Here is a 144,179-nt window from a genome sequence, read left to right as displayed (position 1 = left end):
CAACTTTCCAACTATAATGTAGCAATTCATAACGTAGGTAATAATGAAGTTTCTATGAATTTGTGGTATGAATGTATCGCTAAAAGAGGCTCATTAGAAATAGCTTCGTGTATTTTAAATTATATCGAAAATAATTACGATATTCTTGAACATGGCGAAGAGAGGAAATTGATAATATGGTCTGATAGATGTGTCGGTCAAAATAATAACTGGCGAATATTAAACATGTATTCCTATCTAATATTTCGCAAGTATTTTACAGAAATTAATCAAAAATTTCTTTCAACTGGCCATAGGTTTTTACCATGTGACCGTGATTTCGCTTTAATTGAAAAACAAAAAAAAACAGCAAAAGTACTTGTACCGTCACAATGGAAATATGTTACAGCTAATGCAAGATTAGAAAAACCATTTCGTATTATAGAAATGTCTCAAAATGATTTTAAAGATTTTTCTGCATTAGAGCAAGATATTACAAAAAAAAATCTAAAAATAACACAAGCAATGTGGTTGAAATTGACAGCTGATGCTCCTAAGCATGTAAATATTCGTGAAAGTCACAATACACTGAGACCTTGGACATTACATCAAATACGTCAAAACAACTTTAAAGATAATACTTTATCTATTAAAGATTTACCACCAGCCTACGAATTCCCAGTGGCCTTAACAAAAGAAAAGAAAAAAGATCTTTTAGACATGTGTAAGTATATGCCTCAACAATACAGTGACTTCTATACATCATTACCTGGATAATATATTGTATTAATTTTAAAATATGTAAAAATAATTATGTGGTTTTTTAAAGGGTAATAAAATACCAGGATAATATTATATTGTATTAATTTTAAAATATGTAAAAAAAAATAATGTGATTTTTAGTAATAAAATAATATGTTTTATTAATATTAGTATTTATGATATAATTTTGTTTGAGTGAAATGAATACAGTACCTACACAAAAAAAAAAAAATAATAAAATATTGTAGAGTGTTATAGTCGAATATGGAAGAACGTTCTACGTGCGTTCCAAATAACATTAAAAAAAAATGTATAATACAGTTTTCGTTTTTAGTTGTTCCTGAACATTTACGAATTGCTACATAGCACGTTATTCCCGCCCACCCTTCAAATATCGCAACTAAGTTGCTAACTATCACTACGTTATCAAAATGGATAGCTTATTGACCGACTTTTGAACGTGCATTATAAAAGCGAGCCCGGTCTCGTTTTTCTCGCATAACAAAATTGGCACCAATAATTGAAACGCGTAAACACACTCACACTAAACCGGTCAAAATTCGCGTTCCTTCGTATGACGCACTTTAATCAATTGCAACCAAACTTTTTTAAATTCGGTCATACAGTCCGCAAAAGAAATGTTGATGTATGATAATTATGTTGTGTACAAAACAAAACCTATCTATTGTTTAATCTTTATCAATAATTATTATTATAACAAAATGGTTTTATTTTTTTCTTTCTATATATTTTTAAATTTTTATCATTGGGCCCCCATTATGGGTTGGGGCCCCGGGCCCGTGTGTTTAACACACGCAACACACCCGGTTATTGCGACACTGACTGATGATAGATATGTTATCAATTATCATATTATATGAGTCATCATTTATAATGCACATCATAAGGATTAACAACTACTAACGCTGCAGAACGACTAACGTTCTAAACGCCATTCGAACTAAAATCCCCTAATATCGCGTAAATCGTAAGTCATCAATCACCATTCCTAATAATCCATTGAGAAGACTAAAACTAAAAAGAAATGGTCAGAAAAAAAGTTTTCCCATCACTCACGTCCGTCATCAAGCTATCCATATTTTCTATAGCACCTTGATTATTATTGTTTTCATATTTACTATTACTATACAAATACATTAAATAGATTCTAAATGGACCACTTATTCAATCTCAACAAAATTAATAAATAAATAAAAGTATAAGATATGAATTACCTACATACTATATAATTATATAATATATAGATTTAACTATTAATCAATGAAATTTAAAATAATATCACGTTATTACGCCAGTAACTTACAATATTGTACTCGAACCAGCTGCTGTCAAGGCTCCATATACTCCACGCGATCTGCTATGGTCATCTTGTTGGTCACCCCCAAGTGCGTACCTATATAGTAAATTGTCTATTTCTCCATTTGGATAATCATTCCAAAACAAAAAAATAATAATAATACCCGTGACAGTAAAACGGTCCCCACGCATAATAATATGCGTATTTTATAGATATAACATAAAATATATTATGGATAATTTATACACACGGAAACCGTTAATAATGCGAGCGCTCACGACCCCGTCGGGAAATCATGTTTAGGTCTGCGTTATTTTGCATATTAAAATTGTATGTACCTATCTATACCTAACCTACCTACCAGATATATATACGACCGTAAATGGAGGTAAAAACTACGAGGCAGTAAACGCCATGAAAATCACTCAAATTATTTTTCTTTTGTGATTATATGGTACCGATCACGCCAAACGGGAGTTATATCGACGATGAGCCAACGATATACTACACGTCGTATAATAGGTGTAATGGTGTATATTATGTACGTATATAATATTGGTAGGTTCAATGCAAATAGGAGTTTTATATTTGTATATTATAGTTTTATGGGATTCGTGCTAACGTTTCGATGATGCCAATACATGATATACCTATAGGTACAGTAATAATGTAATATAATTTGTATACGCTGTTATCGAGTTTACCTTAGGGCTAAAAAGCACCACTACTTTGATTTTTTTTTACAACCGTTTTAGAAAATTAGTAAGTATCCGGTTAGCAATTATTTGTAAAACAAAATTAGACATTTATAACCAAAATCTTGGCCATCCACGTAAGCTCGCGCCCCGCATATACATTATATATAAATAGTAATTCTGTGGGGGGGGGGAAGATAATTTATAAAATAACTATATATTTATAAACTTGATGAAAATAAATTATGTGTTTGTAAACCAAAATATTAAGTAGGTATAATGTAAAATAATAAGAAACATTTTTGTTTTACTTTAATCAAAACAGAGTTAACAATGTAGTTGTAAAATACGATCGTGTCTGCATCAAGTACATAAATATTTTAAAAAATACCTAAAAAATAAAAATATGAGGAATTAAACATTTTAAATTTTAGAACTTGTGATCAAAAAATAGTTTGATTTTGTAGTTATAAGTTTGAGCAGTAATAGTGGCGATGAGGAATGAGTTTTAGATGATTATATTGGTTTAATAATTATGTTGACACAAGACACCAATAAACAATAAACATACTATATTCAAATGTAACATGTAAATATACGTACCTATGTTTTGTGTGTTATATAGTTTATAAGTGTGAAAGTATCACCCACGACTTGTATAGGCCAGTATTATACATAATAGCTATTTTATATATTATGTACTATAGCTGTCCCACCCAGTGTTGCCCGTACCAAAGATTTGTATTTTTATAGATATATATTTTGTAAACTAAGTTATGTAATGAACTAATTGGAAAAATTCTTCAAGTAGATTTTTTTCATTCGGATTTTAAAAAAGCTGCACATTTAGCTACAACGCAAACATTTCCTAACTGTCAGTTAATAACATGTACATTTCATTTGGGCCAAAGTTGGTATAGGCAAATAGTAAAACATAAAAACTTATCGAAAGCGTATTTAATTAAAGATTCTGAAGTCGGATTGTGACTCAAATTTTTTTTTGGTCTATCATTTTTGCCACCAGCCGAAGTAGGAGATGCATTTACTGAGTTGTTATCAATTATGCCAGCTGACAATGAATGTGTACAATTTGCCGATTATGTAATCATTTCATTCTCACTTTAATAAACAATTTTACACACCACACCCTCATGCACATCAAGTTATTGCAGTATTATTAGAAATCCAAACTGAAAATATGATTAAAATCAATTCCATTTCAAAAAATATCCCCAACGCTCAACGAAAAGAAACTATAAAAAAAAATAGTTTGTGCAAGAAACATGGAATAAATATGAAAGAGGGAACATTAGCCAATTAGAATACATAAAATGTTTAGGTTTAAAATATCAGGCTAATAAATTACTTTAAACTGTACTATAATTATATTAGATGTAATTTTATTTATAATTGTTGACTTATTATTAATTATTTATGTGTTAAATTATGATTTTTGGCTGTTGATTCCTTATATTTTATATGATTTTTGACCAATTATTTATATTTTATATGATTTTTGACCAATTATTTATATTTATATGATTTTTGACTGTAAATTACTTATATTTTATATGATTTTTGACTCATTATTAGTAATTATTCACATTTTATATGATTTTGTTTAATTAATTGTTGAGTGTATATTATAAGCATTTTCATACCGGTATTTTTAATTGAATTATTCTCGCCCAAACGGTATATAGTTATTCGCCCAAACGGACTATATTTTTGGTCGATTCGCCCAAACGGTCTACGCCCATTATGATCAATGGCAAACAATTAAATAAACAATAAAAATTATTTTTTTGTAAGCTGAAAAAATTATGTGAGAGCTACCCACCCCTTAGCTACCAATTTGCTATAGGGGTTGAAAAATAAACTATAAACACCCTCTAAGTTGCAAAGAGTTTTTGAGCCTTATAGATGGATTTCAATTATTTAGTTGGAAATTCCATAAGAATCACCATAAATATAATAACAATCACCCGAAGAACATTAAAAATTATTATTTAAAAAATAAATATTATTTTAATACATTCATGGCCAATATACGGATTGTGACGTACCTAGGTACTACAAAAAATAAATCAATATGAAAATTTGTCATACAAAAATTACACTTACTAAAATAGTATACTATGGTATCCTATATCAGCGAGTATTCCTATGATAGTTTGTATATATAATCAGTCACTCAGCCCAGCGAAAAGAAACGGTTTCTACATTCACTTATCAGAGCACTGTATTTTGTGTTAAAATTGACGGTCGAGTACTCGTCCCGGGTAAATGTGGCTATACAGTTAGGTTACTTAAGTCTAATGTATAAAACAATATTATAACGCAATCTGGTGTAGGCAGGTATTGTCAGCATTCAAATTTGGGGCAATGCCATGCCATTCGCTGTAAGACAGACTTTTCAGTTATTATTTAATTTTTTAGACAAATGACTGAATGACTGATGACAGTGCCCTAACTACGCCAATTTGGGCCCCCTCCCTTACTCTTGAAAATTGATAAATTAATCTATCGACTATTGTAAAATTAATTTTTCCAAATTTGAAAACATATTTTAGAGTTTTGAGTTTTTACTCATACAAAATAAGGTTAACATAATTACAACGCGTTGGTACCTATGAATTTACAAATAAATAAATGTAATAATTTGTAACCTTTTTTATTCATTTTAAATATAAATAATTATCAAATAACAAAAAAATTGAACATACCATACATTAACTTTCATTTAGAAACTAAAAAATAAATACTGTACTCACTTAAAAAAATTATGGCAATCATTTATTTATTATTTTATAAATTTAATAATTCAAATAAATGAAGGGTGGGCGGGAATAACGTGCTATGTAACATTTTTTTCAATTTTCATGTTTTCGCGGAATAACGTGCTATGAAGCAATCTCGATATATTTTAAGAATCGAAAAATTCGCAGAATGTTTTTATCGTACACAATCATCGTGTATATACTTCGAAACCGGCGATTAGTTGACTATTAAAACGTGCTATGTGTGTTAAGCGTTTACTATTCACAGTAAGTCAACGCGACGCGAGACGTGCGAATATCACGATTGTGTTACCAATTTAACTATGACAAGTCTAAATAATTTATCTACTAGTGATGTTAACCGTTTAAGTGATGGACAAAAACGGAAAATCAATATGACAGATTGGAAAAATGTAAAAAACAAAACTCTTCGAAATAGTGGGAAGGAATATACATCTCAGAGTAAAAAGCTTGTACCAGCTAAAACACCTCCAACCGTGGTTAGTAAAAATGTTATGAATGTAGTAAAATAAACATAATGTTGAAAAATATTTTATACACATTTTTAAAAATTTTAGGATCAAGTTTGTGACCAGAGTTCATGTCCTTGGCAAGGTTGTGCAACAATGACTTTAGCAAGAAAACTTTTATTATTTGACGAATTTTATAAGTTAACGTATGATGAACAATCAGCTTTTTTGTATAAGTGTATAAAAGTAAATGCTTCTGTGAGAAGACGACCAGGAAAAACAGATGCTACATCACGACGATTTTGTTCATTTAAATATTACATAGATGATTTACAGGTATGCAAAAATACTCTTTTAAATACGTTTTGTATTACAAGAAGACGTGTTATGACGCTACAAGATAAAATTAAATTAGGTATTATTACACCTAGGGATAACCGTGGAAAACATTTAAATAGACCTCATATAATATAGTTTGTATATATAATCAGTCACTCAGCCCAGCGAAAAGAAACGGTTTCTACATTCACTTATCAGAGCACTGTATTTTGTGTTAAAATTGACGGTCGAGTACTCGTCCCGGGTAAATGTGGCTATACAGTTAGGTTACTTAAGTCTAATGTATAAAACAATATTATAACGCAATCTGGTGTAGGCAGGTATTGTCAGCATTCAAATTTGGGGCTATGCCATGCCAAAAATAAAAAATATAGCGTAATACAGGTGTATCTTGGTTTTGGTGTACGACAGTTTACAAACTAGTAGAAACTGTAGTAAAAATTGGCTTGGTGTACCTCGCTTTGTGAACTAATTTGACCAAGATTGATAATTTGCCTGTGGCACCTGATATTAATTGAACGTGGATCAAACCACTCTCTAAACTTTCCTAAAATCTCCAAGAACAATTTGAAAATTTCACAAAATTGGTTACCTAAGTATTTTTTGAGTAACTATATTACCTACAAACAATTCTCATATTAGTTTTAAGATTTAATTTCTTTATTTAAAACCATAAACGTGACATTTCGCCTTTTACTTCATCTGCCCAAGTAACCAATGGCAACCATCTATAAACAAAAAATGACAGAGTAAATCTCGAAATCGCTTTTTGAGCACCTCTCCGGGTTGGACCTACCTGGTCCAATTGTAAATCTAAACCATCCAGGGACCCACTCAAACACATACAAACAATTTCATCAATATCGGTCCAGCCATTTAGGAGGAGTTCAAATAGGTACACACGCACAGAAGAATTATATAATATAATATAGTAAACATGACAGAACTGAAAAAACTGAACTGCAGTGGCTATTTTATTATAATTTGCCGATGAATATCGGAGAACACAAGTGCGTAAAAAAATCTTTCTTGGATAAAAAAAAAATATAAAATTACAATTTGTACGAATCATGGTGGCGAGACCAATACGCATAACATAATGTTATAGCTTTTTCGCTCTACAGCAGATTGTAAAATCAATATTGTTCGTACAGCCGCCGAAGAGTATTGGCATCGAAATATATATACATATAAAATAATATGCAGCTCAGTGTGTCTATATGAGAAAAAACACAAACACACACACACCCAATAACGATATTGTGTTATTTGAGATTTTTAATATAATATACATGTCGTAGGAAAAGTAGAAAACAATATATTTTATGAAATATTTAAATGTAGGTATAACAATAAATATAATAAATAATGCCCCATGTATACGCAAATCATCACAATCTATAGGCCGTTGAAATTATGTATTCAATGACTAATTAAATTGTATTTATCTTAATCGAGTTAGAATAGTTGTTAATAATAAATTGTCATTATATAATATATTAAACACATTTTGAAGTAAAAAAAAATTATTGTATATTACAAGACAACTTGCATTTTTTATGCAACACAAATACACAATACCTACCTAGCTGTGAACTGACAATTGTTATACTGCAGGTGTTTGGTGTATCGATAGGGGGAAAATATACAAAATCAAATACCGCGGTATAGGTGATCGGCCGATTACTGACCTAATAAATGTGTGGGATCACCGTATATTTAATAATTTAGGTACCTACATATTATAATTATAGTTTTTTAGATTCTGAGCGGAGCGAGGAAGCTAGTGGTTTTACAATAATGGTGTTTATTTATTTATTTATTTTTTTTTTTATATCCTGTGTACAAAATTTCTACCAGATGGAGTGCTTCAATTTCAACAGTACCTTATCTTTTAGCAAATTGGATCAAGATGGTAATTTGAAGAGGTCATTTTTCGATTTCCTCAATAGTTATTTAATTCCACAGGAAAAACTACTGACAAATTACGAAAAACCGCTTAAAATGGGATTTTAATTTCTAACGATTTGTGTATCACCGTAGCAACGAATAAAAAATTATAATATTATAATATTAATTCTACTTCAAGGCTATAATAAATAATAAAAATTTAAAAAATCCAGACTGATAGCCTCCCCACAAATATCCCTTATTGTTTAATACCCCTATAAGCCCTCTACGAGTTGTTTTTAATAAATAGTTTTGTTAGCCCCCCCCCAGAATTTTAACCCTAGTAGCGCCTATGTAAACCGCCTCAGAATCGTTTTTCTCTTGTACAATGATATTATATCATTGAATTCAAGTTCAATACAATCCATTATACATTGTCCTACTTGTAACCTACTGTACAGCAGAGCGATATCCACTTACCCACTTTTTTATATTTTAACATAATATTATCCATAGTAATTAAATCTTAAATACTTTTTTTAAACTTTTTGTTTTAAATCATGACGATTAAAAATCATCTATATCTTATCAAACATTATAACAATAATATATTGTAGTATATTTTGTATATTGTTAATCTATATCTTCTGCTGTACGTGTGTTTATACTTTTATAGACGCGAGAAAATTGTGTCACCGGAATGCGTTTATTTAAATTGTATCTTCAGACATAACCTTATAACGATAATAATATATGTATGTACGGTTTCAAGTTATTTATAACGAATAGATGTCACGATTGTGAATAATATTAGAATATAATATTGTCACAAAAACCGTTAACCGAAACACGTTAAGCATAAACCTCGTTTAACAGAAAACATATACAGCAGATAAAATGTGACGAAAATGAAATCTATTATTTAGTATAATGTTAAAATTATCGCGTTTCCTGCGTTTAGAGAGAAATATTAGAAACCCTAAACTATTGCATTCAATAGCTTCGTGGGATAATACCTACGTAGCTGCAACGAATTATTATAGGTTAAAAATTAATGTCAATTAATCGATGTTTGTGATACATAAAGATTTGGTATTTGCGCACATAAAGCACTGATATAAGAGTCCAGAGTTACTAGATATTAGTAATAAACTGAAAAAATAGTATTCGAGGATTACATTGTATAATTCACCACTTATATAATAATTGTTGTCAATAATATTATATCGTACAAGAGATATATTTTTTTAAACATTTTATTTGTATAATTTACCACTTCATATATTTTGTATTATTGTTGTAAATAATCTCGTGTAAGACAATAACATTATTATATTTTTATAGGTCGAAAGACGTTATTCAAACTTATTTTATGAATACGAATATAGTATTGGACCACTGACTAAAACAAAAAAAAATCCACTCAGATTACCAAATGTTTTTTTCGATCTTTTTGTGTGCAGCGTGTATAACTGAAAATCTGTAATTTCCTATGCATACCTTTATTATACCATTTATCGTCGCCATTATCCGTCACATTAATACGTGAATATTATATGGAACGTTATTTCTATTCATAACGATATCGTTGTACCGATAAATACATTTAAAAATAATACCTAATAATAAAAATAATGTACACGAGCAAATATTTTTTATGTCTACGACACGTATGAAAATATATTTATGGCATTACAACAACAACAACGACAGTATTTCTGGTTGAGAAATGGTGTTGGTGGTATGGGATAGCAAGTCATATCTCTTCGCCGGCCTCACCGTCGCCCTCGGTGGAGTCCATGCCAACCTCCTCGTAATCCTTCTCTAGCGCCGCCAGGTCCTCCCTGGCCTCGGAAAACTCGCCCTCCTCCATGCCCTCACCAACGTACCAGTGGACGAACGCCCGTTTCGCGTACATGAGGTCAAATTTGTGATCGAGCCGGGCCCATGCCTCGGCAATAGCTGTGGTATTGGATAACATGCAAACGGCCCGCTGGACCTTGGCCAGGTCACCGCCCGGCACCACGGTAGGTGGCTGGTAGTTGATACCCACCTTGAACCCAGTAGGGCACCAGTCGACGAACACGATGGTCCGCTTGGTCTTGATGGTGGCGATTGCGGCGTTCACGTCCTTGGGCACCACGTCGCCGCGGTACAGCATGCAACACGCCATGTACTTGCCGTGCCGTGGGTCACACTTGACCATCTGGTTTGCCGGTTCGAAGCAAGCGTTGGTAATCTCGGCCACGGACAGTTGCTCGTGGTACGCCTTCTCGGCCGATATGACCGGTGCGTACGTGGCCAGCGGGAAGTGTATGCGTGGGTATGGCACCAGGTTCGTCTGGAACTCGGTCAGGTCGACGTTCAGCGCGCCGTCGAATCGCAGCGACGCCGTAATGGATGACACGATCTGCCCGATCAGCCTATTCAGATTCGTGTACGTGGGCCGCTCGATGTCCAAGTTCCGCCGGCATATGTCGTAGATGGCTTCGTTATCCACCATGAACGCACAGTCAGAATGTTCGAGCGTGGTATGCGTAGTCAGTACCGAGTTGTATGGTTCCACGACGGCCGTCGATACCTGTGATATAATATTGTGACATTAAAAAATGCATGCGGTTGATATTCTATCATGAATGCTAATTAAAAATATATTGTTTAATCATCTCGTCGTAAGTAGGTACGCTGGTGGTGGTGGTGGCCGCTGAAATTTGGGGAGGTTTTAAGAACACGCTCTCCATGCCCAGCGACAAGTTGAGTTCGTCTCTAAAATACTATAGTTTTAAGGACCCAGTTTTTTACCCACAGATTCATTGAGTATAATATTGTTTTATGATTGGGAAAAAAAAATAATTCTATTTGTAGATAAACGGTGAGAAAAAATTTTACAAACGATGTTTTTTTAACCAAATCGAAGTAATATTATAATTATACGATAAACACGCTCGTGGTTTATAGGTTGAAAAACTCGGTACTCACTTGAGGCGCTGGGTAAATGGCAAATTCCAGTTTGCTCTTTTTTCCGTAATCGGAACTGAGCCGTTCCATGAGCAATGACGCGAAACCGGAACCGGTGCCGCCGCCAAACGAGTGGAATATCAAAAATCCTTGAAGCCCGGTGCACTGATCGGCCAACTTCCTGATCCGGTCCAGCACTAGGTCGACGATCTCCTTGCCGATTGTGTAATGGCCGCGGGCATAATTGTTGGCCGCGTCTTCCTTGCCGGTGATCAGTTGCTCCGGGTGGAATAGCTGTCTGTACGTTCCAGTTCTCACTTCGTCTGCGCAAACGTATAATAATATCATTCACTCCGCGAAAAATACATAAATCCTTTTTTTAATATTCATTAAATTTATGTACTTCGTAAAAATACACGAACTATGTAACAATAGCTTAGTTTTAATTACATTTTTCGTGATTATTTTTCTCGTCACAAATAGTTATTTCCTAATTTTGGCTACCTAGTGCAGATATTAATATTTTAATGTTAAAAATTAAAAAATATTATGAAAAATGCACATCTACTAATATGATACATTTTACAGTGTACTAATTGTCCTACTTTTTTTCGCTACTCCTACTGACCATCTATAAACTATCAAACGTTAAATTGCTTAAATTGGAAAAAAAACTAAATAAAAACCCGTCACCCGTGCAGAAATGTCCTCTTTTGAAATAATAAGTAGAAATAATTTGAACGAAAAAAAATGTACGCTTACCAACGACGGTCGGTTCGAGATCTATGAACACGGCCCGGGGGACGTGTTTTCCAGCGCCGGTTTCGCTGAAAAACGTGTTGAAACTGTCGTCTCCGCTGCCCACAGACTTGTCGGACGGCATCTGTCCGTCCGGTTGGATACCATGCTCCAGACAGTACAGTTCCCAGCACGCATTGCCGATCTGGACGCCAGCTTGTCCTACATGTACGGATATACATTCACGCTGAAAAAAAATAAACACAAAATTAAGTTTGATGTAAATAGCATTATACCACGATCCACGCGATTCGTTTCGTTCTCAATATTATTCAGGTATAAGTGTCGCGGAAACGAAATGATTCTAAGACGAAATGGCCAACGATTCGATCACCGTTGAACCATTATATTATACGATGTAATTATTGTAATAATTATTATTTATTATAGCCGAGCCCGTTCGCCTTGCGGCGCCGCAGCCGACGGATTTGCGTTACCACCGCCGCGCCGTCGATCATTAAATTTAACGATGGGTACATCTACCAATTAGTATATAATTAAGTACCTATACTGTTATATCATGTTACGATATTATGTCTATATTAATTAATCAAATTAGGATAATATTGTGTTGTTGTACTTACCATGATTGAAATAAATTTTAGAACAAATCCAATTTAACAACGAAACGACTAAATGAGTAATACAGAAACGTTCGCGAGATTAATGAAAACGCGTTATTTGAAACCAAAAAGTAATTAAACGAAAACGGTTGTCAAGGAAATATACAACGATTTTAAAAACATACTATAGATTGATTATTAATAGCCAATAGTGTTATACGGAATTAATTTATATTTTCAATAATTTAAAACAAATGCCGTCGTACCGCGAGATTATGACATTTTTAAATATGACTTGAGTGTAAAATTATTGTCGAATCCTAGTGGTACGAACATAATATTTTATTCCTGTATACATTGTGGGGCTATACGTCATAAAATATGATATATATATGATAATAAGTATTATTATTGTACAAATAAATTGTGTACAATAATATATTAAAAAGCTTTGACAGATATTGCAATGTTGAGAAATTAATTATGTATACCTATACCAATAATTAATTTTATTGACATAAAAATAACATCGTTACAAAATATTTAATAATCTAGAAAATATCTTAAAAGTACGGCCTTTTAAGTTATTTTTAATACAAATTGTTTTTCCGTGAAGCGTAAAAAATAATAATATTTATCAATTAAAATATAGATATTAAAAATAATTTAATTAAATAACGTATTTAAATAATTAACGGAATTTTCGTTAATAATTACCATTTAATAAATTTATCTTAATAATTGAATTGTTTAATATTTAAACGATAACAATTAACTAACCTGCAGGTTGTAATTTGAATTGAGTATTGCGAGAACTTTTATAACTTTTTAAACTAAAACATTTTTCATTATTTTGAAATAAATAATTACTGATATAAATTCAGATTTTAAGTGAATTGAATCTATTGATTTATATTTTTATTCTACGTAATACCAAAAATAATTAAATGTACAAGGACAAAAAATTATTTGGTATATTTAAATAATTAATTGTTTTTAGTTGACTGAACAAATAAAATAAAATTATGACTTAAGGAGAAATTATTTTTAAAAAAGTTCAAGATTAATTTAAGAGAAAATTAAAACTATTGAATTGATTGAACAATATGTAAAAGTGTAAATCCAATTCATTTTTACAGACATATTAAATGTTCTAATGTCATACCTAAATTTATTTTAGATGTAAAATTGTTAAATATTAATTGTAATTAAAATATTATCGAGATAGAAAAAAAATGAAATCGGATTAATTAAAATGCTAACTCTAACATTAAAAAAATCCGATATAATACCGATATTATTTTGAGTACTTAATTTTATTTATTTAAAATATTATGAACGTTATACTTAATTTAAATTATTTTAAGACACAGTGAATGAATAGGTAATTATAAAAAGAGATATTTGTAATTCGAAAATAAAAAAGTATAAAAAATATATAGCGGTAGTTATAATACGGTTTTGCGAATAATGCATAATTACGATAGAATAAGAAAATTACTCACCATTTTGTTTGATTTTTTTGTGAAACGGTTACAAAAAGAAAATTAACGAAGGAAATCAAAACGAAATACGTGCGAACAATTATTACAGAAAAATGTAACGGAAAGTATATGATACGTATGCTGACGTTACGACGTTCGTACAAATAATGAATTTATGTTCCAAACGACGGCGGTCGCTAGGTAGCCGTTGCTGCGAGAAAATTCTATTGAATTCTATAAAGCCACGTCACACTCATCGATGGATACAACGGATTATAATATTGCAGTATTTTCAAGGAATATCGATATCGCCGCCGCTAGCTTATTGCAGTAATATTTAATTAGCACGGCCAATAGTAGGTTTTTAAATTCCCCCGACAGGACGCGCGTGTTTACGGATGTCAGTGGTGTAGTCGGCATTTTGCGTTGGGGGGGGGGGGAGGTGTGATAATTTGTTATATTATATTAACGAAGAGGCTTATAGAATCCTTCATACGTTTTGTATGCTGATGCAATGTGTATATAACATTTTGGAATTTTGCACTTTTGCAGCCACCTTCGTATACAAATTACAGTTTTAAAACACGGTTACGTCTCGCGTAGTCGTGGGGGTGTTTGTTGTTTAAACCCCCTCCCAGTTGTATTTAAATATTAAATTAAAGCACACCCTTTAAAAAATCCTGGATACGCGCTTGTCTTATAGGTCTTATTGTCGTATTACGTACACCTCAAAACGCTAAAAACATTATTAAATATTCATGAAATTTCGGAAAGGCCCTTGTCGATTTACGGCACTTACGGAGGCTATCCACCATCCACGAGATTCAGTGGCGGTCAAACGGAATGGGGGGGGAAGGGTGACCATGAACTTTATTTTCAATGTTTAAGATTTGATAATCATAAATTATATTTTTAATAATCAAATAGTGTATGTTAAAAAATCAGACCCCCTCCGTGACAAAATCATTTGACCAATAGGTACGAAAAATACGATATAGTAGTTATATTCTGTTTACATCAACCTTGGTTATTAATCCGTGTGTTATCTTCACTAATCTAATGTTTTTATCTTAAGTTAACTTATTCAATTGTATTTTTAAACCATTTAATATCTATAGCAATAATTATTATAATATTTAAATCATAACTTTATGATGTTTAGCATCAGTATGCACAATATATTTTTATTACAATGGAACGTCCTTGGCTATAAAGTAGCCAGTAGGTAATAATGTTATTTAACAAAATATGTTAAGCTTGAACTAAATATACAAACATTAAATATTTTGCTATACAGATATTTTAATTAATTTAATTTTAACTCTTAAATACATTATTACTTTAATTACTTTATTTATTGTTTTTATTATTAATTAAAATGACACACTTATTCTATTTTGACATATACTGTCAAGTAATCAAGCGCGATGTCATTATGACAATGAAAAAACGCTATCAGCACAAATATTAGGCAAATGTTTGAATTACCTATATATAGTAAAGGTTGTATGATTGGATTAAAAAAATTTACGGGACTTTTTTTGTTATCCTTACACATAGGTAATCATAATATGACAACAGTACTGAGTTTGCAAATTTGGCGACCCGCGTCGAATATTATTTATTTCCGCATTTAGTTTTAGGTTAATATCTAGGAAATCTTAAAATTTAAAACAGTAGGTACACCTAAGTCATAACTAATAATTAATCATAATCATTATAATACAATCTTTAAATCTTACGTGTACGGTTTAAGTACATTATTTTAGAAAATGTAATTTTATAACCTTATATTACTTTGGAACTTATCTAGAATTATTAAGAATTATAATATAGGTAGGTATGCTAGATAAGAATTCTATTTTCAGTCTAGTTTAATATATATCAGTTAAGTTTTATTATGTATACTTATATAGATACATTAGGTTATAGGTACTTAAGTTATTCAATATAAAATATACCTTAGAAAGGGCGCCCAGGAATTGGGCCACAATTAACCTTTTTTCAAAAAGGTATACGGTGATTGGGCCACTGTTAAACTAATATGTCATATATAAATTTTAAGTGATTACGAAACTTTAATCGAAGCGACCATGTATCTTATCAAAAGATAATAAAATTATATAGAATTATCAGGGGCTGCCATATTCCCGTCAAATTAAATTGATAAAAATAGCTAAGATTATAAAGATTATAGAACGTCGTGATCGTTTAGTTGATTGCAAACTATGCGATCCACGTTTAGTATTATATGCTGGTTCGGTAATATACGAGTACAATGGAATTATTGGAATTTATAACGTCGGAGAGAGGAAAAAAATTATAAATTTTTAATAATTATAAATTTTCTTTTGCTCACGAGAGTCAATGTGACAAAACTCGTTGGCGATGTGCCAAAAAAACATGTACAGCAAAAATATATACAATTTCCACCAATTTACAAAGGGGTACGTACATCAAAACTGTTAATTTTTGTCATATAGTTGTCGCTATTTTTTTATTTAATAGATGAATCAGACTTAGAACATAATCATGACGAAGAGACAAAACAAATTGTGCGTCAAGTTATAAGGACTACCATAAAAAGAAAAGCGATCGAAGATACTTCGGTAAGACCATCCAAAATTGTTATATCCGAAATTGAGAACTGCACATCAGTAAATACTGATTTACTTTTATTAAAAGATATAAATCAATTACGCGATAATGTATATCGAGCTCGCTGACAAATATTACCTATACTGCCAAAAAATATTAATGAAGTACATGACTATTTAGAAACGATTGATTTGATTACCAACACAAAAAAGGAAAACTTTTTATTAATAAATAATAAAACTGACCATATTATTAATTTTTCCACGATTACAAATTTAAATTTTCTATGTTCGTTAGAATCTATTTATGTTGACGGCACTTTTGAATACTGTGCAAAGCATTTTAATCAATTATTCTCTATTCATGGATATAAAGATAACTCATATGTGCCTTTAGTATTTAGTCTACTTCAAGACAAGCAAAAGAAACTTATATAAAATCAATTACCCTTTATTGCTCTGATCATGGCTTACAATTTAAGCCAACACAAGTAACTGTCGATTTTGAACAAGGACTCCAAGAAGGAATTAAGCATACATGGGCTGACATAAAAATTGTAGGTTGTAGATTTCACCTAGTGCAATCATGGAGGTGAAAAATTCAGTCAGTAGGCTTAAGTAAAGAATAAAAAGATAAGACTTCTGAAATAGGTAAATGGCTAGGATATATATTTGGAATTCCATTTTTAAATCCAGAAGAAGTAGGTAACTGCTTTGCAATGGATTTTATAAGTGAGATACCACAGAACGATAAATTAACAACATTTTCAGATTATATTTTTGACACTTATATTAGTGACGATGCTATTATCCCTCCGCATATATGGGCGTTACGTTCTGAATCTGTAACTCGAACTACAAATGCCGTCGAGTCCTTTCATTCACATTTCAAAAACAATTTGTATATGTCACATCCAAATATTCATAATTTTGTAAATGTTTTATTGGGGGTTCAATCCGAAGTTTATATTAAAATTAGAAGCATAGGTTAAAAGCAAGAAAACGAACTTTGATTCGAAAAAAATATATTTTTAATGAAATTCAAAATTATAAAGAAGGGAAAAAGAATAGATTTGAATTTGTAAAATCAGTATCACATTATTTAAAAAAAATAATTGTATTTTTATGTACTTATAAAAAAAAAATATTCTTATTATATTATTATTTGACTAATTATTGTATTGATAAATCTGAATGTGTTATTATTTTAAAAGATTAGTGTATATTATAGAGAAAAATATTATTATTATTAGTTAATAAACATTATATATTTGTATATTTTTATGCTGTACATTTATGGCCCAATCTCCGGGGGTACACTTTAAAAAAATAGATTTAATTTGTGGCCCAATCCCCAGGTAGTAAAATGTAAACAAATATATTATACGAAGCAGGTAGATAAAATGTGGCCCAATTACCGACTGCCCCTTAGAAATACAAGAAGTTAGAAGTACAAAATTATCACCGATTATATTATATCTAGTAAGAATCAACCACGAGTTTTAAAGTTTATAACGGCAGAGGGACATAAACTATATATTACGACATTACGTCCTAGATTATCAACAAGTTAAACAAATGCTTAATTTAAAATGTATGAATGAGTGGTTACTGGTTAGATACTATTCTATGGTTCTCTAAGGCCATTGGCCAACCCAACTTGTTATTGTTTGAGACACATATTGTTTTACATTACCTGAGAGCTACAACTAGGCGTTCTTCTGTAGATATTGGTTCTCTAAAAGTAGTTAGCTGTTTCTCGATTTCTTTGTATATAATACCAAGCAATTGGTCAAAAAATTCGCTATTCATGCGAAAATACAAATAGAACCGTTTAGGGTCTTTTCTGAGTTGGGGCATCAGTGTGTGATATTCACCGTACGTTTTTCGCTCTACATTTATTTGATTGACCCATAATCTTTTATCACCTATAGAAATGAATTATATTTAATTACTATAGTTAGGTAATAAGTACCATAATTATACAAAATATCTTATTAAAATGACTTACGAAGTATCACCATTTTCCAATAAAGCTGTTAAAGCAAAAAATTCTTCATCTGACGAACTGGAGTCTGAATACATCATAAATGTATATTTTAATAATAATACATAACTTTGGCATAAGTGACAAGTATAATTACACAAGTGACAAGTGTTTAAGTTGTATCGCATACGAAGCCCAGAACACCACAGCCACCTGAGGTACTACAGTGTTTCATTACATTGCTAAGAACCGGGCATATCGCTATGCCGATGTTTATTTTTGTAACCTTAATAGACAATCGGCTAATATAAGTAGTGGGAATTAATCATTGATAAATGATTATTTACCTAAAATTGTACTAAACGATTGGTAAGTATGTATTTATAAATATTTTTAAAAAGTTCTGTTTGTTTTAAATACAAAAAAAGAGCACTTTATTAAAATTGTAAGACAAACTAAAAATATTGACAATACAATTATTTTCGAGGATTCTTACATTGACATCTAATATTATTAATTTATTATAATTTTTTGATATAGAGTTTCTTTACAATTAATAATAGGACAATTAGGACATTAGGTACACATATGTTAAGAGGATGTCAGCGCACTATTTGTTTTCTCTCTCTGACCCACGCACAACATAGACAAAACGCATTTGCGCATTTTAGATTAAAATCACTCATTACAAAAAATATAGAAAATAATATTTTAGAGGGAATGACATATCGGTTTTATATTTTATTGTTATTTGGCTTTGTATTCGACTTTCAAAATAAACAAAAAAATGTTGTAAATTGAAATTATGTTTAAATTGTTTTGAAACAATATTTAGAGAAGTCGATATGTCATTCCCTCAAAAATATTATTCTCTATCTTTTTTGTAATGAATGATTTTACTCTAAGATTACTTAAAAACATAGAAAAAACGATTCTGCGAAAATGCATTTTGTCTATGTTGCGTGTGGGCTAGAGAGAGAAAACAAATAGTGCGCTAACATCCTCTTAAGACTTGTATTGTAGGCACATTTACAGAAAAATTATCGTCTGGTGGGAAGGGAAGGGTTTATAACAAAAATAGTCGTATTCATTTTACGTAGCTGTCGAAAAAAAAATATTTTTGAAAATAAATCGAGAGGGCATAAACCTCAAAATTCTTGTATGTGTGTCTGTCTGATATATCGTCGTACAGCACTATCGCAGCAGTGTGTGCTAGTTGTAACGAAAAACGTTCCGGTACGATATTTTACCGTCCGGTAACTCATATCGTTACCGGATCAATGTGCAAGCTCCGACGGTAAAGATCACCGCACAAATAAAATATTGTTTACCGCAGCAGTGTGTGCGGACCTTAGAAGACGGAGACTACAAATGTCTGTATAGCGTGCTCTTCAGTATGATACGAGCGAGTTATGCACAACCCGAGTTGGTAGGTACCGTCAATTACGATTATTTAAATTATATATTTCACATTATATATACGAAGCGTATATCTATATATATATTGATATACCTAAATATATACTTATTTCACATATGCTGAAGCGTCGTTCTCATTTACATATTGTTAAGAACGCTGCACGACAATATTATTATATTATTATATCTATGCATACTTTTATCAGCTACCTACCAGGAAAATGTATATTTATTCATTCGCTTTATACGAAGCGATTATGTAATTATGTACCTAGCTATAATAATTTATGCACCCGTCATATTATATATTATATTGTGTGAATAAGACGTGATGTCATTCAGCGAAATACGAGTTTTGTATAATGTAAAAAAAATTGTTATTATCGAAATGACAGTTTATAAGTGGACTATCGCAGTAGGTAGTATCTACTCTCTGTTGTAAAATAATGTACATTGATTCGAAAAAGAAATTAACATACATCATCTATTTATGGGTAGCTCAAGGAGAAATTTGAATAAACCAATTATTAGACGGAGAAACATAAATTAACGGGGTCATATGAGTTGCACAAATTTAAAATTTTTTTTTAGTTTAATACCATGTTTATAATGGTTTTTAGTATATTTGAAAAATTATGTATTAAGGGGATTCGATACCGTGATTTTCTGTTTTTGTCTATCACACGCGCGACATAGTATTTTAGACGTGTTTTTTGCCAAACATTCCAATTTATCTATTGAAGCGATAAGAAATCTGAAAACAGATTTGAATTTGTCGTCAAGTCTATTTGAAATTGACTTTCCCACATTTTTAAAATGATCACCCAAATTCCAGAAAATGTCATATTAAAAAAGAGTATATAAACATTTTTGTACTTCAATTTTTGGAGAAACTAAAATCAAAAAATCAAAATTGTGGGAAAGTCGATTTCAAGTAGACTTGACGACGAATTAAAATCTGTTTTCAGAATTTTCATCACTTCATTAGATTAATTGATATGTTTGGCAAAGAATCCGTCAAAAATCCTATGTCGCACGTGTGTTAGACAAAAACAGAAAATCACGGTATGGAATCCCCTTAAATATGTTGAAAACAATCTTTTAAAACGTTATGAACAAATATTTTAATTAAATTTACTTGCAAGTACCGCTGTTCACGTTTTAATTATGGTTGGTTATAAGATATTTACTTTTCAAAAATAAACAATAGTTAGGTACGTTAAAATAGTTCTACACTTCTAATTTCTATAGACAAAACATTTACCTACGTGAAACTGGCACTACAAAGTTGGCACAATAATCTAAAACCATTCCAACAAACTCTACTCGGACTTGTTGGACGTTGTTGGAAAATTGTTGGAATATGTTGGAAGCTACATTCAAAGTTATGCAATTTCAAAGTTTGTAGTGCCAACTACATGACCAGCACTGCATATGCAAAAAAAAACTTTAAAACTTTACCAACAACACTCATATAACATTGTTGGACATTGTTGGACACTTGTTGGAATTTGTTGGAACGTATTTCAAAAGTTATTCAAGTTCAAAGTTTATAGTGCCAACTTCACAACCCCAGCACTACGAATAAAAAAAAAACGCTGAAAACAGATCCAAAAATTTACTAATACAGTTTTCAGACATTGTTGGACTTTTGTTTGACATCGACTAAAAAAATATTCTGAATTTAAACGGTGTTAAGTAATTTAGTTTGGTTCATAAAAAAATTATATCTCAATTAAAAATTTTTAACTATCATTATATTGAAATCTAGTGTCCGACAACTTTCGCTCGAGCCGGACGATCTTCTCTCGGCGTCGCGGAAGTAATGCGAAAGCAATTCCCGCGGCGCCGTCGGTTAAACCTGAAAAAAAAAAAAAAAAAAAAGTGTCCAACAAACTTGTTAACACATCGTACAAGAAGAAAAATTACTCCAACAATTACTTTTCTAAGTTTGTAAATAACCATTTTCTTCTAGCACTACATTTTTCGTTTTTTCACATAATATTCATATTAAAAATTTTAATTGTCATTATATTGAGTTCTAGTTTCCAACAACTTTAAAAAGTGGTCTGACAAACTTGTTAACACATCGTACAAGAAGAAAAATTACTCCAACAACTTTCCTAAGTTTTGAAATCACCATTTCCTTCTAGCACTACATTTTTCGTTTTTTCACGTAATATTCATAATAAAAATTTTTAACCATCGTTATATTAAAATCTAGTGTCCAACAACTTTCCTAAGTTTTTAAATCACCATTTCCTTCTAGCACTACAATTTTCATTTTACACCTATTATTCATATTGAAAAATTTTTTTTTTTTGTATTATTAAGTTTTTGTGTCCAACAGTTTTAAAAAGTGGTCCAACAAACTTGTTAACACATCGTACAAGAAGAAAAATTACTCCAACAACTTTTCTAAGTTTTTAAATCACCATTTTCTTCTAGAACTACATTATTCCTTTTACACCCGTGCTGTTAGGATTGTTTCGGTCCCGCAGTGTCGGCTTAGTATGGGCTTATGGTATCGTTATTTAATTCGTTGGAACCGTAACTGATGATCGTGTGGCTTGCAACAATACGTGGGTAACGGCCACTGTGGTTGCTTTCGTATGGATGGCTGATGGTCACCTGCATGGTTCGTGAATAGAGCATATCGCTAAAAGACGGTCTATGATATGTGAGACGAGAGCTATAAATCCGGGATATAAGTGTTAATAAGGATTATCAACTAGTCAACGTCGGAACTGCTAAGCACAAATTTTCTATTAATTTTTATCAAACTTTTAGATAAGAATATTATCCTGTGCCTTAGTTGGTGATTTGTTCGATATTTTAGTGTTCATGCAAGATATGAGTATGTAAAATATCACAAAATTAAAAATGATCATACCTCCCTTTTAAAATTAATATCTTAAATAAAAGCCATGTTTGAGCACATATAATATTTCTAATATCTAAACTAACAGCACGTTATTAGAATTAGTTAAAAACATTTGCTATATCCTTCGTTTGTAAGACGGAGACAACAAATGCATGGGTATAGCACTATAGCGTTCTCAGGATGGCAATTGTTGGATATTCGGTCATTGCGTTATTTATACAGACTGGTGTTTATTTAGCATTATCGTATTGACGTGTTCTAAATTTAGCGTATTAACATGGATTTATGATTGTAGATGGTGATCGTCTCATGTTATTTTTGTTTTATTATTAATTTCTTTCATTTCAATTATTTCTTTCGTTGCTTAAACATGTCTGTTAAACAGCGTATAAATGAAATAATTGAATTATTAATAAAAATTAATTTTTTGAACCCAAATGGTTCAGTTCTTGCATGGTCATCTGATCTTTATAAACTAGCATCGAAAGAACTTAACAGGTAAGTTAATTAAATATGACGTAATTATAATATATAGTTGATTTATTTAGTTTTAAATTATATAAAAGTATTACAAATATATAAAATGATTTTCCAGAAATACGAATTTCAGACCAATTAGTGCAGATTATTTATATACTATTATAAAAAATAATAGGTATAATATATTGACATGTTTGCAAAAATTATTTTGGGCAATGATAAATTACTTGAATTGGAACCAGCTATGCACCCGAAAGTCTGTAAGGTCAATGCAGAAGATGAAAATGCAGTTTTTACAATGGTACCTCAATTACCAAGTAAGTACCTACCTACAACCTTCATACCTATTTATTTAATTTTTATTCACATTAATGCTTATATTTTCTGTACAAATAAATTCTTTATCGTGTACTAATATATTTTCAATTTGGATTGATAATTTCTCAAAATGTTTGTTTTATATTTTTATGAATATTCAATTAATTGTATTGGCTATAATTTATTATAATATATGTGTATACAATATACATGTATGTGTTACATGTGTACATAATAATTTCATTAACAATAATAACTACAATCCATATTTGTTTAGAATTTGTTTTGTTATATTTATATATTTGTTAGAGTTTTACTTACCGCTAGGAATTAAAGAGCACGAGCTTCTAAAAACATGTACACTATATCATTATCGAATCATAATAATTATTTAGAGAACACCTATTTTATTGTTCTGATTTCGTTTTATTCAGATTTCTATACATAATATAACATAAATACGATTACAATATGATGTTACATTGTCTAACTAAAAATTAAGAATAATATTATAATATGAAAAAAACAATTATTTAGTGTTACCTACCTATATATTATTATATTTAGGAGTATATAATATTATGTTGTATGTTATTAATTATAATATATATTTATATATATATATTATATACCTATGTTTTGTCATGAAATGTTCTAATATATAAAACATCGTCTTGGACAATTCGTACAATACTATGTGTTATATGTATAGATATTTTTTGTAACGTATTTTATTTATATCTTAGCTAAGTAGGTAATAAATAATAATCACTGTTTCGTCTCCATCTAAGCATGATATTACAATGTCATCGTGTTTTCTGTCTTATTAAAATAATTTTACAATCATAATTATTATTGACAGAATATTATGTACAAGTGTACAACCACGATTGCCTTTAGTTTAATAATAATATGTTTCTATTAGGTGTTTTCAGTCTTACATTCTGAGAGAAGCGATGAATGTTATGGTTTTACAGTGCTATTTTTTTTGTGAGTGTGTTTCTGTATATACATGTTCTCGGAACTAAGATTTTTGACGCTTGGGAAAAAAAAATTATTATGCTTGGTTTTGAATGGTTAATATTTTATGATATATGATATTATAATTATATTATGTTATATTATAAAAGAATATAATAATATTTTTTATGTGTAGGTATCTTTAATTAGGTATCTAGGTGACTTAATAGTTAATACTGATACTCTTTTAGTATTTTATTTTTAGTTTACAATTAATAAAACTCGATCGGTTGATCGGGTTTACGTTTACCTATGATCTTAAGTTGGACCTAGGAAACGAGCCTGTAAATCAATATAATGTTAGATCCAGGGCTTGAAACTGATTGAAATAATTTCGGTTTCGATTTTGTATACTATTGTTCAGAAATTTTACGATTTCGGTTTCAACTTAGCAATGCCAGTCTTAAGAAATTTCGGTTTCGGTTTCGGTTTTCTATACCGGTTTCCAATTTTCTTTTGCGAATAATGAAATGATTATCAACATTTTAATCATGATCTCAATTTTTCTATGAGTATTAATTATGCGTATTAATGGAATTAACGTATTTAAAAACACGCCAATTAAAAAAAAAAAAATAACGATTTCCAATTTTTCAGTTTTCGGTTTTGAATTTAATACCGGTTTTGAATTTTCTGCGGTTTCGATTTTGAATTTAATACCGCTATCCAATTTTTTTTGGTTTCGTTTTTGATTACGGTTTCGGTTTCGGTTTTAAAACGGTTTATACCGGTTTCTGATATCGGTTTTGAAAACGGTTTCAAGCCCTTGTTAGATCCTTGTTCACCCGGTATTCAGAAAACGTTTACTGCATAACTGGCGAGTGGCGGGGTACGCTAGCGAGGTCAGTTTGTTTACCATTCCCTATTTCATGTATGCCACGCTCCCTCTGGAGACCGTGTCAAGGTCACAATCGCCTGATACAGCCAATTCACGTTATTTCGTACCCCTGTAAATATAACACCTATATATTATATTTAACAATCGGCAGGTGACGAGAATATTTTTATACATGTAAATAAAACGGTTTACTGCGGCAGCCTGCCAGTATCAAATCCAAGTATACTAAAACATTTTGTTTGTCTTGCCTTCCAATATCCTTCCTTAAAATTGTTATTTCTAATTATAAGCATAATTAGCACAAATCAATGTATTAATTAAACTATTTTGTTTCAATCATTGACGAATATTTTGGCTACAACATACAAAAAGTGAGCAAGTGGGTTACGCTTTGCTGTATAGGTGTAGGTGTCCAGAGGAGTCACTGTAATGGAGGTGTTAAATTTGAATTCAATGGTATAAAATCATTTTAAAGCAAAACGATTGTGAGTGAAGGCACTAGACAATATACAGTCTGTCAGTATGTATATTACAAAGTTTATACAATTTGCTATTTATTAGATATTAGATTTAATACATTTTTGCCGGAAAAATTGCATTTGAAAATGTCATTGTGTGTTTACTACAATATTGAATAAAATAATACATCTACTTAAGAAGTATCAAGGAACACTATAGTCATCTGATCTTTACCCGATCCACTCCAAACATATGCCAGTATTTTACAACGAACTTCCAACTACCTGAAAAACGCTTTTTAAATTTTGCAACTCCATACTTTAATAGCTATTAACATTTTTGACACAAAAATTAATATTTGTATTACATAATATGAAGGAAATCTATATTTATAAACTAAAAGAATAATAAGAATAGGAAAATATTAAATGAATAATAAAAATCTAATTTGAATAGAAAAGTAAAATTGCAAAAAAAAATGGACGTCATATAAAAAAAGGTGGGTAAGTGGATGTCGCTCTGCTGTACAGTAGGTTACAAGTAGGTCACTTTAATGGTGTTAAATTTGAATTCAATACTATAATTTTATTGTATAAGAAAAACGATTCTGAGAGAAAACGGTCAGTCAGCCTATGATATTATACTAAGTATATTTGATGATATTATTGTGAATAAAGTAATTTATATATATTACTTATTTACGTGGAACCTTGTTTAAAATTTTCAATCTTTAGCTACAAATGTTGAACATTTATACATTTTTAACTACAACATAATTATTACATTTTAAATTTGATAAATTTTGTCAAAATTTGAACTTTAAATGCTTATAAACTGTGACTAAGAATTTTTAATGTTTTTCAATTGTCATTGTAACAATATAGTAGAAGCCTTGTATTACATTTTCAAGCTTTTTTACCCAACAAATAAAATTTGTTATATTTTTTGTACAGAAATCAAGTCAAAAAAAAGTATTCGAGACCGCACACTGACCAAATTATTCAAAATTTTAATTAAGTACAGTTTATATAAACAAATACAGCCTGTTGAAAAAAAATATCAAACACGCTTAGGACCTCAAAAGTACTGGCGTTTACAAGTAGGGTGGACTGATTTAATTTTGGATACATTTTGGGAACAACATAAGCTACCTTGCACATTTGTAATTAAGAAAACATCATGTATCATATTCTGGTAGAGGTGATTTTATCACATTTAGTGGGAACTGTGTAGACGCAAATTGTAAAACAGCATTTTTCGGCGATGTTGCAGAAGAACCAATATCAGATAATGATGTGGAAGTAAGTATAATTACTGCAGATACAATTAATGTAGAGCATACAGAAAATAAAAAACAATTTTTACGTTATCCAAAGCGTCAAAAAATTGGTGAGGTTGTTCAATGCATTGGTGCTACTCAATGGCAAAGAAACTTTGCTGATGAGTGTATGGAGTTTGGGGATGATCAGCCTCCAACTTTCTAAAGTAAAAATATTTTACGAAAAGCTAAGCAAGATGTTGTGGATAATAACTTAGGGATACAAGGGTCTGATCCGGTATTATCGTTAATCGAGTTGAAACATGGTTCTGAACATAATGGTAGCATACATACCATTAGTACCGATAACATTTTTGTACATTATTGGTCACCAATGCAATGTCATATGTACAAAGTGATCCGAAGACAAAAGTGGGTGACAATTTCAATTGATGCAACGGGTTCATTAATACTGCCGTATCAAAGAACTTCCAGTAAAATATCTTCAGGTCATATTTTTTTATATCAAATGGTAACAAGTTATGAAAGTCAAACAATACCGATAGCACAACAGCTATCTGAAAAACAAGACACGTTGAGCATATACTATTGGATGGCAAATTGGGTGTCTTCAGGAATTAAACCACCCGACGAATGCATTTCAGACTACTCAAAGGCATTACTCGGTGCCATAACCCGTGCATTTTGTAACAAGATGTCACCTCAGGAATATACTGAAGCTTGTTTTTATTGTCTCGTAAATAATTCTACAAATGTCCCTGCATCTTTTATTCGCATCGATGTTGCACACTTAGTGCACATGATTTGTAGATGGAAATGTTTACAAGGAAGGAAACAAATAAAAGATTTTTATGTGCGTGCAATAGGTTTACTTATCCAATCTGAATGTTTTGATATCTTTGATTCAATTTTGAGAAGTATATTAATTCTAGCATTAGCTGAAACATATGGCTATGATGATAACGCCCAACAAGAAACACCGTCTGAAATGGCTAGAATATTTTTGGAAAATGTCATTTCTGGTGTCAAAAATATGGATATTGTTGGTGGTGAAAAATATAAAGGAATATCAAATGACAGTACATTTTATTTTGACTCAGAACATAGACCCATCACTTTTAACTACTTGGTTGAGTTCAGTTGAAAGAGACTCTATACAAGAATCGGTAGTTAAAGGTAACAGATTGAATGCATATTATTGCCCGGAATTAAAAAGACCTTTACTAAATATATGCAAGGAATTTTCCTTATGGTCAGGAGTAATGGTGAAACATTTTAAATGCCCTAATAAAATTGGTTCATCTGCAAGAGTTGAAGGTTATTTTGCAGATCTTAAATCTACCGTTATTGATAAACGAAAGCCTAGACTCCGATTGGATAAATTTGTTGTAACACACCTTAGAGCTATCAGAGGTTCTATGAAGATAGCAAAAAGTGTTACAAAAACAAATGAATTTCAATTCAACGAAGATGATGATAGTGGTAACGCAATAAAAATAAGAGGAATTAAAAGTGCAATAAAACGTAATCATGTAATAACAGATACCATCACAGACGACTTAAAAAAAGAAGATGCTCAAATAAATACAAAAGCATTGAAAAAAATAGAAAGTAGTTCAGAGTCAAAAATAATAAATAGTATAGATAATAAAATTAGTAAATACAATGCCTTACAATTAGAATCAGATGAGATTGTGACTGATGACGATGACTTAATTTGGAAATAAAAAATAAAAAATGGAACAACAGATACCACAGACAACTCAGAAAAAGAAGATGTTAAAATAAATTCAAATGCATTGAAAAAAATAGAAAGTAGCTCAGAGTCAAAAATGATTTGTAATATAAATAATAAAAGTAGTAAATACGATGCCTCACAGTTAGAATCAGATGAGATTGAGAATGATGACAATGATTTGATTTGCATACCAAAAATAAAAAATGCAATAACAGATACCACAGATGAATCAGGAAAAGAAGAAGACGCTCTAAAATTTAATTCTGAAATTTTTTTTTTTTATTTAAATAAACAAATATACAGTTTTACATTAATTGTACATTTGAATTATCTATCTTCAGTAAGCTAGGCTTGTGGCAAAGATAGAGAGTTATAAATTGATACATATCATGCTTAAAAACTAAAAAAAGGAAAAACTAAAACACTATTATTGCGTAATTATACAATACAAAAAGAGATAAATAAAATATAATACAATAAGGTTAACCTAAGTTTCATTTAGAGATGCATGTAGCCAATTATTAATTAATTTTTTAGCGTTATGATATTTGTAATTAATATTAACATTCTTCTTTATAGAGAAAGGCATAGAATTGTAATATATAGGACCTAGATAATCAACAAATTTTTGACCAACTGATTTTTTACAAAGAGATGTTTTAGCATCAAAAGATCGAAAAGCTCTTTTGCTACTAATTTCATTTTTCTCTACCCATTGATCTAAGTGTTCGATCACCCACATAATAGCCATTTTTTTGAAAACAAAGTCAACTGGTAATACATTGAACTCTTTAAAATTAAGACCAGTTGAACCAACATAGTTTGTTTTTTGTAAACATACACGCACTATCTGTCGTTGATGAAGCAGTAAAGGTTTTAGAGCGTTATCCGAGAGCCTTCCCCAGATTAACAATCCATACTGAAATATTGCTTGATATAGAGCTAAATATACAGTTCGCATGACATGAACGGATATAATTTTACGTAGCTTATAAAAACTGTAATTTAAACTTCGTAGACGCATAACTATGTTATTCACATGAAGATTCCATCTAAGGTGATTGTCAAACGTTAAACCTAGATATCGGGTACTAGATACTCTAAATAATTTTTGACAGACTGTGCCATTACACAAAGTTCCATTATCACAGAAATGTAACGTAAGTTCATCAAAATTATCTTTAACATCATTTATCGAAAAGTTCATAAACATAGTTTTTTTGAAATTGAGAGATAGACTCCTAAGTTTTAGAAATTCCACAACAATTTTGGATTCTCGAGTTGCTTTGGTACTAACATCGGTCCAAGAGTCTCCACAATAGAGTAAGCAGGTGTCATCTGCATATGTAACTATTCTTTCTAAATTACACATATGATTTATGTACAAAATAAATAAGAGTGGACCTAAGACACTTCCTTGAGGAACACCGCAGTTTATAAATAGATCATCACCTGTAATACCATTAATACGAACAGTTTGCTTTCTGTTTTCCAAGTAGCTTGTGAACCAAATTAAGCTTGTTACAGTGATACCAAAATTAGGTAAAATATTTATTAATTTTTTATGATTAACAGTATCAAAGGCTTTGGACAAATCAAGAAAAATCGCGATTACTTTCTTACTGTTGTCTAGAGCGTTTTTTATAAAGTGTGTTGCACTATATAAAGCATTCTCCGTTACCAAACCTGGTCTAAAACCAAACTGCTGTTTCGAAAGGAGTTCATGTTTTTCTAAAAATGTTATGAGCCTGATTTTAACGATTTTCTCTAGAATTTTCGAAAAATTGATAAGCCTGGAAATTGGTCTATAATTGTTTATGCACGTTTTATCCCCATTTTTATATATTGGTTTAATTATAGCTAATTTAAGTTTCTCGGGAAAAATACCATTTTTAATACTTAAGTTATATATATATGTCAGAGGGCTTATAATACTGTCTATTACAAGTTTTAAAATCTTTACCGAGATACCATCAAAACCCACAGCAGTATCATCTTTAAGTTTATTTATCATTACTCGAACATCAGATTCTTTAATGTTTTCATTAAATGTACTGTTAAATGATATAGGAGTAATGTTCTCCTCGAACTTAAATGTTGACTCCTCAATATTACAGGCTAGACTGTTGCCAATATTTATAAAGAAATTGTTAAATGTATTTGCAATATTTAGAGGCTCATTTTTGACATCAAGAGTATAATCATCTATTTTAATAACTTTAGCATCATCATTCTTATTATTATTCTTATTTAATATCTCATTAATTACCTTCCAAGTGAGTTTTGGACTAAACGAGAACTTCTGAAATTTGTTTTTATAATAATTTATCTTTGCAGCTCGTATAATAGATGTTAATTTATTTTTGTATTTATTATAATATATAGCAAGTCTAACATTATTTGGATATTTTCTAACTTTTAAAGATAATTTTTATTTAAAGTGCACCGAGCAAAGAAGACCAGTTGTCATCCATTCTCTAATCCTATTATTTTTAGAGTTGAAAACTTTTTTTGTTGTTGACATTTTGACAAAAGTATTAATTTTGTCTAGGAAAATATCCATACAACTATTAACATCATTGCAGTTAAAAATATCCGCCCAACATTCATTTTTAAATAACTTTTCCAGATCATTATAGTTGATTGTCTTAACATTGCAATTAAAGACACTCTTTTCTTTACTAATTTCAATTGCCAAAACCGTGGAGAAGTGATCGGTAATATTTGTCTGAATAACACCTGCTTCTATTTTGGAGTTCAATGCATTTCCCGATTTAATAAAAATATGATCCAAGCATGAGTGTCTTTGGCCAATTGGGGTCCTAGTATAAACATTAATTAGTGACCTAAAACCTTTTTCAGATATAGTATCAAGGTATTCATTTTCATCACAATCAGAGCCAATAAAGTTTAGATTGATATCTCCAATTATTATAACATGTCCATTTATACACTCATCTTTAGACAGAATACTATTAATAATGGTCAAAAATTTGTTCTTATCACCAGAGGGAGATCTATATATACAATAAACCCTAAAAAATACATTACATAACTTAAACGCTACTTTCATAATATTAGCCTCTATGTATTCGTATTCAAAAATATCAGTACATAAATGAGTTTTAACAAAGATTATAACACCATCATTCTGGTTTCTTTTAAGTTTAGAAAAATACATATTATACCCTTGTATAGAATAATTACAAAAATTAACATCATGCCAGGTTTCAGTTAAAATAATTAAATCTAAGTTTTTACTATGTATATCATTTTCCAAAAATAACAAAAATTCATCAAAATTATGCCTTACACTTCTAATATTGCAGTTTAGTACATTTAGAGTTGTATTATGAAATAGATTGAATTTACATATGAATTCAGATATAGAATTAAAATATTGCGTTTTATAATCTAGAAAACGATTTAATAAATTAGAATTAAACATTAGCATAACTAAAAGAAAAAAAAAGAAAATATATTAATATATATGATTTAAGAACTATAAATTATTATTATTATTCTTATATATTATAATTTAATTGTTGACAAGTCAGTCTCATCGTATATAATAGTGGCTTTCGAGGTTTCACTTTTTTTGATAAAAATTTTACAGTCATTATACCAGACAAACTTAAAGTTATTTTCTTTAGCAAACATTCTAGATTTAAAAAATAGATTACTATTATATTGTGTAAGATAATTATTAACAAAAATACCTCCATTTCTCCAGCTTTCATTAATACTACATGCCTTTACTTTTTTCTTTTTTGCGGACTCCATGAGGGTTTTTTTCTGATGCGTTGATGAGAGTTCAGCTATGATCTTCATCGGTTAGGTTAGGTATTTTTGATCTTATACTGAAAGCCTTGATTACTGTCACTGGTTGACCCATTACAGCTGCAATATTTTCAACTACTTTTTCGCAGTTTTCATTTTTCAAATCTGGTACACCAATTATCTCAACATGATTTAAGATTGATTTCTGTTCAAGTAGATTTAGTCGCTTGGATAGTTTGTAGATATCAGAGTTCAACTTAATATTATTTTCCTTTAACACATTATTCTCTTCTTTAAGTTCTTTAATATTATGTAGCACTTCATTCAGCTGCTTACTAAAATCATCAAATTTAGCACTCATAAATTTAACAGAATTAGTCAAATCCGACAGAGTCTCGTTTGATCCAACAAAAACGTCTTCGTTTTTAGATTTAGTATTGCTAGTAAGACCCACATTAACTTTACATTTTGCGCATGAAAATTTTAGTTTGGCTTCATGTGTTAATTTCCTAAATGCCGTTTCTCTAAAACTAGCACATGAGAAGTGTAAGTAGTCTTTACAGTTTTTACATTTAATTTCATCACCGTCGTAGATTTCATCATTACACACTAAACATAGCATTGTAATAACGAAATGTCGATAAACTCGTACTAATATTACAGACTTAAACACGTTAATTAAATACAATGCGTAAAAACACAGATAAGAGAACGACGAAGACGCAAAAACGACCGTACAGGCCAACGAACAATCGATAACTGAAAATATGAAATAACGGAGCTACAAGAAAAAGAAAATTGGAAAAATAAAGCCCAATCTCCGAAAAAGAGGAAATCATTGTACTTAGTTAACCACCCTGAATTAAAATATAAACTTCGAGCAAAGTCAAAGCATACAATCGACATAATAAGAAACGGAAACTGCTTAAATCCAACACCGTTAAAAATCGGAAAAAAAATCATCAAATACAAAGTATTAAATACCTGTCCATTTGACGCAGTGATTCAAGCAATAGCTACTGGTTACATTGATTCAAATGCATACGCGGATTATGTCAATGTATCAACACATTCTGTATTACAGCTTTCAAAATACTTGGTGCACAATGGGGCGAATTCGTCACTTTATACACAAAGAGCTACTATACTAGAATCCTCAGGGCAAAAATCCAAATTGATGTGTGGACTAATGGAATTAGATTGCCGGTTCAACGTTAACAACTTATTGGAAATTTTAATTAAAGATGAACCAAGTATTTGGGAATATCACACATGTGACACCGAAGCTAGGCAATCTGTGAAACCAATGATATTCATTCCAATAAACCTCGGTGAACTCAATAAAGGTAAATATATAAAAAAAAATGTTCTTCTTCTTCTTCGGTTTTTAAAGGCCATTGAGGCCCATAACCGCAACACAAACTTGCTTCCATCTGTCTCTGTCCTGTGCTATTGTTTCTCCATCTCGTATTCCAATCTCTGCTAAATTCTTCTCCACTTTGTCGATCCACCTTTGTTTCGGCCTGCCAAGTGGTCTTTTCCCCTGAGGTTTCCATTTTAAAACCTCTTTTATAAGACCATTTGTCCTCCATACATGACCGGCCCATGCCATTCTCCTATTTTTTAGTATTGCTACTATGCCTGGCTCTTTATATAATTGTTGTATTTCTATATTATTTCTTTTCTCATATTGCTGTGTCATGTTATTTATTTTTGGCCCAAATATTCTTCTTAATATTCTTCTTTCTTCATATTTCATAGATATAATGCAAAGAACAATATTTTGTGAATGAATAATCTATTAAAAATATTATTAATTTGATAAACATATTTTTTCATTTCAACATACGCAGTGTGATTATTTGTAGGTATGTAGAAGATGCATGATTAGAAAATTATCAAACCATACAATCACTTTTTTTCATCTTTGCCTATATTATCTGATAGTAAAATGACTAATAACAATTGTTTTTTAAATTATAAACATTTATTATTTAAAAAAATATTTCTGTAAAATATGGTTACGCATTAAATATAATATAATGTCAGATAAACATTTTAGGATAATTCTAATATTTTAAAGTTTAGATTGATGAGATTACTATAAAATATAATATAGATGAGTAAAGGTCGTCTTCTACAATAAACACAAGGTGTTAACAATTAAAATTTTTTTTTGATATCTATTAATAATCCATATTGATCATCCGATCAATTAAACACATTAAAAAAAATAAAATTATTTTTAAAAAAAGGTGTTTCTTACAATAAAATAATATACAAATACGAAAAGTTGATATTGAATAAATTAATCAATACAAACACTGTGCATTAAAATTTACATTATATTCCATATTAGGAGGATTCCAAAAAATACAAAATGCCATAGACAATATGAAGCCAGACCCAATTGTTACTTATAATAGAAAATGTTATCACAGTGGTTGCAATGGTACAATAAATGTGACAAAAACACTTAATCAGCATATTTGGTTCGACACAATTATGTACCAAGGTATGGACATGGAATATAAGCTAGAAGACATACCACTCAATATAAATATACATGAATATAAGTAAGATGATTAAATTTAAAACCTGAAAAAAAATAGAATTAAAAAAAAAATCATAATAACTTATTAACCTAAACAATGTATCTTCGTGATAATAATATTATTACAGATACAGATTTGTAGCAGTCATAGCATTTGTTGAAGGAGTAGAGAGAAGTTTGCCTCACTGTGTAACCTATTGTAGACGGATACATGGATATTGGGAGTGCCATGACGACTTGTCCTTACGAGTTAATAGATGTAAAGAGACAATAAAGATAAAACCACACACCATGCTATTTACAAAACAAGAATAACAATGTTGTGAAGTCAAAGTGTTATAAAACGAAAATCATTATAAAAATAAAAAGTTTTTTAATTTGCATTAGCATAATTATTTCTTCAGTCTTCGACTCAAAATTATGAAAATAAAAATGTTTAATAAGAAAACCAATTATAAGATGAAAATTTGTAGAGCTGCAAAGCAATTGGAGATTTAAAAATTCATGTATGATGTGTTAACAAGTTTTTTGGACCACTTTTTAAAACTGTTAGACACCAAAACTTAATAATACAAAAAAAAAAATGTTCAATATGAATAATAGGTGTAAAATGAAAATTGTAGTGCTAGAAGGAAATGGTGATTTAAAAACTTAGAAAAGTTGTTGGAGTAATTTTTCTTTTTGTACGATGTGTTAACAAGTTTGTTGGACCACTTTTTGAAGTTTTTGGACACTAGATTTCAATATAAAGATGGTTAAAAATTTTTATTATGAATATTCCGTGAAAAAACGAAAAATGTAGTGCTAGAAGGAAATGGTGATTTAAAGACTTTGGAAAGTTGTTGGAAGGAATTTTCTGGTTCTATGATGTGTAAACAAGTTTGTTGGACATCTTTTTAAAGTTGTTGGACACTAGATTTCAATATAATGATAGTTAAAAATTTTTAATTGAGATATAATTTTTTTATGAACCAAACTAAATTACTTAACACCGTTTAAATTCAGAATATTTTTTTAGTCGATGTCAAACAAAAGTCCAACAATGTCTGAAAACTGTATAAGTAAATTTTTGGATCTGTTTTCAGCGTTTTTTTTTTTATTCGTAGTGCTGGGGTTGTGAAGTTGGCACTACAAACTTTGAACTTGAATAACTTTTGAAATACGTTCCAACAAATTCCAACAAGTGTCCAACAATGTCCAACAATGTTATATGAGTGTTGTTGGTAGAGTTTTAAAGTTTTTTTTTGCATATGTAGTGCTGGTAATGTAGTTGGCACTACAAACTTTGAAATTGCATAACTTTGAATGTAGCTTCCAACAAATTCCAACAATTTTCCAACAACGTCCAACAAGTCTGAGTAGAGTTTGTTGGAATGGTTTTAGATTATTGTGCCAACTTTGTAGTGCCAGTTTCACGTAGGTAAACCATTTCAGTGTAAAACCTTATGCCCGGACGCCCGGTTGTGCGAATTTTTTTATTTATTAGTTGTAAGTTTTAATAAAATTACTCTACCTACTGATAGTATAGCACTATAGCAGTTTGTACTTATGTGTTAGTAATTTGTATCTAGGTACCTTGTTTTGAACTCTCAAGTGCATGTGTAATTTTTATTTTTAATTTGCAATCATTGACAATTGTACATTTATACTTATAATTAGGGGCTGGAATTATATTCTTTTAAAATAGCCAAAATAAGATGCTAATATTCTCTTAAAAAGTTGAAAATATTCTTCCAATATTCTTTAAAAATCATAATAAAATATGCAAATAATATGCCTTTTTATTAAAATATTCTCTTGAAATAAAAATATTCATTTATATGCAAAATAATACAAAAAAAACTGATATAATTAAGTATATGATAAAAAGTAATATGCAAAAGTATATGATAAAGAATAATATGCAAAAAAAAGCAAAATAATACATGTTAAAAAAAAAATTGATTAAATTATATTAATAACAATAATGTATTTTTAATTACGAAAATGTTTGAAAACAGTTAACAACTATATTTTGCTCCATGTGTTCTGGTGTCATATTTGTACGACGGTCTGTTAATATATTTTTATACAATATGCTAAATGAACGTTCGACGTCAACTGAAGTCACGGGAGCATTTTGCAAATCAGTAATCATAGCCGGTGAAAAATTATCTATAAGTTGAACTTCATTATTTCCATTCAAAACTTTAGCTACGTTTTTCATAATGATGAGCCCTTTATTTTTTTGTTGAAGTTGATCAATTTTTATTTTTATTTTATTTCCATTTTTTCCGGGTATTTTTTGAAGTTGACCAATTGTATTTTCAATTAGATTTATCGAATCAACAAGAGACACATTAGATTTTTCCAAACTTTTGATGGATGTTACGAGAACAAAAAAATGGGCCTTAATAAATATTAGATCGTTTTCTATGGTTTCTATGTCAAAAACTGTTTAACATTTAAGTACTGACTGACTGGGCGATTTTTTACTACTTAATTCTTCAACAACTTTTTTTAAACCTTGGAAATTATTACAGTTAAAAATAGCAGCTTCCAACCACGTTCCCCATCTGGTTAATACGGTACCCGCCGTTTTTCCCGAATCGAAATTCCCGAATGAACTTTTTCCCGAATGTCGTTTTATCCGAAAATCCGAAAACCCGAAACCTTTTTTCCCGAACGACTTTTTCCCGACGGTTATTGTTCCCGAAATAAAAATTTTTAAAAATTTAAAAATGTTGTTATAACTGTGAGCTGTAATGACTAGGTATGTATTTTCTATACATTATAACTAGCAACAGCTGTTGCTATACATTCTAATCTTTTCTAATCTTTTCTAATCTTTTTTTTCTCCGTGCGATAAACGGGCACATGTAGAATCGCATGTTTGCCATTATTGCACTTTACCGTCGCTGATTTATATTTTACACCGATATTATTATTATTATTATCGTTTGTATCTTTTATCTATGGTATACAAGTAAAACGTAATCGTTGTAATCGTAAAGCCGCGTTATTCGAGTGCTATCGACCGTCGTTATACTTTCCAGTGCATTTTATTGTAAATAATATAAGATTATATACTTAGCAAAATCATTTTAATTTTATTTTAATCTATCACCATAGCTGAAATTAAAATTTTGAGTGAAACAAAATTAATTTGTGGAGGTTTTATTTATGTGCGTTCTAAATTACCAGTCAACGGTAAAACATACTGGGAATGTCAAAAGTTACGTAAAAAAGAGTGCAAAGCAAGAGTTATTACTGCGTTCAATATTTTTGAAAATAAAAATTATTTTGTACGAGAATCAACATTGGACGATCACGACCATGTTCCCAACCAAGAAGAGTGTGAAGCAGAGATCATCAAATATTCTTTGAAGCGGAAAGCTGAGGACCAACCACAACTACCACCTGCTCAAATATTACGTACAGAGATGGCTGGCTTATCTGACGGGGTTCTCAGTCAACTACCTAACCGTGATAATTTAAAAAAATCAATGCGTAAAGTCCGGAGGTATTTATTTTTTTCAAATTTCCACGAATCCAATTTAATTTTTATGTATTTTACACATACCTAAGGAAAAATTTGCCGCCCAATCCAAAAACACTTAATGACTTTGGTACTCTTCCCGATCGGTATCAAAAGACGCTTACGGGTGAACATTTTTTAATTTACGATTCACTTGATGATGATTCCGTCAATGAAGGTAGAGTCGTTGTGTTCTCGACTCGGAGAAATTTAGAATTATTGGCCCGGAGTGATTGCTGGTTTTTAGACGGGACTTTTAAGGTTTGATGGATTTTATTATATTTATTAGTTTATTACCTAGGTATATGTCTAACAAAAATGTCTCTTAAGATTTTTAATATTTGAAAAATTAAACGTTTTATTGAAATTCTGATACTTGCGTCGTCTTTAACACATAAAATCACACATTGCTACGTAAATTAAATTTCAAAAATAAAATTTTTAGGTGGGTAAATCGTTGTGTGAAGCGAGCAACTTTTACACGTATGAGATAGGCAATTCCGACGAGTAAGGCCCAATGACGTCACGCGGCTATTTTTCATTTCTTAATATCTCTTAATTATCTCTTATTAATATCTCTTATTTATTTATCTATTGAAGTAGGCATTGAATGTAATTATATAACAATATGATTTTATTTCATAATTCTTAGGTGTGTCCCACTATTTTCACACAAGTTTTCACGATTCTGGGAACATGCAAACAACACGATGCTCATGACACAGTTGCTATTCCATTTGTATATGCACTGTTGTCGTCAAAAGAAACGGTTCAGTATGCCACTGTGCTAAGAGCAGTACAATCTTCATTTAACGAACACAGGATTGTTTGTGAACCGGCTAAGATCATGACTGACTTTGAAAAATCTATAATCAACGCTTGTCAAGAAGTTTATCCAAATTGTCCTCTCAGTTGTTGCTTTTTTCATTTCGGTCAATCAATGTATCGACAAATTCAATCTGTTGGTCTTCAAGCCACATACAATGACCCTGATGATCGTTCATTAAAAATGTACAGTCATATGATGCTAGCGTTGGCATTCGTACCTTTGGCTGAAGTACCTCGCATTTTCTCGCTTTTGAAAAATGACGCGCCTGAAGATTTATTACCAATTTTGGAATATTTTGAAAAAAATTATGTTGTAGGAGTAATAGCTAGAGGGCGAAGACGAGGAATTCTTCCACGTTATCCGCCAGAAATTTGGAATCAGCACCAAGCCGCTCTAACTGGTTCACACAAAACCAACAATGTAAGTGAGGGGTGGCACAATCGCTTCCAGCTTGTTATTGGAAAACATCATCCAGATCTTTACTCCGCTCTCGGTGAGATCCAAAAAGAACAAGCTGATGCTGAGATAATGATCGCGGAGCTGAGTTTAGGACGAAAAGTTAGAGCACTACCAAAAAGAAAATGGCGGGATTTTCAAAAGCGAATAATGTCCATTACTGCTGAATTTAATACATACCAGCCGTTACAATTTCTGAGGGCAATCGCACATAATATTGTTTTGTAATTTTGTTTTTAACGATAACAGCATTTATTATGTTATTATACTTTTCAGTTTTTTTTAAATAATTTTTATATGCATATAATTTGTCGATTTTAAAATATTTAACGATAACGCAACAGCATTTATTATGTTATTATACTTTTTTCGGGTAAAAGGTGTTCGGTAAAAAAGGTTTCGGGTTTTCGGATTTTCGGATAAAACACCATTCGGGAAAAAGTTCATTCGGGAATTTCGATTCGGGAAAAAGGCGTTCGGGAAAAAAGGTTTCGGGTTTTCGGATTTTCGGATAAAATACCATTCGGGAAAAAGTCCATTCGGGAATTTTGATTCGGGAAAAATACCGGTAACCGGTTAATACTGGTTCAGGGGGTAACGGAATATCTGGTAATATTTCTTTATACACTTGTACATGGTATGGAGATTTTAGAAATACTTTTTTTATGTTATTAATTAATTAATTTATGTCTGGATACATTTCTCTAACCCTTTCTGCAACCCTATTAAACATGTGAGCTACACATGTAACATGAATTAAGTTGGGATAAAAAACTGCTAGTGACTGTCCCGTTTTCACCATGTACGGCGCAGTGTAGTAATAATTCCATTTCTTGTCGGGCATCGTTATCTTAGGCCGGGCGCACACTGATAGAGCAAAACTGTTCCGATCTAGTCGAAACATTTTGTTTCAAACCGCTCCGAACAAATTTCATTCATACTAACAAAACAAAACCGAACAAGACAAAATAATTTCCGTTTCATTTTTTGTTTTACACCAGTCGTCAAGATGAGCTCTGATGAAGATGATGTTGTTATACCGCTTTTGTGGCAATTTTTGTTAAATAGTGAAATAAATGAAAAAAAACGTAAACGTAAAATTTGGGTGCACGAAATAAATAAAAAACGTACAGAGAATAATACAATTTTTAATTTTTTGGCTGAATTGCGTAAAGATGAGTTAAAATTTAAAAATTTCACTCGCATGAGTTCAACTACTTTTGACTTTATATTAAATGAAATTGGAGAGGCAATAAGATCACAAGACACACATTTTCGTCAAAGTATAGCTCCTGCTGAAAAATTGTTAGTAACCTTGAGGTGAGTTCAAATAATAATACTATAATTATATACTAGAAATATTTATTAATCAAACTTAAGTAAGTAAGTGAAGTAGGTGAAAAACAAATTTATACAATACAATTTATTATTTTTTTATTTAAAAATTTTATTTTTTATTTATTTACTTAAAATGTATTATTTATTTTTAAATTTATACGATGAATATTAATAATTTAATAAGTATTTAAAATCAGTATGTTGAGCTATTTGATGATGAATATCCGGGTGGACTGAAAGTATAGTTGTAGTTTTGAAATTCCTGTACTGGTACATTTGATGTAGTATTATCATATGATACTTTATCATTACCTACTGATTCTTGAGCTTCTTGGCTGTCTATGTATGTATTTAAAGTTGTTAACACAAACTGTTTAAACTGGCGCTGGTTTTTTCCATTTAATTTTTTGAAATCGGGCAAAAGACTTTTAAAAAATAATAAATCAACATCTTCTACAGCTGACTTATTTGTTTTTGAACGTAAAAATTCGATCATAGGCCCTGCAACTTGTTCTACAGTCGAATTTTTAACTTGGGTTTTTTTTGGTTTTTTAAAAACAGGTTCAGAAGATACTTTTCTCAGCTCTTGTCTGTCAATTAAACATGTAGCATTTGTACCTTCACTTTCAATTTCACTTACGCTCTCATTGAGATTTGGATTTTCTGTACCTTTCTCATCAGTTGCCTCACTTTCATCATCTGATGCTTCCAGATTACTTGATGTTTGCTTGTGCTGCAACATGAAACTTGACAAAAACGACATTTCATTGAATAAATACCACTTTTTTTTTCTCGAAGCAGCAGAACCAGATATTTTTGATTTTTCTTCACGTAAAGCTCTTGCAAAACTATTACTAAGACACGCCCACTTAGTTTTACACTCTGCTACTAGAAAATGTATATTTAATTAATTATTGTTTTATGCATTTAAAGTTTTGATATACTGCATCAAAATCTCAAAAAACTTGTAATCTATAGATATTTTAGACTGAGCGGAGCGATGAATGTATTGGTTTAAAAAAAAATATATAAATTTAAATATCCAATTTTTATAAAAAATCTAACTTTTTTATTCTATTATGATTTTTTTTTCATTTAATATTTTTATTAAAATATAAATTGTTGTCCTCAACCTAACCAAATAAGATTTTTTATTCATCGTTTGATAAAATAATATAATTTAGTTATACTATGTATAGATGATGCGAATAAATATTTGGTGAACATTTTAGGTAAGAAAGTATTTAAAATTTAAAATCGAAGCATTATTTTCATTAGTAATCGTGGACATACATATAAAAAACAAACATCTCTGTAAAATCAAAACATTCATCACTCTGTTCAGAATTTAAAAATGACATAAAAAATAAAATAAGCATTTATGGCTAAAATTCCCAAAAATGTGAAATAAAATTAGTATAATAAATAGGTATAATAGAATAAATAATTATTTTTCAGCTATTTAGCTTCTGGAGGACACTTTAAACGCTTACATTATCATTTTCGTCTTGGCGCTTCAACTATTGGAAAAATAATAAGTGACGTATGTTGTGCCATATGTGATATTTTATGTCCTACTTATATGCCACCACCTACAACTGAACATTGGATAAAAGTAGCAAAAGCTTTTGAAGAACTGTGGAACTTTCCGAATTGTCTTGGCGCGATTGACGGAAAACATATATCAATACAATGCCCTCCTAATGCTGGTTCAGAATATTATAATTATAAGGGATTTCATTCTATTGTACTTCAAGTTGTCGTTGATGCTAATGCTAAATTCATAGCTGTAGATATCGGTGATTATGGACGAAATAGTGATAGTGGTATTTTTAAAGAATCCAATTTTGGAAAATTATTAAAAAACAATAAATTAAATATTCCGCAGCCAAAAAAAATTGATCCTCAAATTAACAACGAGTTTCCGTTTGTATTTGTTGGGGACGAAGCATATCCTTTGCAAACAAACTTAATGAGACCTTTTCCAAGAAGAAATTTAACTAATGAAAAAAGAATTTTTAATTATCGTTTATCGAGAGCCAGAAGAATAGTAGAATGTGCATTTGGGATTCTTGTGAAACGATTTAATGTTCTAGAAAATAAAATGTTAGTTTTTCCTGAAAAAGCTACTATTATCACAAAGGCGTGTTGTATTTTACATAACATAATAATGGATAAAGAAGGGGCTCCATCTGAAATCCAAGATGAACTTCAACTTCAAACAACCCAAACGGTTGCTCAAAGTCAAATTACATCAAGACCAATTAATAGGGCATCTACTGCAGCAATGGATATCCGAGAGAAGTTCATGAATTATTTCAATTCAGACATTGGTGCAGTTCCATGGCAAAATATGTACAATTTATAAGTTTTAATATAACATTTCTTTAAATTTTAAAATTAATCAACTAGAATATTATAATATTATAATACTATAATTTTAAATAGCTCAAAAATGTAAATGTATAAATAGTTTGACTATTGATTTAATTTTGATTTATATTACAGATACATAAATATAGAAATACACTACGTACTCATCATGTAAAAAGTAAAATTATTTTATTTTTATATTTATATTAACTAACCTGATGTTTCCATTTCTGTGCTGATTTCATTCCATAATCTGTCTTGGATGATTCTATTGCTATGCTCTTTATCGGTAAAATTGTAAATAGATCTTCTTAAAAAAACAAGATTTATCAATTTTTTTGGATCGCATCCCATTTTAAAATAATTATGAAGTATAATTATGAAATATTTATGAAGTATAGTATGAGAAGTATCAAGTAAAATCATAAAAATCTATGTGACACCAAAATAACGATAGTGTTCAGTTGTAAGCTATTCGTATAATAAACTATTTTATACGATTACTTAACATTTTCGTATTTTGCTCGGAGAAAAAATAGAACCAGACCGAACAAGACCGATCATGCTTCGTTTTGTCTTGTCGTGTGTTGATGTTGACTGATTAGTGTGCGCGCGTCACTTACTTTACATATGTTATAATTGCCTACAAACAGCTCCGAGCTACTCCAAGCAGCTCGAAACAGTTTTGCTCTATCAGTGTGCGCCCGGCCTTAGATAAGTCTCTTATCTACTACAGAATATTACAGTACATTACTAATTAAGGCATGCTATATGATGGTTATAACACGTATATAATGTATCAATATCATATCACTATTATCGGACACATAATTTATATTATTTACGCCACTGCAACAAAAAATATCGAATGTCTATACAAATTAATCGATATATTCTCAAATATTCTTTATTGTACGAAATATTCTTTTATCTTGAAATATTCTCAAATATGCTAAAAACACTTTTGCCATTAATTAACCGGTTTCATGATTTGTAAAGATTTCGAACCCCCGTCTGACTGCATAGCCTCAAAAAAAATATGCAAAAGAATATAATTCCGGCCCCTACTTATAACTTGTGAGTTATGGCTGAATGTGTGAAAAAATGTAAACTTTTTTGAACTTAGGTGTAAAATAATGATATATTTTAAACTATAGGTACATTTAAAAGGTAAGTTATACAAGTTACTATTTATTTTATTAATTTATTATTATTATTATATACACTGCAAAATTGTGGGTGTGAAAACTGCATTTCTTTAGTATTAGGTTATGGTCAGACTATATCCGATATCGGCCGAAAACAATAATACCCTGCAATGTATTTGTTGTGGTCAGATTACGTCCGAATTATTCGGCCGAATACGTCCGACGTCGGACAAAATCAAAATATTTTGTTTTTTCCGGCCGAATCCGCCCGACGCGCATGGTGTACGTATGAACTATTTTCGTCATATTGACAAAAATGGCCATATTTTACCACTTATAGTATTTATTTATATAGAATTGTTTTGGAATATAAAATTATTTTTGTTCCTACTTGTTCATTTTGTTCAATTGCGTGAACCTGGTTGGACCTGTGTTTTCAATTGTATTGAGTATTTAAAATTTGATCAGATTTGATTGTGTTGACTGTTGAGTATCTTTTTAAATCAGTATGGTTGATTCAGAAAAATTAATTAGTTTAGTTCATGACCGCAATGCTTTGTGGAATAAAAAATCAAAACATTACCACAATAGAGACATAATTAGGAAACTTTGGGATGAAATAGCAACGGAAATGGGAATTAAAAGTAAGTATTCAAATTAAAGTACACTAATACCAATAAAAATTAATTTTTATTATTCATAATACAATATAGTACTTATGTCTTATATATTAGAAAAAATAGTCTAATATAACTATATAAGTGATAGATTCAATATATTGGTTACCTAATTTTAAATCTTAAAAACTATTAATAATCATAAATTAGGTATCTACCTGACTACCTACAATCAAAGGTATAAAAATACCTATAGTTTACACAATTTGCAATTTTTTTAAGTTAAAATTATTTCATATTATTGACTTCATTAGGTAGTTGAAAATTAACAGCTCCAATATTATTAAAATACTCTTTGAATTTATCACGTATCTTCTAGGCTTCAGTCTTAGAGCGGTTGTTCCGTCTTGACATATCAATTTCTACATTTGTTTGATGAATATTTACAAGTAACGTATCATCAATCCCTTCCTGATCGATAATTATGTTATGTAATAAACAGATACATTTAACTAGTGTGTCTACGTGATATTCATTTACTTGCAATTCCGTTTTTAGACACCTCCACTTTGATACTAATATACCAAATGTACATTCTATCATACGCCTGGCTCGACTAAGACGATAGTTGAAAATTTCCTTTTCTGGATCTAAATTTGTGGTGCATGGATATGGTCGCATCAAATATTCTTTTAGTGGATATCCTTGGTCTCCCAATAAAACAAAAGGCAATGGAATATTTGTTTTTGGAAGTGGTCTGTTGGGCGGTACATTAAAGGAATTTGTTTCTAGATAATTGTATATATTAGACTCAGTAAATACACCGCTATCACTCTGTTTTCCATATGCTCCTATATCCACTGTAATAAATTTATATTTTGCATCACACGCTCCTTGAAAATGTACCGAAAAATAATTTTTATAATTATAAAACATTGAACCAGTTTTTTTTGGACATTTTATGCGGATGTGTTTACCGTCGATGCACCCGATACAATTTGGAAAATTCCATAGTATTTCGAAATCGTGAGTAATCTGGTAAAACATATCTTTCGTCGGGAAAGGCATATGTATTTGTCCAAAAACATTCCATATGGTGTTACATGTTTCATAAATTATTCCACTGATCGTGTTATGTGCCATACGAAATGAAAAGGCTAATGATCTATAAGGAGTTCCCGTTGATAGAAACCTAAAACATAATTTAAAATGTGTAAGTAGGTAATCTAAACCTAATCACAAACTAAAAAAAAAACACTTATAAATTTGTGTTAAATTTGAATTCAATGATATACTATCATTGTATAAGAAAAACGATTCTGAGCGAAAGCAGCCTATGATATTACTAAGTATATTTTATGATGTTATTGTGAATAAAGAAATTTATATATTAACATATTTACGTGGAACCTTGTTTTAAATTTTCAATCCTTAGCTATAAAAGTTGAAAATGTTATACTTTTTTAACTATAAAATAATTATTACATTTTAAATTTGAATCATTTTGTCAAAATTTGAACTTTAAATGCTTAAAAAAAGAGCCAATTTGTTAATCTGATTATATGAACCATTTCGATGATAAAAACATTTATCTAAGTCAAGTAGTTAATTTTTTAGAATTTTTTATAATATTGATATTTTTTTGAGTAAATTAATGAGAACGTAATAATTGTTTTCAAAATATTAATAATGGGAATTTGCTAACATCAGTATATTTCTTAAATTATTTCTTAATTATATCAAAGAGTGTAACATAAAGACATGACAAACAAAATAACTTGAATTCTAATACATTTTTCAAAAAGTTTCTATATAATTTAGTATTTACAGACTCTTACTATACACGTATTATAGTACAATATTTTTATTTTTAGGATAATCAAAGGATCCTCATACATTGTTACAATATCCACTTAAAATATATAGGCAAGATTTTTTTTAAAGTTCTAATTTTGACGAAATTTATCAAATTGAAAATTTACAAATTATTTTGTAGGTAGTCAACATTTATAAAATATCCAATTTTTATATGTAAGGATAGAAAATTTAAAAAAAGGTTCCATGTAAGTAGTTTTTCTGTAACCAAAAAATCAAAAAAATATAAACAGTTTATTTTCATAGTTATTTTAAGTTTAAATTTGGATGAAATTAGATATTTAAACAAAGAATAACGATTTTAGTTTTGTGTTTTAATTTAAAAATATTATTAATATTACTTGTGGGAACCTGAAACTTTTAAAGTACTATTATTTTTTATACATACAATGAAATTTTCAAATGTAATTTTTTCGTCAAATATTATTTTAACTCAAAAACATTTCAAATTCCAAAAAGCTGGTAAGTGAATGTCGCTCTGTTGTACAGTAGGTTACAAGTGAGTCACAGATATAATATCATTGAATACGAAAAACGATTGTGAGCTGTTTGTCAGTCTAGGATATTTTATATTATATTTATATTGTTTTATTAATATGGTAGCCAGTAAGTTGAAATAATATTATAAAATTATAACAAAATAACTAAAATATTTATTCTTGGTTATTTAATATATTATAATTTCGTGCAAATTTTTACTATAAAAATAATTAAATATAAAAAAAACTGTGGTTTTGTATATTTTCTAATCTTTTTGGTTACAGAATTAACTGGATACACTTTAAAAATCATATAAATAACACTTTACTTTGATACATTTTTACATACATTTTACAATTGTATTAAATAATTTAACTATTTCATAATATAGGCGATTTACTAAAAACCAAATGGCAAAATTTAAGAGATACGTATAAAAAGGAATTAAATAAGAACAAAAAACCAACAGGGTCTGGTTCTGGAGGAAGCTCATCAAAGTGGAGATTTTATGAAACATTGTCTTTCTTAAAGGATATCGAAACACCAAGACAAATGATATGTAATATTTCTACACCAATGTTGGCGAATGAATTAGAAAACGATTTAGAAAACGCTATGGAAGTTAATTCACCAGAAAGCGACTGTATTGACGTCGTAAACGAAGACTTAAATACATCGGGAAAACTACAAGAAACAACAATAGGTATGGATTCTTCATATGAGCAATTACCGGCGAAAAAAAGAAAAACTAATAAACATGATGCAATTAGTGATTTGCTAAATATCGAAAGACAAAAATTACTCCATTTTACTAAAATAAATGAAAATTCACAAAAAAAAAAAGCATAATTGAAGACGAAAGTTTCCATTTTATGGTCAGTTTGGTACCTTATTTGCAAGAACTTCCAGAGAATAGAAAATTGATAGTTAGACATAAGTTGCAACAAGTATTTTTAGAAGAACAAGAAAGATGTGACACCAATAGATTAAATCAAAATGATTTAAATCTGAGTTTTTTACAACCACTACGTTCCGAAGAATCAAGACAAGTTATTAATCAAGCATATTCTAATATACCTAATGATTCTAACCAATGCGTTACAAGTTATATTCAACAACCCAATCAAACTTTTGCTACAACCAGTTCTACATATTATTAAGTATTGATATCTTTTAATGTTTTATATAATGTTATAATTCATAATTTATCTTTTGAAGTAAATTAATTGTTTTTTTTTATAATTTGATATATTTTTTGAATAGTGTCAAAATGTAATTTTACGTTTTTAAGTTTGGTAACGCTCGTTTTATTAATTTTTCTTATGTAATAAGCAATAATTCAATTATTTTTTTTTTTCAGTATTATTCATACATAATTAATTTATACATAGTTTTTCGTTTTGAAAGGGCGTATGATTTTTTTTGTTACTAAAGTAATATATTTTTGAAGAGCTTAATTTTTAAATACTAGGTTTGTTTAATAAATTTTTTTTTTATATGATATACATATTATATTATATAAAATATTACTCACTACATAAATATTTACAATACATGATATTCTACTTACCTTAATGTAACTACTAGTCTTTCTTCAGGTGTAATACAAATTCGGAAGTTTGAATATTTTTGAAGCTGGAAACGAATTTTATCAAGAATGTAGAAAAAAGTTTTCGGTGTCATCCTCATATACTCGTAAAATTTTACTGGTTGTTCCAGGAGTTTAGGAAAAAGAGTATGAAATTCACCAAATCTTTCCCTATCTTCATAAATTGTATTTACCCAAACTTTTTTTTTCTTCTCATGTAACAGTAAGTATTTTAAAATAGGGCTTGTTTCTAACAAGTAAATGTGGTTACAGACGTCCATCCTGACAAAAATGTAAACCACAACTGAAACTTGAACCTCTATTATGCATAGGTAATTAATAATTATACATTTTCCGGATCCATTCGGATCCAATCTGACTGCCAAATTTTGATCCGAAAATTTGGACGATTTCGGCCGAATATAGTTCGGCCAAAATCGGATATAGTCTGACCGTAACCTTACCTATATGAGCAATGATTAAAATATTACTTTATTGACTTACATTTTTAAAAGTAATAAATAAATCATGATTAATTGGTGGCGATTTTAGCTTCTTTTTTTTAATTTGCATGCTTTTACATAATTTACATTCGTTAGGTTAGGGTAACTTGTACACTATCTAGTAACTAGTCCAGATAACAATTTCAGAAAAATAATTTTTGGTTAGGCAATCATAGAACATCAAGATAATATTTTATATATTACATATATTATTATATGAAAATAATCTGGTCTAAGTTATAGAGTAAATAGTAATACTAATACAAATTAACGAAACTGAACCAAACTCTTCTGTAGTACCTACCGGAAATGTATTTTGTTACAGTCAAATTTTTTTTTTTTTTTTGGTAAAACTAACTTATATTTTTCTACATTCTGTAAACAAAACTGAAGCACAACATTTTTCTATGCCATTGTAATTAATAAAAATTAGTTAGTTTTTAGTAACTTTGTGAGTGTCACCAGTGACATATGAAATGGTGGGGGGAATTAAGTATAAATTAAACTAAGTTTTTTACTGTTTTCGTTAATAAATAATATAAATAATAGTATAATACATTTATTAGAGGAATAAATATCAATGGGTGGAAGGGTGCGGGGGGTTTAAAGTTTTGGGCGTCACCGTTTTCGGCCAAAATGTACCCTTCTCTTTTCGGCCAAAACTTACCATTCCCTTTTCGGCCAGTGTCACTTTTTGGCCAAAACATAAAGTTCCTTTTACAATTATAACAACTGAACTTTACAATATTTATATTTAATTAAATATGATTGAATCCAAAAATAATAAAATAAAACAATTGGCAATAAAATGGTTTAACATATTATTAACTTAGTTAATAAACTAACAGTTAATTTTTGTTCAAAAAATGTTACTATTTTTATTACCTTTACTCTTCAATGTAAGTTTAATTTCGTTCATAGTTGGTTATATTTTACTATCATAATTATTATTATATACATATTCTTATTACCTATATGTATTATAATATGACTATATTAATTTCGATTAATGTAAGTAATAACATTGATTATAAATCTATATATATAAAAATAAGTGTAGATTTTGAATAAATTTTATAACTCAAGATCTACCAACCGATTTCGATAAAAATTTCAGGATATATTAGGATTGATATGTAGATGGTTTCTGTGAAGTTTGTACGCTGTGGGATAAGTGGTTCCGGAGTTATGGCCTCATAAGTGTACACCTGGTGACATGGCCAAAAACAACAACGTCTATACAATTATTTTTATCTATATATATAACCCATAGCAACCATTAAAAAACAAAAATTTGTATCGTAAATCTCAAAATTCCTGTTTGAGCACATACCGGGGGTGATCACTTCCCTTTTTAAATTAGCCTATGACACTCACAAAGTATGTGGCTTTGTATTGGTGAAAGTATTTTCGAAATCAGTTCAGTAGTTTCGAAGTTTATCCCGAACATAGGGGAAGACGGGGTATTACCGTATGCGGGGCAAAATCGTATTATCGGAATGTTATCAATAATTGTTATCATGGAGGTAAACTGAAGACACCGATTTGAAACGTTTTGTTTGCTTATCTATTGAATATGATAGTGCACTTGTTTTGATATCACGTTTTTAAAATAAATATGTTTTATGTTTTTACTTTCAATTACTAAAATATTATCAACATTTCAAAGAGTGAATTTTTATATGCGAAAAAATTGTTCAGGTATGTCATATTTATTATTCAATAGCTAATGAAGTGTAATTTACATTTGTTGTATAAATGCATTCATTTATTAATTTAATGTTTGATATAAAGCTCGAAAACTTTTAATAGTCTTGTGGGGCAAAATCGTATGGGGCAAAATCGTATGGTTATACACTGTACGGTTTTACTACGTTGATATTTTGACAATTGCTATGGTTGAATTTAAACAATTTATTAGTACCTATTGAATTGTTTTATTTTTCTTAGTATGGTTCGTAATTATATTCGGAAATCAAACAGACAATCATGGTTGGAAGATGATATGAAAATGGCTGTATTAGCTGTGGTGGAAAGAAGTTTGACTTATGATGCTGCGTCTATTCGTTATGAAGTTCCTCGTTCAACGTTACAGGATCGAGTCAATAAAGTTAAAGAAGGAAAATTAAATGTACAACAGTGTGGATTAAAAGGTATATATTTTAATGATTACACAATATTATGGTAATTAGTTTGATATAGGTATTATTACAGAAAATTTCTTATTAAGAAAACCAATTTTTTTCTACTGATATTAGATAACATATTATTTAGTTATAAGGGGGTGCTTATTGTAAACTTGTCAATTATGTGCTGAAATAATTGTTTTCAATTAAAAGTATAATTTTTTATTGTTATAGCTTTGGGACATTATCAAAAAGTATTTTCAATCGAACAAGAAAATGTTCTTGTACAATATTTAAAAGACATGGAAAGTCGTTTGTTTGGCTTAACACAAAATCATTTTAGAAAAATGGCCTTTGAACTTGCCGAAAGAAACAATATTGCTCATAATTTTAATAAAACAAATGGTTTAGCAGGTGAATTAAGCAATGATTATTTTTATTTATATATTTTAAAGTTTATTGTTATATTATCTTTTAATTTTTTTTATGTAGGTCAAGATTGGTTAAAAGGCTTTTTATTAAGGCACCCAGAGTTGTCAGTACGGATCCCAGAACCAACTTCAGCTGTGAGAGCTATGGGCTTCAATCGACCGGTGGTGAATAGTTTTTATGATTTGTTAAAAAAATGTTATGAGACTCATCACTTTAAGCCAGAACAAATTTTTAATGTTGATGAAAGTGGATTGTCAAATGTAGCCAAAAGTAGAGCCAAAATAATTTCCCAAAAGGGACGAAGACAAGTTGGCAAACTGTCATCAGCTGAAAGAGGTCAAAATGTTACAGTGACAATTTGTTTTTCAGCATCGGGTTCATATATTCCCCCATTATTAATATTCCCTAGAGTCAGATTAAATCCAGATTTTGAAGAAGAAGCACCACCTGGATCATTGGTTGTTTGTCATCCATCAGGGTGGATGCAATCCGAAATATTTGTGCAGTGGCTTCATCATTTTATTAAGCATACACATCCCACAAAAGAAAACCCTATTTTATTGCTTTTAGATGGTCATGTTACTCATGTTAAAAACCTTGAAGTTATAGATGTAGCCCGCAAAAATAATATAGTTATCATTTGTTTTCCTCCCCATACAACTCACAAATTACAACCGTTAGATGTGAGCTTTATGGGTCCACTCAGTACATACTATAGCCAAGAGTTAGATTTGTGGTTACTTAACCACCCAGGCCAAGTTGTTGGTCTTCGCCACATTTCTAAAATTTTTCGTGAGGCATATCTAAAAGCAGCAACTCCTAAAAATGCAATTTCTGGTTTTAGAAAAACTGGTATAGCTCCATTTAATTCAGACATATTTGACAATTCTGACTTTGCTCCAGCTGAAACTACCAATAATATTGAAATGTCATTAGATACCCAAACACAACCTTGTTGTTCAGCTGATAATAATAGTGCTCTTGCATTATATTCTACTCCCCAACCTAGTTCCTCTGCTAATACATTGAATACTGAACAACCTGCAGATAATGTTCAAAATGCAGCTGTTTCATCTTTATTGTCTCAAAGTTTGGTATTAGAAACACCACATACAACTTTTTCTTCAAATGAAAAACAGATTTTTACTATATCTCCAGAAATTATTTTGCCAATACCAAAAGCTCAAAATATTAACAGATCATCAAGAAGAAGAGGAAAGACAGCAATTATCACTGAAAGTCCATACAAAAAAGAACTCCAAGAAGCTAAAGAAAACAGCAAACCACTGCCAAAGAAAAAACAAAAGAAAAATAATATTAAAAAAAGATTATTCACTTCTACAGATGAAGAAGAAATTCACCCCAAAAAGCTATGTGTTTCAACTGATGATGATGACAGTGCCGACGAAGAGTGTATATATTGTAGTATGCCATACAAAGAAGACTCAAAGGGAGAGAAATGGGTTAAATGTATAAATTGCTGTAGATGGTGTCATGAGCTTTGTGGAGGAGTTGATAACTGGAAGACCTACATTTGTGATCTTTGTATAAAAAAAAAATAAGTAAAACATTATTGATTAAGGTAATTTTTATTTCTTATAAGAAAAAAAGGTTTTGTTTTATTTTTATATTACATATTGTTTACTATATTTATATGCTAGGCAGGCATAATGTTAAGTTTTGTTATTATTTTTTTTTGAAAAAGTTATAAAAAGTTTTTGTTTTTTTAATATTTACATATTATTTTATGTTTACCTACTATATTTATGTGCTAGGCAGGCATAATGTTAAGTTTCATTATTATTTTTTTTGGAAAAGTTATAAAAAAGTTATTTTGGTATAATAATTTATATTTCTTATAAAAAAATAAGGTTTTGTTTTATTTTTATGATTATAATAAACTGTTTATGTTCTAGCTAGAATTGCCAAAAAAATTTATCATATTAAATTTTGTTATTATTTTTATTAAAAAGTAATTTTGTGTGGTCATTTTTATTTCTTATATTAAAAGAAGATTTTGTTTTATTTTAATAACTTTATAGGTACTTAGGTAAGTTGTATTTGTTGTACTACTGCCAATGGGAGCAGGTTTTATCGCATATTGTATTGTGTTATTAATTTGTTGACATTTTGAAGAATTGAAAACAATGTTTAGGTACATTTTTAATTAATGAAAATGAAATCATACATAGCTTACTACCTACTGCCTAATTTTAGTTAAACTTTATAAATGAATTAAACAAAAGACCAATACCAATTAATAATTTACCAATAAATATAATGAACTGTGTTTTGGTATAAAAAATTATCCTCATACGATTTTGCCCCAGGGTACATACGGATTTACCCCGCACCTGGGGTAAATCCGTATTTTTCCCAAAAAAAGTAAAACGCAAATTAGACACATTTAAAAAAAAAAAATACAAAAAAGTTTCGAATAAAAGTTATAGACCATAAGTTGTTCTATATATACCAGTTTAAAAAATTTAATTTCGTTAAAAATTACATGATTCATAAGCCATGGAAGCTTAACCGTACGGTACTGCCCCGCCTTCCCCTACAAACAAACGCTATCATTTTATATAATTGTATAGATAAAAATGAATGTTTGTGTGTAGATTAGACCTCTGGGAAGAAGATAGGTTAATTTAAAAAGTGTTAAATTTGTTTTTTTTTATTCATCTGATTTTAGTACGGTTGCGTGAGGATTTTGTATTAATTGATTATATTAATCCTCCGTAGGTGGAATTAAGTAAAAATTACAAACTTGGTACAATTTTGATATTTTAGAGTTAAATCATACACTTACGTACAAACAGCACGGGGTCCGCGTCCCGCGATCTACCGCAGGTATATTGCTTACCTGATAATATACTGCTGCGGATCAGAATTTTTAAGCAAACAGCAACAGAAAAGTTAAGATAAATTTTGAACACCATACACCATACACATACCCCGAAACATACAACGAATTGAACAAAGTTTGAATCATATAGAATTGGTACATTTAACGGGCAACGAAGTGCCAGCGGGATCAGCTATACTAATATAAATATATAATATAATCAATTGTAATAATATGTTATAACAGTTTATTGCCATTTGTTTTATTTTTTTCAGTTTTTTACAGTTGTAGGTAATATTGTTAAAAAAATCACTTTTTTGGATACAATCGTATTTAATTAAATATAAAAATTGTTAAGTTCAGTTGTTATAATTGTTAATTTTAAAGAAAACAGTAGGTGCTGGCCGAAAAGAGAAGGGTACATTTTGGCCGAAAAGGGGGCCGCCCAAAGTTTTAAACACAAAAACCCCTCTGACTACGCCACTGGGTGTCACCACCACTCTCAGTCCTACAAGGCTTAACATTGTTTTTACATTGTCATTAAAAACAATAAAAAGTATGGATATTTTTATTAATATTTTCCTGTGTGAGCTCATATAACACAAATAAAAACGAAGTATAATCGACAATCGTTTAATGTTTATTAATTATTCCAATCACAGCTGTTAGACTTACGTTTGTTCGTTCTCGGGATATCTAGAAAAAACGAGACGTGGTATGAATAAAATGTAAGGAATTATGTTTAATTTACTACCATGGTAAAAAGTTAGTCTTGAAACACATTACGCATTTAATAGTTTTTTTGGGAATTTTCAAATTAACACCATTGTCATCATCATATACTTAAACATTACTAGTGTCGTCGTCGTCACTTTCATAATTCATTGGTCATTTGATTAGACAGCTGCTGTGGTGTTAGTGCACCATATTTACCGTTAAATATTACACGATTCGTGGCCCCTTGCCATACATGCTGTAACCACTGTACCTACCGTAACGTATTTAAATTGGATCTCGTGTGACGTAAAAAAAATTGTTCACTCCTACTTCCTTCAGCACCATGAGCCTGGCGACCGGTGGTCCGTGTATAATATTAATTGTTATAGCTATTAAAGCCCGATTCACACTGTTATGGCACGGCACGGACCGTCACAGCACGTAACGGCACGACAAATCGTCCAACTATTCACACTATTCAGGCATCGTCCGTCATCTACCGTCAAAATATTATGTAGTCACTCATTACAAACCACTAGCGTAGCCGAGTAGGTACTTAAATATTGGTTTACGCAGCTAGGTAGTCGTTCTGTGCAGTTCTGCAGTGTTTAAAAATTGTAAAATTTTCCGAAATTTTCCAACGCCAGATTTAGCTATTGTAGCAATTTTATTAAACGAAGAAGAAGAAAGTACGAAGAATGTACAACAAAAGTCTGGACGAAAAAGAAAAATTTGGGTCCATGATATATTAAAAAAACGGAAAACCGAAGGTGAATTTGCAACCCTATGTCGCCAATTCGAGGATCACGAAGACAAGTTTTTTAAGTACTTCCGAATGTCCAGATTTCAGTTTAACACACTTTACCTAAAAATAAAAAATGAAATTTCCAAACAAAATACGCAGTTTTAGAGAGTGAATACCGGCTAAAGAAAAACTAGGTGTATGTTTGAGGTAAGTGATTTTATTATATTTAATAGAAATCGTTATTTAATTTTTATGGAAGTCTATGAGTAACTACATTTATAATTAAGCTAGTGAGATTGTATCATATTTGAATTAGGATGTAGTTTTAAGTTCATTGTGTAATACCTATTCAAACAAATTATTCCTATTTTATAGTATTTGATGATATTTTCAATAACTTCAGTTTTTTAAATTTTTTTATTTACAGTATTATTTATAATATATTTATTTAAAATATATAATTTAAAGGTTAGGACTTAAATTAATTAATTAAAAAAAGAAATGATTAAAATAATGTTTGTGGATGCTATAAAATTAAATACTAAAAAATATTATAGTTTATAATCACAACGTAGGTACTGAGTTAACTATTGTTCACATTTAATTTATAAATTGTTTTAAGTATAATTATACAATGAATACAGAAATGCTTATTGAACTAGTTCGCGAACGACCATCACTATACGATATGAGTGATAAAAGAAATAAAGAATCGCTGTGGAGAGAAATTGCCAGTGAAATCAATCAACCAGGTATGTATACAATTAAGCATAAAATTACCATTTTTTTTTTGGTCAAAAACAAGGCATGTAATCAAAATTAAAAATTGTGGTTTTAATTTCAATTTCACATATTGATATTTGTTTTTTCTGATTTTAATTTGTAATAATATATCGATTTTATAATTTTATGATTTTTATATTGTTACACAATATCAAATTTAATTATAATATTATGATTTTTAATTGAATTTTGAACATTATTTTTCTTTTTTTTCGATTAAAAATATCAATTTTACTTTTTTATGATTTTAATTTTGATTTCTAACTAAGATAAACCTGTAGTCGTCGTTTAAACAGATGCGTAACTGCAGGCCTAAGAAACAACATTTTTAGTTATATTATTATTACACACATATGAACAACATTATAGTCCTCTCAGATATAATTAAATATTTTTAAATTAAAAAAAAATTTTAATTTTAAATCGATTTGTATATTTTAAAAATCATAATACGATTTTTATTTATATTTTTTACAAATGATCGATTTCAATTATTTTTATTTCAATATAAATTTTGAATACCATTAAAAGAAATATACGTTATTTCTATAATTCTTGATTTCTTACATGATTTTTAATGATTTTTATCGATATTTAAAATCGATTTCAAGTCCTAGACTCAACATGTCGAGTCAAAATCAAAATAAAAAAAAATAGTCCTTATTTTATTTATTAAAGTTTATTATTTTTTATTTTAGTTCAAAATTGCAAAAAAAATTGGACTAGTCTGAGAGATGGGTACAGAAGAGCTGCTAAAAAATCTATTACAGTGTCAGGACAAAAAACAAAATTTGTAAAAAAATGGAAATATGCGGATGAAATGGAATTTTTAAAATCTCACATGAAAGAAAGGGATTCCATAAGTAACATAGATGTGGTAACTGACGACGAAGATGACGTTCTATCTCATTCAGATGATGAGAAAAATTCAAGTGGGAGGTGAGAATTCTGTCTCATTTGAAAATGCAGTACATAATGTAGAAACATCATTTAGTACACCCGCTCCAGTGCAACCACGACAAAAAAAATTTAAAAAAACGAGCTCATTGAAACCACCCGAAACTGCATCATCCACTCTCATGAAATATATCATTGAACAAAAAAATTCTGAACAATCATACCCAACAACAGGCAAGTTAGATGCTATGGACCTATTTTTTTTGTCAATGTGTTCGACGGTCAAACAGTTCTCACCGTATTTTCAACACATTGCAAAAACTAAAATTTTTCATATTATTAAACGTGACTTGGACGAGCGAAAATGATGAACAATTAATTGATTTTGTCAAAAATCATGAAGCTTTGTACAATATCAAATCCAAAGAGTATAGACAAGCCCAGATGAAGCAAAATTTGTGGAACGAAATTGGAATAACACTTCAAAAATCAGGTGTGTATAGTACTAAAATTTAGTAAAGTGAAAAAACTCAATAAATATTAACAAATTTAATATAAAACACTTTTTTTTCAAGTTCAAATTTAATTTATTCAACATTATTTTTAATGAAATTTAGAATAGTTACATGTTGTCGTGTACGTTTTGTCACAGATACTATTTCAATACGTGTCACACAAATCCAATTTGGAGAGAAAATAATTTATTTTAGATTATTGTACAGTAAAGAAAATATACAATAATTAATACAATTAAATTTTAATATAAGAATAATGAATATATTAAATATTAATAAACAACAGATGCTTTAAGTAAAAGTAATTACCACAGTAAATATATTATATAATAATTACAATTAATGTTGCATTGCATAACTATGCTGCCACTCAACAGCCCCTGGACCGTTCAAATAATTTTTGAATATTTCTCGAATTTGAGTGTGATTAATTTTGGCACGCACATTGTGTTCTGTTATGGGGATTAAATTTTCAGTTGGTAGTGGGAGTGCATCATCAAAATGTTTTTGACCTGGTGCAAGTACTTTTGCTCCACGTAAAATATTATATAATATGCATGCACATGTAATCAATTTGTCTGTAGTTTCTGGGGCAGTAGCAATGGGTAGGAAAAATAGTCTGAAATAACCGCATAAAATTCCGAAAGTATTTTCAGTTGTTCTCCGAGCTCTCGATAGTCGATAATTATATACAGATTTTGATTGATCATGTGCAGATTGCTGTCTTGGATAAGGTTTCATCAGGTTTTCGTGCAGAGCAAAAGCTTCATCCCCTACAATGACATGGGGTACAACATCATTTGTTCCGGGTATTACTTTTGGTGATGGTATATTAAATGTATTATTTTTTATCATTTTCCACATTTGACTCTTTAGGTAGATACCAGCATCTCCCTCTCTACCATAGGAACCAATATCAACAGCAATGAATTTACAATCCGCGTCAACGACTGCTAGCAAAACGATTGAATAGTACTCTTTATAGTTAAAATACAATGATCCACTTCGTTTGGGAGCCTTTATTCTTACATGTTTCCCATCTATCGCTCCGACACAGTTCGGAAAATTCCATTTTGAAAAAAACTGATTACTGTTTTGTCTTAGTTGATTTTCTGTAGGCGACGGTATAGTTAACTCAAACATCCTTTTAATAATGGCCTCAGCAACTTCTTTTATTATGACACTTATCCAGGAATGACTAACTCGATATTGAAAAGCAAGTGACCGAAAAGATTCTCCTGTGGCCAAATGTCTGAAATAAGAAATCAAATTACAATTTTTGTTTTAGGTTCTGACTGCTGTAAAAGATGGGCCTACGTTAGAGACTATTATATTCGGCCTAAAGGTAAACCAGGTACTGGTTCAGGTGGAGAGGCAGCAAAGAATAGGTCTGTTCTCCTATCATTTTTAGATAGCCTTCCTTCATCACAAAGACAAAACACAATCACTAATGTTGTTGGAGATGAGGTTAGGTTTGACGAGACTGAATTTTTGGAAAACTCTCACGCTGACCTCGAAGAAAACATCACCCATATTGATGAAACAGAAGAAAATATGACAATCATTAATACCAAAAGTAACGAAGATAATAATAAGAAAATGGATGGTAAGAAAGACAATATTATGAGAGATAAGAAAAAGATAAAGTTAACACACTCGGAAGAACGATTACAGTTGCTGAAACAAATAGCTGAACGAAACTCAACTCCTGTTTCAAAGTGAATTAGACGAAACCGACCTTTTCTTTAACTCCATGGCAACAATTGTAAAGAAGCTTCCTCGGTATGAGCAAGTGCAATTAAGGATGCAAATTTCGTCATTGGTCGGTAATGCTGAATTAAAGAGTATTTTAGGCGATTCAAGACAGACAGATTTATCAACAAGGCCAAGTTCAACAATGAGCTTCATACACAGAATCGGTGCCATCTCCATCAACAAGTGGAACGTCAAATTTCCAAGGACAAATATATGACGAGTCATCACAAAGAGATGGAAGAGGTGTTTCAGAAAGTGTCCTTAGCCTAACAGAAAATGACCAATTTTTTTTACATCTGTAATTTACAATGCATGTATGACATAACGTTAATGAACATGACGTTCATAAACATATATTTAATTTTTTTTTGACACACAAAATTGTTTTTAAAATGTTTATATAATATTATGTTTATTATTTTTTGTTAGAATTTATTTTATTTTGTTATTTTAATAATAGATATTAATACATATCATTAAAATAACAAAAACACGGAAAGGACAAATTTTAATTTTTAGTTTATATTTTGTTTTTAAAAATTTAAAATATTTTATACAAAAAGTTTTATATTTTAAGTTGAAAGGATGGACTGACTTATAACTTCTTATAAGTGGTTGTTATAATTTATTACGATACAATATTATAATATAAATATTCACACTAGCCCGATTCACACTAGTCCGACACGGCACAGCACCGGACCGTAACGTAACGGCACCGTTAATTCACATAGAACCAGCACACACCAGCAACCAACGCCAGCCACCAGCAACCACCAGCATCCTAATAATATTTCCTAGATCTATAATATTATAACGTTGGTTTGTATTTGCGTGCCTCTTTTGTAGTGCGGTCGACAAGAGTTTACGTGGTTCGGTGATAATTAAAAAAATAATAAATATGTTTCGTCATTTATCTATGCCCGAATTGGCTATGATAGCGGTTTTAATAGACGAAGATGAAGAACAAGATGTTAGACAAACAAATATTAAATAAAAGGTCGATTTGGGTTCACGACATTTTGAAAAAACAGAAGACTGAAGGTGAATTTGCTACTCTTTGTCGACAATTAGAAGATCACGAGGATACATTTTTCAAGTATTTTCGAATGTCAAGATACCAATTTAATGTGCTCTATCAGAAAATCAAAGATGACATAACCAAACAAAACACACATTTCAGAGAATCAATACCAGCTAAAGAAAAACTGGCTGTATGTTTGAGGTAAATCAATGTTATAGTACTATTTTAATGAAAATCACACAAATTATGCGCATAATATATAAGCTAATTAAAGAAAAACATTTTATATTATTTGTTTAATTAAATTTTCAGTTTAAATTTAAATTTAATTTTTACTATCAGCAATTTAAATGTAAAAGTTAAATTATAATTGTAAATATATTTGTAATAGCACCTGGTGTGCTGAAACATTTTCAAAAAAAAAAATTTAATTTTCATATTTAAATTCAATATTCTTCATAATGTTGACCCCGAAAAAAAAATATAATAGACCTATAAAACTATAAAAACTGGTTTCAAATATTAAATTATTTATTTTATATAGGTTTTTGGGAACCGGAGATTCTTATCAAACTATAGCATTCAGTTTTCGATTGGGTCATTCAACTGTCCAGGTAATTGTCTTAGAAGTATGTGATGCTATTATATCTAAAATGAAAAATGAATGCATACCATGTCCCAAAAAAGAAGATTGGGTGCAAATATCCAACGAGTTTTGGGAGGTATGGAATTTTCCCAATTGTATAGGTGCATTAGATGGAAAGCACGTTACTATTGAAGCTCCCCCGAATAGTGGCTCATTATTCTTTAATTACAAGAAAACATTTTCTATTGTGCTATTAGGATTAGTTGATGCTCAATACAAATTCATTGCTGTCGATATTGGTGCGTATGGGAAAAATAGTGACGGAGGTATATTATCGACCTCAAATTTTGGAAAAGCATTAGAAAAAAATAAATTTAACATTCCTAATGGTCGAGTATTGCCTGGTACAGATATAGAATTACCCTATGGTATCATAGGAGATGAAGCATTTCCTCTTAAAAATTATTTGTTGAGGCCATATCCTGGACCTCAAAGTTACGATGACGAGACAAAAAAAATTTTTAACGAAAGGCTTTCAAGAGCACGGAAAGTAGTCGAAGACACATTTGGTCAATTAACAGCTAAATTTCGCATTTACTGTAGGAGATTAAAAGCATTACCAAATAATGCAGATAAAATAGTTATGACCACGTGTATTTTACATAATTTTATTAAAAAAGATACAGATGAAATTCATAGCAGCAACAGAAATGAAATTATCTACTAATTTACATTCATTGACAAAACAAGGAGGTTATGCACAAAAACAATCATTTGAAAACCGAGACAAGTTCAAAGATTTTTTTAACTCTTCTGCGGGCAAGTTACCATGGACATAGACATTCTACTTTAATTTTTTTAAAACTGTGAGGTTATACATTTTAAATATCTATTTATCTTATGTATACATAAATTATAATATTACAGCTGTTTTTTAAATAATTATAAATACTATTGAAATAATTTTTATACGTTTATATGCATATAATGTATATTTTTCAATTATAAAATAAAATAGTAGGTATTTCAGAAATTAAATTTAAATGTGATATATTTTTATTTTTATTCCTCCTTTATTTCCTACTCGATTTTAGAAAAATAATATAACACAATAGAGAACTGTAGTTATTGTATGTGGCTCAATTACCGATCAAAAGGACCTTTTTTAGATAAGAACTGAACCCACTACCCAGCTGCCCCGAAAAAACAAAAGTCGGCGGCAGACTTCTACGCAGAAGCATGACAATGAATACACGGCAGGGTACACTTGGTGGGGTGGACCGTAGACAAATGGGTATTGCATGATAGTATGAGTTCCATAGGTGACAAACATCAGTTGCTAGTCTCAAGTTCGTTAATAAATTTTGTTTATAAAATACCAGTACTGTGTAATTTTATTCTTCAATATGAACACAGAAATGTTGATCGAGTTGGTTCGCAGTCGACCATCTCTGTACGATATGAGTAATAAAAAGTACAGTGACCACCTACATAAAGAATTAATGTGGAGAGAAATTGCAGGAACATTGGATCAACCGGGTATGTATAGTTTTATTTATTAAGGTATACATAATATTTGATACTTAATAGTTAATAGGTTTAAAATGTTTGTATACGGTGTGCCTCCCAGATATATATAATATAATAGGTACGTAGGAACATTACATTTTTTAAGATTTAAATTATAACAATCAAATGTTTCTTACATTATATTATGATTGTATTTCACAACAAACAATTTTATCGATAATAATTGAAAACAATGGGGAACTCGCTATGCTGTATATTAGGTGTCGACTGTCAAGTGGACCTCGGTAAAAGGGTAGGTCACTATAATAGATGTGTTAAATTTAAATGCAATAATAGGTATAATCATTGTATACGAAAAATTTTGAACAGAGATGATCTGTCAGCTTAGGATATTTTATACTATTTCACTTAAATTTATATTTACTAATTATTTTAATCTCGACTGATGTAGAATCTCGTACTGAAATTCAAACGCATCGGAAAAAACTAACAACAAATTATTAAGGAAAAGACGGGAATTTTTACGCACGACCAATTTTTTGAAAAATCAATTTTGTTTTTTGGCGTGACACAAAAAATAATGAACGTAGATACTTGAAACTTTAAATATTTATATTTGTAATTTTAATACACCACAACATTTTCAAAATAATTTGCTACATTTTGAGCTATTTATAGGCGTATAGGCCTATAAAGTTTTCGGTAATTTTTTGTTAAATATCGATAAAAAATTTTTGCTCGGTCAAAAAACTTAAAAATTTAATACAAAGATTTTCATCAATTAATGTTAGATAAAATTAAAAAAAAGTTGAGGGTATTTTAGAAATTTGTTTTAAATAAGTGTCTAAAATTAGAATTTCGAAAAAATACGTAAAAATCGCAAAGTTTTTTGGATTCAGAAATTCGTAAATTTTTTTCTATTTAAACCTAAGATTTAAAAAACGTGTAAGTCGTGGATGTCGCTCTGCTGTACAGTAGGTTACAAGAGATGGGTTACTGTAATGGATGGAATTAAATTTGAATACAATGATATTATATCATTGTATACGAAAAACGATTCTGAGCGCTGACGGTTTGTCAGATCTGTCTAAGATATATTATAGATTATTAAAAGTTTTCAAATCTTAGATTTAAAATTTTTTTTTATGAATTTCTAGCTTAAAACAATTTGCGAATTTTTGTGATTTTTACGTATTTTGTCAAAATTCAAACTTTGAATGCTTATAAAAAAAATTGTGACTGAATTTATTTTATTTTTCAACTGCTATTGTAACAATATGTTGGGAGCCTTGTATTACATTTTCAAGCTTTTCTACCCAACAAATAATTTTTTATCGATATTAATATAAAAATAACTACTAATGATCGACAATATTGCAAATGCCTATAAAAAGTTCAAAATCTAATACTAGCTAGTAGTAAAACAAAAAATATGTAAAATTATTAATACAGAATAAAATTAAACATTTTAGCACAGATTTGCAAAAAAACGTGGAGTGGCTTAAGAGATGCTTATAGGAGATCATCCAAAAAATTAATAACTGTTTCTGGTCAAAAATCTAAATTTGCTAAGAAATGGAAATTTTCCGATGAAATGGAATTTTTGAAAAAGCACATGAAAGAAAGAGAATCTATTAGTAGTGTAAACAGGGTTAGTGATGATGATGCCGAGCTGTCTAATTCAAATAATGAAGAAACTCGTTCGGAATACATGAGTGAAAATTCAGATGGATCAATTGAAGTTGGTCAAGAAGTTATAGAGCCATTATCAAATCAGAGTGTAAAAACATCTGCACCTTCAACTAAGCAATCATTTCCTAAAAAAAAATTTAAAAAAAATGAAACGAACACTGACTCCACTGTACCTCAAAATGCATCAGCTACACTTATGAAATTTATTTTAGACAACAGAGACAACAAATCGAGCGAAGCAGATAAAAAATTAGATGCTTTAGATCAATTTTTTTCTTCTATTTGTTCAACAGTGAAACAGTTTTCTCCATATTTGCAACATGTTGCTAAGAATAAAATTTTTTCAATAGTATCTGAAATGGAATTGGAACAATTGAAGTATACACAACCACAAACATACTTGAATACTTTTACAGATCAACAATTAGCTGTAGCTCATCCATCAGTTCAGCCATCCAACTTTCAAAACATCGAAACATCAACAGACAATGTATCTCAATTTTATAGCTCAATACCTACTACTTCTTCTTCAACTGGTACCTATTTTCAAACAAGTACAGAAGAAAATATTTAAATTTTTTTATCAAAATCGTGTACATTAATATTTTGAAGTCTCATTTATTTTAATTTATATTTTTTATACTGTTTTAATTAAATAATGTTGTTTTTTATGTTTTATTATAATAATATAATGTAATATTGTTATAATATATTTATATTTTAAAGGTGGAATAATTATGTTTTGATAGGGTTTTTTTTTATTGAACATTTTTTATTATAACTTATTTATGTTATACCTACAGATGAATTTATTTATTTTGAAGTTTTATTATATAACTAATATATTATTATTATCATTCATGTCTTAGAATTGTCTAATTTGTTTTGAATTATTCTTAGTTCTTTTTAATATAGAAAAAAAAAAGTTCTTGCAAAAATATAAAAATGTTGTATGATTTTCATATTATATCGCATGACGCATATATTGAATCTTCACATATAAAATCATAGCCCCCCCAACTTTTTCCATGGATTTCCACCAATGCTTTATATGAAGATCCTTGTGTAAATTCAAAGGGTGGAAGTAACAATGTTGTATTTTATTATTTCATGAAAGTGAGTAATACCATTTGTACTTGGAAAGGAATACTGAAAACCTAAACATTTTAATTTCTAAATCAAATTATATAAATTTGAATGTTTTTCACCGGTGTTTGCCGGTTTGTATGTTCACATTGCACAGACACTAAACGTACCGACACAGACCGGCACGTCAAAACATTCTTTCGGATGATGGTCGGTCGGTCCGGTCGGTGCCGGTCCGTGCTGGTGCGGTGACGGTACTGACCAATGTGCATTATCTCATATAAACTAATAATATAATATTTTGTCGTGCTGGTACGTGCTGTGCCGTGCCGTGCCGTGCCGTGCCGTGCCGGACTAGTGTGAATCGGGCTCAAGTCACGACTGGTGATAATTTTTTTTTAGTACAAATAATATTTATTTATGTTAATATTTTGCAAATTTGCACACAGATCGAAAAACATCATCAAAGTTGATAAAATTAACAATACAATTAATAAACTATTTGTTAACGTGGGACCAACAGCCAGGTTTGTTGATTTGGAAAACTAAAACACCCATTTAATTTAACAAAGCTGTTTGTTAGATTAAATATTGGTTTAATTTTAATACATAATATTTTTCAATTACACAATAAAAATATAAAAATTAAAACAGTTAACAGTAAAATATTAGTTAGGTAGATACTAAAATATATGGAATGTTGAACATTTGGTAACAGACGTGTAAAACATACATACCACAACTATAATTTCGTTTACATAATTGGTATTATACAAAGTGTTTCATTAATATCGTTACTATAATAGTTTATTAGACAAAAAATTTATTATGTGAACGTGTAATAGGTTATCTATACATTATCCGGTTTATGTATGTGTTAAGTAGGCAGTAGACAAACTTAAGTTAATTATACCTTGACAAAATGAATAATAAAATAATATCTTTAAATAGGTACGTCATACTGTCATACTGTTTTTTTTCCATAGTAGTATATACTTCATGTTTTTCTCATGTCTATAGATTAAAATAGGTAATTGAAAAAATTAATATTGTTCTCAAGTAATTTTGTTGTAAATTTTACTTGAGTTAAAGAGTTGAATATTATATAAAAGTTAAATTGAGTTTTCTGTAGCTTATAATAAATTATTAAAGTGTTATAATAACATTTGTATAAGTACCTAATACAAACAATAGGTTCTATAGATAATACATTTTATAACTGACATTATTGTTAAATCAACACAATTTAGGCCCGTTTCACATGGACAATTGTGAGTTGATTAAAATGAATTGAATTTTGTTTTGGCAATGGAAAAAATTAGTTTCTTTTATTCAACAATAATATACTACTTAATATTAATAGAGCTACATGGTACTTACTCTTGCAAAAACACTGTCTAGTCCGTAAGACAAAATTATACTTAGATATTACCATTTATTCCAAAAACATTATACTTGTGCAAGTACACTCAAAAAGTACACATACGCGTAAACATTTTTTATTCAAGGTTAAATACTTAAATCATCCAAAAACACTCTAATAAATTATGGTTCTTTTATTAGTACTAAAATATTCACTGATTGTCATACTTCACTTTATAAAAACTAAAAAATTAAATTGTACAAAGGTACTCAACTACAAACCCGTTTTAGCAAAACTGGAAAAATAAATAAAAATAGCAATGTTAAAAAATACAAAATAAAAACAGAATACCAATGCATATAAAACTAGTGCTGAAAGAAATATGATGATAAAAAAAATATATCCTTTTAAATCAAGTGTTTTAAACATGTTTTAATTAAATTTTTATGTACATTAAAATGTGAGGAATAATATTTTTGACAGAATCTTTATTTTTTATTTTTTCAATCTTCGGCTGTAGATCATTGTGCAGTTCCCAATTGCCATTAAATCTCCTTACATATGTCACGTAATGTCCAGCAATATAGTGAATGATTGATATTAATACGTACTTATTAAGATCAAGTATGTTAATGATGATTACTGTGTACAGTTAAATAAAGTTAAATGTATTTCATAATAGGTATACGTGCATTACAATGATCATTGATCAATAACAAATTATGTTAAAATAAAATTAAAAATCAAAACTGCACATATAATTCATTACATACTCATCGCATAAAAAAAATTGCATAATCAACTAACTTTTTTTTTTAAATATTTTTCAAACCTATTTAAACTTTAGAAACTTCATATCTTAAGTATTTTAATACTTTTTAAGTCAAATCTATAATATCATTAAATTCTTGCCAAATCCGATAAATTCCGTAATTACTGCAAAGATAAATTGATCATCATTGCCCAACTGATTGTGAAAATAGTTAACATGGTAGCTCAATTTATTACAAAAATAAATTTGAACTAGACTTCCTTACCAGTCGTCTACTGTAGTTAATCTTTGGACATTTTTACTAGTACTTATTTTACTTAATTTTATCACAAAATTTGACTAAATATGAAAAGAAATTTCAAGAAATAAAAAAAATTATGATGTTAAAGTTAATGTTGTGGAAATCGTATTCCTCCCATATGTTCACTAATAATATTACTAGCAGCCAGTGTGCATTTGATCGAAGATATTACGCACGAGGTTTTACGTTGCTCGACAGTTTACATTTTTTTTCAATTTTATTCAATTTTTTTTACCAATATCTATACAGTTATATTGACAGTCCTAAGTCTGAAAAATGAGAAAGAAAATATTGATTTTGCAAAAAAATCCTTAGACGTAATTATTACTTATGAATAAAAAATATTTAGGTAGGCATACATACAAAATTATACCCATGCCGAAATTGACGTATGTATAAAATATACCCAGGCCGAAATTTACGTATGTACAAAATATACCCGGGCCACAATTTGCATAAAAAATAAAGAATTCGACGCAATTTACAGCGACCCCTCATACGTATAGGTACGAACCGTTACTTTATATTTTAAAACCAGTTTGGAGTTTCTGTGTTGAATTTGAAGGGCTGGGCACACAACTTTGAAAGCTCGCCCTGGCCGAATAACTTACTTGCAAACTCTGAGAATGGACTAGCAAACTCTTGCTAACTGTAGGAAATGTTTTAATACCGGTTTGAAGTTTCCGGGTTGAATTTGAAGGGCTGGGCACAAAACTTTGAAAGCTCGCCCTGGCCGAATAACTTACTTGCAATCTCTGAGAATGAACTTGCAATCTCTGAGAATGGACTTGCAAACTCTTGCTAACTGTAGGAAATGTTTTAAGACCGGTTTGAAGTTTCTGGGTTGACTTTGAAGGGCTGGGTACAAAACTTTGAAAGCTCGCCCTGGCCGAATAACTTACTTGCAAACTCTGAGAATGGACTTGCAAACTCTTGCTAACTATAGGAAATGATTTAATACCGGTTTGGAGTTTCTGTGTTGACTTTGAAGGGCTACGTGAAGTTGGCCCTACAGTATCATTATTTCCGATAACTTCCATAATTTTAACTTGCAAATTCTAAAAATAGTCTTGCAAATTCTTACAAACTATTTGCTAACTCTGAGCATCATTTTCAAAAAGTTTGAACTTAGTTGAAGGGCCATCTTTACGGTCGCCGTTATGTGTTATATTAACGAAACAAATTTTAACTATAAATCAAATCAAAACTTCCTTTACTGATAGTAGGTAAATATTTAAAAAATTATTATTTCCATAACAATTAAAGTAAACCCAAAATGAGCAATACAAATTTCATTATGTAAATTATAAAAATAATAATTAAGAATTTGATTGGTAAGTTAGGCTGCAGGAGGTGTTGGACATAGAAGTGGAAGATTGTTGTATTTGCGGGTTTATTGGTAAGAAATGTGAATACTGCTGCTGATGTGAAAAATAAAAAGGATCGTTGGGATTTATAGTGTTTTGATACATAGTAGGAGTAGGATAATTTGGAGTCTGACCAGAACCATTTTTTATTTCCATAGTTAATGCTAGAATTTTTTATAACTAAGGAATTTAAATTCAAAACAAATAAGTGTATCATAAGTCATAAGTATTTCATTCTGTAGCCAAGAAGTGTAAAAAATATATAAAAAAGTCAACCTATATTATCATTATATTATATTATATTATTTGTTTTCGGAATACTATTTTTACTTACATATTGGGTTGAGTTAAAGATTCCAAAAACTGTAGTTGCTGCTCATACATCTAGGTTTTAACATTTTTTCTTCCAGATCCAGATTTTAATTTTTTTCTTGCTGCAATGGATCTGATTTTGGCGTCCCTCGCACTTTTCCAACGTTGTTGAACTTTTTCAACTGTTTAAAAATAAAGTATTTCATAGATCATATAATTCCCCGAGAAAATACAATTTTATAATGAATATACTTTTAAAAATATTATTTATATAACACTAACCTCTACGATTTATTTATAATTTATAAGAAAAAAATATTATTTTCGCTACAGTTTATTTGACCTGCATTTCACTGTTTTTCTTTCGTTTTATATGCAAAAAAAGCTAAATATTATAATATTTACTTTATATAATAATTATGAATTATGCTATGAGTAATTTTTATTCATGTATTTGTATAAATTACCAACTCTAACTACTACTAACTAACTACTACTAGTACTGACGATAAATCCTTATGGGTACCTACTTTGCTTAATTTTTGAAATACCTATTTATTTTATTGATTAGGTATTTAGCAACAGGAAATACAATGACTGATCTCCATTACACATATCGTATGGGTATCTCAACAATAAGTGGTATCATTGAAGACGTATGTAACAATATTTGGCAGCTTAAAACTGAATGTATGGCTGAACCTACTGAAGATAAATGGAAAGAAATTGCAAATGGTTATCAGAAATTGGCAAATTTTCCAAATTGTATTGGGCCAATGTAATGAAACGCTATTGGTTGGTAATTATTTTCGTTTATTTATTTTGAACCAATATGCTCATCATCTTATTTTGATACAAAATATATGTCTTATAACATCAATTTCAATTATACTCTGGAGAGTTTACAATAAAAATAGTTTATTATGGGTTTACATATAAGGGGTGGGAATGTAACAATTAAACTCACGGTTTTGTTGAAGCAACGGTGTGTATAGGGTCGGCTCTGACGGCGGCGTATAAACACAAAGGTCTCAGGGTGCGAAATAGTGATGGGCGATTTTTTTTGGTCGATTTATCGATTTTTAAATCGATTCTGCTAGGGCGATTTTTTTGTGAAATCGATTTTTTTTTGGCCGATTTTATCCGATTTTCTCATATTTTTTTTCTTGTATTTTTTTGAAATTTTGTATTGGTCACATTTTCTTTTACATGATAATAATGGTAATTGTAATCACGGTTCAAGATATCTACAACTGTGATTGTAATAAATATTTTTGATAATGATACTGCAAGATTATTCGCTTACTACTCTATGCCCTATGGTTTATACCTAACGGCTAACCGTCCTGACCACGTTATCGGGCTTATCTATATTCTACAATATACATAATAGTATTATAGTGATTATATTATACACTATTATACACTAAACACTTTGCCACTTTGGTTTTTGACAGTTTGACTATTTAGTAGTATTTACTGTCAATTGTCAATTGTCATATTGTTCTTCGGTTCTTCCGTTCTTCGTTAATCGTTTACGTGTGTCGTGTACAGCTGTGGTTTGTGAATACGTGTGGAGTGTGCCCTGTGCAGTGGTTCAGTTTAGAGAAGTAGTGAATACATTATAGTATTATACAATAGTACAATGTCTTCGACTTCAAACATGTGGAATTACTTTGTGAAAGTTGATAAGCCTCATAAGGGTGGTTGTTGTAAATTATGTAATGTTGTCGTAAGAACTAGTGGCAATACAACCAACTTAAAGCAGCACCTAAAGCGCAAGCACCCCTCATTAAATACCTCAAAAAATGCTAAATGTTCTAAGTCAAACACCATTGTTTACACTTCAGTTTAAGACGATGAAGCCGATTCTCTATTTGTTCAGTCCGTGGTAAGTATTATGATTTAACTATTGAAATATGTCAATATAATGACATGGACATTTCATATGTTTAAAATATATGATATTAATTTTTAATTTCAGTCTGGTGCTCAAACCACCTTGGATACAGTGGTTTCTCAGTCTCGACCAGAATCTTCATGTTCCCTACATTCTGATTATGACTCGTTGATATCAAAAACGAGCGATACATTGTCTGTGGTATCAAATCTAACTACTGCAAGCAGATCGTCAACGAGTTCGAAATTAATACAACCAACAATCTATCAATCAATTAGTGAATTCAGATCATATGAAAGTAAGAGGCAATATTTAAGTATTCAGGGATTTAACAAAACATTTGTATTTTATTTTATTTTATAATTGCATGATCTATAATAGGTAGCAATATTAAAAACTAAACAATATAATATAATAATATATGTTTGTATGCCTAAATTAACTAGTTTTTAATAAACATGTATGTTAACTTTATTTTTAAATCTTAATAATTTTTTTTTAGGTGGAGGCACAAAAAATGTAACCATCACAAATGCATTGATTTATATGTTGGTGAAAGACAACATGCCGCTTTCTTCCACTGAAAAAGATGGTTTCAACTACTTCATCAAAAAAGCTCTGCCATTGTATAAAGCACCATCAAGAAAGACAATAACTAAACTTATTAGCAGTGGCGTACTTAGAGGGGGTGCAGGAGGTGCATTGCACCAGGGCCCTTAGCTGTTTTTTTTATAAATGGGGCCCTGGAGCCTCTATTTAACAAATAGCGACTGAATACTGAAACTTTTATTTTTTATCATGTAAGTTTTTAGTTGACTAAATAATGTTAATATAAATAAAAAGTAGCAGTGTCGTCAAATATTTTTGTACTGCGTTCGAGCGGCACCGACAAGTGACAACGTCAAAACAGCTGTATTGATATTATCATTGATTATAAATACAGATATTAAATTCACAATAACATTGCTCGAGCATATTGGGCTATTTTTGGAGGTGACAACACTACCACTGGACGGCGCTTGCACGCGTGTGTGTGTTGACTGGTTTTATCCACGGAAATAATGCATAATGCTCTATTGTAGACATAGAGTATATTATTCTATGATTGTAGACTACGCGTTTCTTATCGTGACTCGTGAGCTGTCATGTTGATTGTCACTTATTATCTTAATTCTTGCCATTTTAGTACGTGGTAGTGTGGTACTATTTATTTTTTATTTTTAATACTGTGAATTGTGAGCTGTGACCATGTCTAAAAGAGTTCCTAGTGGCTGTGAAAAACGAAAAAAGAAAAAAGAAGAACAAGAGAAAATCTTAAAACTACCCAAAATAAACAGTTTTTTTTTCTAGTGCCGTTCCTTATGAAGAAAATACCATTAACAGTAATATTACACAACCAAATACAAAGCCTACTGCATTAAATGATACAACTTTAAACATAATTGAATCCTTCACAACTGAACCAGAACATAGTTCATCGAAAGGTACAAATTAAATTAAATATTTTGGTTTTTTTTTAAATAAAACAATTTTTTATTATTAACAACATTTTTTTATTTTATTTTAAATTTCATTATATTTATCATACATTTTTATTTTAATAAACAAAATTTATAAACTATAATGTTTAATAGGTAATTTTGTGACTTCTATTTTTTGACATTTTGTTGACCTCAATTGAAATATTTTTCAAAAATATTTAAAAATATGTATAGATTTAGATATTACATTATTTATTTATAATAATATTATATAATATGTAGATTGGTTTTGGTCCTTTTTTTTCACTAACAATTAAGTTTAAGGAAAAATGAATTTCTATAAATTACTAAAAATCTGTAAATTTAATTATTATTGTAGTGATTCCAAATGTAGAGCCTAGTATAACTTTGAATGACACAACCTCAGACAAGTCAGATATCATTGAAACCTTCACTCCTGAACCAGAACATAGTTCATCTACAGGTACCTACAAATTAAATTTTTAACATTTTTAATGATGTGGTTAAATTTTAATATAATTGGCTTTTGAGCAGTACCTAAGAATTATCTATTATGTAAATCAAACTAATTTTTAGTTAAACAAATTTCTATCAGTATTTTTTCATTATTGTTCATAGACTTGGATTTAACCTGCCGTTATCCTTCCGATCGTGGTAAATTTAGTGACAAAGTTTTGGATGCCCAAACAAAAAGGCTAATTATGTCATTTGGACCATGTAAACCCGATATTAACTTCCCTCGTAATGATTCAAATAGGAAATTCTCAATTGAGTATTATTTTATGAACACGAAATCAGGTTTTAAAATTCCTCGAACTTGGCTGTGTTATTCCATTATATTGGACATGGTATATTGTGAAACGTGTTGGCTTTTTGCCGACCGTCTTAACAAAAATTATTATTCTAATTAGGTTGATGGAGTAAATGATTGGCAACATCTTGCCCAAAAGATATCAAAACATGAATCATCTACTCAGCATATTGAAGCCGTACAAGTAAGAAGCTTATGGAATAAAAATAAAATTATTGATGAACAGCTCGAACGACAAATTTCTGAAGAAGCAGATTTTTGGCGCAATGTTTTAGAACGAATAATAAAAATAATACTTTTTTTAACTACCGGTAATAGGGGAACACGGGGCAATGTGTTACAATAGCCGTTACTTTTTGTACGATGTTGGTAACACTGTAATTTTTTGACCAAATTATCGGCTTCCATGATGGTCAATTAGATATTGATAAGCCAACTCGAACACAAATAAATAGAAACAGTTATTACACAAAACATGAATTTTGATTAAAAAAAAAATAATTTTACGTCCAAGACTTGTTAACTAATTCCCGTCAAATTGTCACGTAAGGTAAGTTTTTCTAACTAATTTTCTTACACAATATCTACTCAATGAAATTATGTTGGAATTTCTTTTGTATGTAAAATATTCAATGTGTTATAACTAAAACAACTTAAAATGGCCGAACGGGGCCAATTGTTACGGGGTAAACTGTTATACAATTTGATGTAACAGTTAACCCCGACCACAGTTTATAATCATAAAACCGTTTACCTACCTATCTTGGTGCCTATTTGATATTTTGTTTTATATTTAGAAGTGATTAATATGGTAAGAAATTACAAAAGAAAGACCAGTTTTGGTACAACACCACAAGTTATCTATGATAAAGCGGTCCAAGAAGTAATTGATGGTAAAATGAGCCTCCGTGATGCTGCTAAAAAACATAATGTAAATGTCATGACATTACAACGTTATAAAAAAAAAATAACTGATCCTAGTATGTTTATTATATTATATTATATTCATTTTTTTTAAATGTCATTTAATTATAGGTAGTTATTTGGTATATTTTTTTTTAGATTTAAAACTACCTGCTACAATTGGCAATGGTATAATATTATTATCCTTCCCTCCTCATTGCTCCCATAAGCTGCAACCATTGGATCGATCTGTCTTTAGGTCATTTAAAACGTTTACTCATAAGTTCAGTGATTCTTGGATGCGCTCTAACCATGGGAGACCAATGACTATTTACGATATACCATTTATTGTCAAACAGGCATTACCAATGGCTGCTACAATGTCCAACATTCAGTCTGGTTTTAAAGTATCAGGAATATATCCTTACAATCTGGATATATTTACTGAGGAAGATTTCATGCCGAGCTATGTAACTGATCGACCACAGGAAATGAATGACGGTTCACAAGATGTTTCTTATGATATAACTAATAATAATAAAACTAATGAAAATAATAACAATAATATTGATCAGCCAATTGAACCTCCTACCACTTCAGAATTGGTTCAGAATAAAACATCTGACAATCATGTGTCACCTGAACTAATTCGACCATTTCCAAAAGCTGGTGCTCGTAAAATGGATGGTAAACGTCAAGTGAGAAAAAGAAAATCTACTATTTTAACAGATACTCCTGAAAAGGAAAAAATTCAAAATGAGCATAATATAAGACAAGAAAAGAAAAACAAAATGGCAATAAAATATCCAAAAAAAGTAAAAGCATGTAAAAAACTGAAACTTGCTAAGTCACACACTACAGTAGATGCAGAAGATGAAGAAATGGAAACGTTTTGTCTGATGTGTAGTGGGCCATATTCACAGTCGAGAAAGTCTGAAAAAGATTGGGTACAATGTTTACAATGCAAGCTCTGGGCTCATGTAACTTGCACGACTAAAAAAAATCTTGACACTTTTACTTGTGCCATGTGTTCAATGGACTAATTTTTTTTTACAATAATTTAATGGTGTCTACATTTTTTATTTTCAATAACCAAAGAAGGTGTGTCTAATGGAATGATTTTATTTTTAATAATTATGAATATTTAAAAAGTATGTTTTATTTACCAAAGAAAGTGTTTCTAATGGACTGATTATGTTTTTAATTAATTATTTACCTAATTTAATAATTAAGTTTACCTAAGAGATAATTTGATATAAATTCTAGTATCTAGTTGTTGTTAGTATATTTATTTCTGTTTAGGTTGTTTATGTTTAACTTTCAATTTTCTAATAAAATGTTGACACATGTTTAATAATTTATTTGCCTAAGAAAGGTAGTTTGAAAAATGTATTTTGAAATAAAGGTATATTATATACATGTATATTTACAATGTTAACAATATTTGTATGCACGGAAAATGTATTTGATTAAAAAAAAATGTTTTAATTTACAATAGTTTGTCATTATTCTATTTAGTAGTCATTATAAATTTTTTGTATCAATTTACCCCGGGTGCTGTAACACATTGCCCCACCATGGGGTAATGTGTTACATTATTTTTTTTTTTTTGAAGAATTTTTTTCATTTATAAAAAATATTTTCTAAGTTTTCAATGTCAAGTGACTTTAATCATTATACCTATATATATCTGAAACAGAAAAAAAAGTGACATTTTTTTGAACTGGTTCCGAGTAAAATCAATAATGACCAAAAGTGTATCATTTAGCCCCCTGTTCCCCTACTCTTTCGAGGGAAAGAAGGAAAATTTGGTGATTGTAATAAATTTGCTGAAGGCAACTTTTTAAGGACCGTTAGATTACTTGCTGACTATGATCCAGTTTTGAATAAATTAATAAGTAATGACAAAGACTGTGTAAAATATCTTAGCCACACTATTGTTAATGAATTAATTGAAATATTCTCTTCCGAAATTGTTAAAAAAATTTGCGATGAAATTAGAACTAGTCAATATTTTTCTTTAATAATGGATTCAACCCAGGATTTGACTAAAGTAGACCAATTAAGTATTATAATTAGATACGTAAAAGTTAATTACGAAGAACACAAATTTGAAATAAAAGAGTCTTTTATTGGTTTTTATGAACTCAAGCACCATACTGCAAAAGATTACGAACAACTTATTCGAAAAATTATAATAAAACTTAATTTAGATATCACAAAATGCCGGGGACAAGGATATGACGGAGCATCAGTAATGAGTGGCAAACATAATGGTGTACAGACAAGAGTTAAATATATTGTACCCTCTGCTGCATTTGTGCATTGCTGTTCTCATAACCTAAACTTAGTTATATCTGATGCGGCAAAAAGTCACCAAAAAATAATTAATTTTTTTGATACGGTTCAAGCAATATTCAATTTTTTCAGTAGTAGTGGACCAAGATGGGCTTTGTTGGCTTTCAAAAGTGATATTTCTAATAAAATTCGAGCTAAAGTTTTGAAAAAAGTCTGCCCCACTAGGTGGGAGGCACGTCATGATGCTGTGTTTGCACTGAAAACTAGATTTGTTGATGTTCTAAAAGTTTTGACTCAAATTGTTCTTACAAGTTCTAAAACAAATGAAAAAAAATTGGCTGTGGGATTAAAAAAGCAAATTGAAAATAGGGAATTTGTTTTAATACTATGCTTATGGGAACCCATACTTCGAGCCCTTCAAGGAATTTCAAAACCATTACAGAATGTTAATATAACTTTAGACCAAGCGTCTAATATGCTTCGAAATGCTGTACAAACGACTCAAAAGCTCAGAAACAGTTTTGAAGATATTTTAAAAAATGCGAATGAATTATGTTTAAAATGGGGAATATCTACTTCATTTTTTAATAAACGAAACATTTTTGCAAAGAAACATTATGATGAGTTAGATGGTGACTATCGACTAAATGTCACAGAAGAAAACTTTAAAGTGAATATTTTTTTGCCAACAATTGGTACAGTATTATCACAACTTATTTCACGGTTTGAAGGTACTCATGATGTTGCTGATTCATTTGGATTTTTAACTCCAACCACTCTTTTAAAACTTAACGATAGCGATATAATAAAATCTTCATATGATTTTGTATTGAAGTATGAAAATGATATTACATCGGATTTCGCACGTCAACTTATTGCATTGAAAACAGTAATTATCAATAGTGAGATAAAGACTATAAAAGATTTAGCACAATTTATCATAAGTAATAGTTTGCCTAGCAGTTTTCCTGATATTTTGAGTGCTTGTATCATATTTATGTGTATACCAGTTACAGTGGCATCCGCCGAACGCTCCTTCTCAAAGCTCAAATTGATAAAAAACTACTTGAGAAACACCTGCAATCAAGATCGCCTAAGCAGTTTAGCAGTATTAAACATAGAGCGAGAGCAAACAATTAATATCGCCATCGAAAAAATTATCAACAATTTTGCAAATGCCAAGTCAAGACGGAAAAATTTCTTGATATAATTTAATTTAAAGCCTTAAAGGTTAAAGTATTTATGTCACTTAAGTGTATTTATAAAGAAATTAATTTGTTACATTGTTTTATTTTATATAGTTAGTAGGTATTGTCTTTAGCTAGTGTTCTACACAGTATTTTATAGTTTTTGTTTTATGCTTAAGCTTAACTATTATTTTTTAAAAACATTGAAATTAAATATTTTAAATTGAATCTCCTCAATGTTCCTTAAAATAAAACATGTAACTCAACAACATGTAAATGTAACTCCTTTGTCTCATTATTATGCCAGTTGTGCCACATATAGTTTTGGAAACATTTTGTCGAGGTCACTTTTTTAGCGAAAGCTAAACTAAAAATTGACCTTCCTAAATTTTTGTTTGTGTCTTATAAAATGCATCTATGATAAGGGGCCCGAAAAATTAGCTGCACCCCCGTACTTAAACACATAGATACGCCACTGCTTATTAGTTCTAAGTACGATGTATTATCGGGTCAAATAAAAAATAAATTATCTTTGGTGGAAAGTATCACACTTACTACAGACATATGGACAGATACTATCAATACCAAAAGTTATCTTGGTATTACAGTTCATTTTCTAAGTTTGTGCAAATTAAATTTAGAAAGTGTGGTACTTGGAGTGTTAGAACTTGATGAGCGTCATACATCTGAAAATATTGCCAAGTGGCTGTGTACGGGCCGGGAGCGTATAGTAATAATACGCGCGCCCGGTCACCAATTTATATTGTGCCCCACTAACACCTAGGTCTTAGAAGTGTGGAGAAGTAGCTGGGTGTGTAATGGGGTAATAGCTCAAACAATAGTGGTCGGGATTGCCGGGCAAATACTGTTGAGCTATGTAGTGCGTGTTGTGTTAAATGTGTATTTGTGTATTTGTGTGTATATATGTGGTGTGTTTACAATAATTAAAAACTCACAAGAAGGTAACTAAGTTGAAATAATGGTAACAAAAATGATTTGAATGGTAATAAAATATAATATAATGAATAACACGGCCCTTATGACCAAACAGAATAAACAATATTAATTAATATATATATATATGTATATAAGTAAATGTCTCTTATAGACGAATACAAACAATATTAAATATATATAAGTACGTCTCTTATAGACGAATAAAATTACAATATTAATATGTTAGGATATGGCCCTTTTGGCCCAACAAAGTATAATTAATAACGTATGGCCCTTCTGGCACAATAATAAATACGATATGTAGCCCTTCTGGCTCAATAATAATAATAATAATAATAACAAAAATAACAATAATAACTCACAGTTTTGTGGAGCTCAGACTGGCCAGCTAGTCCTACATCTAGTAATAATAATTAACGATAAAAATATAATACAAAAGGATATCACGGTGACACGGTTGACAACCCGCGAGTATTGCACAACAAAGTATAATATATGTATATGCAAAATATATATATATGTGATTTTAGGTACACGTAAAAAAAAAAATATAATAATAAAATAAATTAGACTTAGCCCTTATGGCTCACAAATAATAAATATAAATCACACTTAAGCACTTTTTGCTAATAAGTAATAATCACATACAAAAAACTGTTTAACACTTCAATATAATTAATAATAATATGGTCCTGACTCTACGGCTTACGGTACAGAACAACAATATAATCGGCGGCCGTGCTAATATAATCCAGCAGACGCACGGCGGCGGCGTACGATAACGCGGTGTAATCTACATATTATATAACTCACACGATACATCTACAAATTCAATAATAACTAAAACAAAAATAAACAATACGAATAGTGATATGTGTGAGACCAGCTGTTCCTCCCGTGACCGATTTTTCTTAATTACCTAATCTATAATATTTAAACTGTTGCGGCGGCAACATTCTCCCCCCGTTGAAAATCCTGGTTTTCAACTGAGCTGTTGTCCTTTTCAGTCGGTAGTCGACATAATTTGATTACTGGCCGACGCATGAGCGTTCCGTTTGCTGTTCTTATGGTGACAACCCGGACTACACCATCAGAGCCAGGATGCAATTCCATAACCAATCCTAACTTCCATCTGGCTGGAGGCATACAATCATCTTTGATAATAACGACATCGTTCTTTGCTAGCTGTGCGCTCTTGCTTGTCCACTTGCCACGAATTTGAGTCTGTGGTAGATACTCTCTCGACCACCGCTTCCAAAAGTTCTGCATCAAATTTTGCACTAGTTGCCATCTACGTAGACCATTGGGCTCTTCCTTAGATATGTTTAGTTCATCTGGTAACAACATAGCTTCTCCAATCAAGAAGTGAGATGGAGTAAGGACTACCAAGTCAGAAGGATCACTATTTAGTGGAGTCATCGGTCTGGAATTGAGACAAGCCTCGATTTGGCACAAGAGAGTTCGCATTTCTGTATTCGTAAGCTTGTGATCAGATATAACTCTCTTCATGTGGTGTTTCATACTCTTCACGACACTCTCCCATATACCACCAAAATGTGGAGCAGAAGGCGGGTTGAAATGCCACTCAATACCTTCTTTCTCAAGATCAACACTGGCTTTTTTCATCATTGAAATTAACTCCTTTTGAGCCCCAACAAAGTTTGTGTCATTGTCACTAAAAACCTTAGCACATTTTCCTCTTCTAGCCATAAAACAACGAAATGTCGCCATGAAAGACTTACTTGAAAGATCGTCAGCCAACTCCAAATGTATGGCCTTCGTTGAGAAGCAAACAAATATAGCAATCCAAGCCTTCTTAGCAGCTACACGCCTCAAACCACTGCGAATATATATGGGTCCAGCAAAATCTACACCTGTGAAAGGTCTAGTATACTGAACTCGGTCTCTTGGGAGTGGTGCCATAGTTGGATTATTGAAACGTGGACGTGCCTTTGTACATTTGACACAATGCCATACCACTGATCTCGCGGTTACTCGACCTAGCAGTGGCCAGTAAAGACGTCTAACTTCAGATAACATGAGCTGAGGTCCTCCATGAAGTAGCTCGAGATGGTATGCTTCAAATATTAGCCTGGTTATTTTATGACTAGCAGGCAATACTATAGGGTGTTTTTGTCTATCGGCTATGTCTGAATTCTCGAGTCTTCCACCAACAAGTATTAACCCATCGCGCAGGAAGGGATTCAAACTATGCAACTTGCTATTTCTTGGTACTTCTAGTCCCCTTTCTGGTGACGAGATCTCTTTACTGAAACAATCAGCTTGGACCATTCTTAAAATTGATTTCCTCGCTTTGTCCAAATCTGATATTGTTAGGGATTGAGGCCCATTGATTTTCTTACGCATGTACTTCGAATAGATCGTTAACCAAGCAACTCCTCGTAGCATACAATTCCATTCAGAGTAGTGTTCTAATATACTATTCAACGGTTTGATCACTAATAGCACTAGCTTCACTTTGCGTACTTCGGGTAGCTCATCATTATGGGTTATCGGATTCAAGATCCAATCCTTCTCATCACTTTCCAACCAGGTAGGTCCGTTCCACCACAATCTTGCCGCTAACAGTTCCCGTGGTCTTAAACCTCTTGAAGGGATATCTGCTGGGTTTTCCTGCGTGCCTATATGGTTCCACTGGCTGACCTCTGTAATATCCATAATTTGAGCTACTCGATTGGCAACATAGATTTTTAGCCAGCTGGCTATTCAACCACCTTAAAACTATAGTTGAATCCGTCCATAGTTTGAACTGATGAATATTGATTTGCCATGAATCAGCGACCCGTTGAGCCAATTCAGTTAATAACAAGGCACCATTCAATTCAAGTCATGGTATTGTATTTCCTTTTAACGGAGCCACTCGAGTTTTTGCACAAATAAGTCTGGAATGCCATTTTCCATCGCTGCTCTGAGAACGAATGTAGATACAGGCCGCATACGCTTCTTCGGATGCGTCACAAAACCCGTGTAAATCTATGATATCAGTTCGTTCAGGTATGGCCTTTCTGGGAATGGATAAATATTTCAGTCGCTCCAGATCTTCGTAAAATGTACCCCATCTTTCCTGTATGTTTAACGGAAGCCTTGCATCCCAATCTACCTTCATGGACCAGAGCTGTTGTAGAAATATTTTTCCCTTCACTAGAACCGGTGACAGGAAACCGAGTGGATCAAAAATTCTGTTTAGGTCTGAGAGTATAGCTTTTTTTGTCAATGTACCTTCCATGGATCTTGATACGATTTCAAATTGAAATAGGTCGGCAATTGGTTTCCACTGCAGTCCCAATGACTTGACAGTGTCATCGTCTCCGATATCCAACACAAACAAGGGATCGTTAACACACTTCGACATGTTTTGCAGTACTAACTCGGAATTGGAACACCATTTCCTTAACGGTAGCTTTGCTGAATCTAGCACTGTGCTTACTTCTCTTTGTAATTGACAGCAGTCATCCTCGGTGTCGGCTCCCGTCATTAAATCATCCATATAGAAATCTTCGGCAATCACTTTTGAAGCGCACGGGAATTGCTTTTCGACACTTTTCGCGTGTTCTATTAGACAATAGGTAGATAGAAATGAAGCAGGAGTCATTCCGTATGTTACTGTAGTGAGTTGATATGAACGAAGTAATTCCTCAGGACTGAATCTCCAAACAATTCTTTGTAGGTCCCAGTCTTCTATTGCGATTTTGATTTGCCGAAACATTTTCTCTATATCGGAAGTTAAGACAAATTGATGCTTACGGAAGCGAACAAGTATAGAAAATAAATCTTGCTGAACAGTAGGACCGCATTTCAGAACGTCGTTAAGAGAGACACCAGATGCGCTCTTGGCGGAAGCATCGAAAACCACTCAAACCTTTGTCGTTAAACTTGATGCCTTTATTACTGAATGGTGCGGCAGATAGAAGTGTTTCTGCGTTTGAACTGAATTTTCCAGTACTTCAACCATATACCCCATCTTAATATATTCATTCATAAATCGTATGTATTCGTTCTTCAGGTGTTCGTCATACTGCAATCTTTTCTCTACATTTAAGAATCGTGCGATCGCCATAGGTAAGGTTTCGACTATTTCACTGATTGTCTCCTTGATGGGAAGTCGTACAACAAAACGCCCTTCCTCATCACGTATTGTGTATTGCTTAAAATGTTGCACTGTTTCTAGCTCTTCTTGACTTCTCTTATTCGCCCTTGATGTTCGACCATAGCTTGTATCCTCAACGATTCCGAGAACCTTCCAATCCTCCTCTATCGTCTGTCCAATTGACAAAAGTGTTGGTGTTTGACGTTTAGGCAGTTCTCCCGTTACAAGCCATCCAAAGTTACTCTCATAAAGCGTGACTGAACCTATATTCAATGGTATTTTTGTTGTTCCCAAAATGTCGAAGAACGAGCCACCTCCAATAAGTAGGTCAACACTTTGAGGACGGTGAAAGTCTGGATCAGCCAAGTTTGAAGACACAGTACCTGGTATTTTCCATCCATCTGCAGGCTCTGGACAGGACGCTAGATTCCCCACGATATTAGACAATACATAACAAGAAATCTTGATATTAAAATCACTAGTTCTGGATTTGATTTTTAACTCGCTGCACGACCTTGCCTTTAAACGATTGTCTCCAATACCACTTATTGCCAATGAAGACTTCTTACATGCTAGCTGCAGTAAGTTTGCATATCTCTTTGAAACGAAGTTGACTTGAGAGCCACTATCCAAGATGGCTCTGCACTGTCGATGTCCACCATTTTTGTCCTGAACCTTGACTAATGCTGTAGCAAGAAATACGTGTGAATTTTCTGCGGTGGTATTCACTCGTACTGGTGCAGATACTACGACTCCGGAGGTAGATAGCTGCTGACTTAAATCAGGTTGCTTATTATCAAGCTGCTCCTTCTCTGGCATTTGTTGCTGCCTTTCTTAAAACCAATGTAAAATATGCATCGTATTCTTTACGTTCTGCTGATTTTTATGGTGCTTTCGAAAGGGTTTTACGTTACGGGGTTTTGTCTGAAAATGAGCTTTCCTTTGCGGGCGGCGTACCGGTGATATCGGAGTTGCGGTATGCACGCGTTCTGACGGACGTCGGGAACGGCTGTTGTGGTGTTCCGCGCATAATTACGCATAATTTTGGTGTCTGTACCGCCTATAGTCGGTGAACTGTCTGTCAACTAACTGTGTAGTGTAGTCTTAGGCCGTGTTCTCACCAAAAGCAACTGATGACGGCAACGCAACTGCGACGCAACGCGACATGTATTATTAAATTGACGTGTTCTCACAGGTCGCAACAGGACTGGAAAACAACGCAACTGTTTGAAAACTATTTTTGAGCAACTCGACGTGTCAGTCTCTTTTGTCTAGTTGGTAGTGTAAATAGTTCGATTTTTTGAATAATTCAATTATTTGATTATTACCTACTCTGGTTTATAATCAATTTCATATTTTGTTAATAATTTATCTAAAATGGCAAATGAACAAGAAGAAAATATGGCATTCGTACAACTTATAGAAAGTCACCCATGTCTTTATGATGTAACATCATCTAATTACACTCGACAAGACATAAAAGAAAAAGCATGGAACGACATTTCAAAAAAAAACGAACAATTCTAATAAGTAAAATGTTGTCAAAAAATCAAAAACGTAATTACTAATTAATCTCGTATAAACAATGTAGGCACATACAGATACAATATTAAATAGATGTATCATATTATTTGTTAAATAAGTAAAATTAAAAGTAATAATAATCATATAACAAATATGATATAAATATTAAATTAAGTTAAATTAAATTATAGTATTCCATTGATATGGAATAGAACCAGCGGGTGTCATAAAATATTCACATAATTTTTCTCTGTTTTGTTGTGCTTCTGATAACGATCTTACTTGTCTCTCGTGATTTTGTTGAGCCTGAACTTGTCGATTTTCTTGTTGTGTGTCAAATATTTTAGGATGAGAAAATATTCCTTGTTTGATACGAATATAATTATGTAGGACACAGGCAGCTTTTATAATATTATTTATAGTTTCTTCCTTACAACAAATTGGCCCTTCAAATAAACGAAACTTGGATACCAATATACCAAAAGCACACTCGACGCTATTACGGCCTCTAGAAAGTCTATAGTTAAACACCCTTTTTTACTATCCAAACTTCGTTTTGGATAAGGTCTCATTAAATATTTAGTGAGGGGGAAAGCTTCATCGGCGACAAAATAAAATGGAAAATTATTTTCATTATTACTTGAAGGTAAAGGTCTAGGAGGAGGTAATTGTAATATGTCTAAATTTAAAGCACGTCCAAGATTTGAAGTTCGAAATACAGCACCATCACTATTTCTTCCAACTTCACCAACATCTATCGTCGTAAATAATCCATCGGCATCGACACAAGCCATGAGCACAATAGAAAAATACCCTTTATAATTGAAATATGTTGATCCTGTGTTCGGTAAACATTTTATTCGAAAATGTTTACCGTCAATAGCGCCCACACAATTCGGGATATTCCATAGCTCAAAAAATCTGTCAGAAATTTGTAACCATTTTTCTTGTGATGGCGAATCCAAATACTTTGGTTGTAGTACATTCCAAATATTTTCAGTTGTGTTTGAAATAATGGTACTAATTGTTGTAAGTCCTCTCATAAAATGATATGTCATAGCTCTATAACTTTCGCCTGTTGCCTTAAATCTAAAAAAAGTTTAATATATTATTGATAAACTATTTTTTTTTTAAATTTAATGTAAATAAAAAATCTAAAATAAATAAAAAAAGTAATATGATAAATAGTTGTAATATGAATTAAGAATATTGTAACAAAATTTGGAGCACAAATGTTCACATTGTGCGTCCAACTTCACGGACCTCATGTATTGTATAAGTATTTAAATTGTAAAGGTCTTATAAAATTATTTTTTAAATGATTTTAGTTCAAACATGTAAAGAACGATGGAAAAACATAAGAACAGTATTTCTACGTCATTTACGACAAAAAGTACCAAGTGGATCATCGGGTGGCCTTAAAAAAAAATATTATTTAGAAGATGCTATGCAATTTATAATTCCATTTGTTAAAAGTGGTAAGAAACAACAAGGAAATATATCGAAATCATCGGAATTGGAAAAGGACACTAACATGGAAGATATTGAAGAGGAATCAAATGGTGAAATAATAGAATCTGTTAAAGTACCAGGATCATCTGAATTATTCAGTAATCATCGAGATATAGCAGACGATCACGATAAAATAGAACATAGCGCAAAAAAAATTAAAGTAAATAGTAAAATAAGTGATGTTGATAATTTTTTCATGGAATACTTTGAAAGAAAAAAGAAAAAAATGAATGTGCAGATCAAAAATTTTTGTTGAGCTTACTACCGGATATACAACAAATGAACCCCAAACAAAAAAGACAATTCAAAAGGAAAGTTTTGGATGTTATCGGTTGTATTTTAGAGGATCAAGGTTCATTAAATCCATCTAGTAATTTAAGTTCCTCTAGTTATTCTACATTATCAACAGTACCAGAGGCAAGAACTAGTCATTCAAGTTCGTCTAGTTATTCTACATTATCGACAGTACCAGAGGCAAGAACTGATAATACAGGTAATCAATATCAACAATTTGATCCAGCTCAGAGTGGTTTTGAATTTTTTAATATATTATAAAAATATTTTTTTTCCTAATTTGTAAAAAATATGTTATGTTTTGTGAGAGTTTTCACAGTAATTTACATTCTATTTCTATTTTTTTTTTAATTTAATAAAAGATTGTCATTTTATTTTTGTTGATTATTCTAAAAATAAAAAATATAATAAAGTTTAGTTGTATTTAATTTAATTATTACCTTATTGTAATTAGAAGTCTTTCCTCAACAGACACTGCTTTTCTATAGTTGGTATCTTTTTTTTGAATTGAAGTCTTCATTAGTTCTACTAGTTCTTGAAAACTTTCAATACTCATTCTATAAAAACCATGAAATTTAGCTGGGTCTTGGTCTAATTCTCTTGTTAGTATAAATGAACTGTGGTTGACGTTGAGTCAATAATATGGATGAACCCAATTTTTTTTTTTTTGTTTTTTATACCTCAAATACATAAATGCTACAACCATATCCTCATCGGATGAAGACATTTTGATAACTGAATATGCATTGAAGTTGCATTGAAGTTTCATATTAATTTTTTAGATGAGAACAACTGGGCAACTCAACTACAACTAGACTCGAATCTCTATCGCGTTGCCGTCATCAGTTGCTTTTGGTGAGAACACGGCCTTATAGTTCATACAAAGTAAAATTGTGTACATCTTTATAGCTAATATAATTACAAACCTACACTCTACAGTAATTATTATTACATTAAAGTATTCCTATAATTAAAAAATGAGTCAAGATAAAAGAACCAGTAATATTTGGCAATATTTTACTAAAATTGACTCAAATTTTGCAACTTGTGACATAATATGCTTCTCCGGTGGAACAACGACATAAGTGCAAATTTTTGACTTTTTGACATAAGTACGACAACAGTACAATAACATTTCATTTTATCGAATGGAACAATGACATAAGTATAATACCTATTATTGACCGCTAGAAAGCAGTTTCGTCATTGTTGAAAATACCGGTTTTTAATCACATGTCCAATGGAACAATGACGTTGTTATCAGTTGTGTTTCGCCTACCGACCGCGGTGCATTGTTTTTATTTCTACAACGACGTAATTGTTATTTGTGACACTTTTTTGTTTAATCCTGGTGCCACAACGACGTAAGTGAGAGTTACGTCATTTTTCATCTAAAAACACTTAATTTTTCGTCATTATCTAGAGGAACAACGCCGTAAGTATACATTCCGTCATTATTGACTTCAAATTTTTTTTTTTTTTTTTAGTGTAATTGTTCTTTCTGTCATTGTTCACTCAATATTTCTTTGCTTTTTTCCAATCTGCGATTTTGTTTTTATTTTGTAAACTATGTTTTTAGAGTATTATAATGAAACGAACAAAGCTATTAATAGAACTAGCTACTCAAAAGACTGAAATTGAGAAAAATTCTGTATGTAATATTGAAAATTCGCCTAAGAGTAAGTAGCTACCTCATATTTATAGATTAAAACAAACTAAATTGCTTATACCTAGGGTTCGCACATTTGATTAATTTTTTGGTTTTATATAAAATATATTTAAATGCTATGCAAATGTATGCTATATAACCGGGAGAGGCAAAAGTCAATTAACTGATTTACATGAAGGACGATTATTATAAGTAATCGTGTAAAAATTAATTAATTAATTAAAATTATGATGTAATAATATTATTAATTTGAATTATAATAATATTATTATGACTAGGGCTCGGAACTTAATGCACTTAAAAAGTACTAAATATGCAAGCACTTATGCGCTTAAAAAAGTACAAATATGCTCTAAAAATATGCACTTATATTTTATTTTTTAAACATAACATTTTCAAAAAATGCAAAGTATTAAAAATAATACGGATTTTTAATTTTTAATCATAATTTAAACAAAAAACAAAAAAAATAATAATAATTAGATATAATTTTGTTCCTACCTTCAAAAGTGTTACATTGGACCACTAAACTTTTATATTAATATATTATATTAATCAACAGGCCTGATTATGACTATAGCCATTCCCGATTAACCAATAACCATTTTTATTTATTATTTTTTTTTGTTCTTTATGCTTATGCTTATGCTTATTGCTTGTTGCTTTATTCTTATTTAGCTGATTCTCCCGAGATTTTGACTGATGCTCAATATTTGCAGTCCAGTCCATCATCATCTGTAACACCGTGTTGTATCGCCGAACAAAATGAATCACCAATCAAGCTTAAGCTTCGTAGATTGACAAAACAGACGAATTATAAAGTAATAGTTGATGATTCAAAAAATGAGGAAAATCTTTCTGGGGATGACAGTGACAACTATATTCCATCAGTAAGTGAAACATCTTCGGAAAGTGAGAGCACTGACCAGTTGACCGATCTCCAAACAATCGATCTCCCGATAACGGTTTCACCTATCAAAAAAGGAAAAAAGAGATCAAGAAACCCAGAGCAATGGAAAAAAACAAAAGCCAAATTATTGAAGAATTCTGGTAAGAGCTACACTTCTAGAACAGGAAAAACTGTCAACGAAAGGGTTATGGGGCCAAATTGCTCTGACCGGTGTATTCTAAAGTGCTCATCAAAAGTATCTGACGAATACAGGATTGAACTCTTTAATAAATATTGGAGTTTGGCGTCATTACAGCGATAACGGGATTACTTAGCTTCATGTATTGAGCCCCTCCAACTCAAATATCGTCGTATATTTACTTCAGAAACTCCCAGAAGGCAAAACTGTGGATTTTATTTGCTTTTTGAAGGAAATCGAATTCGGGTATGTAAAACCTACATGATTAACACTTTCGGAATAACGGAAAGAATGATTCGCAGTGTCATTCAATCAAGAACTTCTGATTCAGGCATAACTGTAGAAGACAAACGTGGAAAACATGGCAATCATTCGAGAGCTGACCTAGACATAATAAATTCCGTAAAAGAACACATCAACTCCATTCCTAGAGTCGAAAGTCACTACCAAAGAGCCAACACAACAAGAGAATTCGTTGATGGCGGGTTGTGTATTGCTGAAATGCATAGACAGTATGCAAAAGAGCGAGTCGACAATGGAAAAACTGCAGCGAGTTACGATTGCTATGCTCGTATATTTAATACGAAATTTAACATTGGATTTTTCTCTCCCAAAAAAGATCAGTGTGATTTTTGTGAAGGGTTCAACAATGCCACGGCAGAAGAAAAAGCAAAGTTGGAAAACGACTATCAACTACACCAAGATGAAAAAAACTTGAGCCGAACGGAGAAGGATAATGATAAAGAAAAGGCTAAAGAAATGGGATCTAACATTGTCTTAGCTACCTTTGATTTACAAGCAGTTATGCCAGTACCTACTGGGCAGAGTTCTGCATTAAAACAAGAATCCAGCCTCATTGATAAAGTTAAAGCGATTTCAACACATTTTAGAAAAAGTACCACTGCCCATCACAAGCTAATTACTTACCAAACAAATTTAGGGGAAAAGCAACCAAAAAAAATGCTTCAAGATGTTTGAACACGTTGGAACTCAATGTTTTATATGCTACAGCGCTTTGTTGATTTGGAAGTGGCAATTAGAGGAACAATAGGGCTTTTAGACAAAGCCCCAGACAGCTTAAACTCAGATGAGCTGTTAAAGAATTTTGCAAAGTGTTAAGCCCATTTGAAGAAGCAACTAAAGCAATCAGTGGTGAACAGTACATGACAGCTTCATTGACAATTGTCATAGTTCACGGTCTTCAAAATGTCTGTGAACTAATGAAAAAATGTAATTATTCACAAAGAACAAATCGTTTAATTAATAATTTAGTGACTGGTATGAACGACAGACAAAGTTGGGGAAACATTGAAAAGAGTAATACCTTAGGTAAGTGTACTTTTCTGGATCACCGATTTAAAAATGTACCATTTGTAAACAACGTTAGTACGTTGAATACTATAAAAAATGACATCATTGATTCCACAAGTCAATTAATTTCTTTGACCAGACTTGAAATAACTACACCAAATATAGAACCTTCAACATCTTTAGAAAGCGCATCTGGACCTAAAGTAAATACATTTTCAATTTGGGAAACTATTGATACGCAAGTTACTAATATGCAACCGGTTGAAAGAACTTCAAGATCAAGAGCAATTATAGAAGTTCAGCGTTACATGGAAGAAGCATTAGTAAATAGAAATTCTAATCCTTTGATGTGGTGGAAAGAACAAAAACACAATTTTCCATATCTTAGCATTTTGGCGAGAAGAATGTTGTGCTGTTTAAGTTCATCGATACCATGCGAACGTGTATTTTCAAAAGCAGGCTTAATATTATCTGACCGAAGATGTCGTTGAAATTCTAAAAAAGCACAGATGTTGCTGTTTTTAAATCAAAATGGAAGTTATTAGATTATTTAGTTATTTAATTATTTAATTAAGTCATTACTCATTTGTACCTTGTATGTTAATCATTACTCATTATCTAACAAATTGGCAGTTGTTTATATTGCAGTAATATAAATAAATTTTGTTTTTTTGTCTAATAGTAGCTGTCACTGTTATTACTTTATAGTATTATACTATTATATTATTATAGTAGCAGTGATATTTTTCACAAAATCACATATCACATTAATTCATAGTATCAGTATCAGTAGCGCCCCATATATGATAATAAATATCAAAAAATGAAAAAAGTAGCAATCACTGGTATCTCAATATCTGAGTAACAGTCTGTGACAGCTACTTTAGAATCACTGTGAAAAAATCACTGCTACTGCTATTTTATGCCATCACTAGTCTCCTCATGTTCCGTGTAATTATTTTAATTAAACTGTTATAACTAATTTATATTCGTGTACATTATATCTTAAGTTATTACACAACGAAACTAAAGAAACATATTTTACCCCTTATTATAAAGATGGTAATAATGTGACACCTATGAGGGGAAAATTGTAATGCAAATACTTAAATTTAAAAAAAAGGTATTAACCCTTGTATAGTAACGATAATGTACATGTCACTATAGGTAATGATGCGTAAAATGTACGCATATTTGTTTTCAGTTATATAATTACCATATTTTTAGAATTAAACACTTGTTAAATCTTTTACATACATTTTTATTCAGAGTATTCAGTTAGCACCACATCAACAAAATAAAACAAATAAAATAAAATTCAAAACTTTGTTTTGAACTTATTTATACAACTTATAACATAATAGTACATTATGTATAAAACTTCATAATGACAAAATAATAAAAATAAAAACTTCCTGTTTACGTACTTAACTATAAAAAAGATTTTTTTATTAACAATCTACACTTTTTTTTTTTGATGCTCTCCACAACTTGGTCTCTGGCATTCAATGCAGTATGTGGTTGTGAGTCTTCTTTTTTTATAAGAACAATAATCGCAATACTTTCGTGGACTGTGTTGAGGTTTGTCGTTGATTGGTACTTGATTTTCTTCTAACGCGTCTTGGATGTTAGTTCTAAGTTCTCTACTAATTTTTGGAAAACTCAATCTATGTCGTTGCCATTCGTTAGGTAGTTCTTTGTGTTCTTTCTTTACATAAATTGTAATCTAGGCATTGGTTTTTCATCGTTTTTATTTTTATTGTAAAAGTTATGAGTGTAAATAACATACGCGTTGACATAAGCTATATTTAACATATTATAAAAAAAACATAAAGGCCAACGTTTGGTTTTGCGGCTGCAGTTCATATTGTTAGTCATCTGGTCAAATGAATCCACCCCACCTTTGGTAGCATTATAGTTCAACACTATCTCGGGTTTTTTTGTAATTGGATCAATCGATGAATCGTGATGTGCCGATGAAATCAATGTTACAAGTTTACTTTGATTTGGTTTGTAAGAAACAACCGTAAAATCTTCATGAAATAGAAAAAACGATGTATCAGATGTTCTATTTTGAAATTCAATATCAGTGAACTGAGTTGGAAGTTCTCTTTTGTTTTTTTTAATGGTTCCTATAACCGTAAGTTTATCGTCATGTAAAAGTGATAGAATAAGTGGTACATTGCAAAACCAATTGTCGATTGTAAGGTTACGATTAGACCCTTTAATAGATTTAACTAAATTTTAACAAGTCAGCTGCAACTTGTCCGTTTGGTACAGTTCCTTTACCCAAGTATGGAATCGAATCAATGACATACTTAGTTGAATTGTCACACATCATAACCATTTTAATTCCGTATCTTGTGGGTTTTGAAGGGATATACATTCTGAAAGGACATCGTCTTCTAAAGCCGACCAACTGTTCATCAATTGTGACGTAACTATTAGGCTTGTAATTATTTTTACAGTTAATTATCATTAAAATATCCCATTAACTGAAATCGGTGCTATTTTTGTCTCATTTTTACGTTGCAAACGAGTTGTTCGATCATCGAATCTAAGGCAATAAATAAGAAAACAAAATCTTTTCTCCGACATGATTGCACGATATCTATTGCCACAAAACGAACTGTCAAAAAGTAAATTCGTAGTTAAATGATTATTTTTTAATGCTGCAGCTAAAATCAAAAGACCAAACAGAGCATTCAATTCAGATAATTCTTGGTTAGTATAAATAAGTACTAAATTAATTAATTCGTCTGTGAAAAAAAGTTTGAAACACTCTTTGGGAGTATATGCAGATTTTGCTGAATGTGAAGGCCCAGGTCGGATATGAACAATATTTTTTTGTGGAACTTTTCCACTAAAATGATTGCACTCATTTTCCACACAAATCCGTTTTTACCCACAATTTCCGAGGTATTTGAAATGGTTATTATGTTTATTTTGTACAGTTTCTCCATTATTACTATCCGTTTTAGATGTAGAGTTAATTTTTATCTTCCTAGATTTTAATGGAGGTATTGGACGGGTTTCTATCTCTCTAATTACTTCACTAATCTCTTCTTCTGTTTGAAAATTATGTTTATTAGGAACATAGTCCGGATCCTCATCACTATCATCTACAATATCTTCAACTTCCATACCACTTTCTTCACCACTCTCATCTTCGGATAGTTCTCTCAAAATACGAAGAATCGTTGAACTATCAGCCATTGTAATACTAAAAATTGTGTACTAGTTATTGAATTCAAAACAATACTGTATTGGTAACTATACGTAAAATACACATATACTCTTTAGTGCATATAGGTAAACATGCGTATATTTTACATAGTATTATTTACATGTATTACTAACGATGCGTAAAACTTACGTACGGGTTTTCCGTAGACATTATCATACACAGTTGTGGAGGTACTAAATATCAATACAACTATCAACAAATATGCACAACTAACTGATAAAAGCATATCTAGATTCACGAAACGATATAATCAGTATACACAGTGTTACCACATTATAAATATGACGTATGTGTACAATTTACGTATATTACCATTCTAGGGTTAAGAAAATTTATGTTCATTTAGTAAAAGATATTCTAACAAATATCAGTGATGATAATAGCATAAATGATTCAGGTTGACTTTTTTAAAATATACATTAATATTTTTTAATTTAATTGATTTATGTAATATTACCCATGTAATATATTATACTTGCCCACTTATTGTATCCATTAAAATAGATAATGAAGATAAGATGATATGGCTTAAAAACAATACAGAACCTATTCAAACCCTACAAACACATTGGATAGAAACTGTTCAATATCGGATTAAAAAAAAATATAATTTAATGGAGCTTTATCCTGGTATTAAAAGACCTACTGGATATCTTTTGGTTAGTTTTTTAACTACATAATTTTTAACAGTTAAACACAATACAATTGTAACGAACCCAATAATACGCATGATATATTATTGTGATCGTTTCGCTTTCGGCTACATTAGACAACATAAAGACTAGCTAAATATTAGCATGTAGAAATTCGGCTAAATAAATCAAAGTCATATATCCGATTAGAAAACCTATGGGACGAGAAGGCAATGCGACCTTGAACCCGCATTTCAATAGGGTCCTACAACCTCGCCTTAATCATAAATCATTAGACGTGTTACACCATAGTACAGACGAGCACCTTCACGAGAGACAACATAACAACTTTGTCAATTTGGACTTTATGCAGAAGAAATTTAATAAACAACTTAGACTTTTCAACAAGTCTAAATATTTTGTCAAACCTACCTGAGAAATCCTTACCTACAGTCTTGCTGCCTGCAACTTATAAACTAAGCAGTTAACCATAGGCGTGTCTACGGGGGAGGCAGGGTTGACACCGGCCTCCCCAGCGACGTTCTTGGCCTCTTGGATTATAATGGTGAAACCACGAATATAATAGAATATATAGATTATAGTATCTATATATAGTATCTATATCCGTGGCTGAAGCAGTTAGTAATTGATCGATAAGAAATGTTATCAATGTCAATAAAGTTTTCGTCTATAGATGGGTTACGTAATAATCACGGACTATATTATAGTCTATAATCGGTATTTAAATCGTGGTAGTGGTGGTAGTGTGGTGGTAGCAGCTGCTGCACAGTGCACTGTTATCATTTAGTAAATAATAATACAACTAGCTTGCTCCGTACGACCGTACCATAGTATAAGAAATATATAATAATAATATATAATATTATACTATGCTCCGTACATCGTTGAATAATATAATACACGTGTCTCGCGTTCTTGCCTTATATGACAATATTGTTTGAAACACGAAACATATTATTAATAATTTAATTAGTTAGATTATTTAGAATTGTGATTTTAATCTCAAAAAGTTTTTCATTGAGACATTAACCATGAAAAAACGAAAAACCATATCGTTCATATCTGATTATTTCAAAAATAATACGCCAAGTACAAGTAAGTAAAAATATTAAGTATTTTTATCTTTATAAACACCTTAAACTAATTCAATACATTTATTTGATATTTTGTATTTTTACACAAAAAATGTAAATACCTAACAACATAACTGCATCAGTTTATTTAATTTAAATAATAGTACACTGTAAAATTATTGCATTTGTAAGTAATTGTCTGTATTAATCAATTAGGTACACAATCAGATACATATACATTGTTGGAGGAATCCGAGGTAGACAATCCTTTACCTTATTCTAGTGTTTCATCTATTACAACAGATTCAACTGGTAATTGGTATTATTTACTGTTAATGATTAAAATATAGCTACATATAAATATAAGTTCAAATAAATAAATTTTCATGGTATTTATTTTAAGAAAATTCCAACTCTGGTGAAACTGAACCGTCCAAATCTAACTTCCAGTCATTATTACCATGTAATATGGAAACATCGGAAACAGCATCTACTGGTATGAACACATTTTCTATCCTAATGATAGGTAGAAATAATATTATAATAATAATAATTTGTTATTTTGTCTATGTTCTATGTTGGGTTTACTATTTGTGTTCAATGTTTCAAAATTGTTATTATGTATATTGGGTAAATAAATATTGTAATTTTTCACTTTTGTAGTAACCGTTAATCAATAAACTTTATTACTAATTAGTTACATTAGTTATACCTAACTGATAATATTTGTGTTGATCAATGTTGTATATTTATGTTTGTTGATACTTCATATTATTTAAATGTTGTTATTTATATAATAAATTTATTAAGAAAACAAGTTTTAAAATTTTAAACACTTAATGATCAAATCAAGTATAATGTACTAAATTTAAATTGTTTATCTTATTCATGAATTCTAAAAATTTTAGATCCTGATAATCCTGATGATCCTGCTAATTTATTACCGATATCCCAGTTAGAACGTAAAGATAGGGTTGTTCGAGGCCCATTTCAACCCAAACTTAAATTGTATCCACGAACAAAGTTTGGAGACAGATTTCGGTGCTTTAATAAATCTTGGTATGAATTATTCAATTGGCTTGAGTACAGTGTGAAATTAGACAGAGCTTTTTGTTTTCCCTGTCGGATGTTCACTAATTCTTCAGGAATAAATGCTGGCCATACAGATTCTGCAAAAGTTGGATTTAATAATTGGAAATTAGCTACAACTAAATTTAAAGCACACCAAACTTCAAACACTCATTTAAATAGTATAACTTCATTAACAAACTTTTTGCATTTAAAGCCAATAGATACAGTTTTAGATGAAGAGAGAGAACATATACACAGTCAAAAAGAACAGCAAAGATTAAAAAATAGACAAATCATGCAACGCTTAATTGATATAACTCTGTGTATAGGTATTGGTGGACGTTCATTCCGAGGAAAAAATGAAAAGGAAACTAGTTACAATAAAGGTCTGTTCAAAGATATTGTTACACTTTTGGCCAAATATGATCCTCTTCTTAAATCTCACTTAGAATTAGGTCCTAAACACGCGACCTACTGTAGTAATATAATTCAAAATGATCTAATTATATCAATAAGTCAAGTACTAAAAAATCAGTTAAAACATAAAATTGAAAATAAAAAAATATCAATTATTGCTGACGAGACAAGCGATTTAGGACACCACGAACAGCTATCAATAGTTTTAAGGTATTTTGATGATGAGAAAAAATGTCCAGTGGAGCAGTTTGTAGGTATGAAAAGAATAATGTCAACTGATTCGCAGACTATTTTTAATACAATAAGTGATGTTATCAATGACTTTGGTATAAAATGGGAGTCTGTTTTATCAATGTGCTTTGATGGTGCAGCAACAATGTCGGGAAGTGTAAACGGAGTTCAAGCTAAATTCAAAAAGGAAAATGATAAAGCGTTCTTTGTTCATTGCTATGGACATTGTCTCAATTTGATCTTAGTAGATTCAGTTGGGAGAGAAAATAGAATAACTTTTGATTTTTTTGGTAACATTCAGTTGATCTACTCATTTATTGAAGGCAGTTGCACTAGACACGGTATTTTGGAAACAATTGCAAATTCTTTAAACTTAAAACTTAAGACCTTAAAGTCTGTATCAACAACACGGTGGGCCTGCCGTGCAGAAGCAGTTAGTGCTATTAAAGAAAACTATACAGCATTGTTGGTTGCTATAAAAGAAATTTCGGATAGAACAAAGCAGGCTGATGTAAGAGCAAAAGCATTAGGAATATTAAATCAAATGAAAACCTTTGAATTTATATTTGCAATGCTTATGTTAAATCCTATTTTATCCTTAGTTTTAAAAGTAAGTGTGTATCTACAATCTTCAAACATAAATTTATTAACTGCTGTTGAACTTGTTACATCACTGAAACAATCTTTAATGTCATTAAGAAACAATGAAAAAGAATTCCAAGACATTTTTAAAAAAACTGTTCAAATGTGCAACGATAATGATATTTTGATACCCGATTTGAAAAGAAGAAGAGTTTCATCTAAAATTGATGAATCTCATAAAACTCAACATATAATGAAGAATAAAGAAGAAGAAATGAAAATATCAGTGTTTTTTCCAATGTTAGATAGAATGATAAGTGATATAGAAATTAGATTTAATCAAGAGACTATTAATATGATAAAGTGTGTTGCGCGTTTGATAAAACAAGAAGTTACTAATGATGATCTTATAAATTTGTCCAATATATTTGTAGTTGATTTTAATGATTTAGATGCTGAGATTCGATTACTTAAATCAAATTGCTCAATCAGTAAAGACAACATAAATACATGCGATGATTTAATAAAATGGTTGGCTGATTATGGAACTGGAAGAGATATTATATTTCAAAATATATTTAAAATTCTAAAAGAATTTGTGACTATTCCGGTTACAAGCTGTTCCTGTGAAAGAACTTTCTCGAAGTTAAGTTTTATTAAAACAAAACTTAGGAGCACAATGCAGCAAGACCGGTTGGATGCGTTATTAACAATAAGTATTGAACAGGAGTCTGCCTACAATATAAATATTGATGATGTCATTGAACATTTTAAAATACTAAAACCAGTTAATAGGCTAATGGAATTGTAAATTTATTGGATTATATTAGTTGTAATATTTTAATAAATTACTTGTTTAACCAAACTAATAAATAACTGTTTTATGTATATTGTTTATTGTGTAGTAACTGTAATATTAAGATGTATAGAGAAGGTTGATGTACTTACTACCTGTCCTATAGTTGATAAAATATTTATAAAAAAATCTAAGTAGGTAGCACATTAGTTAATAGGCTTTATTTATTAGTTCATAGTTGCAATAGCATATAAGAAACCAATTTTAAGATCAAGAAAATCTTTAATTTGGCGGGGTGAAAAAATTCCAGGTGCTATACATATAATTTTCATACAACAAAAATAAGATACAAATATAGATATATATTATAGATCGCTGTAGTATGTAAAAAATTTAAATTTTATTATAACTGGCCTCCCCAGCCATGGAGGTCTGGACACGCCTATGCAGTTAACTCAATTGCTAGTTTATAACACAATCAGAATTGGAGCAATCTGCTGCTTTTATATCATTTATACCTGTAAGTTTACTTTTTCCAAGTAATTAAAAAAATTAATTATAAATGTGTTAATATGAAACATTGTATTACCTACCTAGGATGTTGGTGAAGTAAGAACTTGACACATTCAAAAAATTGAAAAGGCTTTAAAATGTGTGTTGATATTATAGCAGTATACCGTTATTGTTGATTTATAAGAAATATATGCAGTGGTCAACAATATATATTTCAAATTAGAAACACCTTTAAAAGCTGTAGATATATGTTTTAAAACTTTTTTCTCATTAAATGTACATTATCCTGCAGAAACTGAACAAGTATGGTTGTTCATACAACAATATTTTTATGACATTAGTTTAAATACGATAAAAAAATGTTATCAGTAAGAACGTTGATAAATGATTAAAACAATTTATAATTATATTTTCTATATCAAATACATTTTGTTTTGCTAAACTTAATATATTATTCCTATATTCGGTTTTTTTTTATTACATAAGTTTACACGTTTTTAATTGATATAAAATTTTAAAAAACTTGTTTTGTGTAACTTTATTTTTTTTTTTATCTTTTTATTGTTTTATATATTTAAGTAGGTAAATCAAAAACAATGCCTTCTTGTTTTATAGTAAAGGAGTATTTAATTTAAATTCTAATTTAATAAACCATTTAAATATATTTCACGGTGTTAAATCTATATCTCAATTTAAAGCCTTAATCTAGGCCTAGATGTTTTAGAGTTTTCTCTACTTTTCATTCATACAAAAATTATTTATCTCAACATAAAAATATACCAGTTGTTAACATAATACCTCATAAGTTGCCTATTTCAACAAAAAGTATACCAATAAGTTCGGGTTTAGATATTGTCAGTTCACCTATTTTTAATGAAAGTATTATTTCAAGATCCAACAATAATTCTAACCTATTAACAATTAATAATTTTCTCAATACATTGCATTGTAGTTCAGTGACATAAGCTTCAAAATGGTATAGTAATAGTAAATAACCTAACCCTAACCCAGGAATATAATTCAAGTCTTGTTTAATAATATAAAACAAGTTTAATTATTCATTTTTACCACTTTTAAAAGAAAAAATGCTTGAAATTATAAGATTAAATGATATAGACTCAAATCATATAGAAGAACTGTTACTTGTGTTTGATAAACTTGCTAATCCTTTTTCTAATATAAACACTGAACATCGTCGTTATAAAACGCTTGATGAAATTAGCATTCTTTTTCGACCACGATTAGTAGATATCGGATGCAGATTAAATGATAAAATGAAGAATGGACGTGTTATATTTGAGCCAAAAGTCATTCAAATGTCTTTTATTCCTCTTAGATCTGTTCTTAAAACAGTTCTACAATATTTAAACTTGTTTTAAGTAATTATGGAATTTATGATTCATTTGGAATCTAATTTGTTCTGTATGTTTCATTACCATGTTTACCCCCTGAATATTCTTCCTCCTAAGAAAATATATTTTTGGTATCTTTATTTAAATTAGTTGATAAGCAAGAATTTGGAAACCTTGCTATTTTTTCAGAACTTAAATCAGAATTAATTTTTTAGAGGATACTGGAATAGATATATTATATTATGGTAAGATCAAAATAGTTTTTTTTTTTCATTAGGTTTAATTTTAGGGGACAATTTAGGATTACATTCTAGACTAGGGTTTTCAGAAAGTTTTATGGCAAATTTTCATTGTCGTTTTTGTAAGTCAAATAAATCTGTGCGCCATCATCAGCTAGTACAGATGTATGAGACCCTAAGAAATGAAATAAATTATTCTTCTGATATAGCAATTGACAACCTTAAACTTACTGGAATAAAAGAGTTGTGTGTTTTTAATGAAATACAATCATTTCAAGTGACAACAAATTATGCAGTTGATATAATGCATGATATTTTGGAAGGAGTTTGCAAGTATAACATCGGTATGATGTTAAAAGTAATGGTGTTCAATTTAAATTACTTTACTATTCATACACTAAATAATAGAATAGAGTCTTTCAATTACGGTCCCGTTGATATTCGAAATAGACCGCCACGACTTAGATCTAATGATTCATTGAAACATGGTTCAATTAAAATGTCTGCAAGTGAAGCATTATGTTTCACCAAATATTTAACATTATTTATAGATGAATTAGTTCCATCAAATTCTGAATTTTGGAGTTTATATTATTTTAAATCAAATTATTGACATAAACTTGGATAAATGTCTTAGATTTGAAGATATAAAACTTTGTAAACTCTTAATATCAGAACATCATGAATTATATATTAGATTATTTTATACTAACTTAAAAACACCAGTTTTTTAAAAAAAAATGTTTGATCTATTTTTTATTTTTATTTTTTTTTTTGTAATATGATAATGTTAATTTTGATATTTTAATAAAAAAAATTTGAATTGAAAAAAAAAAATAATGTGTGACTCAAAAGGTTAAGAATTATTAATTATTAAAATTCATAAGAAAATTAATAAACTAAAAGTACTTTTCACTATAGTAAAAATAAAAATAAAAATAGTCAACTTTTAAAATTAACGAATTATTGAAACAATACATCAAAAATATAATAGTAAAAAGTAAAAATAAACAACTTTTAAAATGATGGAAAACATATTATTAATTATTATTAATGATAACAAAAATAAAAAATGAATTAATTATCATCTTCATAATTGTATAGTTCAAATCCACGCGATGATGATGACGTGGCTGGCGAAGAACTTGGAGCCATGTGACTGTTGAGATGGAAATTGACAATCGTAATATTGTGGATATTAGGGACAATTATCAAATAAAAATTATCGAAAAATATTAAGTGGAGACATATTGTAGGAAATAGGAATAGTATTTTTGTTGCATCAAACGTTTTAACATAGATTTTTATTATAATGTCTCGAAATAAATTTTTTTACGCGTGGTGAATCAAATTACACTGCTATATGTTCTGTATGCCATGATGTTTTGAAACATTGAGATGTGACTATGTGAGTGCTGTAAATTTACCAGGTAAATTTTACCGGTTAATTATTTTTTACCAAAAAAATGTTGTGTGCCCTCTAACCAAATTAAATCAAAAACGTAGACGTTTCACAGTCCAAAAATGAATACCAATTTTCTGTTTTAATAAATAAGTCTAAATGACTAGTATTTATTGTATCAGATTTTAAGGTATATGAGGGAGTATTTTTATTTGTGTAAAAATCTGATAACATTAATATAGTCGCATAATGATAAGTAATATCGCATCTTAGTATATATGAATTAACTTTATTAGTTTTAATGTTTTTGATAAAAATATGATCAATGCAAGATCCCGAAAGATTTGTTATTCTAGTAAAATTATTAATACAAGGTAGGTATCCATTTCTAGCCATAATATTTAAATAATCATTGCTTTTATTTGAATTTTTTTAAAAATATTTTTGTATTAATATCACCACAAAAAATACTTAAAAATTTATTCTTTATTTGAGATAAAAATAAGTCTAAGCCAATAATAAAATTATCAAGATCATCGTTAGGAGATCTATATATACAAATTAATGAAAATATAAGGTCATCAACTTTAATTTAAGCTGCATAGAATTACAATTTAATAAAACTTGTTTATCAATTTGTACTATATTTAGAGAATCTTTAATAAAAATAGTAACACCATCACTTTTATTAAAAGTTCCTAGAGAGTTTATGGTTTTATAACCATTTAATTTAAATTCAAAATCATTAATAAGCAATGTTTCACATAAGACAATAATACTAAAGAAGTATTTTACTGTACTAAGTAATGCCGTAAGATCATTTATATGAGCATTTATACTACTAATATTTAATTGAAAATAGAGAGATTATTATTAGGAATTATAATGTCAGCTATAGAATCAATATAAGAGCAATTATTTACATTATTAACATTTAGATAATCATCAAAATTAAACATATTTTTCAAAATTTAAATATTAGATATACATACATTTACATATAAGTTCTCGATGTCTTGAGATGATATAATTTTAGTTATTTTGGATTTTTCATCTTTTCTCACAAGAATATCCGAATTTGATAACCAGACGAATTTATATTGTTTATCTTTCGCGGTAGATCTTGTTTGAGCAAAAAGAGCTCGCTTTGATTTGGTAAGACGTTCATCAACGAAAACCTTTTCTGCCGACCATTTATTATGTATTTTATCAGCTGTTAATTTCATAGATTTTACATACCTATCTTTTTTCGCATATCAAGTGTATTTAATTTTGCAAGTATAATATTTTGCTTAGAATTAAAAAAATTAAAATTAGACATAGTACTTACATTAGGTATTTATTTTCCAACACAAGAGATATTATGTATAAGTGGTATTTTTATATAAAATATATAATTCTAAATAAGCATAGTCTAATAAATAATATGCGTATTGTATATTTGTATAACTAACTAGTAACTAGTAAATTAATTAGTAATTATGTAATTTGGGTAGTTTTTTTTTTAACTTTGTTGTTTGCTTTTCAGCTGATTGTTGGAAAAATAGGTATGTTGTTTCATCCTCATTATAATATAAGTAGGGTATACTCAACCATATGTTTTTTATGTTCAATACACGGAAATGGAATGAAATAATTTCATTTAAAGGTCATCAATGGTGTCTTCGAATACATTTTGACTATTAGCATTTAGCAGACATACTTATATTAATTAGCTACCAACCTAATAGTTTTGAAAAACTATTACTAATATCTATGAGTCTAAACTCTCAAAAATAACTCAAAAAACACGAATTACTTATCTTTTAAAATTCTTAAAACTCGTGTCAAAACCCAAAGTAAATTAATAACAAGAAAAAGTAAAAAATAAACACCACCAAAAAGCGAAATATAAATATTTATAACGAATTAACATATCAAGATATCGTAATTCATTGTATTTATAAATTTGGATTAGTTCAAATCTTTGCCACTGATTAGTAATTAGCGCTCTGTGTATATTCGACGAACAAGAACCGTCAGAAACCATTGACCTATAAACTAATGAACAGCGCATTCCACTCCGCCCTGCCATCAATGCACGGGAATCATCTAGGAGAAAGAAAGAAGAAAGAACGAAGAGAGAAAAGAGAGAAAGAGCATAAAGAGGGTAATCATTGACGTATGAAACTAATACTATATTTCCCCCACGTTCTCTTTTCTCTTTTACTTTCATACCCCTGACCTCTCTCTCTAAGCACCAGTGGCGGCGCGAGGTAAAATTAATATGTGGGCGAAGTAGACTTAAAGAGGCCCTTTTTTAAAATTTTTTTAATAAACATTTAAGTAACAATAGTTATTTAATAAATATTAAGATTTACAATTTTTTAAAACAATAAACTCTAATTATTAACCTTTTATTTGCAAAGTAGTCAATATAATTTTATTTAAACATAATTATAAAATTAAATACATATTTTTTTAAATTAATAATACTGTTAGAAGTTTCATTTTTTTTATTTACAAGAAATGGACTTTTCGGCTTTTTGCTTCACTAAATGTTTTAAGTATATCTTCGTAATTTAAATTATTTGCAATTTTCGTTTCAATGGACAAAACTGCTAATGCTGAGAGTCTTTCTTGTGTCATCGTATTTCGTAGGTAATTTTTAATTATTTTAAGCTTCGAAAAACTTCTCTCTGCTGAAGCTGTACTGACAGGAATAGTGAGCATAATTCTGACTGTTATATAAACATTTGGATATATTTCTTGTAAATTATTTTCTATTATGTATTTGATGAGTTGTTTTGCATCCTTAATAAAGTCTGGTAGACTTGAAATTATGAGTTGTAATTCTTCGTATAATTCAAATGATTGAATGTCGCTCTTTTCACCTTCTTGAAGAACTGTACCTAAATCACAACAATGCTTATAAAGATCTTCTTTGGAAATGGATCTTAAAATATTCATATCATAAATAAAACCAAAATATTCAAAGTATTCATTCAATGATTTAAATCTCCATTTAATGTCATGTAGAATTCCATCAATCATGCTGTTAAAAAAGTCAACTCTAAACTTTTTTTCACCATTCTCTATAGGTTCATCAGTGTGTTCATAACTAAACATTTTTTTCTTCTTTGCTATTCTCTTGTTTTTAAAATTTAATTCTATTTCATAACTACTTTTTTCTATGAACTGGCGAGATTCTATAATACTTTTATTGAATCCTATATCACGATATTCTTGAATCCAATTGCAAAAATTATTTAAAGAATCAACAGCCATTTTTAAATTAACTTGAACTGATTGCCAGATTTTACTTATATTATTTACACGAAGTAAAATTTCATACCACACATGTATTGCAACAATAAATTCAAATGTTAACATTTCTTTTAAAATGGCTTCACAATCACATAGAGTTTCTGCGTCTACTATTTGCATTTTAAGTATATTTATACAATCAATGATATCGTCAAATTGAAATAATATTGCTTTGACTGCAGCAATTCTACTTTCCCACCTTGTTTCAGATAAAGACTTTAATGTTAGTTTTAATTTATCTTTAATAAGATCCCATCGTTTACTAGATTTTGAAAAGAGCAAATAAATTTTTTGAATAAAGCCAAAAAATGTTGTAGCTGTAATGGAAGACTTAGCAGCATCTACTAAAATCAAATTCCAGCTGTGACAACCACAAGGCGCAAAGAATGCTTTTGGATTAATATTTAATATTCGTGTTTTAACACCCTTGTTTATTCCTACCATATTCGCGCCATTATCAAAACCTTGTCCACGACAGTCTTGAATATCTAAACCATTACTTTTTAGCTCGTGTAGAATAATGTTTGTTAAATGTTCCCCTGTTGTGGAATCAACAGCAATAAATCCAATAAAATGTTCTTCTATATCACCGGTTGACGTATTACAAAATCTTAAAATAATGGACATCTGTTCAACGCGACTTATGTCTCTAGTGCAGTCGAGCATGAAAGCATAATATTTCACTAGTTTTACTTTACTAATAATCTCTTCAATTACTTTTTTAGACATAAGTTTAATTAATTCATTTTGGATATCATGACTCAAATAATGTTGTGCCAGTTGTTTTTCATTAATTAGTTGAAAATGGTTCTGTAATGAATGATCATATTTGGACAATAATTTTAATAAATCAATAAAGTTTCCAGAGTTATTGCTATCATCTAACTTCATTGATTCTCGATGACCTCTAAATGATAGATTATGTGAGGCTAAGAAATTTATTACATTAATTAATTTTTCAAACAAATTGTACCAATGCTTTTGTGATTCACGAATCCGTTTTTCATTTTCTTGATCTATTGTTTTCCCGAGTTTAATTCGTTTGTCAAATTCTACCCATTTAATCATGCACACCATGTGCTCTTTGCTCTTTTCGTGTCTTTGCAAAATTGTACTTAGATGTTTCCAGTCACAACATCCTTCACGAATCATTTGTGTTTGTAAATTAGAAAAAACTGTACACGGAAAACAATATATTTTATCTTGAGATTGAGAATAAACTAGCCATCTGCGATGTTGAGTTTCGCCATTACTTAATTTTCTTGTATAGTGGAAGTTAGAAAAATGTCTCTTATTATTGTCTAAAGGATAATTTTCATCGCAAGTATCTAGCATCTGTTGAGGACCATTTTGAACTAAATCGTGACGCTGTGAACCTGATAACGGAAACACCCATTTCCCTGGGTCTAAACTCATTAGTGGTTCACTTAAAACAATTTCTTGTTTGTGCATCTCTAAATCGCAAATATTATTTATATTAGAGTTAACATAAAAAGTAATTTCTTTATTTTCAAAAGTATTTATTGGCGGAGAAGTTTCAAGATCAGACTTAGTTTCAACTTCTTTTGTCAATTCTTCATTGTATTTTGAAATTTTATTGGATAAATTTCCTTCATTTAAATCCATTTTGGCATTAGGTTCGTCTAAGTCTGTAGCTGGGTCTAAACTCATTAGTGGTTCACTTAAAACAATTTCTTGTTTGTGCATCTCTAAATCGCAAATATTATTTATATTAGAGTTAACATAAAAAGTAATTTCTTTATTTTCAAAAGTATTTATTGGCGGAGAAGTTTCAAGATCAGACTTAGTTTCAACTTCTTTTGTCAATTCTTCATTGTATTTTGAAATTCCTTCATTTAAATCCATTTTGGCATTAGGTTCGTCTAAGTCTGTAGTTGTTGATGTACTGGTTTTGTTTAGAAATTTCATCATACTAGTACTCATAGCTTGGTTCACTTGCATCATTTCAGCTTTTCTCTTTCTTTTGGAAGCACCAGATTCCCATTTCCGACCAGTATCTCTGTCTCTACTAGATCCAGACATGATACCTACATATGGATAGTTAATTATATTTTAATAATAAATTATTATGTAATATTTATAAAATTATTATTTTATTATTTATTAAATTATATTTATAATACAAATAATATTCTATTACAAATTACAATTATTTATTAGTTCTTAAAGTTTTAACTAACATTTCCAATACAACATACTAAAATATATTATTTCCATACTTCCCTATTATAAAAAATTATTATTATAGGTATATCTATTCTGTCACAATAAATCGTTTTCCATACTGATTATGTTATTTTCATATTATAATAAAATAATTTTATAACTAATATCATAAAACAAAAAAAAAACAATGGAAAATGTAAACACAATTAATAAAGTTTTATACTTACAACTTAGGTACGTGTGGTATGATTTTTGCTTCGTTAAATATTATTAAATTGAATATAATTTTCGGTAATCGATCGATACAGAAACGAGGATAAAACACAACCAATTGAACTAACAACAACTGTCAAAATGAAATTACGTTATCGAGTTTAGATAAAATCGGTTCGCCGAATCGGTCAGTCTGGCCCCGATAACGCGGTTTATATGTTAATTATAGAATAGTCGCGGTCGTTTGCCGATCGGCAACCGACAAAACGCATAGTGTGATCTGGTACTTTTAGTAATGACTAAATATGACGAAATATAACATTTATGCTTATGATTTTTTTTTTAATAAAATAATTTCATGGATACAAAAATTTTTGTATAGATACTTCTCCCATATTTTTCTATGGTTAATTATAAGTCCCTATGAAACGCGAGGCCCTTTGAGGTGCGAGGCCGTGGGCAATGGCCCACTTCGCCCACGCCTAGCGCCGCCACTGCTAAGCACTGTCCATTAGTTTATAGATCTATGTCAGAAACAGTAGTTTGTTGATAACAGGTTCTCGTTGTGTATCCTGTATATCTTAATTCGTGCTACCACGATATACAAATAATAAATTCATCTAATGAGACAAATTGATGTATGGATAAATAGCTTTTTAAACTATTTCTATTAAAAATGTATACGTGTGATTCATTTTTCGGTCCATCATCACACACTTCTATACCCGAAACCTCTACATGCGCAGAATATTCTTCCCAACATTGTTCTTTTTATCAAATGGTGGCTATATAAAGGATTATTTGGAAATGCATCGTTTAATACGAAATATTTTACAGAACCCAAGAGTGACATATTATTTCATCCTTGTTGGTTTCATTGAATGTTGATTTTCGAGAATATTTATTGTGAGGACTGCTTTTCAATTTATTTTTTTACCATATTTGTGCATCTCGAGCAGATTGGGTATACATTAATTTTAATTAGGTACCGATAGAGTTGAATCAAAATTTAAATCGGGCAGTCATTTGAATCTGAAGAAGAATATTTGTAAGGGTTGTGATAGATGTCGATGTTATGGGTCCGGTGTACGATGTATTGATATTATCACTACTAGAACTTTGCAATCGCTTACAAGCAGGGTAGGGGGGCATCACCTGGGTTTTTGGCCCTTGTGACCTCAAGAAGTTCTCTTATGTGTACTGTTGATGAGCTAGGTGTGAATGTTTTTTCTTCTCATAATCCACATTATACCATTGATCAAATTTTATGTTATAATCAGGATATCTAAACTTTGACCCACAACATTTTACGATAGGATGACCATAATATTTACGTTACTACGTACTATTTACTTGTAACATTTTATTATTAATATTATTATTTTATCTATTTGAGACATTTATTTTATACAAATATTGTTTCCATGGAATTTGTCATTCGTCTTACAATTGTTTAAAGTTTGTTACTATAAAAAAAATTGATTATTGCATATTATACGTATAGCGAACCAATTATAGTTATTGTCATTATTATTATCATGTCTTCAATTATTTCTAACGCTTTGTACTTGAATTTGACCAAGAGGCGATAAATCACGCTGCACAACACACGCCTACAATTGTTTTCAATACGGTACCAAAGTGAACGGCGTCTAGGCTTGACCGGGTTTTCACCGTGTCCTGCTGGCCCGCATAGACGACTGGCATCGGTATTTAAGTCCTGTCAGTATTTTAAACTCTGTTTGTACTACGATGTGTCATATGGTGCTTGAATTTCCACTGTATGGGTCATCACTTCAATTTCCATTTCATTTAATGAAGCTGAAGAAGCCATGGTACACGAACGCCATCTATATAAGTTTAACCGTCTTCACGACTACCAGCGGGTCCGTCGTCGCAACATCCGTATGTTGCAGGTTAGAACAAACGACTGGCGCACTGACTTCGGTCGGGATTTTCGACTTTTCTGCAGTAAGGAGTATGGTGGCGGACGATGATTGTATTTCCGTTGTAGGGGTTATCACTTCAATATTTGGCATGACAAATAAGCGTGTCGTAAGCCGACCTGCAGCATTATTTTTCACACGTATCTTGGCCTGATCCAAATCCATTTCATTTAATGAAGCTGAAGAAGCCATGGTACACGAACGCCATCTAGGTAACCTTCTTATCGGCTACCACCGGGTCCGTCGTCGCAACATCCGTATGTTGCAGGTTGGAACAAACGATTAGCACACTGACTTCGGTCGGGATTTTCGACTTTTCTGTAGTAGGCAATGTGGTGGTGGACAGTGATTGTATCTCCTTTTCGCGGCTCATCGCCTTAATATTTTGTCTCCAAAAGCAGCGTTTTTCCAGTTAAAAGCTGTGTCTTTGCGTATTGTGCCGAGAAATTGCTGTTGTTGCCGCTGTCTTATATAGTTTATATTTTGTATATAGGTACCATCTACAACTCTTAAAATGTTAAAACTATTGTTGTAGATAGGATGATTATAAGTTTATATAAAAATAAATTAGCCTAATTGGTAATCAGGTGCTGTTAATAAATTATAATGATTACAAAAATCAATTTATATTCATTAGTTCTATTTTATGTATAGTATATTAGTATTAATAAATGCCAAAACGCTATTGTATAATTAAATAAATTCAGATAAATTAGAGTGAGAACTGAGTTTGCTTGACGAATCATCCTGCTGTATAATATGTATTAAATATTTTTTTATACCTCTTCGTGCATATGAGTATCATATGATACCCAACTGTTATAACCAAGGTGGATATATAGAGGTGTAAACACTTCCCATCTTTTACATTATGATAGTGGGCCGAAAAAAGTACACCACTTGTAACTGCCACCAGGAGCGCTGACTACCCGATGAAGGCTCAAACACATTCAATTTTGTATGGCACATTATGCAATTTAGCATTTTATTCTAATTAATCTAATTACTAATTAGTATATTTAGTAATTACGAGGACTGTGGACTTCATGATCTAATAATTAATATTTTAAATTTTAAATAGTGTAACTTAATTTAATATGTACAATGTGTGTATATGGTACTTTTAATTCATATATTTTAATATCCAGATTGGAAAACATGTACCAGTAGTTAAGTAGTATTTTACTATTTTATATTTATATTAATTTTGATATTTTTTTAATCTTTTTATCGTATTTTTCTTGTATGATATTTGATCATTATGCCTTTTACATGCAAATATCATTCTGGTGTTCAAATAGAAATTAATAATATATTTGGTTAATTCATTCTGATGTTCCAGACAGCCAACTTTGGAAGGGACTCCGGTATTATTTACTTTATCCATAACTATAGAATATTGAACATACTACATACATATAATTGAAATATGGAACATTAATTAAATTAGTAAGTACACTAAAAAACGCTAACCGTGTTCCAAAATATGTCTACTAATACTTTTGTTATTAATGACATTTATAATAGCAGTCTCCAAGCAGTATATTATATTCATTAGACATTCTGATGGACTGAGTAAATGTCCTCTATTTCGCATATTTATAAACTCTTGAACTTCTACTTCAAGATTGGTACGATCATCTGATGTTGATATAAGAGAATTAAAACAATCATTGCAAGTTTTTGCTAATGAATGTTTTTTGGCATTTCGAGCAACATAACCAACAAAGTAGGTTAGAGCAGGTTTGTCTATATAAGATGAAGTTTGATCTTCACAGTATAAATGATCATTAAATATTTCAAAATCACCATTGTCCAATATTTCATCCAATTTTTTTTCCAGGTTTAATCTATGCTGTTTATCTTCTTTTGATGAATGTTGAATACTGACAAGAGAATTCAACATTTCTCCACCACTCACATTGCTTCCTCTTGGTGGTTTTATTAGTGAATAGCATGATAATAACCGATAAACTTGGATGAACTGTTTAGGATCTGGATTCTGATTTGAACCACATGCTTGACGTAAACAGCCAAATAAATGCTAATGAAAAAGTCATGTTGCATATATATTATTTTATAAGCACTCATTTAAACAAAATAAAGGTTAAAAATTTATACTTCTAATTTATCTTGATTAATTCGCTTAGTCATGACGTAAGAATAATCGTTTACATTTGTACATAAATATTCAACCAATTGTAATGTACTATTTAATGACACTATCAATCCTTTTTCTGTTTGACTAGTAAATCGAAAATTTTGGTCTGGAATATCTGATTTCCACTTATTTAAATAGTCAATAAAATCCACAATAATCTATGAAAAATAGAATATAACAAATCGATAAGTAGGTAATTAGCCATTAGGTACTATGACACATCTTTTTTTAACACAACATTTGCTGTTTCATAATAAATAATAATTAATAATTATAATAAAAAAAATACAAATACAAATAACAATAATGCAATTTTTACTTTATTGCTGAATGAGTTTTTGTCTGCTTGCAAGCCATATTTTTTAGTATTAGAATTCATAATATCAATTAAATCATTTATTTTCCGAATAAAACTTATAGTTGGACCACAATCTCTAAATTTCTCATGTCCTCGGTTCATAAGTTCTTGCATACAGTCAGCTACTGATTTACTAAAGAACTATAAAATATGATATATAATTAGGCAATATGTCATATATATTAATATAAATATATTTAATACAATACTCGATAAGTTACAAAAATAAGTTTCATACCACCTTTTGTACAAAAAAAGTAGGTTGTGTAGATACTTAAAAGAATGCAAAAGTCAAAAGAGGTACACTAGGATAATAATATGATGTAAATAAGTACTATTATTATACACATAAATAATTTCCATAGAGACATCGAGTAGTGAGATGGTATTTTCAATAATTCCATTATTAGAATAACTACAATATGTTTTTACAAAAATAAACATATTATGACAAGTAGTGGTACCAAATTAAGGAAATAACAAATTTACAATTAGGTAGGTACTTTAATCAATATATTTCAATATGACAATCATTACAATAAATTCATAAATTTAAATTTTTAATTATAACACAAATAGGTAGGCAACATGTCTACAACTACTCCACAAATCAATATTCCCAAAAAAAATGTGGATAATTATCAATAATTGTATAATTGAAGATAGATTTATGTTTCAAAATTATTTAATAAAAATCCATCTAAGTTATTCATTATTTAAATTAAATTGATATCTTATATTTTTATTTTTTATGGCATTACAACTTGCAAGCATTCAGCATTGTAAATCGTATTTTCGTATAGAAGTACGAACATTATGAGCCTTCATCGGGTAGTCAGCGCTCCCGGTGGCAATCACAAATGGTGTACATTTTTCAATCAATTTATAATCAGAGTGTTTACACCTCTATATATCCACCTTGGTTATCACTTATGAAAATAATTGCATAAAATTGAGAATATATTATCATAACCTTAAAGATAACACGACAATATTCGATAGTGGTCTTATCAATTATATTCGTGCATGAAGAGGATAAGACCTATCTATAGTTTTTAATTTCCAATAGCTTTATTGGAACGTTCTTATTTTTTTTCACTGAACATCATTAAATCGTGATCATGATAAACGGTTAATTTTTAGTTGGACTGTCTGTAATTTTAGATTTAGAGTGATGAATGTTTTAAGCTTATAAATATATGGTTTTTATTTTGACGATCAAAATATTGAAACACTGCAGTTTTTAATAGATATTGTGTGACCAAATTTGTTCAAAATTAGATATTTAAACACGGAGAATAACAATTATTTTTTGTAATTTAAAAAAAAAAAATTTTATATAGGCTGACAAACCGTCTTCGCTCAGAGTCGTTTTTGTATAGGTACAATGATTTTATATCATCGAATTCAAATTTAATGCTTTCATTACAGTGATATATCTACACGATACCAAATCAACAGCGTTTCTACCAGAAGGAGTGCTTCGATTTTAACATATAGTATAGGGTTGCCAACTTTCAAATTGTGTAATGTAGGACAATTTTTTTCATTCACAATTTATACCATAGTTACATAGTTTCAGTAGCGTAGCCCGAATTTTTAAATGGGGAGGGTAATAACTGGAGTCTGGATAAATCAAAAATAAAAATAAAAATACCATCACAATAGCAGTTTATACTGGTTGTATGTATAAGCAGCAGTTTAATAATTAAATAAACATAGTATAGTTAAAACATAATGAAAACTTATTCACTAAAAAATAATAAACAAGACTTATAACAAACATCAATAGCCAAAAATAAGAAAAATAATTACTTGAAGGAATATTTATATTGACTTCGCCAACTTAATTTAATCTTTGTCCTTTTTTACTGGCTTAGAAAATTCAAGACAGTCTTCTTTATAATTAAAATAAATTAGTAGTTCAGCTGTGTGCGCCCTGAAGAAGGGCGACCAGAAGGACCACTCGGGGGAAGCCCGATAACTGAATATGCCTTTGTTGGGCCAATGCCACCACTAACGTCGACTATTTGAGTGGGTAGGCAACTACAAGTGCCCTCGCCTGAGAATGTACAAGGTAGGCAATTCTAACGCACGACGGCGACAACCAGGTCGGGAGATACCTACCTAAGGAATTAGGATGGTACAAGCTAGTTATGGGGAGGGGGTCTCTGTGGTCGGTTCGGTTTGGTGCAATGACCACATGCTCATAAACAAAGGGGACAGTACTTAAAGTTATCTTAAACCTACTGAAGTCTTGACATGGTTGAGACAATAATTGTAATAATCACCGTAAACCGGAGGCGCACATTGCGACTTAATAAGTATAATAATTATAAAAACAAAAAAAACGTAAACAACGGATGCGCGCACACGGCGACATAATAAAAAATACGCTTCAATAGCGGGAAGACAAGAAAAATACGTGAGAACAGTAATAATGATAACGACAAAAACAAAATAATAATAATAATAAGGGCGTTGGCTGCAGAATGTACACAACAACCAACAAAAAAAAATAATATAATAATTTTATGAGGCAACGGGCTGACCGATAACTCACATTAGAACAACACAAAGAGATTAAATAAATATAAAATTATAATACTTATCACAATTAACGGAATGAGAGGTGTATGGATGAAGAGGGAGCTGATAGGAGCAGGTCGTCGTCGCCGTACAGAATTGCACACCACGATGCGCTAATTGCTCGGCGCGAACATCAGCTCTTATTCCTCTCATCTCTCTATTATATAATATTCATAACAGAAAATACTTTTTCAGTAAATACACTACTTGAGGAGTGTTAATAAAAATAAAATGAATATAAACATATTGGGCAGTTCAATATCTTTCTGAAAAATAAATTGCCACTTTTCCGGAATAGTTTTTACATTTTCCCAGTCGCTTGTCTTAATAAATTCTTTAGAAATTGATTGTACGGTCATTATTTCATCAAAAAGATTGTCAAAATCAATTTCTGTAATTGAGGTATGTGATGAATGATTGCTTCAAAGTGTTTAAAGTCAGGAAATGTATTTTGAGATAGCTGAAAATGTGTTAATGTAAATAACCAATTTTGTTTTTTATCAATATCAAAATTATTATTTAAATATTTAATTTCTTCATTAAGAAATAAATTTAAACTTCTTGTTATAGTATTTTTCAGATTTTTTTCTTGTAAATTGTTCAGTTTTTGATTTGTTACAAAACCAAAAAATTGTTCAGTTTTTCTGCTTAAAAGACTGTTTTTAACATTTAACATAATACTAAATAATTCAATTATAGTTGTAGAATTTTTTTTCAATTATTATTACAACCTTATTAAATATAGGAAGAATAAGATTACAGAAAACTAAATATAATATTTCTATCTCCTCGCTAACTTCATGACTTTCTTCGGTAATTTTAAGTAATAATTATATTTGTTTTGGACAATCTGATCCAAGACTTAAAAAATAACTTATTAAAGCTTTATAGTTACACAATAACCGTTCTACAAAGTATTCTCAAAGTTTTTCTTCTTTTAGCAGAAATAGAAAAATTTGAATATATTTTTAAAATTATATTTTCAACATCAATATCTAGATAATCCATAGATTTTTTAACACAGTTGTGAAGTATATGTGAATGACAATAACTTTTAATTACATTTGGAGTTTTGGCTTTAATATTGGTAAATAATGAATAGTGTACAACAAATTTTGCACTGCAGTTATCATCACTAAAACCACTAACTTATTCCCAATTTAGTTCAGAATTAGTAAAAATACTGTCGATCATCTTATACATTTCCTTAGCTGTTTCATCAGTTTTCTATAAAACCTATTACAACATTTTGTTGGCCTTCCTCGTTAGTAAAAATCTGTTTGCATACGGGTAAAATTTTTTTTTTTAGAAGTATCCGTTTGTATGGGCATAAAACTATGGAGGATTGTGGTTCTTAATTTTTTGATACACATAAAATAACGACCTTAGGGCTAAAACATTTTGTGCTATAGCTTTACATTTTTTTCTATCACAATTTGCTTTACCAGCAAGTTTTGAGTCTTCAAAAATTAACTTATCCAATTTAAAGCTACAGTCTAAAGAATTATACGACGGATTATGTCTAATAGTATGATACATTTTAGTTATTTCAGCAGCTACGATAAGTTCTTCCTTAAAAGAATTTTGAACAACAAAATATTTATTAATAATATTACTTATCTTACATGATACACCACTGAGTTATATCCTCTAACAGAAATATTAAAACAATTCATACACAGTTTACATTTAGCATTAACTTCATAATTTTTCCTTAAACATGTGTTTTTTCTTTCCTATGTTCGTTGTACGTGCACAATCTACGAATTTTTTTTGGAAGTGTTCTATTTATATCTTGAGTATCTGAGGCTGAGTCTGACTCTGAATTGGGTTGTCAGTCCATGTTGTATTGTTGTCTGTTGACTGTAAATTAATACCCACTATTAAATACTAACCAATCTGTCATTACCTACTATTTTTTTACTTAATTTTTTTATTAACGAACAAAACAATGATATTGTTCTTGACTTTCCAATAACGAGTAGTTTTAATTTTTCTGTTCCAGTCATATTAGCACCTACCATGACTGTTACACGTTCTTTACTCTTTTTTCCTCCGTGACAAGTATCTCCTTTGAATGTCAAAGTTCTGTCAGGTGTACACTTGAAAAAGAGACCGAATTCATCTGCGTTGAAAATGTCTTTAGAGTCGTATTCTTTTAACGAACTTGGTAGTATGTTTGTTTGGTAATGTTCACAGTCAACTTCAGACACCGTGGCATTCTCACCTGATATGATTTTTTCTACTATTCCGTTCCTCAATTTAAATTTTTCCAGCCAACCCGAACTAGCTTGAAATGTGAGGACTAAATTTTTTGCGAACTCTGCTGCTTTTTCTAGAATTAACGGTCCTGAAATGGGGAAATTATAATCTCTTACTCGCTTTATCCATTCCGTCATAGCATGCTCAATTTCTGGGAAACTTGATGCTTTAAATCTTTTTCGGCGTGGTAAGCAGGGGGCTTCTTCAACTGCTTTGAGAATTTTATCTTTATCCTTCAATATTATAGTCGATAAGGTACTAGCAGGAATAGCGAATTCACTCGCGATATCTTTTTTCCGTTTCACTCCTTTTTTACTTCTTCAATAATTTTTATTTTATCACCGACAGTTAGAGACTTTAAACTACGTTTTTCCATCTTGACTTGACAAAATCACAAAATAAACTGAACATTTGCTTTGTCAGCATTGTATAAAATATCGACGTATACATTTCGTATTTCAATCGACGTATAATTTTACCAGTAATAAATACTAATAAAGTAGATATACGTAACTTATCGGAGATATAGATTAGGTATAGACATACATATTACATAATACAATATCGTTGAATATATAACTGTAGGTGGTAATGATAAGATTGATAATAGTAATCGGTTTTCGATTACGATTTTCGTTATTTATAATAATATACATATGTACTTGGTTATTTGATCTTCGAGTTATCGAGATAGGTAATTGTACGAATTATATTTTATTATATAAATTCGAGTTATAAGCTAAAATTCAACTAAAATTACTTCGACTTATAAAGAAATTCGAGTTAGCGAAATTCGAATTATCGAGAAAATTTATCACACATATCATATATTGGAAGCCAGGGACCAAGGTATTCCATCGAGTTATCGAAAATTCGACTTATAGAGGTTCGAGTTATCGAGGTTCCACTGTATATGAATCTTGAGAGTCAGGAGATTTATTCGGCTTTGCAAACATAACAATGTGTGAACATTTCTACATTAGAGGAAAATATGATAGGCGAAAAATAGCATTAAATATATATGGTTTAGAACCAATAATAAAAGAAATTCAAAACCAGTTTAAAATTATTAATTCAACTCATAATCTATGGCACAATAAAATATTACATCAGTTATTGTTCGAACACGGACGCGATTTCTCGCCATATAGCTTCCTCGAAAATCCTCAAAGCTGCGCCACAGTAGTAGAATGTTCTCGAAGGCGGCCTACTCCCACTCTGTCACAGCCACCGCCGTCTTCGGCCAACAAAGAGTTGAAGGAGAAGAAAGGTTCGTCGTTGCCAGCCATCAAAAAGTACTTGGTCGCCAACTACAAAGTTGATCCCGCCAATTTGGCGCCCTTCATCAGGAAATTTTTGAAAGTTGCTGCCACCAACGGTACCGTCGTCCAGACCAAGGGCAACGGCGCCTCTGGACACTTCAAATTGCCCGTTGCCGGTGTCAAGCCGAAAAAAGCTATTGTAGCCAAGAAGAAGAAATCAATTGTCAAGAAATTTAAAGCACCAGGAACATCGAAGAAGGCTGTAGTTGTGGCATTTACCAAGCCAAAAGCTGCGACCAAAACGAAGAAATCTCCGGCTAAACAAAAAAACAACCTAAAGTTGTCAAACCACGGGTGGTTTCCAAAGTGAAAAAAAACCCACCAAGAAGACCGCAATACCCCCCCAAAAAAAAATAGGTATCCCCCACAACACGCTAGGGAATTATTTAAAACGGTCCTTTTCAGGACCGCCAAAATAATAATTAATAACACAATTACTTACCGCTATATTTGTTTCTTAGAAAATATTTTAACTATTTTATTGGTATCATTGCTTACCAATAATTACAAGTTACAACTTAAAAGTTAATATTGTTAATGAAATCCTAATAACCTATTACACGAATGACGTAGGTAAATATAGGTACGTTAGGTTAGATGGTTGTTTTTTGTTATTATTATTATTATTGTGTCCGTACATACTCAATACATAGGCATGTGTTTATGTGGATCTATGTCAATAGATAGTGTCATGATTTTTAATGTTTTTTTAATTGTTTTAATTCTGATTAAATATAAGACCTAATAAGTAATTCACAAATAATTTATCTCAATAATTAAAATAATAATAATAGGTTTTCAGAAATAAGCTAACAAAATTGTCAATAATCAAAATAATAATAATATTAGGTTCTCACAAATAATTTATCTCATTTATTAAAATAATAATAATAATAATAATAATTGGTTTTCAGAAATAAACTTTAACAAAGTTGTCAATGATTAAAAATATAATATATCAGTGCCTAATAAAAAAATTAAACTTGCAGATGAAAATTATGCGCAACCCCTCGTAAATAATCTTCTATGCTTCTATTATTACAATCACTGCATATATTTTTAAAGTTTTTTTGCTCGATCATTGTATTTTTTTTTTGATGGTAGTTGATTTACTGCAACTAATTGTTCAACATTCAATCAATTGACACGTTCTTCTTTTTGTAGTGCAGTATACATTTCCATATAGATGGATGAATCGATGAATTCAACATTGATGAAAAGCAGTTATGCCAGCCCTCCACTGAATTATTTGTTTGAGGCAAATTTGCTTCCACAAGAAAAAAAACAGTTCCAAATTTGAATACTAAATGATTCAATAACGTTTTCTTGAGGTACGAATGCTAAAGCTGGTAACATACGGATATGCAGAGCAAATTCTGAGTCCTCTTTATATTTTTTTGATAAGCCAATTTCTTGGACATGTCGCCATATACACTGAGATAAGTGAAAAAAACAACCATTTATAACCACATTCGGAAATACACATTTTACTGCATTCATTGCTGCTTTTTCATAATCCATCATAACACTAATTGGCTTAACATTTGGATTAATCGATTTAACAGATCGAAAAAATCGTTTGTAAGTTTCCTCTATTTTGTCAGGCAGAATAATTTAATACGTATTTATATTGTATTTAAAAATAGCATGATACGTTTCTGGAATTATTTTTGAAAGTAACTGTGGTGAAATTGCGGTACTAAATTTTAAATCATTATATTTTCTGCCTGATGCCAAATATCTTAGGGTGACAACAAGTCTTTCTTCGGCACTGACAGCTTCTCGCAAATGAGTATTTTGTTTAGTGATCAATGGTCTTACTAAATTTAGTAATTCGTCGAAACAATTGTGATTCATTCTTAAATAGGTACGAAAATCATCACCATCCAATTCTTTTAGTAATGTCATTTTCTTCGTTCAATTAACCATTTTTTTGCCCACATCCTTAGTTTCTTCTTTTCTTCCGTCAATGTCAATGATAATGCTGTTAGGCCAATTCCCAAATTCTGTTAGTTGGAGCCATGATAGATTGTGGAAATATATCTAATGCATAGATGAACACTCGTTTATAATCGTCAAATTGTTACACTCGTAAAAAACACAAATTCGACATGCGAACACCACAAGTGGACACGAACTAGAATGACATCACATCGTGTGGTGGTCGTACTGTGTGTATGCAACGTCTGATTTGGTCAGGTATCCTGTCGGCCCGACCAAATCATGTAGTGTGTAAAGAAAGCGGCCCTCACACGATCAATATTACTGACAGTATTATTGATCGTGTGATGTGAGTACTGATGTACTGTCAGTATGAAAAAACGATACTGATGACTGATGAAAAATTCGGATATCGAATCGGCAGTATTTGTTTACTGATGATTATATTGACAGTGTGAGGTCGATATTGACACTTCGTCAGTATTGACATCGCAGCGATGGATGACGGAAGTGAAATCACAAGCCGCGAATGCCGCGATCGATCCATTTTGCGTGATTTTATTTCAGAGTACAAACAATTACCCGAATTGTGGTATGTTCGTTGTAAAGAGTATTCCAATAGAGATAAAAAAAAATTCTGCATATAAAAAACTCTTAGTTTATTATCAACATTTGAAAAATGACTCTACAATTGAAGATGTAAAAAAAAAATTAATACATTAAGAAGCAATTTTCGGAAAGAATTAAAAAAAATTAACGACTCGAAAAGAAGTGGTGCTGGGACAGACGACATCTATCAACCATTATCTTGGTTATTTGAAGAGTTATAATTCTTAACGGATTCGGAAAAACCAACTAAAAGCGTATGTTTCATTGATGAAAATAGAGACGAAGAGATAACGGTAAGATAATATTTTATCATTAAATATATTCTCATACATTATACTTCTGAGTCAGAAAACTGTTTTACACACAACTCACCAAGATGGTCACAATTCAATATTGAGCAATGTGCAGCAATAAACAAAGCTAATCCACCTTCTGCCATTGAAGTTTTTATTGATGAGACTTTTCCTAATGAGGTTATAGTTCTGGATGTTGAAAAAGCCTTAGAGGCTTCTTTGTGTTTTTTAGGATTTGAATGCTATATTAGATCATAACGTTTTGCGTTAATTTTGCAAAATCTACATCTGGTCTTTGAATTATCATTTTCGATTTTTAATAACCAGTCCTTAAATAATTTTTCGGTTAGCCACTCCTCTCGAAATTTTTGAAGGTACTGAGGTTTACCCATGTCCCATACTTATAATAATATTCACTGTTTTCACAAGTTAGTAGTATACATTTGTATGTTCACAGTCTTTTTTTTTTTCACCGCGGTAATTTCGCAACGTTCAAGAGAGGTATCCCCCTTGAACACAATGATTTTACCGTGATAAAAATCACGGGGAGATTTCACACTCATTGTCCACCTATTTGCCCCTCACACAAAATATTTACCGTATAGCATTTTACAGGAAGATTTCATATTTTTTGTCCACGAATTCTCCCCTTACACAAAATATTTACCGTATTTTAAAATTACAGGGAGTTTGCACACTAAAAATCGGTTTTGCCCCTTACTCAAAAATATTTACCGTGCACACACCAAATTTTATTTTTTCCCAACAAACCTTATTATAAAACTGAAATTATAATTACTAAATATTACTATATATTCACATTTTTTTTTCATTTAGGTTGGTTTCACTGTAATTTATCTAATTAATGAATGTCTGTATTTTTTTTTTAATTTATATACTTTTGAGTTATAAGCTAATCATTTTTTATATTCAGTCGTCAATGATCCGCCGTTTACTCAAGTTGTGTCTCATTTTACTTTATTTTCTTAAAATTTCATTAAATTGTTTTACAATTTATACATTTTTTTCAAAAATGAACTTTCAAAATTGTTCAAATGATTTTCAATCATTAGTTTATCGTATACGAAATAATCCGACTGCGGTTCATCCAGAATTTTCTTCGTTTTCATCAAGATTTAAAACATTCAAATTATTCCCAAAAAATACTTTTCAAAATAAATATACATTGTCTGAATGTGGTTTAATATATTCAGGAGTGGATGATGTCGTAGAATGCTTTTGTTGCGGACTTAGAGCCGGCGCAAATTGGACCCAGCCCATGTACACGCCACGCGCAGCACACTTGTGACCGAAACCCAGTCCAAGTACACGTTTTTAATAGTAACGCATATTGAACTCAGCCCACGCCCATGCCTTACCCATACCCATTACCCTACATATACCAAAATCTCCATCATTTCTCCCAGTATAGCTCATAAGATGACAACAAGCCAGCAGCAACTTCTTCTCGATTTAGAATCTGAATCTGAGGACGATGAAAGGTATATAGTTTCACACCTACTCGGCAAAAAAAGAAAAAAAAGTAAAACGAATGAATATTTACGAAAAAGAGAGAGTCATGGAGAGTTATCCAGTGAAGTTCCAGATAGTGTGTTCAAAGAGTCGTTTAGATTAAACAGAAAACAGTTTAGTGAAATTCATGAATTAATTAAAATGGATATCACTGGTCAAGAGTGCAATGCACAAAAACCTATTGGAAGTGAAGAAAAACTAGCAGTATGCCTGAGGTAAGCGTTTAATACCACGATTACATTTGATGGTTACTAATAATTATGACTGGCGATAAGTTAGTGTTTTGAAATAAATCGTAGGCGATCATGTACGGTGTCAAGAATCTAATAATATATTTGGTTTTTGTTTTTATCTGTTTTATGTACTTTTAATGAAAATAAGAAAATTTTATTTTGCATTTCTTGACAATTTTTAGGTTTTAGGTTATTTTCTTAATTTTTTAGAACATTTTACAGTTTTGTAGCATTTTTAAAGATTTTGGATACGAAATTTGAAACTTTATTTTAAGATTTTTATATAAATATAACAAATTACAAAGTAGGTACTCGTAATTCACCAGTTTTCGACAAAATCAATTTTTTTATTTGGCTGTTACTTTAAAACTAAAAACGAAAAAAATGTAAAGAAAAATGTTTTTTTTTGTAAAATATTATTATTATATTATTATATTATTCAATTACACCATGTTATAACAAATCAAAAAATGTTCTTGAAGAATCGTCTTCATGTCTTGAGCAGTTTCTTTCATTTGTGTCAACTGAGCTAATCGAAGTTGAATTCGATGCAGAAAAAAATTCAGGGTATCCTTGCGTTAAGGCACAAGATAATGAACTAGTAGGCTGGGGTGTTTTTGAAATAGCACGTTGTGTGTTCATCTGATAAGTTTGGTTAACTTCACGTTTGTCTGTGATTTCATCCTCAGCTTTATCTTCGGCATCAGAAACAGCTTGAAACAAATTTCTTCTGACTTCTCTTTGGTATTTTGTTGGAAGACCTTTAGTGATGTTGTACATGGACATAAAAAACTGATACAAAGCATCATTTTTTAATTCTTCTTGCTTTTGTGTTTCTGCAACAAGACTCTGACGTAATTCATCCCTCTTTTTTGCTTTCTTGTCACTTTCCTCAATAAACTTTCGCATGACAGGATCATTAGAAATCGTGGATTTTTTAAATCTTTTACGGGCGACATTTTCAGAAGATTCGGTTGGTTCGCCTTCAATTCTGGGTTCATCAGATGGTGGAATATCAAACTCTTCCAACTGACTTTTTTCACAGGGTAAAGTGGCCAATTGACTTTCTTCAAGGAGTGAAGTGGGATTTCCAACAGTATTTCTGTTTTTCATAAAAGGTTGGAGAAACTCCATTTGTTTTTGATACGTCCATAGCCTAACATGTGTTGCCTGTTGCCCACTTTTTTTTTGTTGTCTCCGAAGAGCTTCTCTTAGCTTTCGCCATTGATCCTTAGCAGCTTGGGCTGTAATTAAAAATAGTCGTATAAAATAAAATACAAATTCAATCGTCAATTATAAAAAAATAAACAAAAAAACACACATCATTGTAAAATCAATACATTTATCACTCCGTTTAGAAACTATATCATTTTTTTTCATACTTTTTTAGGTATTTGGCCACTGGTGACATGTTTAAAACTATAGCATTAAGCTATAGATTGGGGGAGAGAACAGTATCAAATATTGTAAATGAAGTATGTGCAGCTCTGTGGCATCGTTTACAACCCTTCTACATACCTACACCAACAGTGGAAACTTGGAAATATATTGCCTTGGATTATGAGAGAAAATGGCAGTTTTATAACTGTTTGGGTGCAGTTGATGGAAAACATATCGCCATTCGGAAACCACTTCTTAGTGGGTCTTCTTTCTACAACTATAAGCAATATTTTTCCATTGTTTTGATGGCGACTGTGGATGCAAATTATCGTTTTACAACTATAAATGTGGGTTCTATGGGTAGGTTTAGCGATGGAAACATTTTCGCCAATTCCTCGTTAGGGAAAATGCTAAACAGTGGGTCTTTACAATTGCCCGAACCAAAACCGTTACCCGGGCAAAATACAGGAACACCGTATGTCTTTGTCGGAGACGAAGCATTTCCTCTAATGCCAAATTTAATGCGTCCATATCCTAGAGCGAGAGTGACTGGCAATTATGAAAACAAGGTTTTTAATTATCGATTATCCCGAGCAAGACAAACAGTAGAAAGTAGCTTTGGAATATTAACAGCAAGATTTCGTGTGTACAAAAGACCTTTTGAATGCAAATTGGACACCATAGATAAAGTAGTGTTGGCCACAATTGTGCTTCATAATTATTTGAGAACTGATATTCTTTCAAATTCCAGTATACAGGACGAAGATGATGAAATAGCATACAGCTTTGATGAAAGTAATTTTAGTTCATTAGCACCAAATCGAAGTAGAAGTTCTAATGAAGCATTTTCAATTCGACAAAACTTCACTGAATGTTTTAATTCTAACTACGGATCTGTTGACTAGCAAAGAAGAGCAGTACAAAGGGGACAGTTTTGAATAAAAAATATGTAAATTAAGATGTCATTATTTAAGAATATTTAAATTAGGATGTTATTAATTAATAAAATATAAATTAAGATGTTGTTAATTAAAAATTTTGTTGATACAATATAAAATGTAATTTACTACAATGTAATATAAAAAATAAATTACATGTAAAATCGAAAAAATAATATTGTTTAATATTATAAATAAAAAATAAAAATAATAAACTGTGATGCCACGCTAAATCTTAAAATTAATGTCTTTATACATACTTGTTAAATATTTAAATACTTTTTCTGTATTTTAAATACATAATATTATATTTTGTTTTTTAAAATATTAAATACAACATTTTCAAACAAGATATTATTATTTACTATTTAGTTTCGTTTATCGATTATGAAGAAATTGCTTATCGTCGATGAAAAGACATGACGATTAAAAATAATATTTCCCGTATATCGTATATCTATTTGGCTATTTATAGTTCATAGACGTCCATACGTCCATGTGAAACGCACAACATAACTATTATTAGAAATTATTATTTCTACAAAATATTACAAACAAGATTACTCACCTGATGGTATTTCTGACGTATTTAATTCTTTAGCTATCTTATCCCACAAATCATCTTTCAGTTTTGATCTCATATAATCTTCATGAGAAGTATCATACAAAACAGGAAAGCCTCTAACAATTTCAATTAATTTTTCCATCTTACAAAATATAGGAAATATAGGAAAATATATATTAATATAATATTATATTATAATATAATCCAAATATAGGAACCCACGATCCACGAAACTGTGTTGAAAGCACAACTTCACCCATGCGAACACAGGCTGGAACTGTACTGGCCGTGGGATAGGTTTAATATGCGCCACTCCGTCTCAATCAACGTTCTACAAAATAGTCCACGCGTGTGCTGCGCGTGGCGTGTACATGGGCTGGGTCCAATTGGCGCCGGCACTTATTCTTCATAACTGGAAAAGGCTGGACGATCCATGGATTGAACATTGCAGATTCAGCCCAAGGTGTTTATATGTGTTATTAATGAAAGGTAATCAATATGTTCAAAACATATTAAGTAAATATTGTAAAACCGAACATATTTGTAATTGTGAAACTGGGTCATACGATACCGTTTGTTAATCATGTTTTTTTTATTATATTATGTTATAGTAAATGAAAATAAATGTTGATTTTTTAAAACAACTTATATGTGTTAATATTTGATTGAATATCTCGTGAACGTATAGCCTAGTGGGTCAGCGCGTGTAGCAATAATTTAAATGTTTTCAGGTAACAGGTAAGTATATGTAATTCTCCCCTCTACTACATGCAGTAGCCGACTATGCTATACGTTCACATTTTTTGCATTTTTTTTTTTTTTATCTATCAAGTTTAGTATATAATACGCTTGCAAAGTAAAAACGCTTTCAGTTCAAAGTATATCCCTCATCGGTTATATTATATCAAATTTTTAAAAAAAATAATTACGTTTATAGTTTAAAGGTTTTTTAATTATTAAAAAGAAAAGAACTTTAATTTGTTATGGGTCTACCGGTAATTGTGTCAAAATCGGTATTTGACATACGTCCATTTGGTAAGAAGAGTGTTACGGTTGGACTATTAATCAGCAAACAAATTTCAATTATTGTGTTATTAGAGTGTAAGTTAACGAAAAAAATTATAACATTAAATTTAGAGCAATGGTGTACGCTCATGTCTGAATCTAATTACATTTAAATTACTAACAACTTATATACCAGGTGTAGACGTGTAAGAATTACTGAGAACTTTACATATTCAATTAATGTGAAGCAGAGTTCAATAACCTTGCATATAAATGATGATTATATTACACTCTCGCATATAGATTTCTGCAGACTAAAACAACTTCAATATTGTGTCGACCTTTATATCGCAGAAAAACAGAAACGTCTACCGAGTTTTCAAGCAACATTCGATGCAGCTTACGAACTGATTAAAAACGATGTCCGTGGTTTGCCCATCAGTTGCCAGAGAAACGAATTCACAAACCAGTATATACAGAACTATGATTTTAGTTATTATTCTCATCTACAAAACGATGACACTTCATTTTTGTATGAGATTTTACAATTTCATTTTAATGTAATGTCTGACATGATTTTACAGGACTTAATAGTATGATATAATACAAATTCATTTATATTTATGTATTGTTTTTTTTTATTAAATAAATAAAAATATTTTTATACTACATTTTTTTTTTTCATGCGGCTAATTTATTTCTTATTGTACGACGTTCAGGGTCTTTCAAAATTACATCAAATATAACCTGCATGGTCTCGTTTAAACTGATATTGAGAGTTTGATCTTTCGACTTGTCCGATGTCGTCACCTTGACAGATGCCTCAGAGTGTCGCCACCTGCAACATAAATTAATTATTCAATCAGTTAAGCAGTGAATAAAAACTAATGATTTTTTTCATTTAGCAATAGTTTTTTAATTAAAAAATAAACCAAAGTCTAGTCTTTACCTTTCCTTTGTTGGGACGTTGTGTATATTCGCACACTTGTAATGTGTTGTCGTCCAATAATCCGTTGGCTTTTCGTCAGGATTAAATTGGCTTTTGATGGTAGCCAAACCATCTCCCTGACGAAAAGTGACAGAATTAAAAATCTCTTCATCAAATTCTTCCGCCCGCAATTTCTCTTCGAGAATTTCTCTGTATGATGAACTCTAAAAAAAAAACAAATAAATAAATTCATGCCATAATTCATAACCTTAGAATATTAGATAAAGTATTAATATGATAAATTATTATTTATCTTACTGTTTTCATCTGTTTTTTTTTGTTTTTTTTTGTCTACTGTTTTTTCAGCCCCTCTTTTTAACGATGTTTTGACCTGCTTTGAAGTAGAAGGCTTCATTTTTGTGTCCAGGGACTCAAATTCGTTCTATAAAACATAAACTAAGGTGAATAACTATAAATGTATGAGTGGCTTACAGCCGATCTCTAAAACAATATTGAGCAACGTTACAGTCACACTCTAATTATTATTTAATTTTAATATTATGTTTAAAATAAAGTTATAATCAACCACGAATTTATTATAACCATAGCCTTGAGTAGTTTTACGACTGACCTCCAATTTGCTTTAGTTATTAAAGTGATTCAATTACTAACCTCTGATCCGGAATCGATGATCGAAGTTCTGTAAGACATCTTGAAGCTGAATTGTTATAGATGATGAAGAAGTTCTAGTTGCTGAATGTTGACTGTAATATTGCTGTTAATACGCTAGCCTTATATACTGTAATGTTTCCACTACCATAGCAACTTTGAAATGTGGAATATTCATAGCAATGTTCATTAAACCAGCCAACGCCCTTAATTTGACCTCTTATTAATATTAGTTTTATTCCGCCAACGGTCTTATACGACCTCCTATCGATACTAGTTTTTATTCGGACAACGCCTCAAAATTTGACCTAGCTATTTTTAAATGAACATTCCGGACTACGGTCAACACCAATACATACATTATATATTATAATTACTATTACTACATAACTATACTAAATAACTTAGTTGTTTTTAAAATTAATATTACATGAACAGGTCATACGATTTCTTCGAATAGAATGTAAGTTTTAAACGATAACTAGGAAAGTAGGAGATGATTCTCGACTATATAACGCAGCATTTGATAGTCAAACGATATCAGTCCAGCTTGTGTTCTCTACCAGCAACAACAAGCGGCAGTCATTCACCATCGAACATTGAAAATACTTCAATCCTACCAAGTTTACCAGTCCAGCATCGACATCATCAATAAGGATTCATCACTCAACATTGGAAAATACTTCAAACCTACACAGTTTACCAGTCCAACACCGGCATCATCAACAGTCATTCGTCTCTAAACATTAGAAAATACTTTAATGTAAGTACCTATTTATTTCATTATTTATATATTTTTTTAAAAAAAAATCATCTTATCGAATCTAAAACTCCACATCTTTACTAGTTTTTAAACGAAAAAATAATACACGATAGCAAAAAACATAACATAACATAAGCGTTTAGGGAAGTGGTTATAATGAACCGATATTCAATAGTTTTATCAGTAATTTTAATATTAAATGTACAAGGTTTTTATAATTAATTTAAAAGGTTGATTAATTAAAATATCTATGTTTATCATGTTGTATATTAAATGGTTAAAAAAATGTTAGAAAGTTGAAATAAGTTGAAAAAAAAAAACAAGAGTATACAGTATGTATATGATTATAATTATATGAATAACATAATATAAAAACTTGATTATTATAATATATAAAATATAGACATATTAGCTTACATTAAATTATTCACTATGCTGACTGATATATTATAGTCATTTTAACTACCATAATGTATATTTAATGATTAAAAAATGCTAAAAAGTAGGGATACGTTTAAAAACAAGTTTGTATTCCGTATACAGTATGTAAATGATTATATTTATTGAATAACATGATATAAAACTTGATTATCAGCTAACTTTAAATTATACGCAATGCTAGTTGATATAGGAACCAGTTTCTAATAATCAGATTTTTTTTAACATATTTCTTTATACATATTAGTTCTAACATTTTTTTTTAACCATTTTAGATAATGAATTCTTACAATGATATTTTAAACGAAATAGACTATTATAAACAAATGATTGAAAGTTATACAGAAACGGATGAAAAAGACCATTTCATGAGAAGATGGAGACTTAAACAGAATAAAAAAAATATTAAAAATATAAAATATCAATTGTTTTTAACTAGAATAAGTCCTTCTCCTTCTCTCAATGTAACTTATATTAACGAATATTATATACATACATGTGTATTAAAAGAAAAATTGCTTTTTTTAAAAGAAGAGAAAGAAAAGATCCTTATATTTTATCGTTCTAGATGTACCGACTATTGGCAATGTATAAATAATTTTAATATGCAGATACAAAATCTTAATTATCAGTTACAGGAATTGGGTACAATCTGTTAAAAACAAAATAAGATTATATTTTTTTAATATAAAGTATTGTATTTATTATGTTTATGTTTAAAAAATAATTTGATGATAGACACATGTAAATAAATAAACATTCTAAACTAAAAGTTTTTTGTTCACTTTCTTATTCGATTATTTAATTGTAAATAAGCTAAATATACCAACCATACAAAAAAATGTTTTATTTATTAATTGAAGTAAACTTGACATAATAATCACAAACTAATGTTTATAGATGATGTATAATTTATTTTAATTTGTTGATAGTATTTATACATATGTGTGAATACATAAGCTAGTCTATTATTATAAGTATTATTCACTAATTAATATACACTTTTTTTATTTTTTTATTACTATCAGTTAGTGTATAAAAAAACTATGAAATTTTCAGAATAAAAAAAAAAAAAAAAAAAATAATAATGGAATCAAAATCATTTATTATGGATGAAATTAACGATGTTATCCGAAAGGCCGAGAAAATTGATCAAGCAATGGATGAGGCAGCAGTAGAATTTAAAAAAAAATTAAAATTATTGATATAAAAATAAAAAAAGCGGGTTTAAAACAAAAAAAAAATAATGAATGAAAAAAAAAAGATTGCAAATGATTATTTACATTTGCTACATACAGATAAGAAACGTGAAAAAAATATTCGAAAAGAATTATCTATATTATATGCACAGTACAATTATATGAACAATGGTTAATAGTAATTCATAATTTTCTTGTTTTCATTCATTATTTTTTCACCTCAAAACAGCTTTTTTTATTTTTATGTCTTGTAAATATATTCTAAATGTATTAATTTATTTGAATGATATTTTAAATAAAATGATATTTCTACATTATTATATTTTTTTTTTTTATATATATTCTATTACAGTTTCATCATGAAAAGACAAACGGTGAGAAAATGCCAGCGGACAATTTCTACTGATAAAGAATTATTCGAAATTGAACGATTTAAAAAATGCTCGAAAACTTTTATCATTAAAAATACATTGGATTTTATAGATTACACGCTTTTTTTTAACTATATTTCAGAGAAATTAATTTTTAAGTTAAAAGAATCGTGTAAAAATACATCTATAAAATTCAATTTAGTCGTGGATAGTGTTTACGAAAGAATTATTACACAAGAAGTACAGGATATTGCATTCAAAACTTTTAATGTTCTTGCATGTAATTCATCTAATTTAAAAAAAAATACTAAACGATATGTTCAATAAATTGTTGCGGGAAGAGGCAGATTTTACACAGAAAGGTTCTGGATGGACGCTTAAGGTAATAGAAACATTACAGTTGAGAATCAATATAGTGAATCCTCTTAAAGGAGGAACATATATTGATTTACCTAAGCATATTAAAGATAAAAGAGCGATTATCAATGTGAAAAATAGTGATAATAAATGTTTTAAATATGCATTATTATCCAAGTTTGATAATCGCTCTAATAAAACTAATTTTCATAAAAAATATTTTAAGATGTTAGAGTTAATAAGTAGTTTAAATTTTAAATGTATTGATTTTCCAACACCAATCAGTCAGATACCTAAATTTGAACGTATAAACAATATTTCAATAAACATTTATAGTTTGAATGACAAAAAAACTATTTTTCCCTTGTATGTATGTAATACCGAAAGAAATGATCATTTTGACCTATTTTTGTATAATAATGATGAAACATCACATTATTGTTATATTCATAATTTTTCAAGATTAATCAGAAGTCAGAAAACAAAAAATTGTTCGAAGCTAATTATTTGTAAGAGATGTTTCACAACTTTTGGTACTCAACCGTGCAAAAGTAAGCTTTGGGGTATAGAAGGATTAAATGAACATCGACGCAATTGTGGAAAGAATCCATTGGGGAGGCCTATAATGTTTGAAGAGGGGGATGATGATTTCATCTATTTCAAAGGTTATAAAAAAACGCAGAGGATTCCATTTGTCATTTATGCAGATTTCGAATGTATATTAACTCTTAAACAACCTAATAAATTCATTAATAGACGTAAAAAACAAAAAAATCAGAAAACTCATGTTATACATTTACATGAAATTATGAGTTATGGGTTCTATGTAAAAGTTGACTATAGTATTATATCGAAAGAGCTGGTAAAACAGTTTGAAATTCCGACGAAAGTAATTATTTATAGAGGTGAGAAGGCTGCAAAAAAATTTATGAAAAATATGATTAATATTGGAAATGAAATTAATAAAATTTATCAAATTAATACACCGATGGACAAATTAACTGATAAAGAGGAACAACGTTTTCAAAGAACCAAGTTTTGTCAAAAATGTTCAAAACATTTTAAAAACAATAATTTGGTTAAAGTTGGAGATCACTGTCATTTTACTGGCAAATATAGGCAATGTCTCTGTCTTCAATGTAATTTCGAAATAACTAGTCCATCGTTTGTTCCAATATTCTTTCATAATTTATCTTATGATAGTCACTTCATAATTCGGGAACTAGGTTGCGATGATAAAGATATTCATATTATTCCTAATTCATCGGAAAAATATATATCCGTTAGCAAGGAAATCGCACCTAGATTTAGTATTAAATTTGTCGATACATTCCGTTTTATGAGTGAGTCGCTAAGTAAACTAGCAGCCAATTTATCTGAAGATAAGTTGAGGCTTAGAGAAACCCTAAAAATATTTTCAATCAAATCATTAGATTTAGTTACACGGAAAGGAGTCTTCCCTTACGAATATGTCGATAGTTGGAGTAAATTAGACAATGCTATTTTACCATCAAAGCTTGAATTTTATAACTCGTTAACAGATGAACAAATTAGTGATGAAGATTATAGACATGCAAAAAATGTATGGAATACATTTGACGTAAAGACTTTGGGTGAATATAGCGATCTTTATTTAAAAACTGATGTTACCATACTAGCTGACGTGTTCGAAAATTTTAGAGACATATGTTTATCTACTCTCAGAATAGATCCTGCTCATTATATGACTGCCCCTGGATTTGCTTTTGATTGTATGCTCAAGTATACAAAGGTTAAATTAGAGAGGTTAAAGGATTATAATATGTTACTCTACTTCGAAAAATCAATCCGAGGAGGTATTTGTCAATCAACTAAAAGATATGCTAAAGCAAACATACCAAATATTGAAGGATTGGACTATAATTCGAATGAACCGATTACTTGGATTACATATCTCGACTGTGTAAATTTATATGGAAAGTCTATGTTGACAGAACTACCTTTTAAAGATTTTGAATGGGTTGATGATCTCGACATAGATGTAACTAAAATTTCTGAAGATTCTGAAGTAGGATATACATTAGAAGTTGATATCGAGTACCCTAAACATTTACATAAAACCCATAATGATTTTCCGTTTTTACCGTTTAACGAATGCCCACCAAATTCGAAAGTTGAGAAATTGTTAACTACTCTATCACCGAAAAAAAACTATATTGTACATTACAAAAATTTAAAACAAGCGATTTCTCACGGTCTTAAATTAGTAAAAATTCATCGAGCTATCCGCTTTTCACAAAAAAAACAATAACCTAACCTAACAATACTGGAAAAGGGTTTGTAAACTCTCTTATAAATAGTCTCCCGCTCGAAGCCCATGTTTCAGGCTATCAGTATTGTGGTCCTGGTACAAAATTAAAAAAGAGACTAGATCGTGGTGATAAAGGAATAAATCCATTGGATGCTGCTTGTCATGATCACGATATTGTGTATGCAACGAGTAAAAATTTAGACGGTAGACATAAAGCTGATAAAGTGTTAGAAAATAGTGCTTGGGAGAGATTTTTATCAAAAGATACTCCTAGAAAAGAGAAATTTGTTGCGTACGCAGTAACAAATGCAATGAAAGCTAAAAGAAAAATAGGTATGGGTTGTAAAGGTAAACGGAAACGTCCTACAAAAAGAATGGGTATACTAGCAGCAAAGAAAAAAAAAATTTCGAAGAAAAAGAATGGTGGTAAAAGGCTGATTTCACCACCGAGACAGTCAGGAGGTGTAATTCCCTTAATACCTATATTTGCAGGATTCTCAGCACTTGGTAGTTTGATGTCTGGGGGTGCTAGTGTGTATAATGCTGTTCAAAATTCAAAAAGAAAAAAAGGTGGTGGTTTGAATTCAAACAATAATAAGTTAAGAAAAAAAAAAAACTGATGCTCACGCTACCTGACGCTTTCGTCTCAAGATATTATAAAATATGTTGAAAAGTTGAAAATCAATCATTTCCGTGGAGTCTTTTCGCGTGATACTTTACCTAAAAAACCACATACGATTGAATGCGGTATATTAAACTTAGATATATCTTCAGGTCATTGGGTAGCGTTTTATAAAAATAAGAACAAAGTTATATATTTTGATAACTTTGGTGATTTACCTCCACCAATTGAATTACAGCATTATTTCAGACAGTTTAAAATAATATACAACTATTCTCACTATCAAGACTTGAATACATTCAACTGTGGTCATTTATGTCTTGAATTTTTACAATGTATGAATCTATCACATTAAGTTTGACTGGAAATTCAACTATATTATCTACAAATTATTTTCCATCTCTAAACGTTTACGAGGATTCGGAAATAGCTTTGTTATGTTTGCAAACATATAATTTATTTCCAAATATAAATTCAGCTAATAATCGGTTAGAGATAGAGGTTATTCCTTCAACAAGTAATAGATTTATCATAAAAACGTTTATATTTATTTTGGAAGGATGTTATGAAATTGAAGATATTAACAACAAAATTATGAAAGAGTTATTTCATTTTAATAATGAATTTAAAACACAGCTAAAATTCCACGTATCTATTGACCCCGTCGATTTTAGAACATACATTAAATGTAATGGAAGACTAAAGTTTTCAAACAGTTTTCAAATTTCAAACAGTATAGCATCTGTTTTTGGATTTGAAAAAAGAACCTATGAGCCAATGTATGAAGCTTATCGGTCGGGAAAAGCTGCTAATTTAAACACAATTAACTCTATAAAAGTAATGTGTAATATAGCACATGCAACCAGCTACAAAGTCATTCGATATATGAGTTTTTCCCAAGCGGTAGAACAGGAACAAAGGTTATTCAATCCCCGTTAAACCTTATATATTACAAATTAAACAAAACAGATATTAATTCAATAACTGTACAGTTAGTTGATCAAAATAATAATCCGATCGATAACTTAAATGAGACATTGACAGTTGTTCTGCATATTAAACGTCACGAGTCTCATTATTAAATTTGTATCTCAGATTTCGGAATGTACGAGTCAGTTACTGTAAGTTTAACCGGGAACACAACCATATTATCTGCGAATTATTTTCCGTCTATAAACCTTTACGAAGACTCAGAAATAGCTTTGTTATGTTCGCAGACACTTAATTCATTCCCGAATATCAACAAAGATAATAATAAATTTGCTATACAAGTAGTTGACCATAATAATAATGATCGTGCGTGGTGTTATATTAAACTGGAAGAGGGATGTTATGAAATTAAAGATATTAAGCAACGGGTTATGGATCAAATAAATATTTATAATGAGAAATTCAAAGCCAAGTTAACATTTGACATTTCGGTTGATCCAAACGATTTCAGATCATATATAAAATGTAATGGAATACTTCACTTTGAAATTTTACATAGCATAGCACCTGTATTGGGTTTTGAAAAACGAGAATATAAGCCAGAGTATGAATTTCATAGATCAGAAAAAGCTGTGAATTTAAACACAATTAATTCTATAAAAGTAATGTGCAATATAGCTCAAGGATCATTCAGCAACCATCTTCAAAGTCATTCGATTTATGAGTTTTTTCCGAGTGAAAGGTCAGGATCGAAAGTAGTACAGTCACCACCAAATTTAATATATTACAAATTGAATAAAACAAATATTGATACGATAACCGTTCAGCTAGTTGATCAAGATCATAATCGGATTGATAATTTTGGTGAGACATTGACAATTGTGTTACATATTAAACGTTACGGGTCTTGAGATGGGATTAAAATTCAATATAAACCCGCTACTTCGAATCAGTTTAACTAGTCATAAGACTAATGTGCTAGCAGCAACATCAAATAAAAAAAAAAAATTGACGGTGAAAAATAAAAAAAATTTGCAATCTCTTGGTTATCAATTAAAGCAGAATGCCTGAAAGTGATATTTTAGATATAACTTCACAGTACGAAACGGATTCTAAAATTACGAAAATTGAATATCATTCATATACACCGTATACAATATCATTTAATAATAATGATGAAATACGTATATCAATCCAGCAAACGGATGTTTATCCATATCTACATGAAAGCTTTATTTTTTTGGAAGGGATAGTTACTGATGCTACCAAAGTGAAACTATCTAATAACGGTTACTCTTACCTCTTCGAGCAAATACGATTGGAAATCAATGGAATAGAAGTAGATAGCACACGTGTCCTAGGAATTACTAGCTCGTTGAAAGGATACTTATCTGGTACACCAGACAACTATAATTGTTATGAAAATTCTGGTTGGAATCACAAGTTCGATTCGTATCCTGTATAATATCTCAATTCGTGCTTCTGGCCTCAGATAAAAATGGTGGAACTTCGCTTCACGTATTATCAATAGTTAGCAATCTAGTTTATTATATATATCTGTTGGAATTATAAACAAAACACCCTATACAATGTAGTGTATAAGTATTATATTCACACTGTAGTTCAGCAGACGCTGACTATACATGTTTAAAATACTACAGCATATATGTCTTGTGTAATGTAGCCGGGTATACATAGTTAGTCGTTGATTTATATTACGCCTCGTAACACTATTGTACATCGTATCATTATACTTATTATTATATTATATATATCCAATCTTATTATTATTTACCTTTAACTTCTGTATATCTGTGTACTTCAACAGGCCCAGTAGTAAGGTCTTGATAATAAAGTCGTGAATAGTTAGTAAAATATTAATTGAATAACGAATTGCGTGTTTTGTGTACAGATACTGTACAGCAATAATAATTCCCGAGTAAGTGCAGTGTAGTGTGCGTGCGTTTTCTTAGTGCTGTAGTGATCCCTCACTAACGCTTATATTTTGAATTCGACGACGTTGATGATGAATAGGTTTTTCAAAGGAGAGGTTTGCAGAGCTACAAGTGACACAGTAAATTAAATATAAGTAATTTTTTAAGTTAAACACAGTATAATTGTTTATGAAATGTATATAATATATAATCGAAAAAATAGTTGGACCCCTTGACTGTGTTAGTTGTAAAAGAGTACCGATTTTGGAGACACATTCAATTATAAATGTCGCACTTACACATATAGAAGGTGATAAGAATTTCTGATATGGCCTGGCTCTTTGGCAGTCTCGTTTGAAAGTCGAGATTTAGTGTCTAGAAATCTCCCATGGCCCATGAAAACCGGCAATTCAATGATGATACTATCCCCCCAGCGTATGTCCGGTGCTTTTTTTGTACGTGTAAGAAAATGTTAATTCAAAAACCTGCATGTTAGAGTGTCCAGCAAATCAGTCATTACCCATCTAAGGCAAAACAAAAATAAGCAATCCACCTGCGGCGGATAGAGTGGTATGTGCCGTCGCATGTCCGGTGCTCTTTCTTATGTAAAAAGTGTAAAGTCAAAACCCAAGTTGGATTGTCTAGCAAGTCAGTCATCTCAAGTCAAAATCGGTTAACATCCAATTAGCCACCTAGGTAGGCAATCCGAATTCGTCGGATCGCGGACAATGTGCTACAGCATATCAAGTAGGCAATCCACCGCAGGTGAATTGCAGACCCGACGTTGGACGGCTATAAGTGAAAACCCTAACACACAACTTACAAAATAATTTACGAAAAATACAAACTATAACTATACAATATAAATACTAACAAGTATAATATATTGTACCTATTTATTATAATTCATAAAAAAAATAACATATAGATACATACTATTATATTAACCAATACAATACATATAAACATGTACCTGTAATGTATATATATTTATATAAACAAAAAAAATGCAAAAACCTGCATGTTTAAGTGTTAAGCAAGTCAGTCATCACCGTCTAAGACGAAACCAAAATGAGCAATCCGTCTACGGCGGATAGAATGCGGTAGGTATGTGCCGTCGCATGTCCGGTGCTTTTTCTCATGTAAAAAGTGTAAAGTCGAAAACCGTGTTGGAGTGTCTAGAAATGGAGTGTCATATTAAGTCAAAATCTATTAACTTTCAAGTTCGTCACCTAGGTAAGCTATCCGACTTAGTCGAATAGCGAACAATGTGCTGCAGAAAATCAGGGCCGTATTCATAGTCGATGCTTAAGAATAAGCATTGCTTAAGCTATACTTATGACTTAATTGAAATTCATAAACAACACTTTTGTTTCAGAAAGAAAAAGTACTGCTTTAAGTATTGCATTTTAAAAAGGTTAGGGCTGACCATGCTTAAGCAATTCTTTTCATGATTATCATATAGGTAATTGTTATCGATTTATCGTTTTTTACTTCATAAAATCATTTTCAATTTTGTATTTACTTTTCTATAATACTCCTGTCATAATAATCATAAAATGGATGAATTTTATAATTTAATTGATTTTTATGACCGGGTTTGCAATGCACGAACGAGTTCCCAAAAGGTATGTGAGAGATATGCAAAATCCAATAGATTACTACAGTGACAAAGAGTTCAAAAACAGATACAGGTTTGTAAATATTTTCTGTAAGCTAATTATGCATATGAAAATAATAAATATGAATATATAAATCGTACATGATATACTTTGACAACATGCATTTATGAATTTAATAGATTTTCTAAAACTTTAGTTATTGAATGTTTAATGCCTCTAATATTTAATGAAATTGAAGCTGTCACTACAATGAGGGGTTTACCAGTTCCTCAACTTATTAAACTTTTAGCAGTATTACGATTTTATGGAACAGGAAACATTCAAGTAAAAAAAAAAACAGTTTTAATTATATTTAAATTAGAATATATATTTTCTATATCAGTAATTTCTAAAATTGTCTAATTACAGTTAGTTTCGGGTGATTTGGTTGAAATTAGTCAACCATCAATAAGTAGATGTGTTAAACATATTTCCCAGGTTATTTTAAAAAGTTTTAAAAAAATTATAAAATTTCCATCAAACCCACAAGAACAAAGACAAAACCAATTGTTATTTTACAATATTGCAGGTAATTTTTAGTTGAAATATAGAACTATATTTAGTTTGAAATAAATTTACAATTTTAATCTAGGCTTTGTTGGTGTTGATGGAACAGTAGATTGTACTCACATCCCAATACAAAGTCCTGGAGGAGACCAAGCTGAAAATTTTAGGAACAGGAAAGGTATATTTTCAATCAACGTACAAATTGTTAGTGGCCCTAAGGCTCGTTTCACACTACACGGTTTTGACCGTACGGCAAAAAAACGGACGGCGACATTCTGTTAGAGGCGCGAAGAAGAGCATATACGCTTTCATATTATACGGTCACGGCAAACTGCCGGTGCGGTGCCGTGCAGCAACCGTCTACTGCTACTACAGTATACGGCAGCCGGACGGAGCGATAAGCTTAGTGGCGTACGTGACCAAATGCACGTTTTCACATTACACGATTTTATTCGTGCGGCAGAGTTCGATCAGTCACTTCGAGACACGATTACTTAAACTTGTGATTAAACTTTTAATAATTACAATATATTGTCTAAATAATGGCGGAATTCGATGTAGAATTTTTAATTACGCTCGTGCAAGAGAGACCAGTGTTGTGGGACAAAGGTCTAGAATTATACAAAGATAGGAATGCTACAAAAAATGCCTGGCGAGAAGTTTTAATAGAACTTAACCCGGAATTTGATGCTCTTGATGACAAGGAAAAAAATTTGTTTGGTAAGTATGTTTTTTACTAACATTACATTAATACAATTTATTTAAAATATAAATACTTAGTTTATTAAAAAAATTGAAATATCGATATAAATTAGTTAGTTTGCTATTAATATTCACTGGTATTTCAAGTTTATATTTTCGACATTTGCCATGGTAGACTTCCGACGTCAGAAACAAAATATTTACACAATGTATTTCTTATGTTGTTTGGCGTAAGGCCTCCTCTTACGTTACTCTCATCAGATATATCTGACAAACCTGTGATTGACATTGTATCCAAGTCGTTATATCCATCCCTCTCAAGTACAAAATTATGTAACACAATGCAAGCATTTACAATTTTGACAGCCAATTCTGGTTGTACATTAATTGGTCGATGAAATATCCGCCACTTATTTGTGAGGATCCCAAAAGAGCATTCAACAAATCTTCTCGCTCTAGATAGTCGATAGTTAAAAATTCTTTTATCGACTGTCAGATGTGTTCCACCAAAAGGTCTCAGTAAATGTTTATGTAAACCAAATGCTTCGTCTCCAATGAAGAAGTAAGGTAGTTTTGGAATGTCTATTCCGGGCAAAGATTTTGCTTCTGGCAATTGTTGTTCATTATTTTCTATTGACTTCCACAAACTAGACATTTTAAACACTGACGAATCGCAGTCTTTACCGTAACTTCCAACGTCAATGTACACAAATCGATATTTGGTATCTGCAACCGCCATGAGAACTATAGAATTATATCCTTTATAATTAAAATACATTGACCCACTGTTAAGTGGGCAAATTAAACGAATATGTTTGCCATCGACGGTGCCTATGCAGTTCGGGAAATTAGCTCTATTCTCAAATCCAGAAGCAATTAACTCCCATATTTCTTTCGTTGGTGTTGGAATACAATCCTCTTTCATTAGACACCAAATTGCTGTACATACTTCTTCTACTATTTTACTTGCCGTTGAAATTCCAATTCTATAACTGAAATGTAAATCGGTGAATGTACAACCACTTGCAAGATACCTAGAAACAATTTAAATTATGAACAGCATATACAATTATTTTTAGATTTTGAACAGAGTGATGAATGTATTAATTTTACAATGATGTGGGTGCTTTATTTATTTATTTATTTTATGTCTGTCATCACGTTTTGAAGCAGTAAAATTTTTTAGACTTCTCAATATTCTTTATTTGAATATTTGATTAATATTTTTTTCTTTCAGGTCAAGGAGTTCTTAAAAGATGGACTAATCTTCGCGATTCATTTTCAAAATATTTCAAAAAAGACAAAGAGTGCAAGAAAAGTGGCTCAGGAGCAAAAAAAATGAAGAAATATGTATACTTTGATCAATTGCAGTTTTTACGAAAAATTTATGTTGAGCGACCGACTTCAAATAGCCTGGAACCGGAACCGAGAAACGATCCAGAGAATGAAGAAGATGACATAGAGCCTCAAATGCAAGTTTCAGGTAATGTTTCAGATATTTCTAGGGAAAAAACAACTAATACACAAAAAGGGAGGAAAAATAAAAGTCAGAACGACATTGATTTGAGAATTATAAAATTACTAGAAGAAAAGGATCAACCTTGTAATAAAATGGCTTTTTTACAAAGTCTCTTGCCTCACCTGCAACAATTTGATAATCAGGACTATTTACGATTTCAAATGGGTGTTTTGAAAGTTATTGAAAATATCAATGAAAGTAAGAAAGAAAAACATCTTGCTACATCTTCTAATTTCGCACCTTATCAGCAACTTTATGTAAATACATCAAATCCTACTCAATATCATCCTCGACAATTGTTCAACACTCCCAACCACTCTAATGTTTTCTTATCTCAGCCATATTAAACTGGAAATCAGCAAATTCCATCATGCAGCAAACAACTGACTCCAGTTACTACCAACCACGAGGTATCTTACATAGAACTTGAACAGAATAGCCCTTCTGTAAATTCAGTAGCATCCTCAATAACAGAAACCATCGATTTTAGTACATTTTAGTATATTTAATTTATTTTTAAATTGACATGTAAAAAAACATTGTAATAGTCAAACATTTTTCTTTTATTTTCTATTGTTATTCATAAAGTATTATCAGTTATATTATAATAATAAAGGTGCGATTTTTTTTTCTATTAAATTGTTTTTTATTTTATTTTCTAGCGTAATTTATATACAAGTAAGTATTATCGGTTAACAGTATAATTATATTAAGTTAATTAATTACTAACCTCAATGTAATCGATAACATCTCAACTGGTTGTATACAATTTCTAAATTGCGTGTTTTCGCGTTGAAGCTTATCCTTCAGTTTACCGTGTAATTCATCAAAAGAAGCACATGACATA

At 30.2% G+C, this 144,179-nt stretch overlaps 19 protein-coding genes, 1 long non-coding RNA gene and 3 pseudogenes across 22 annotated transcripts; 14 read left to right on the top strand and 9 right to left on the bottom strand.

Annotated features, from left to right (window-relative positions):
* Positions 1–5,774: 5,774 nt before the first annotated feature.
* On the top strand, positions 5,775–6,478 carry LOC132950165 (uncharacterized; annotated as a pseudogene).
* A 3,435-nt stretch (positions 6,479–9,913) lies between these two features.
* Positions 9,914–14,194, bottom strand: LOC132934941 (tubulin alpha-1 chain-like). Its single transcript, XM_061001366.1, has 4 exons — positions 14,058–14,194; positions 11,954–12,176; positions 11,213–11,514; positions 9,914–10,814 (listed from the first exon to the last, which is right to left on the bottom strand). Exons 1-4 carry the CDS (start codon positions 14,058–14,060, stop codon positions 9,990–9,992), a joined length of 1,353 nt encoding a protein of 450 aa, XP_060857349.1. The 5' UTR covers positions 14,061–14,194; the 3' UTR covers positions 9,914–9,989.
* Positions 14,195–39,753: 25,559 nt separating this feature from the next.
* LOC132933978 (uncharacterized) lies at positions 39,754–40,419 on the top strand. The gene has a single exon (XM_061000253.1). It carries the CDS (start codon positions 39,754–39,756, stop codon positions 40,417–40,419), a length of 666 nt encoding a protein of 221 aa, XP_060856236.1.
* Positions 40,420–43,111: 2,692 nt separating this feature from the next.
* Positions 43,112–43,897, top strand: LOC132950151 (putative nuclease HARBI1). Its single transcript, XM_061021399.1, has one exon. The coding sequence runs from the start codon at positions 43,112–43,114 to the stop codon at positions 43,895–43,897; it is 786 nt and encodes a 261-aa protein (XP_060877382.1).
* Positions 43,898–46,042: 2,145 nt separating this feature from the next.
* LOC132950143 (uncharacterized) lies at positions 46,043–46,810 on the bottom strand. Its single transcript, XM_061021387.1, has one exon. The coding sequence runs from the start codon at positions 46,808–46,810 to the stop codon at positions 46,043–46,045; it is 768 nt and encodes a 255-aa protein (XP_060877370.1).
* Positions 46,811–51,740: 4,930 nt separating this feature from the next.
* LOC132934644 (uncharacterized) lies at positions 51,741–55,217 on the top strand. 2 transcript variants are annotated; one of them, XM_061000972.1, is made up of 3 exons: positions 51,741–51,814; positions 52,064–52,266; positions 52,474–55,217. In XM_061000972.1, exons 2-3 carry the CDS (start codon positions 52,065–52,067, stop codon positions 54,231–54,233), a joined length of 1,962 nt encoding a protein of 653 aa, XP_060856955.1. In that variant the 5' UTR covers positions 51,741–51,814; position 52,064; the 3' UTR covers positions 54,234–55,217. The 2 variants fall into 2 exon arrangements, with proteins under 2 accessions (XP_060856955.1, XP_060856956.1); XM_061000973.1 differs by having other exon boundaries at positions 51,776–52,266; positions 52,474–52,653; positions 52,732–55,217.
* A 2,395-nt stretch (positions 55,218–57,612) lies between these two features.
* On the top strand, positions 57,613–58,704 carry LOC132933920 (transcription factor Adf-1-like). The gene is made up of 2 exons (XM_061000194.1): positions 57,613–57,730; positions 58,460–58,704. Exons 1-2 carry the CDS (start codon positions 57,613–57,615, stop codon positions 58,702–58,704), a joined length of 363 nt encoding a protein of 120 aa, XP_060856177.1.
* An 808-nt stretch (positions 58,705–59,512) lies between these two features.
* Positions 59,513–60,316, bottom strand: LOC132950132 (putative nuclease HARBI1). The gene has a single exon (XM_061021375.1). The coding sequence runs from the start codon at positions 60,314–60,316 to the stop codon at positions 59,513–59,515; it is 804 nt and encodes a 267-aa protein (XP_060877358.1).
* A 1,571-nt stretch (positions 60,317–61,887) lies between these two features.
* LOC132950125 (uncharacterized) lies at positions 61,888–63,265 on the top strand. The gene is made up of 2 exons (XM_061021364.1): positions 61,888–62,153; positions 62,497–63,265. Exons 1-2 carry the CDS (start codon positions 61,888–61,890, stop codon positions 63,263–63,265), a joined length of 1,035 nt encoding a protein of 344 aa, XP_060877347.1.
* Positions 63,266–63,944: 679 nt separating this feature from the next.
* On the top strand, positions 63,945–66,334 carry LOC132950117 (transcription factor Adf-1-like). Its single transcript, XM_061021351.1, has 2 exons — positions 63,945–64,077; positions 65,541–66,334. Exons 1-2 carry the CDS (start codon positions 63,945–63,947, stop codon positions 66,332–66,334), a joined length of 927 nt encoding a protein of 308 aa, XP_060877334.1.
* Positions 66,335–78,850: 12,516 nt separating this feature from the next.
* Positions 78,851–79,585, top strand: LOC132950108 (uncharacterized). The gene has a single exon (XM_061021339.1). The coding sequence runs from the start codon at positions 78,851–78,853 to the stop codon at positions 79,583–79,585; it is 735 nt and encodes a 244-aa protein (XP_060877322.1).
* Positions 79,586–81,452: 1,867 nt separating this feature from the next.
* Positions 81,453–83,198, bottom strand: LOC132950099 (uncharacterized). The gene has a single exon (XM_061021330.1). The coding sequence runs from the start codon at positions 83,196–83,198 to the stop codon at positions 81,453–81,455; it is 1,746 nt and encodes a 581-aa protein (XP_060877313.1).
* Positions 83,199–84,393: 1,195 nt separating this feature from the next.
* LOC132950092 (uncharacterized) lies at positions 84,394–85,657 on the bottom strand. The gene is made up of 2 exons (XM_061021318.1): positions 85,585–85,657; positions 84,394–85,460 (listed from the first exon to the last, which is right to left on the bottom strand). The coding sequence occupies exons 1-2, from the start codon at positions 85,655–85,657 to the stop codon at positions 84,394–84,396; spliced, it is 1,140 nt and encodes a 379-aa protein (XP_060877301.1).
* Positions 85,658–86,331: 674 nt separating this feature from the next.
* LOC132950082 (uncharacterized) lies at positions 86,332–86,945 on the bottom strand (annotated as a pseudogene).
* Positions 86,946–96,645: 9,700 nt separating this feature from the next.
* On the top strand, positions 96,646–97,753 carry LOC132932484 (uncharacterized). Its single transcript, XM_060998898.1, has 3 exons — positions 96,646–97,020; positions 97,215–97,310; positions 97,402–97,753. Exons 1-3 carry the CDS (start codon positions 96,957–96,959, stop codon positions 97,659–97,661), a joined length of 420 nt encoding a protein of 139 aa, XP_060854881.1. The 5' UTR covers positions 96,646–96,956; the 3' UTR covers positions 97,662–97,753.
* Positions 97,754–97,837: 84 nt separating this feature from the next.
* On the top strand, positions 97,838–101,987 carry LOC132950074 (zinc finger MYM-type protein 1-like). The gene is made up of 3 exons (XM_061021295.1): positions 97,838–97,850; positions 97,907–100,015; positions 101,689–101,987. The coding sequence occupies exons 1-3, from the start codon at positions 97,838–97,840 to the stop codon at positions 101,985–101,987; spliced, it is 2,421 nt and encodes an 806-aa protein (XP_060877278.1).
* A 1,701-nt stretch (positions 101,988–103,688) lies between these two features.
* LOC132950069 (uncharacterized) lies at positions 103,689–108,614 on the bottom strand. The gene is made up of 3 exons (XM_061021282.1): positions 108,468–108,614; positions 106,670–108,359; positions 103,689–103,825 (listed from the first exon to the last, which is right to left on the bottom strand). Exons 1-3 carry the CDS (start codon positions 108,612–108,614, stop codon positions 103,689–103,691), a joined length of 1,974 nt encoding a protein of 657 aa, XP_060877265.1.
* A 3,885-nt stretch (positions 108,615–112,499) lies between these two features.
* On the top strand, positions 112,500–113,392 carry LOC132937510 (uncharacterized). 2 transcript variants are annotated; one of them, XR_009663687.1, is made up of 3 exons: positions 112,500–112,702; positions 112,781–112,982; positions 113,097–113,392. It is a non-coding gene; the product is annotated as an uncharacterized LOC132937510 (long non-coding RNA). The 2 variants fall into 2 exon arrangements; XR_009663688.1 differs by having other exon boundaries at positions 112,670–112,702; positions 112,784–112,982.
* Positions 113,393–117,696: 4,304 nt separating this feature from the next.
* Positions 117,697–118,999, bottom strand: LOC132950061 (tigger transposable element-derived protein 4-like). The gene is made up of 3 exons (XM_061021270.1): positions 118,940–118,999; positions 118,383–118,856; positions 117,697–117,933 (listed from the first exon to the last, which is right to left on the bottom strand). Exons 1-3 carry the CDS (start codon positions 118,997–118,999, stop codon positions 117,697–117,699), a joined length of 771 nt encoding a protein of 256 aa, XP_060877253.1.
* Positions 119,000–119,583: 584 nt separating this feature from the next.
* Positions 119,584–120,255, top strand: LOC132950055 (histone H1B-like). Its single transcript, XM_061021258.1, has 2 exons — positions 119,584–119,621; positions 119,775–120,255. The coding sequence occupies exons 1-2, from the start codon at positions 119,584–119,586 to the stop codon at positions 120,253–120,255; spliced, it is 519 nt and encodes a 172-aa protein (XP_060877241.1).
* Positions 120,256–129,123: 8,868 nt separating this feature from the next.
* Positions 129,124–130,174, bottom strand: LOC132950039 (uncharacterized; annotated as a pseudogene).
* Positions 130,175–134,155: 3,981 nt separating this feature from the next.
* LOC132950030 (uncharacterized) lies at positions 134,156–135,457 on the top strand. The gene has a single exon (XM_061021222.1). The coding sequence runs from the start codon at positions 134,156–134,158 to the stop codon at positions 135,455–135,457; it is 1,302 nt and encodes a 433-aa protein (XP_060877205.1).
* A 5,091-nt stretch (positions 135,458–140,548) lies between these two features.
* LOC132950024 (putative nuclease HARBI1) lies at positions 140,549–141,144 on the top strand. Its single transcript, XM_061021209.1, has 3 exons — positions 140,549–140,637; positions 140,745–140,889; positions 140,974–141,144. The coding sequence occupies exons 1-3, from the start codon at positions 140,549–140,551 to the stop codon at positions 141,142–141,144; spliced, it is 405 nt and encodes a 134-aa protein (XP_060877192.1).
* The last annotated feature ends 3,035 nt before the right edge of the window (positions 141,145–144,179 follow it).

The sequence above is a fragment of the Metopolophium dirhodum genome, chromosome 1 (genome assembly GCF_019925205.1).
Source record: "Metopolophium dirhodum isolate CAU chromosome 1, ASM1992520v1, whole genome shotgun sequence".
In the NCBI taxonomy this organism is placed as follows: domain Eukaryota; kingdom Metazoa; phylum Arthropoda; class Insecta; order Hemiptera; family Aphididae; genus Metopolophium; species Metopolophium dirhodum.
This window is presented reverse-complemented; position numbering and strand designations above follow the sequence as displayed.

Coding starts and splice junctions, on each gene's coding strand:
- LOC132950117 (XM_061021351.1), top strand. CDS start 63,945: ATGAACACAGAAATGTTGATCGAGTTGGTTCGCAGTCGACCATCTCTG. Junction 64,078..65,540: donor AGGAACATTGGATCAACCGG/GTATGTATAGTT, acceptor TAAACATTTTAG/CACAGATTTGCAAAAAAACG.
- LOC132950092 (XM_061021318.1), bottom strand. CDS start 85,657: ATGCGCGGAACACCACAACAGCCGTTCCCGACGTCCGTCAGAACGCGT. Junction 85,461..85,584: donor CCGCAACTCCGATATCACCG/GTACGCCGCCCG, acceptor ATTGGTTTTAAG/AAAGGCAGCAACAAATGCCA.
- LOC132950024 (XM_061021209.1), top strand. CDS start 140,549: ATGCACGAACGAGTTCCCAAAAGGTATGTGAGAGATATGCAAAATCCA. Junction 140,638..140,744: donor GAGTTCAAAAACAGATACAG/GTTTGTAAATAT, acceptor TGAATTTAATAG/ATTTTCTAAAACTTTAGTTA. Junction 140,890..140,973: donor ATGGAACAGGAAACATTCAA/GTAAAAAAAAAA, acceptor GTCTAATTACAG/TTAGTTTCGGGTGATTTGGT.
- LOC132950099 (XM_061021330.1), bottom strand. CDS start 83,198: ATGGATATTACAGAGGTCAGCCAGTGGAACCATATAGGCACGCAGGAA.
- LOC132934941 (XM_061001366.1), bottom strand. Junction 11,515..11,953: donor TCTCGAACCGACCGTCGTTG/GTAAGCGTACAT, acceptor ACGTTTGCGCAG/ACGAAGTGAGAACTGGAACG. Junction 10,815..11,212: donor CCATTTACCCAGCGCCTCAA/GTGAGTACCGAG, acceptor ATTATATCACAG/GTATCGACGGCCGTCGTGGA.
- LOC132950143 (XM_061021387.1), bottom strand. CDS start 46,810: ATGGCACATAACACGATCAGTGGAATAATTTATGAAACATGTAACACC.
- LOC132950151 (XM_061021399.1), top strand. CDS start 43,112: ATGCCACCACCTACAACTGAACATTGGATAAAAGTAGCAAAAGCTTTT.
- LOC132934644 (XM_061000972.1), top strand. CDS start 52,065: ATGGTTCGTAATTATATTCGGAAATCAAACAGACAATCATGGTTGGAA. Junction 52,267..52,473: donor ACAACAGTGTGGATTAAAAG/GTATATATTTTA, acceptor TTATTGTTATAG/CTTTGGGACATTATCAAAAA.
- LOC132950061 (XM_061021270.1), bottom strand. CDS start 118,999: ATGGAAAAACGTAGTTTAAAGTCTCTAACTGTCGGTGATAAAATAAAA. Junction 118,857..118,939: donor AAATAAAAATTATTGAAGAA/GTAAAAAAGGAG, acceptor ATAATATTGAAG/GATAAAGATAAAATTCTCAA. Junction 117,934..118,382: donor AAGAACGTGTAACAGTCATG/GTAGGTGCTAAT, acceptor AATTCTTTTAAG/GAAGAACTTATCGTAGCTGC.
- LOC132933920 (XM_061000194.1), top strand. CDS start 57,613: ATGAATACAGAAATGCTTATTGAACTAGTTCGCGAACGACCATCACTA. Junction 57,731..58,459: donor CAGTGAAATCAATCAACCAG/GTATGTATACAA, acceptor TTTTTATTTTAG/TTCAAAATTGCAAAAAAAAT.
- LOC132950108 (XM_061021339.1), top strand. CDS start 78,851: ATGCTTCGAAATGCTGTACAAACGACTCAAAAGCTCAGAAACAGTTTT.
- LOC132950074 (XM_061021295.1), top strand. Junction 100,016..101,688: donor GGATGCGTTATTAACAATAA/GTATTGAACAGG, acceptor CACTTTTAAAAG/AAAAAATGCTTGAAATTATA.
- LOC132932484 (XM_060998898.1), top strand. CDS start 96,957: ATGAAAAAACGAAAAACCATATCGTTCATATCTGATTATTTCAAAAAT. Junction 97,021..97,214: donor AAATAATACGCCAAGTACAA/GTAAGTAAAAAT, acceptor TTAATCAATTAG/GTACACAATCAGATACATAT. Junction 97,311..97,401: donor TATTACAACAGATTCAACTG/GTAATTGGTATT, acceptor ATTTATTTTAAG/AAAATTCCAACTCTGGTGAA.
- LOC132950055 (XM_061021258.1), top strand. CDS start 119,584: ATGTGTGAACATTTCTACATTAGAGGAAAATATGATAG. Junction 119,622..119,774: donor ATTAGAGGAAAATATGATAG/GCGAAAAATAGC, acceptor CTCGCCATATAG/CTTCCTCGAAAATCCTCAAA.
- LOC132950125 (XM_061021364.1), top strand. CDS start 61,888: ATGAAGAACAAGATGTTAGACAAACAAATATTAAATAAAAGGTCGATT. Junction 62,154..62,496: donor AAACTGGCTGTATGTTTGAG/GTAAATCAATGT, acceptor TATTTTATATAG/GTTTTTGGGAACCGGAGATT.
- LOC132950132 (XM_061021375.1), bottom strand. CDS start 60,316: ATGTTTGAGTTAACTATACCGTCGCCTACAGAAAATCAACTAAGACAA.
- LOC132933978 (XM_061000253.1), top strand. CDS start 39,754: ATGACTGACTTTGAAAAATCTATAATCAACGCTTGTCAAGAAGTTTAT.
- LOC132950069 (XM_061021282.1), bottom strand. CDS start 108,614: ATGCACAAACAAGAAATTGTTTTAAGTGAACCACTAATGAGTTTAGAC. Junction 108,360..108,467: donor ATGAAGAATTGACAAAAGAA/GTTGAAACTAAG, acceptor TGCGATTTAGAG/ATGCACAAACAAGAAATTGT. Junction 103,826..106,669: donor TGATGAACCTATAGAGAATG/GTGAAAAAAAGT, acceptor TAATGTTATCAG/ATTTTTACACAAATAAAAAT.
- LOC132950030 (XM_061021222.1), top strand. CDS start 134,156: ATGGACAAATTAACTGATAAAGAGGAACAACGTTTTCAAAGAACCAAG.